General features: G+C 35.9%; 1 protein-coding gene, 1 non-coding gene and 1 pseudogene across 2 annotated transcripts; 2 read left to right on the forward strand and 1 right to left on the reverse strand.

Annotated features, from left to right (window-relative positions):
• The first annotated feature begins 31833 nt into the window (after positions 1 to 31833).
• On the forward strand, positions 31834 to 71841 carry LOC108450889 (uncharacterized; annotated as a pseudogene).
• Positions 71842 to 82493: 10652 nt separating this feature from the next.
• LOC128293542 (small nucleolar RNA R71) lies at positions 82494 to 82600 on the reverse strand. Its single transcript, XR_008283723.1, has one exon. It is a non-coding gene; the product is annotated as a small nucleolar RNA R71 (small nucleolar RNA).
• A 12706-nt stretch (positions 82601 to 95306) lies between these two features.
• LOC108450888 (uncharacterized) lies at positions 95307 to 95885 on the forward strand. The gene is made up of 2 exons (XM_017748656.1): positions 95307 to 95384; positions 95466 to 95885. The coding sequence occupies exons 1-2, from the start codon at positions 95307 to 95309 to the stop codon at positions 95883 to 95885; spliced, it is 498 nt and encodes a 165-aa protein (XP_017604145.1).
• The last annotated feature ends 48294 nt before the right edge of the window (positions 95886 to 144179 follow it).

Here is a 144179-nt window from a genome sequence, read left to right on the forward strand (position 1 = left end):
TTTCTTTTTTTTTTTTGTTCATTTTTTTATGCTAATTTTTATTATATTACTTCATACATAACTCACTAGCCAAACATGTTGGAAACATGTTTTCCCTTGCCCATCATACCCACCTTGTCCGGCCACTATAGTCAAATTTGGGAAATTTGACATGCAAGGACAACATTTCCTAGTATGCATCAATAGGCCACTTCAACATTTGCCTACCTCATTTCTAAGTTTTCTCACACAAGTCCTTTCTAGTGAAATTCACCTTTATAACACTAAATCGAAACATCAAAATGTCATACACAAATTAACACATATCATAGGCATCAAAATAAATTTTTAAATTATTTTTATGCCTCGATTTTGTGGTCCCGAAACCACATCCCGACTAGGGTCAATTTTGGGCTGTCACATGCCAAATCTGTTTCTTTGATTTGTTCTCTGACAATACAGAGATGCCAAATCTGCTATCTTCGATCTGCTCTCTGATTATACAGAGACGCCAAATCGTCTTAGATTTGGTTCAACTTAAATACATGAAAGCCAAATCAGCTATGTCTTTGATCTGCTCCCTGTAGGATACAGAGATGCCAAATCTGTTTCTTCAATTTGTTCTCTGACAATATAGAGACGCCAAATCTGCTATCTTCGATCTGCTCTCTGACAATACAGAGACGCCAAATCATCTTAGATTTGCTTCAACATAAACACGTGAAAGCCAAATTAGCTATGTCTTCGATCTGCTCCCTGTCGAATACAGAGATGCCAAATCTGTTTCTTCGATTTGTTCTCTGACAATACTGAGACACCAAATCTGCTATCTTCGATCTTCTCTCTGACAATATAGATATGCCAAATCATCTTAGATTTGCTTCAACGTAAACACGTGAAAGCCAAATCAGCTATGTCTTCGATCTGCTCCCTGTCGAATACAGAGATGCCAAATCTGTTTCTTCGATTTGTTCTCTGAAAATACAGAGACGCCAAATCTGCTATCTTCGATCTGCTTCAGTGTAAATACTTGAAGGTCAGATCTGCTATGCTTTAGCCTATTACCCTACTGCTTAAGGGGTTAAGGCGCACCAATCTTCATTGTCCCTTGAAGGACATGACCTGTATAAATGTGTATGAGTTTATGCCTAATGATTAGGATGCTATGATCGAAATGAGCCAAATGCTCCTAATTAAATCTATTATAATGCAAGATGTTTATGAATATGACCCCTATTCCAGACGTCACTACTCATTCCTTCGTCAAATCTCGTCCTTATTTCTCTCGCAATATCATTCTTAGTCAGCCCGTGGGTTTGTACCATTCTTCAAATGCTCTGACCCACCAAAAATGTCTGTAAGATGATCCTCTCCTAGGATCGAATCGTTTGATTTGTCCAATCATCATTTTAGACTAAAAAAAGAATTTTCTCGAGTTCTTTCAAACCTCACTTACGTGAATTTTTTGAACAATTATTCTGTTTTAGTTTTTTGTATTATCTTGAAATTTCCAAAGTAATGAGCAAAACTTCATTTGTGAAAATTATTTAGTTCATCTATCATTATTTTAATACAACATACTTTAAGAATAATGGAAGATGAATTTAATCTTGAGAATAATTAGATTTGAATAAATTTGTCAAAAATACAAAGGAAATTAATCTGAAAGCCTATCTTTGAGAAGAATAAGAATCTAAAGATGGCAAACAGGACAAAGTTAGATGCCCTAGATATCGCCGGTTGAGCGTTTATATGCTAGCTCCATGAAGACTTTCTTGAGTTCAACATGTGTTTAAAAAACCCAAAGTACTTTCTCGATGCCCTGATATGCAACGCGTTTCACTCTTCGTTGAATCAGATATAGCAAGGTTACCGTGTGCTCTTCAAAATTTGAGCTGCCCTTTCGGGTTTTCAACTCAAAACCCCTTTGGTCACAAGGTGCCCTTTGCGGGTTTTCACCTTAGCCTCTCCATTTTTTTTTGAAAACTCAAGACGCCCTTTGCGGGTTTTCACCTTGGATTCTCCTCTCCTTTAGACAAAGTACTTTTTGACTGAGTCTGAATTCACTGGATTGGGTAAACTCTTCCCATCCATTTCTGTTAAAATTAATGCACCTCTATAGAAAGCCTTCTTCACGACATACGGCCCTTTCCAATTTGGCATCCATTTTCCTCTAAAGTCCTTCTGAATGGGAAGAATCTTTTTTAGCACAAGGTCCCCCTCATGGAACTCTCTTGGACGAACCTTCTTGTCGTAAGCTTGCATCATTCGCTTCTGATACATCTGACCATGGCGAGTAGCTTTTAGCCTCTTTTCTTTGATCAAGTTCAACTGGTCATACCGCGATTGAATTCACTCTCTCTCATCCAGCTTTATCTCTGACAAAATTTGAAGAGAAGGTATTTCAACTTCAATGGGTAATACTGCTTCCATCCCATATACTAGCAAGAAAGGAGTTGCCCCAGTAGAGGTTCTGACAGACGTTCGATAGGCTAAGAGTGCAAACGGTAACTTCTCATGCCAATCTCTATAAGTTTCAGTCATTTTCCCTATTATCTTCTTGATATTTTTATTAGCAGCTTCCACTGCCCCATTCATCTTTGGGCGATATGAAGATGAATTATGATGCTTAATCTTGAATCAACTACAAACTTCTACTATCGTTTTGTTGTTCAAGTTCAATGCATTGTCTGATACGATCCTCTCAGGCATCCCATACCGAAAAATGATCTCTTTCTTCAAGAAACGACTTATAGCCGACTTAGTAACATTCGCATAAGAAGCAGCCTCTACCCACTTCGTGAAGTAATCAATGACCACAAAAATAAAGTGATGCCCATTTGAATCTTTTGGTGATATTGACCCAATGACATCCATGCCCTACATAGAAAAAGGCCATGGAGAAGTCATAACGTGTAGAGGTAAAGGTGGTACATGTATCTTGTCTCCATAAATCTGACATTTATGGCATTTTTTGGCTTAGTTGATACAATCCCCTTCCGAAGTAGACCAATAATATCCAAACCTCATGATTTGTCTAGCCATCGTGAAACCATTAGCGTGCGCCCCACAAACACCCTCATGAACTTCTTCCAAGATTAACTTAGCTTCCACGGCGACAGCACATCTCAACAGTACTTGGTCCTTTCTTCTTTTGTACAAGATGTTCCCATCCAAAACGTAGTCGTAGGCTAATCTCCTTAAAGTTTGCTTATCATCTTCAGTTGCCTGTTCTGGGTATTTACGATCTCTCACATATCGCAATATATCCTGATACCAAGGGTTATCATCCTTTTCTTCTTCCTCAATGTTACAACAGTGAGCTGGAGCCTCAAAGATACTTATCTGAATGGGTCTCATCTTCTCCTCTTTATTCACTTTAATCATTGAAGCCAAGGTAACTAGAGCATCTGCTATATGGTTTTCATCTCGTGGGCTATAATTGAAAGTGATCTCATTGAACTCCTCAAGTAACCCTAAAACTACCTTTTGATAATTGATCAATTTAGGATCCCTTGTCTCCCATTCACCTTTAAGCTGGTAAATTACCAACGCGGAGTCTCTATAAACTTCCAAGGTTCTTATTCTTTGCTCTATAGCCGCTCGGAGTCCCATGATGCACGTTTCATACTCGGCCATATTGTTTGTGCAATCAAAATCCAACTTGCACGTGAATGGATAATAATCACCATTTGGGGATACCAAGACTGCCCCAATTCCATTTCCCATTGCATTGGATGCCCCATCAAAGCTCAACTTCCAAGGACAATCCTCTGTAGTTGCTACACACATCAACTCCTCAATTGGGAAATTGAAATTCAACGGCTCATAGTCCTCTAGAGCTCTACTAGCCAAAAATTCCACTATCGCGCTTCCTTTTATAGCCTTTTGGCTCACATAGACTATGTCAGACTCTGAAAACAGAATTTGCCATCTCGCCATTCTCCCATTCAATGCCGTTAACTCCATCATATACTTTAAAGGATCAAGTTTCGAAATAAGCCAAGTAGTATGATATAGCATGTATTGTCTTAACCTTCGAGTCGTCCAGATTAAAGCACAACGCAATTTCTCAACTGGTGAATATCTTATCTCACACTCTGTAAATTTCTTACTGAGGTAGTATATCGCCTTCTCCTTTCTTCCCGACTCGTCATGTTGACCAAGCACACACCCCATGAAATTACTAAACACAGACAAGTACAAAATTAATGGCTTATCTGGACAAGGTGGAGATAGTACTGAAGCGTTTAACAAGTATTGCTTGACTTTATCAAAGGAATTCTAGCATTCCTCATTCCAAGTACCTTGGTTGTGTTTTCTAAGGAGGCGAAATATAGGGTCACATTTCTCAGTTAATTGTGAAATAAACCGAGCAATATAATTCAACCTTCCAAGAAAACCTCAAACTTCTTTCTGAGTACGTGGTGGAGGCAAATCTCGTATGGCTTTAACTTTGTCTGAGTCAACTTCTATTCCTTTTTCACTGACCACAAAGCCTAGTAATTTCCCCGACCTAGCTCCAAAGGTGCATTTTACCGGATTAAGTTTTAACTGAAACTTCCTTAATCTCAAGAACAGTTTCCTTAAAACTTCAATATGTTCCTCTTTCGTTCGAGACTTGGCAATCATGTCATCGACATACACCTCAATTTCTTTGTGCATCATATTGTGAAATAAGGTCACCATAGCCCTTTGGTATGTTGCCCTTATGTTCTTCAACCCAAAAGGCATTACCTTGTAACAGATGTTACCCCACAATGTTATGAAAGTGGTTTTATCCATGTCTTCCGGATGCATCTTTATCTGGTTGTACCCCGAGAAACCATCCATAAAGGAGAACAACGAATACCCCGTTGTATTATCTACCAAAGTGTCTATGTGTGGCAAAGAGAAATTATCTTTCGGGCTAGCTTTGTTCAGATCTCTGTAATCAACACACATTCATACCTTCCCATCTTTTTTAGGAACTGGTACAATGTTAGCTACCCATTCAGAGTACTTCACCTCCTGTAAGAATCCTGCATCAAACTGCTTCTTGACTTTGTCCTTTATTTTCAACACAATATTTGGCCTCATTCTTTGCAACTTCTGTTGGACTGGCTTACAATCCTGTCTTATTAGGAGATGATGCACCACAATATCGGTATTTAATCCTGGCATATCCTAATAGGACCATGCAAAAATATCCTTGAACTCACGTAGCAACTCAATCAGCCCTTGCCTCGTGCCAATTTTCACTTCCTTCCCCTCCTCTAGGGCTACATTCTCTATTGCCTCTTTCTCATGGGGCATGATTTGTTTCTCCTCCTATTTCACCATCCTCAAAAGATCTAGAGACACATCACAATCCTGGACATCTTCAAAATCTTGAGATTCCTCTAAACACATGTCTTGCTCGCGAGAGAGATCAGGATTTGTAACATCAATGCTCATGTCATTGATATCTAGAGACCTGTGAAGTATAAAGAATATAAAAAGAATGAATGAATTTAAGAATGATTATTTATGTGCTATGAATGAAAGAATAAGAATTTCAAAAATTTAACGGAATATTGGTTGATAAAAAAAACAATACTTGTTGAATTGATAATAATTATGTTTTATTAAAAGATAATAGATGATCATAAGCCTATTTCATAAAGGTAATCCTATTACTCCTAGGCCCTAGAGTAACAAGAATGTTTCGAAAATTACTTTGAAAAATTTCTAAAGACTACAGGAAGTTCCTCCGCAGTCTAATTGTTCAGAGAGCTTCCCGATTCATAAGGACGAATGCCCTCAAGGTTTCCTTGCTTTGATCCTTCGTCTTGTATAGCATTAATTTGATGACTTCCATCTATGAGTAACCCTCTCGATATGAAGGTTTGGGATATTGGAGGGAATGTCATCGGCTCCCACTCCACTTCTCTTCTATTAAGGCGTGCCCTTCTCCCCTCTTGGCGCTTCTCAATTTCCTTCCTCCTTTGCTTATAATCTGGTTTGAAGCCTAAACCAAAGTGATCTCTCTTCTCTTTAAGTTCTGGGATTTGAGTCCCTCCTTGTAGGTATTTTTCTAACCCTTTTCTTGGTAAGGCTCCCTTTCCCGCCATCATTTGTAGAGCCATCCTCGTAGCTCTTGCTATCTTGGGCACCAGTAGCTCACTCCGTTCTGAAATGAAGGTTGCATTTACGAATTCTAAAGAGCGAAAGGAACACTCAATAGATTCTTTGTTTGTCTCGACATAAGGGGCCTTGCTAGTAACTGCGGCTATAATATTCTCCTCCGTATTGATAGTTACTAACCGTCTATCCGTCACTAACTTTAGTTTCTGGTGCAACGATGAGGGTACCGCTCCTGCTGAATGTATTCATGGCCTGCCCAATAAGCAATTGTAGGAAGGTTTGATGTCCATCACCAAGAAATCTACTTCGTATATATTTGGCCCAATTTCTAAAGGGATGTCAATCCTTCCCATCACCTTCCTTTCTGTACCGTCGAAGGCTCTTACCACATTTTGACATGTCTTCGTGTGAGAATCGTCAATAGGTAATCTATTCAATGTAGACAACGGTAGAACATTCAAAGCCGGTCCATTATCAACGAGCACGCTTGGGAGTGTGCACCCCTTGCATCGAGTGGTAATGTGCAAGGCCTTAGTTGACCCTCTGCCCCTTGGTGGGATTTCATCATCATTAAAGTAGATGAATTATCCGTGCTAATGTTCACCAATCAGTCTAGTTTATTAGCGGATATGTCATGGGTGACATATGTTTCATTAAGCACCTTCATCAATGCCTCCCTGTGTGCCTCAGAACTCAAAAGGAGAGCCAATACTGATATGCGAGCCGGCTGCTTACGCAACTACTCGACCACGCTATACTCGCTATGGTTAAGGAACTTTAGAAATTCCTTAGCCTCCTCTTCCTTTACTGGCTCCTTGACAGGTATTTCAGCCCCTTTCTCCTTCTCCGTACTAACACCCTTTGCTTTTGTGGGCTCCTCTCTGACGCCCACCGTATCATACCGCTTCCCACTCAGTGTATGGGAACCCTCAACTTGTACATCTTTAGACGTACTGGCTATATCCTCCTTCTCCAGCATTGACACCTGACAGTTATAACTCTATGGTACCCTCTTGTTATCCTTATAAGGAAAGGTCACAGGTTTATGGATTATGACCTTAGGCACCGTTTGTGCCCTTACTTCATTATTTCCCTGCAAGGAAATAATAATCCTTGGCTGACTGATTCTTTGCTGTTCATCCTCCAGCGCACCTATTTCCTTTTTATAAGAGCTACCTTCAAAAATTTGTAGCTCTTTGTTATCTATAAAGCCTTGCACCAAAGCTCTAAATTCTTCACAATTTTGGGTCTCATGACCCTCCTCTCCATGGAACTCACAATAGTTCCTCGTTCTTTCTCTTTCACCCTTAGAGGCTATCATCCCTTTCTTCATCATCTCCTCCCAAATCGCCTTTATAGGTATCCTCATCTCAGCAACATTTTCTTTCATTCTTCTCTCACTAGCTTTGCTAATGGCATTCACTCCTTGACCGCCATGATTTGGTAAAGGGTTTTCAGTATTTGGGGTACTATCAAATTTCACAACCCCTATCTTGATCAACCTCTCCACGGCCTTCTTGAATCCGATACAATTTTCAATCGAGTGCCCCGATATTCCAGCATGGTACTTGCATCTGGTATTTGCATCATACCATTTAGGATATGGAGGCTGTAGTGGTTTTAAGTGGAAAGGACCAATAGCATGTGCATAATATAAGCTTTGATAAAGCTCACGATACGTTACGGGGATAGGTGTGAATTGCATCCTTTCAAAATTCTGCCTTGCATTTGACTCCTTCTGAGAACTCTATTGCTCGACCGTAGCTATTTTTGGTTGACCAACTGTGATTGTCCTTGTATTGAAAGTGTTTGTGTTATTCACTTCATTATCCTTTTTCCTTGGGGCCGATCTTTTGGTCATTTCACCTTTAATTTTGCCACCTCTTATGGCGTTCTCAATCATCTCTCCTGCCATGACTATGTCTGCAAAACTTTTGGTAGTGCTTCCAATCATATGAGTAATTAATGGAGCATTCAGAGTGTTGATGAATAACATGGTAGTCTCCTTCTCCAGTAGTAGTGGTTGAACTTGTATTGCCACCTCTCTCCACTTCTGCGCATATTGCCTAAAATTCTCATTAGGCTTCTTCTCCATGTTTTGTAGAGTGATCCTATCAGGAGTCATGTTAGTCACATGATTGTACTGCTGCATGAAGGCTTGCGTAAGATCCCTCCATGAATTTATTCTAGCCCGGCTCAACTGATTGTACCACCTGGCTGCACTCCAACTAAACTATCTTGGAAACAATGGATCAACAGCTGATCATTGTTTACATACCCGGTCATCCTTCTACAGAACATCGTGATGTGGGCCTTTGGGCAAGTAGTACCATTGTACTTCTTGAACTCTAGCATCTTGAATTTGTGAGGAAGCACCAAGTTTGGGACCAAGCTTAGATCTTTGGCATCAAGCTTAGATCTTTGGCATCAACTCCATGATGCCCATCAGCACTCTCTAAAGCTTTAAATTTCTCCTCCAACCATCGGCAACGTTCCTCCAACTGTTTTGCAACTTCGGCTCTCAAATCTTCTTTTTCAGCTATATCCAAGTCAGGAATGAAAGGATTGGTAGGATTATCACCCAAATTGAATCCCGAGTCAGTTGGGTAATTCATATGGATCCCAGTATCAACCGGTCCATGTTGAGGCTTGACAGATGGTCTTTTAGGATGTGCCTTGGTTTGTGTAGGCTCGTAGGGTGGAGTAAAGCCTGGAGGATGATCCTCTTCCTCCTTACCAGTGATTTCCATATGGGCTTTTTCTTTATCAGTGGCCCTCAACAACTGAGCCATCTCAGTCATCATATTCCTCTGAGCCTCTAGCATTTGCTCCCACATGTCATTTTGCATCTTGGCCATGCAATTGGTCCTGCATGTCCTTTTATAGCTGTTTGAATCTTTGGTCCATATTCTTCGACTTAGCGTGTGTACCGTAAGGATGTGTTGCTTCCAGATTTTCTTTCTCCTACTTTCCTTCTCCCTAATAATTTTATCTAATTAGGGTCTTTCTATAAACTTGAATGCATATGATGTAATGAAATGCAAATGCATGAATGCAAAAAGATGTTGATTCTGATTCAATTTCATTTTAGAAAACGTTATTTAAGGAACAAAGATCTTTTCATAAAACGGATTACAAATACACTTTTGCCCGTAGGCCTAGAGTCTTAACCCTATCCAGTAATAATTCTAACTCTCGTCCTTTGTCTGATGATGACTCATACATTATACTCAGCGTTCTAGCTTGTATTGCCAAATCTTGCAAGTGTTCAGCAACCTCTCGAATCTGAACTAGAGCCTATTCCATGACATGATCTCTATCTCTCACTTGATCCCGAAGATGGTGAAGTTCTCCCTTCCACTGTTCCTCTCTCACCTCGAGCTACTCAATTCGTAGCTCACAGCCCTGTAGTGCTGCCTCTAATCCTCCAATATTGTGCTTCATTTCCTCGATCTTGTTTAGACTTGCTTTAACTCGGCTGTGGAATTATGACTTCGATGATGATGAAGAGATCGTCCAAGCTCTGTCACTTTAACCTTTAACCCTTGATTTTCTTTTTCTAGGGTCTGATTATGCGACTGCATCTCTTAGAACCTTTTCTCCCAATACTCAGCCTTGGCTCTTTTTGTAACACCCCGTACCCGAGACCGTTTCCGGAGTCGAACACGAGGTGTTAACGGACTTAATTCATTAATTAAACAGCTTATACAATTCATTTTAAAATTTCTAGACAAGCTGGCTAACTGCATCACAGTCGCTTTAAAAATCATATCTCGAGTTACGAAACTCAAAATCCAATTCCGTAAATTTTTCCTGAAACTAGACTCATATATATATCTACTAATTTTTTTCTAGAATTTTTTGTTGGGCCAATTAGTACAGTTTATTAGTTAAAATCTCCCCTGTTTCAGGGTTCAACTACTCTGACCTCTGTGTATTACGAATCAGATATCTCCCTGTACAGAGCTTCAATGACTATGTCGTTTGTCTCTAATAAAACTAGACTCAATAAGGAATCTGTACATATAAAGTGTGACTTCTAATTATCTTTGTAAAATTTATGGTGAATTTCCAAAGTCAGAACAGGGGATCCAGAAATCGCTCTGGCCCTGTTTCACAAAAATTTAAACATCTCATAAAATATAGCTCATATACCTGTTTTGCTTATTCCATATGAAAATAGACTCATCAAGCTTCGATTCCATAACTTATTCATTATTTAATTCCATTTCTACTATTTTTAGTGATTTTTAAACTCACGTCACTGCTGCTGTCTGAATCTATTTTATGGTAAATTTTACCTATTTCATGGTTTCCATGGATTAGCTAGCAATTTGACATACATAATACCAAATATGATCATGATTAGCCATTCCAATGGCTAATCATTACCAAGCATTTCTATTTCCATACCACTCAATAACCATATCATAAGACCATACATATAAAATGATTATAATGCTATACATGCCATACTCAAAATATACAAGCCATTATGCCAAGATGGTATACGGATAGTGTGAGCGTGCCTCGACCGCTTCCGATTTCGAGCTGGCTTGTCAACACTACAAGGAATGAAAAGGAGGAGTAAGCATAAATGCTTAGTAAGCTCACATGCAAATAGCAAGTAACATAACCATATAAGCAAACATAAAACATCATTTGCATAATCATCACCAAGACATTCATATCACCTTTTCATTTATCATCTTACCATATTGTTATTATATCGAGTTTTCAACCCGAGGGTTAAGTACATACCGGTTCAAATTATCCATTTCGCAACACTTACCAATACGTCCCTTTCATCTTGAGTATTCCTCCATTTGAGTAGAACTTTACCCGTTGAACACATCGGAATATAATTCGGATACATGGAAAGTTTGCACATAAGTGCCACATATGTAGCCAAGCTACCATGTAACCCGCCCATAAGTGAACTCGGACTCAACTCAACGAGCTCAGGCGTTCGCATCCATAAGTGAACTCGGACTCAACTCAACGAGTTCGGGACGCCGCATCCATAAGTGAACTCGGACTCAACTCAACGAGTTCGGATGCCCAAATATCCCAGTGACATGTCACTTGTATCCTAATCCATTCCTGAGGTTCAACGGGACCTTTTTCCCAATCATGTGTCTCAACCATCTTCTACGGAATGCCGATACCGATACTCGGTAGTATTTCACATTTTCCAAGTATATCACATAATTTGACATATTATCAAACAATTATCACAAGTATAATATTTCATAATAATTATCATATCATTTAAAAAACATTAAAACATTTAAAATAATAACTATGTTACCAACATTTACATATGAACTTACCTCGTATGCGAAAATGGCTATTTTTACCATTTCGTCCACCACTTGGTATTTTCCCCATTTTAGCCCGAATTTCAGTTTTCCTTGCTCTATCATTTAAAATATAGTCTAATTAGGACTCACATTATTCAAATTGACCCAAAATCATATTTTGGAAAAATTACAATTTTGCCCCTAAACTTTTGCATATTTACACTTTTGCCCCAAAGCTCGTAAATTAAAATTCAGCCTATTTTATTATGTTTTATGACATGCTGATCATTTTTCCCTTCTATGGCAACATCAAATTCTCACTCTAACATGTACTTATGACTATTAGGTATTTTTACCGATTAAGCCCTTTTGCTCGCTTTTCACTTAAAACCGAGTAGCACAAGTTGTCTAACATAATTTAAAACTTCATATTCTATCATAAAACACCAAAATACACAAATTTCACCTATGGGTATTTTTCCAAATATAAACCCTAGGTTAAATTATTGCTAGCATAAGCTAAATCGAGCTACCGGACTCCAAAACGTAAAAATCATTAAAAACGAGGCTAGAACGAACTTACAATCGAGCTTGGAAGCTTGAAAACCCTAGCCATGGTTTCTCCTTGCTATATTCGGCCATGGGGTTGAAGATGAGCAAAATTGGCTTTTAATTTTGTATTTTAATTCATTTTACCCCTAAATGACCAAAATGCCCTTACTACTAAACTTTCCAAAAATTCCATCCATGTCCAATTTTTGTCCATAGACTTAGAAATTGGTAAAATTACTCTTTAAGGACCTCTAATTAATAATCTAATTCAATTTTATGCAAAATACTTCTAGAACACAAGTTTTGCAATTTATTCAATTTAGTCCCAAATTTCAAATTAGGCACTTTATGCATAAAATTTCTTCACGAAATTTTCACACAATCATGCAATCATATCATAGACCTTAAAATAATCATAAAATAATTATTTCTATCTCAGATTTTGTGGTCACGAAACCACTATTCCGACTAGGCCCAAAATCGATATATTACAACTCTCCCCCCTTCGTGATTTTCGTCCCAAAATCTTACCGTAAAAGTGGCCTTCACTTTTAATCTCATATTCGGTGTCAAGAACTTGCACTTAGACTGCACCTCCAATACATCTCTTCAATTTCTCATATGATCTAAAATCTTACAGCCTCAACTCTCAACTGTTCTTAAACTTTCAACCCTTCTCGCTTCCCATGATATCATGACATAAAACCCGGATCTCAACTTGATTTAATGGAGACCAAAATTTCAAGAAATCCAACAATCAAAGAGACTCAAGTTCCATGAATCGATGAGTAGGAATTCATTCAATACAGATATGATTTATAGATCTCGCCAAACATTTAATAATAGGATACATCACATTTTCCTCTTTCCGCCATAGAAATGATTTTGATATGGCCTCAAGAATAATCCTTCTCATTTCTATCCCAATATCAACACTGACAAGGATAATTTTGATAGATCCCAATGCTCAACTTTAACCCCTTTAACAACTCCGATTTTATGTAACATCAGATGCTCTAAACTATCACATTACCTCACTGTCTTGAAACACATCACAATTCATACAACAATACATTCTTGAAAGTCGAAGTCTTTGCTCAATGTAGAATAGTCTAGTTCGACGCTTTGGTTACCAATATTCTCATCTATCCGAACTCATCAACATGTAATAAACTTTTCAGCTTTCACAAGATGGAAACCTTATCATTCAGAGTGACATAAACTAATATCCAACTCTTTTCTAATAAATATACACTTCTCGTTAAAACTATTTACTCTTTTATCCGTACAAAATGAAATTCTATTATCAGACTTGGGAAAAATAATCCTGACATAATTGTCACATGAAATCTTTCAAATAAATAATTTACCATACCGACTAAAACTCGCGCTTTTATCACCTATGCCTTTACTGATGTCAAATCCTTACATAGAAATTAGAAAAAATCCCAATACTAAAATCACCACATTACTAATATCAAATTAGAAGTATAGTCATATTTTACATGATTATCACGAGTTGAAGAACCCACTTCGAACATGAGTCGTAATTGACAAATTATGGAACAAAGATAACAAGAAAACCGAATAAAGAAATCCAAGATAGAGACACCCGGAATAAAGAAATCCAGAATAAAGAGATCCAGGATAAAGAAACCCAAGATACGATACTATGCTGGAGAATCGAAAACCAAATTCATAGAGAAAATACAGAATACCCGATAATTCTTCAAAGAAAGAAAGTCCGAAGAAAACATCATTTAATCCCACTAAAATCAAATATAACAAGATCAATATATCTTCCCATACATATATATCGGATGAAGCATCAAGTAGAAGAAACAGAATCATAATATCATATGAATTCTCTCATCAATTCTTATCGATTTAAATGAAATAGAATACCCGATGAAATAGAGCAATATAAATTATAAACCAATCAGACTACCAATGCTTTCATCCAACACCAAATTAGAAGACATTCCCATATAACAAGAATTTCTTCAAGATCAATAGCCATAGAAATATTTACGAGAACGGGTGAACACATAGAACATCTCAAAAGAGATCGCTAAAATCTGTCCGGTCATAACTCACACACTCAGATAATTCACATTTGAAATATCATTTCCCCAACTAGTTCTCGCCGTCACAAATTTCATATTAAATCATTCACTAAAGAATGTCAGTTCGAATAAATTTCGATTTACCAAAGAGAATTCCTTCTCTAACTGGGACAATGCATAATTCCAATAATCTTTATATCAATCGATACTTTCGCTCGACTTTACTTATCAGCTCATTTTCAATCTCGGATCATACTTATAATTATTCTATCATTTGAACTCTTTGGGTTTTCAACAGAAACTTATTCAATACAAATCTCATGAAATTCCATTATAAGTACCACTTTGGTAAGGGGGAGGGGTTGTAGGACCTCTGACTCGACTTTCTTATACATACACATATGACACAACTTCCATCATCATAGTAACATCATCAAAATCATGTCATTCATTCATGTTGGCTTACACCAATTTTCCTATTGTCCCATTTAGACAATATACTTATGCATACATTCTATGTTTTCTAGATAGCTTTACTTATCCATTCATTTAATTAAATTAATTCATGCTCATGACATTATATAAGGCCAAACAAACATAAATATTTGCATAACAATCACAACTTTCATTTCGTGCATCATCATGTACATATCATTACAATCATACAATTCAGTCCAACAATTTAACATAGATAAGTTCATTTCATTATAATCCTTTATCTCATAAAATTATATACCATTAACATTCATCAACATTCGACATCCAATCAAGACAAGGACATTTTCATTCAGATCATAATATTATGACCTTTATTCATACCTCTACTACTTTCTATTTATTCCGTTCATCTTATCAAGTGAGCCATATACACTACATCATATGAGCATTAAGCAAATATGAATATTTATCACAACATGAACTTTCATCTCACATATTATCACATATGTATCATAAACCTTTATTCATACTTTTCTGAACCGAGACTTATCATAATCATAATTTTACTCAAATACCTTTACTTAACATTGAACATGGTTGGCGCAGCTCGGTTGGAGAGTACCCTGTCTAAATAAGACGGTACTTATACGCGTCGGAAGACATCACACTATCACGCATCGCTGGCATGTATAGCTAAACTTTTACACATGCTAGGTTAGTCCGAGAACCGACTAAACCTGCTCTGATACCACTAAATGTAACACCCGCACCGAGACCGTTTCCGGAGTCGAACACGAGGTGTTAACGAACTTAATTCATTAATTAAACAGCTCATACAATTCATTTTAAAATTTCCAGACAAGCTGGCTAACTGCATCACAGTCGCTTTAAAAATCATATCTCGAGTTACGAAACTCGAAATCCAATTCCGTAAATTTTTCCTGAAACTAGACTCATATATATATCTACTAATTTTTTTCTAGAATTTTTGGTTGGGCCAATTAGTACAGTTTATTAGTTAAAATCTCCCCTGTTTCAGGGTTCAACTACTCTGACCTCTGTGTATTACGAATCAGATATCTCCCTGTACAGAGCTTCAATGACTATGCCGTTTGTCTCTAATAAAACTAGACTCAATAAGGAATCTGTACATATAAAGTGTGACTTCTAATTATCTTTGTAAAATTTATGGTAAATTTCCAAAGTCAGAACAGGGGATCCAGAAATCGCTCTGGCCCTATTTCACAAAAATTCAAACATTTCATAAAATATAGCTCATATACCTGTTTTGCTTATTCCATATGAAAATAGACTCATCAAGCTTCGATTCCATAACTTATTCATTATTTAATTCCATTTCTACTATTTTTAGTGATTTTTTAAACTCACGTCACTGCTGCTGTCTGAATCTATTTTATGGTAAATTTTACCTATTTCATGGTTTCCATGAATTAGCTAGCAATTTGACATACATAATACCAAATATGATCATGATTAGCCATTCCAATGGCTAATCATTACCAAGCATTTCTATTTCCATACCACTCAATAACCATATCATAAGACCATACATATAAAATGATTATAATGCTATACATGCCATACTCAAAATATACAAGCCATTATGCCAAGATGGTATACGGATAGTGTGAGCGTGCCTCCGACCGTTTCCGATTTCCGAGCTGGCTTGTCAACACTACAAGGAATGAAAAGGAGGGAGTAAGCATAAATGCTTAGTAAGCTCACATGCAAATAGCAAGTAACATAACCATATAAGCAAACATAAAACATCATTTGCATAATCATCACCAAGACATTCATATCACCTTTTCATTTATCATCTTACCATATTGTTGTTATATCGAGTTTTCAACCCGAGGGTTAAGTACATACCGGTTCAAATTATCCATTTCGCAACACTTACCAATACGTCCCTTTCATCTTGAGTATTCCTCCATTTGAGTAGAACTTTACCCGTTGAACACATCGAATATAATTGGATACATGGAAAGTTTGCACATAAGTGCCACATATGTAGCCAAGCTACCATGTAACCCGCCCATAAGTGAACTCAGACTCAACTCAACGAGCTCGGGCGTTCGCATCCATAAGTGAACTCGGACTCAACTCAACGAGTTCGGATGCCTAGTAACATCTCACGAACTCGGACTCAACTCAACGAGTTCGGACGCTCGCATCCATAAGTGAACTCGGACTCAACTCAACGAGTTCGGATGCCCAAATATCCCAGTGACATGTCACTTGTATCCTAATCCATTCCCGAGGTTCAACGGACCTTTTTCCCAATCATGTGTCTCAACCATCTTCTACGGAATGCCGATACTGATACTCGGTAGTATTTCACATTTTCCAAGTATATCACATAATTTGACATATTATCAAACAATTATCACAAGTATAATATTTCATAATAATTATCATATCATTTAAAAACATTAAAACATTTAAAATAATAACTATGTTACCAACATTTACATATGAACTTACCTCGTATGCTAAAATGGCTATTTTTACCATTTCGTCCACCACTTGGTATTTTCCCCATTTTAGCCCGAATTTCAGTTTTCCTTGCTCTATCATTTAAAATATAGTCTAATTAGGACTCACATTATTCAAATTGACCCAAAATCATATTTTGGAAAAATTACAATTTTGCCCCTAAACTTTTGCATATTTACACTTTTGCCCCAAAGCTCGTAAATTAAAATTCAGCCTATTTTCTTATGTTTTATGACATGCTGATCATTTTTCCTTCTATGGCAACATCAAATTCTCACTCTAACATGTACTTATGACTATTAGGTATTTTTACCGATTAAGCCCTTTTGCTCGTTTTCACTTAAAACCGAGTAGCACAAGTTGTCTAACATAATTTAAAACTTCATATTCTATCATAAAACACCAAAATACACAAATTTCACCTATGGGTATTTTTCCAAATATAAACCCTAGGTTAAATTATTGCTAGCATAAGCTAAATCGAGCTAAGGGACTCCAAAAACGTAAAAATCATTAAAAACGAGGCTAGAACGAACTTACAATCGAGCTTGGAAGCTTGAAAACCCTAGCCATGGTTTCTCCTTGCTATATTCGGCCATGGGGTTGAAGATGAGCAAAATTGGCTTTAATTTTGTATTTTAATTCATTTTACCCTAAATGACCAAAATGCCCTTACTACTAAACTTTCCAAAATTCCATCCATGTCCAATTTTTGTCCATAGACTTAGAAATTGGTAAAATTACTCTTTAAGGACCTCTAATTAATAATCTAATTCAATTTTATGCAAAATACTTCTAGAACACAAGTTTTGCAATTTATTCAATTTAGTCCCAAATTTCAAATTAGGCACTTTATGCATAAAATTTCTTCACGAAATTTTCACACAATCATGCAATCATATCATAGACCTTAAAATAATCATAAAATAATTATTTCTATCTCAGATTTTGTGGTCACGAAACCACTATTCCGACTAGGCCCAAAATCAGGATATTACACTTTTCTCTTGGATCTCATGTTGCCATTGCTCTGAAGATCTCCCTAATCCAGCCCTTTTCAACGTTACTTGGATTTTTTTGTAATATGTCTTCAAGTCATCTCGGTCTTTCTCTTTTCCTTTTTTACCTTCTTGACTTCCGTCTTTTGAACATCTACATCAAGACTTAACCACATTTTTTCCTCTTCGAGCTTTTCCATCCTTTTTTCAAGCTCTGAGTTCTTTCTTTCAAACTCTTGTTTCATAACTTCCAACTCTGATGGAATCACTCGTAAGCTCTCCTCTAATGATCGAGCCACTCCCAAGGTTGGCCTAGGGACATTATCATTGATTCTCCTACTAAACCACCCTTTATACTCAAAGGTTGACGTCGAGCCCTCAGCTAAGGTCTTCATACAGAATGGCTTCTTCCAAGCCTAAAAAATTTCTCGCATCCTCTTCTTATAGTGATCTCCTTTATAAGAGAAATCGCTCTCAGCTAAACCCTGTGTAGCTGGTATAAACTGCCTCGCTCGATATTGCCTTAGAACAAGCAATGGTGTATATCTGACAACTTCCCAAATTCCTGGCAAAGGGACCCAATCAAAACTGCCACATCGGTAAAGGACTTCACTAGGAACCAACCAAGGAGCCTTCCACATAACATCTTCCTCTCGAAGATTCTGAAGAATATCTATCCACCTCTCTTCTGAAATATCATCTCTTCTAGGCATGTCAACAGCTTCCTTTAAGGGAGAATAACCCTCAAAGAATACACGGCAAGGAACCTTATCAAGCTTCCAGAAGTGGCTATAAAACCAGACCAACAGTAACTGTGCACATCCAATGAACCTTCCTTCACTGGTTCTTCGGCATGCGCTCAAGGATTTTATCGTCTCAGCTAGGATTGTGGGCACAAGTGTGTTCTGTTTACCAAGTTGATCGAATAAATCCGCAACCGCCTCATCTATATGCCTCAACTCCTTTGGGAAAATCACCATACCATAAATACTCAAAGCCAGGACGTCGACCTTTTTCTTCATGTCTGGATGCGTCGATATCAAATCCCTCAAAACGGACCATAGAATGCACTAACTATTACCCTTTTACTGCACAAGAGCTACAGCCCACTACTCACTCATCCCAGTAATCATTACCAACTTTTTTTGTAAAAGCTGGAAGGCTAGCAGGCCTTACATAAGCCTTGTGACCCTGAATCCTAGGGCAACGCAGTAAATCCGTATACTCCTCCAAAGTAGGTACAAGATCAACATCACCAAATGTAAAGCAACTATAAGCAGGGTTCCAGAACTGTACCATAGCTCGAAACAAATGCCTATCTACTTTGATGTTTAGCAAATAGGGAAGGTCTCCATAATTCTGATAGAAAAGCTGCTTAGCCTCGTCATCCCATTGGGTCCAAATGTTTCTCAGCTCCTACAACTCATTCAGCATCGAATTAACATGGGTGAAGTCCCACAACTCTGACGTATACCCTTCAGTAACACTATCTCCTTTATCTAACTGGGTTTTCTCTGACCAGGTACAGACAGAAGCATTGTCCTACACTTTATTAAGGTATTCGTTCCTCATTACAAAACTTTCTAATCTAGAAATCGAGTCGTGAATCAACACCTTAAATGCTAAATGACATGCAATGACAGAAAAATAAAAATAGGTCAGTATCATATATATATATATATATATATAAATGATAAGCAAGTATTTATAAGGGTAGCCTTACTAAAGGCTATCACTATCTTTCCCAGGATAAGCTCTTAAAGTTCACTATATGAGTTTTAGTTCAAAAGCAAGGGTACCTGAACCAGCAGATTCCTTGGTCTTCACCTATTATAGGCTCATATAGACCAAGTTCAGTTCAGGGGGACACATTTCCCTATGGCCATACGGAGATGAAATTCTCACGAAGACATAGGTACAATATCCCGGAAGTAATCCGCTAGCTCATGCGAAGGTGAAAACCTCACGAAAGCCTAGCTTCTCATTCCCACTTAAAGGTGCGACCACAACGATCATGCAAATGCAATGTACAGAAATAAGATAACAAACATATGCATCAAACACATGTAAAACAGGATCAAATTTTTAAATTTTCCAAACTTCCAACACTAAGACATAAAATATTCAATTTCTTGGCTCGACTCTCTAATATCCCCAATGGAGTCGCCAAGCTGTCGAAACCTCTTTAAAAACGAGTTTTTTAAAATGAAAACGGGAGTCGCCACCAATCTTTTAAAGTGTGATTAGATCACTTTATAAAATGTTTTGGTCTACGAAATTACGAGAAAACAGCTTCGGGAGTCGGTTACGTTCGAGGAAGGATTAGCACCCTCGTAACGCCCAAAATTGGTACCAAATTGAATAATTTTGTCTTAATTTCAGAAATTTGAAAGAATTTAGAAATGAGATTTCCTTAAAACCGTAATGTTTTAAATTAAAAGTATCAAGATTCATTCACTTCAAAAGAGTACAACATCACATCCAGCATGATTGGATACGATATCTTTAAACTTTCGTAACTGAAATCATCTTGTGATTCGTAAAAAAAAATAGTTTAGAAGGATATTTTAGATATTTAGACAAACGAGAAACCGCAACCCAGCATGTTAGGGCACTACTTCTCGAATTCCTAAATATCGAAACATTGCCTTACTTTTTAAAAAAAAATCCTTTTGAAATGGGATGTTTTTTTATTTTGAAAATGATGATGTATTTTACAAAAAATTAACATTAAATAAGCCTAGCTACACAATGCATGCTTTATCATTTTATGCAAATATAGTATAGAGAATAATAAATAATAATATAAATTACACAATATACGTTATCACCTTATGCTTGGTCATATATGACATATATATACATGCATTATCGTTACATGCAACATACACAAAAATGGCAAAATAAATCAATACAAATTAAATATACATAATAATATTTCATGCAAATGTACTATTAAAACATCAATATAAAATATTCAATTAAAGATAAAAACAAATGATATGTAAAATTTAACCTATTAAGCAACGAAAGAAAACCAAAAACTAAGCGAATTAAAATGTATAAAATATAAGTTGAATAAAAATAAGCTATTTAGAAATATACTAAATAATATAAGGATAATAAAAAGAACCTTTTTTTTTAAAATGATATATATATATGGATTATACTATAAAATATAATAACTTAATATGTAAGAAAAATAATGTACTAAATATTGCTATTATACTTATAAAAATAATTTAAGAATGTACATAATTAATAAATAATAAAATAGTGTATATTTTATAATAAAATAAAGATAATGTAAAGAAATATGATAAAATATATAGTATAATATAATTTACAAACAATAAAACAAAAATATATGATAAAATGTATATAATATAATATATAAAAATATCATATGGAGTAAAATATAATATGAAAATAAATAATATATAAATATAGTGAAATATATAAAATGTATATAAGATTTATAAGAAACATATATAATATACATAAATAAAAAAATTATTATTTTTATACATAATTAATATTTAAAAATATATATAATACATATGTTTTAAAAATATTTTAATTAATACAATATAAATAATACATATGCCATATAAAACAATATAATAATATATAATATATAATATAATGGATTTTCCATATTTAATAATAATATAACATACAATTTTAATATAAAATAATAATATATATTAAATAAATAATAAAATTCAAAATAAATAAATTTATAAGTGAAAGGGACTAAAATTAAAAGCAATTAAAAATTTTGGGCAAAATTAAAAAAAAAAAAAAATTTAGGCCTATTTAAAACAAAGATTAAAAGCGAGGGACTCATTGGGCAATTAGCCCTAATCCCAAAACGACGTCGTTCTCCAGAGTACTATTTTAAAATCACTGTTTAGACTAAATTGAAACAAAGGTAAACTGTTAGGGCCAAATTAGAATATAAATAAAATTATAAACATTTAAAAAACGAAAGGACCAATTGCATAATTAACCCATTTTTAAAAAAACACGCGGATCCTCCCCGGGTAATCGGGTAAACACGCGGATCATAGGGCTCTGGAACGACGTCGTTTTTGAGCTTATTAGACTAAGCCAAAACGATGTCGTATCAATTAGGCTATAAAAGGCTGATTCAAGCCACGAAAATCATTTTGCTTCCAGTTTTTTTCTTAAAAAAAGAATCCTCTCGAGAGGAAGAGAGCAAAGGTGGGAGGATCCTCGGAGCTCTGGCCGAGCTTATGTCATCAGACACCCACGCGCCTACGCGCCGTCACCAGCCCCTCCGTATACGGTGGCTGGAGGTAAATGCCTCCGCTTTTCGATGCAGATTTCGTTATATCTTCTCTCTTTCTTTATTTTTATCTGTAAACTAAGCAAACTACATGTAAAAACCATAAATAATAAAGCGAAACTGAAGAGGAAAATCACCTTTTTCAGAAAGAAAACTACTTTTTGTATATATCTGTGGTAAACTTTTACAACTGTTCGTGGAATCTTTGTGTACAAGTTTGAAGTTTCTCTCTATTCTTCGTGTGTTTTGCTCTCTGTGTTCGTGTGTAAAATCGTAAGTGTTTTTGTGGGTATCTTCTGTGTGTAAAAAAAATCTCTCTGTCCCTCCCCTTTTTACAGATTTGAAGAAAGGCTTTATAGCCCTAGGCTGTAATGGTTTAGGAAAGAAATCAAAGATTTCTTTCCGTGTTTGCTTTGGTTTTCTGTCGTTGTTTCCTCTTTTATTCGCAGGTAAACGGCGAGGATCTCGCTCGATCACTAATGTCTGCGCGTTGATGGAGCCAACGCCGGATCGTAGCGTGAGGAGATCTGATAATTCTGGCGTGATTTACGCGTCGATGGTGGCGCGATGTATGATGGCAGAGTTGAGAAATCACAGCGCGCTTGGTGGCGACGATTGGGCCATTGAATCTGCGCGAGATGAAAGGTCGCGTCGCTTAGAGTGCCCGAAGCTTCCAGAACTTCATTACGGCGCTGAGTTCTCAGGAAACCCTAGGGTTTCCTTGCCTGTTTTTACAGCTTTGGGCCTTTTGGGCCCCGTGTAAACCTGGGTCAAGGTGTTGGGTTATTTTTGGGGTGTAAATGAGTCCAATAGGTTTAGGCTGTTTGGATTTGGGCTTTAGCACTGTAAACGGACTGTGTATAAAATAAATGAACTTTATTTTTTATTTATTCTTTTATTTTAGTTTAAGGCCCGGGCGAATTTGGGCTCTTACAGAAGAATAATGAATACAAAACATAAAGAAAACCCAAAACCCCTGAATGGAAATTGAAGGGAGATATTCAGTCTTGACAACGAATCCGGCTTCTGAGATGGAACAATCGGCTTCCCTTGAGTAATTCCTTGCCTCCTACTCCACGTGGCTGTTATAAGTTCCTCCTCTGGTGTTTAAATATGCTTTAGAATGCCTAAGAGCCCTCAAAAGTGGCATTTTCCAAATAAGACTATACTTGGGCTTGACAGGGACACGCCCATGTGACATGCCCGTGTGACACGCCCGTGTGCGATTGCTCCAGCCCGTGGTCAAGGCTGTTAAATAGGCACGGGCGTGTAGTCTACCCATGTAAGTCATGCTTCGATCCTGCCAAATGGACACGACCGTGGGGCTTACCCGTGTGAGGAAGTCCAGGCCGTGTTGATTTCCCATGTAGGTCTATTTTCTCTATTTTCGGCCCGTTTCTCGCTTTTTTTACTCTCCTATGCTCACTTAAGTATAAAACATGAAATTAAAGGATTAAGAGCATCGAATTCACCAAATCTAAGGAGAAACCATCCATAAATGTGCTAAGCATGGGATAAAAATATGTATAAATTACGATTTATCACACAACAAATCTGTCTAAACACAGTCTGAAGATTCTATTCATCAAGTCCATAAATACTGCAGGTGTTAAAGCAAATGGCATCACAAGAAATTCATAGTGTCCATACCTGGTTCTGAATGCAATTTTTAGCACATCAGAATTTTTCACTCGAAGCTGATCATAGCCAGAATGAAGATCAATCTTCAAGAATACTGTGGCACCTTTCAACTGATTGAATAAATCATCAAGTCGAGGCAGTGGATACTTGTTCTTGATTGTAACCTTGTTGAGTTGATAGTAAACAATCTCATCAATCCGTCCTTTTGCTTAACAAACAGAACCAATGCACCCCAAGGTGAAAAACTAGGTCGAGCAAAACCTCTATTTGTCAATTCTTGCAGCTATACTTTCAACTCTTTTAACTCAGTAGGAGTAATTCTATAAGGTGCTATCGATACTTGTGATGTTCCCGATACAAGTTCAATAGCAAACTCAACCTCTCTGATCGGCGGTACTCTAGGTAACTCCTTTAGAAACACATCAAGACATTTGCAAACCACTAGCATTGATTCAAGCTTCGATTTAGACACTTTAGTATCTAACACATATGCAAGGTAAGCATAAAAACCTTTCCTTACATATTTTTGTGCTGACATAGTTGAAATAACCATAGGCAACCCACTCACACTATCTGATTCAATACGAAGCGTCTCACCATTATGACATTTCAATACAATAAGCTTTCATCTACAATTTACCACAGCGTCATGTAGAGTTAACCAATCCATGCCCAAAATCACATCAAACTTATTAAACGACAACAACATCAAATTAGCCAGAAAACTATAACCCCGAGCCAACAATGGACAGTTCTTGCAAACTTTATCAACTAATACATGCTGACCTAGGGGGTTCGACACTTTAACCATGAATTCAGTGGACTCAATAGGTAAATTCTTACTAGACACTAAATTCTTGCACATATATCAATCAAAGTAATAACATCAATGTCAAAGATAGAAAAAGTACCCAAAATAACATCTGGCGCAGAAGCTTCCTCTCATGCGTGAATAACGTAAGCCCTAACTGGTGCTCGTACCTCGGATCCCACAACATAGTCTTTTGTTACACCATGACTACCACTTACATTTCTAGGGTTAGGACGTGGTCTACCCCCCGTGGCAATGTTGCTAGGTCAAATATTTTGAACTTTTTCCTTCTCAGATATTTCAAGGCAATCATAAATAAAATGCTTAAGCGAACCACACTTGAAACAGGCCCCGTCTTTCGTTCTGCACTCACCAAAACGTCAACGTCCACACCGTTGAAAATTAGGTTTTATTTTTAACACTACCTATGCTATCCACAGACGTAGCTTGCATCTTAGAACCTGCATAATGTTTTCCTTGATCTCTATCAGTGTAACCTACTGAAACAATCAAGCGATTATGATATTTTTTTGATTTATTCGACTGTGACTGATACGAATTTTCGGTCGACTTTTCCTTGAATCATTAGCTTCAAAATCAGCTTTTATTTTTTCTTTCCTAAGTTCCTCGACTTTATGTACTCTGTCAACTAAAACAATGAATTCTTTCAAGTCAAGGATCCTGACTAAAAGCTTTATATCCTCGTTTAATCCATCTTCAAGCCACTTACACATTGCAGTCTCAGCCGAAATGCACTCTCGGGAATATTTACTCAATAAAAAAAACTCCCATTCATACTCAGCTACTGTCATATGGCCTTCCTTGAGCTCCAGAAATTCTTTACGTTTTTTATTTAGAAATATTTGACTAATGTATTTCTTTCATAACTCGGTTTGAAAGAATTCCTAAGTGATCTACTCTCTCGACACTATAGAAGTCAATGTGTTCCACCATTGATAAGTCGAATCTTTTAGTAGAGATATTGTACACTTTACACATTCAACATATTTACAAGAAAACTTGTCAAAAACACGGATAGTATTCTCTAACCAAACCTCAGCTCTCTCAGGAGCATTATCGACTGTAGCTCAAAATTCTTTAGCCTCATATTTGCGAATTTTGTCAACTAGCGATCCATGCCTTTAGGAACAACGGGAACCGATTGATGAACAGGTGGGGGTGGAGGTTGTTCAGCTACCGGGTTCATTTGTACGAACTTGGTCCAGTCCTCAGATACAACCTTCAAACCGCTTAATGTTGCTCCATGAACAGGGGCTTGCGCGTTACTTTCAACTTCATCGAAGTCGGATCGGTTGGATGTCATGTTAAATGAAAACATATTTTAAAACGGTCAAGAGATATCACGCTATCACAGGTTATATAATGGCATGTATAACTAGACTCATACACGCTAGTTTAATCCAAGAATAGACTAAACCATAGCCCTGATACTAATAACTGTAACACCCCTAACTCATATCCATCGCCAAAATAGGCTTACAGAGCATTGCCAGAGTTTTCAAATCAAACAAACATAAATTTCAAAATTTTCGAATCATATCAATAAACACATTAAAATCAATTCAAAACATACCTATTGCCCCTTAAATGAGACCTCAAGGCCCTAATTACATATTAGAAATAAGTCGGGACCAAATTAGAAACCCAGAGAATTTTTCAAAAAATAATGAAAATTTTTAACACTGTAGGGGTCACACGGCCTTGTTGGCATTCGAAGTAGGGATACATGGCCGTGTCCCAGCTCGTGGCCATGCCCATGTAACTCACTGAGTTAGGTCACACGGCCAAGCCACACACTCGTGTCCCAGGTCGTGTACCCATTGAAATAACCCCATGCACTAGTGTGCTAGGCTGTATGCTAGTTCGAAAGCTACAGGGGACTCACCGTTGTGTCACCTTGCCATGTGTCATACATGGTTGAGACACATGCCCGTGTTTCTGCCTATGTGGTTAACAAGGTACCAAAATCAAGCATAAACAAGTCATATACATATGGTTAACATCATACAACCAATATGCTCTTAGGGACCTCAAATGACAATATATAAACATGTTTAACCATGTACTCAATTTGGTTAAAATGACTAACTTTCAACTAAACTTGCATCAATTCAAACCATGGAATTAACTTACCATAGCGTACCAAATGGTACAAAATATGCCATTCATTCACTAACATCAATAGACATATATATCTTTCTTAACAAGATAACAAACCACAACAAGTTATAAGGCTTATACAATATGCATATTCATCTATCATAATTCAAATATATTAAGCCAACATCGTCCATAACAAGGTTAATATTTTCATGCCATAAACTAAACTCATAACAACATCAAAATGCTAAAACACAACCCAACTCAAATGGCTATACCAGCAACCAATACACATGGCCAACATTAGCCAAAATACCTATACATGCCATTATAACCAAAATTAAACATCCGTAAATACGAAAAGAGCTGGTAGATAGTGTGATAGATCTTCAGTGACTTTCCAACCCGAACGAGCTTTCAATAAACTACAAAACACGGAAAAAGAAACACAGAGTAAGCATTTCATGCTTAGTAAGCTCGTAACGAATATGATTTAAGCTTGTCAATACAATATAAAATCACAAAGTATCTAAAATCAATCCAACAAGATAATAACTAATTCATAAATTTATATATATACATTCATGCTTTTCATTACCACAAAGGTACACATTTCCTACCTTCCATCATAATAATGTAAATTACTTTGAAAGCTCTTATTGACGCTCATACAAGGTAATAATATGAGACCCATCTCTTTCCTTTATTCGATAGCCGAGGCTATCCCTTTTCATAATTCGACGGTCGTCACCATCCTTTTCCATAATTGATGGTCGTCACCATTCCTTTCCATAATCGATAGCTGAAGCTATCCCATTTCACTTGTAAATGAATGCTGTTGGACTTTCAATCAAGAACAAATTAATATTATGTAATAATAGCATTTAAATCTTAATAAAAAATATTATTTAAAAGTATGAACTTACCTTGACGATAAACGTAGAAAATGAAGTTGACTAATCCAAAGCTTTTTCTTTGCCTCGATCTAGGGCCGTACGTGGTTTATCTTGATCTAAATGGATAAATTCAGCTTAATTCAATAATCATTCTATTCAATTTAACCCAAATTCATATTTTAGCAAAATTATAATTTTGCCCCTATACTGTTGATTTCTTTTCAATTTAGTCCTTAAGCTCGTAAAATGAAATTCATGCAATTTCACCCCTAACGAAGCCTATCTGAATATCCTACAAGCTTATAGCAGCCCATACATTTCATTAATTCACAAATTACACCATGAATTTCACATTTTTCAATTTAATCCCTATTTGACAATTTTATCAAAAATCACTTAACTAAAGTTGTTTATCTAACAAGAACTAATCATTTTCTTTGAAAAATCATCAAAACTCATACACATTCATTAATGGTAAAACTCTAACACTTTAATAGTTTCACAAATTGGTCCCCAGGCTAGCTAAATTAAGATACAAGGATCCCGAAAACATAAAAATCATTAAAAACTAACCTCAAAATTAATCTCATGCAAAGACTTCCATCCGAAACTTCAAGGTGTTAAAAATGGAGTTTCTTCTCTAATTTCAGTCAAGTATAGACTGGGAAGATGATAATTTTAATTAATTTATTTTTTTTTGCTTAATTTATTTACTATTACTTAAGTAACCTTTTTATAAAACCATTAAATCACATATTAAAGTGTCAATAATTGTTCACATATTAAATGGTATATTTACCACATAAACCCCTTTATAATTAATTTCATAGCTATTTAATCCTTTTGACACTATAAAACTCAAGTTTTGCACCTATTGAACTCAAGTTTTGCACCTATTGCAATTTAGTCCTTTTTATCGAATTAAGCATGCAAACAGTAAAATTTCTTAATGAAATTTTTATACAGTACTAGTATCATGCTGTAGAGAATAAAATAATAAATAATTATTTTGACATCGAATTTGTGGTCACAAAACCACTGTTCCAATTTCATTGAAAATGAGCTGTTACACTTAATCACCTAACCAATATGCCATCTAAAGGCACCACAAATATACCAAAGTATTACATACCAAAATAAGTCAACATTACCTTATTTCAACCATAAGAACCTAGTTCAAATACTTACCAACACATATCAAAATTCACCATTCTCAAGCCAGCACAAGCATACCAACGTACCATGCATTTCAATTACTTAAAAGCGGTCAAGGTGACATAACTTAACAAACATTACAAATCCATCAACCATACATAACTTCAAAGCACAAACATACCAAAATATCAATTACACATTCTCTAAATACCATTCCAAATGACCTATACATGACATCATTAACCTTGGCCAAAATACTCAAAAACTACCGAATTGACTGTTGGATAGTGTGATAGATCTCTAACGAGTTTTCAACCAATCGAGCTTCCGATAATCTATAAAACATAGGAAAAAAAATACGTAATCAATGAGTGCTTAGTAAGCCCATATAAACTTGAACATAACTTACCATGACATCTATACAATTCAAAGATTAACCTAATACATCACCAATGCCATAAGCTTAGTAAAAGCCTAAACAACATCACCATCTCACAAGTTAGTATACTTGTCCATGAATTAAATGAAATCATCCATAAGATATGTAAATTTCCATATGTATTAACATCATTTAGTTCATAAAATTTTTCATAAATTCAGGATTCAATCCATTTGCATACTTAGCATTTTATTCCCTTTTCTTACCTATTGAAATATCTAAAATTATATCGAACACTCGGGAAAGCTCACACATAGTGTGCCTATACATATAACTGTAACCTTTCCTTTACATAAATGCTCACACGAGTTGTGAAATGGGCCTGATCACACGAGCTGTGGGTTAGAATGTAAGCTAGACGATGCTGGTAACACAAGCTGTGGAGAATCCGAAACAAATGCAAGACCTCTATAACACCCATAACCCGTATCTTTCGCCAAATTAGGGTTATTGAGCATTACTATACAAACGAAACATTACATCATACTTTTTATACATTAATATAAAAATCACATAATTCATTTAATTCAGATAAAAATCATTCCTGAATCCAGTCCTCGAGGCCTTAAAAATATACTAGAAACAATTCGGGACTAAATTAGAAACATTTGGAAAGTTTACAAAAAAGATAGAAAATTTGGACTGCAGGGTCACAAGACTGTTTGGCCAGGTCGTGGGCCTCACACGGCTGAGACACACACCCGTGTCTCAGGCTGTGTAACAATTGAAATAGGGACACACGACCGTGTCCCAGCCCGTGTCCTCACCCGTGTAACTCTCTAACTAGGGTCACACAGCCAAGTCACACGTCTGTGTGCCAGGCTGTGTAACTCTCGAAATAGCCTCACATGCATGTATACTAGGCCGTGTGCTAGGTCATGTAATAGCGTGACTTGCATGCATTAAAACCTACAGAGGACACATGGCCGTGTCGCCAGGCCGTGTAGACATGAACTTGACCAAATTCAAGCCATTTCCATCACCAATTCAAGCAATCATCTAAAGACCTTTAAGAACACCTAATCAAAACATAAAAACATAACCAAAACTAACATTAAATGACCAATTCAATAGTTCAAAACCATTCAACCAATATGTCATACAAGGCACCTCAAATGCAATGATACAAACTTATCAAAAACATGGACATATTTGAATCACATTTCTACTATCAAACATAAGTCAACTTTTACCAAATCACACTTCAAACATGACCATTAACATTTCAACATAACTTGCCATTTGAGCCATACCTTTTATGCTTAATAAGTACTAAAATGATAGAAACCAATCAACATCTCATGATGCCAAAAACAACTTACACATGCCAAAATCATCAACCAACATTCAACTAACATTAAACACAAGTCCATCTATACATGCCATTATAACCTTGATCAAAACATCAAAAACTACCAAAATTTATGCTGGATAGTGTGATAGATCTCACAGAGCTTCCAAACCAAAATCGAACCTTCCGATGGTCTACAAGAAAAGAAAACAACTAACATAAGCAATAATGCTTAGTAAGTTCGTAAAAAGACAACTTAACTGCTAACATAATAGAATAAACAACTAAGCATAATTTTTATTATATTTTAAGCTAACTTTCATTTTCTATTCACTGCACCTCTCATGTATAATTGGTGTAGCCTTGCATATATATATGTATATATTTTTCCTTATAAGCATTTCATATAACCATTTTACTTAAACGTTTCTTCTTACCATAACACACTTACACCTTTAACATATAATCATTCAGTAATTCATCAGTCGTTTCAAACTTTTCTATAAGTATATCACCCCAAAATCATTTGCTTTCATAAACAAGATGAAAGCTAAATAAATAAATTAATCATACCTGCTATTCATTTACGAAGCACTTATAGGATTAGTGCTAAAAGTGGTTCATCGTATGCTTCCTATACTATAATAATTCAATCCAAACTCACATATATGTGTATAGAAATTCTAACACTACTATTGGGATTGGATATTAGGAATATGATTTTTATATGTGTATATATTTAAAGATATTTTAAAGAAGTATATGTGTAATGTATGTATAGAAAATAATTTTCATTGCAAAAATTTTATGGAAAATGTAAAGCTAAGTGTAACCATATTCAAATCCATCCAATTTAGGCATCAGCCAGTAAAATGATTTGTTGGCAAGTATAATCTAAAGCCCCTTCGTTCTTCATCAACAAATAGCTGCCATATGATATTTAAGAAAAATAAACTATAAGTGAACTAAACCTGCAGGAACCTCCCACATAGATGCTACTGAATGATAAATATATTACAAAATTTGGGTAAATGATAAAATACAATTTTATCAGCTTAATGGTAAGTCTTCAGTCCATCATAAATTTTCATAATGAAAGACCAATATTTTAAATTATTCATTGCTAAGATCTCGATATATTGCTTTTCCCACTTGAAGTTTTCTGCACTCAAACATCAAAACAGAAGTGACTTAAAGAAGATAAAAATGATAAAGCAAGTAATTTGTTCGACTGTCTTTCCTCTCCTTTGCATTCTTCTTCTTTTTCTCAGTGTTGAAGCACAGACGTGTAGCCCTAGTGGCAAGATCAAAGGGAAAACCCCTCCACCAGGGCAATGCAACTAGGAAAATGATTTTGATTGTTGCAAGGATGGCAAGTGGTACATGACATACAAATATTCACCCCCTGTATCAAGCCAAATGAAAGTAACATTGACACTTAACAGCTTTGAGCGAGATGGAGATGGTGGTGCACCATCTGAATGTGACAACCAGTAGCACTCCGATGATAACCTTGTGGTGGCACTTTCTACAGGGTGGTATAACAACAGGAAGAGGTGTTTGAATTATATCAACATCCATGGAAGTGGAAAATCTATGAGGGCTAAAGTTGGGGATGAATGTGATTCTACTATGGGATGCTATTCGGACCATAATTATCAGCCCCCTTGCCCTAACAACATTGTTGATGCCTCAAAAGTAGTTTGGAAGGCTCTTGGAGTGCCTGAGAGTGACTGGTGTAACACCCCAAACCCGTGACCGTCACCGGATTTGACCACGAGGTGTTACCGGGCTTACTTTACTTATTCCTCTCTTGGAAAATTTTTTTTTGTTTTCCTTTTTCTGTTCCAGGCAAGCTAGTTAACTGCGTCACTGCCACCTTAAAAATCATATCTCGAGTTCCAGAACTCGAAAACCAAATCCGTAAATTTTCCCCGAATTTATACTCATATATCCATCCATGGATTTATTTCTAGAATTTTTGGTCAGGCCAATTGGTACAGTTTATTAGTTAAAGTCACCCCTGTTTCAGGGTTCGACTACACTGATCTTTGCACATTACGACCTGGATATCATCTCGTACAGAGCTCTAATGCTCATACCGTTTGTTTCTAATGAAACTAGACTCACAGGGGAATCTATGCATATAAGGCATGACTTCTAATTGTTTCTGGATAATTTATGGTAAATTTTCAAAGTCGAAACAGAGGATCCAGAAACTGTTCTGGCCCTGTCTCACGAAATCTTGAATATCTCTCAAAATACAGCTCATATGGTCGTTTCATTTCGTCCATATGAAAATAGACCCATCAAGCTTCGAGTACATAATTTTCTTAGCAATTAATTCCACTTCTACTATTTTTGGTGATTTTTCGATCTCATATCACTGCTGCTGTCCGCAACAGTTACTGCAGTAGACTATGCCAATTTCATGAATCTTTCCTTGGCCTTACTAATCATTCATCATACATGGCACAACTATGGCCACCTTATCAAAATTAAGGTTTCTAAGACCCGTGGCTATATGTTCTAGCATCCCACTCAAACGACCACATAGGCCATTTTCACATGGCTTAAAGTTTACAACCCAAAATTCAACAAAACAAAATAGCCCATACATGCCAAATGTTCTCCTAGGTTGACTAAGAAGACAATACCAAAATTGCTCACGGTGTGATGACTTCGTTGACGGCTCCGAGCACACAAAATAGATGAGTCCAAGAGACCTAAAATGGGTGACAAGAAAAACACCGAGTGAGTTTATAACTCAGTAAGTCATAAGCATTCGACAACCATCCATTAATAAAATTATCACAACATGAAACAATAAACAAGGTTAGGTACTCCATCCATGTCGAAACTATACCATAATTCCTCGGACCTTTCGGTTCAATCTCATACCAAGTCATACATCCACATTTCATATTCTATTCAATAAGATATTTGAGGCATTTTTACACACCAACTCATTTTCACCACAATCATACAATTGCAATCATCACATAGATTTAAAGCTTACCATCCCCGAACATGAACATAGTGCCTATTCGCCATGAGCTCAAGGTACTTACCCAATCCGCTGTCCGTGATCAACTCGATAATATCGCACACTCAGTGCCAATAGTGATGCAAAAGCATATAGTGAGTCCGCACACTTAGTGCTATATAATCAGCTCGCACACATAGTGCTATATAATCAAATTCGCACACTTAGTGCTGTACAAATTTTAAACCCGCACACTTAGTGCCGATCTTGTCACCGTGTCCATTTATACCTGCACACTTAGTGCCAATCTTGTCACCGTGTCCATTTATACCCGCACACTTAGTGCCAATCTTGTCACCGTGTCCATTTATACCCGCACACTTAGTGCCGAGACCAATACTTTATGCATTTTACTACCTTTATACATTCAACGATGGCATCATTCCATACACATACATTTCCATTTACACATCAATTCATTAAACACAATTGCATATATATTATGATCATTTAAATCAATACCAAATATATGCTTAATGACTTACCTTGTGTTGGGCAAGGAATTTCCAAGTCGGCTACTCGATGACCTTCGTCTTTCCCTTGCTTGATTCTCCTTCTTTAACTCCTTGAGCTTGATTTAACAAATAAATTGATTCAATCATTTGAGTATCGAAAAGAGGAACTCAAGGCACTTAGCCCACATATGTTCACTAGACATTAAAGTCACATAAGTACGGAATTCATGAATCAACTCAACACACAAAGCCTTCAACATGCTTACTCATGGCCGAACAACACAACCCCTTAGGTACTCATTCATGGGCCGATTATGCATGTTGATGCTGAGGCCAATTACATGTTTAATACCACACATGAATGGCACACATTTTACTAGCTAATGCTTTACATATTGTAGCTCAATACACATCTATCATTTACTTCATAACCAAAACATAATCACAAGAAAATACATACTTTGAGATAGTATATATGTCATACCAATACATCATGTGCAAACATATGTACACATATAGGTGCAAGGCCGAATCTCAAGGTGCTCATAACCATCCAAAACACAAATTTTTACCAATCATATAACAAGCATAAATCATGCTCATGAATGCACCATGGCTGAATACATCACAACCATACCCCTTTCAACTTCGGTCATGGCTAAACAAAGAATTCACTGTCTTACTCAAGAATGCTAAAAGAAATTTCAAGAGTAGTCAATCCATCATTGCATGCATCATCAACAAGTTTCACATTTAGCATGCAATGGCTTTAACACAATATCAACCTTGGCCAAATACCATTTCCATGGCATAACAAGGATTTGAACCATGGGCTAACATGAACATCAAGTTAGCAACTAAAACATGCAACCTCATACATACCTTAATCTTGGTACAAGTATGGCCAAATCTCCTTCTAGTTCTCTTCTAAACCAAAAATGGAGCAAAAATCCCTTTCTTCCTCCTTATGATTTTCGGCCAAAAAGATGAGAAAGGATGAACACAACAATTTTTTTTTTCTTCCTTCTTTCTCAACTCACGGCAAGGGGGGGAGAATACCACACTCACACACATTTTTTTTTCATTCTTTTATCACCCATACACCTTTGTTTATTATTTCACCCTAATGCACCAACAAAACATGTTTCATGACATGTTTAGCCCATACTCCCTTGTCATGGTCGGCCACTTCATGTAAGGGGGGGAATTTGACATGCAAATCCCTTATTTTTGCATGCATTATCAACTAGTCATCACACATTTCCCCATCATACTTTCAAAGTTTACTACTAGGTCCTTTCTAGTGAAATTCACATTTATAACTCTAAATCGAAACATCAAAAATGTCACACATGAATTAACACATATTATAGGCATCAAAATAAATTATAAATTATTTTTATGCCTCGGTTTTGTGGTCCCGAAACCACATCCCGACTAGGGTCAATTTTGGGCTGTCACAATAGGGGCGGGATGGATATCTATTTTTCTGATACTGATTAATCACTTTATCCATATATATATTTATAATGTATGTACTAGACTAAAGATTTCTTGTACGCCTTAGTTAACGTTTATGTTACTATTAATGTAAAATTTATATATACTATGTATTTTGAGCCGTAAATTATATTTTAAATCTTCATTATTTGCTCTATCCTTACTTCTTACGTGGAGAAATTCTTAGTTAATTCTCGAAATCAAATGAGTGTTAGATTTGGTACGAGTTCGATAGGGGTATAAACAGGGCACTTGTGCTTGCAAGTTATTTGAAAGAAATTCGAAATTGATTCAAGCGTGAGCAGCTTGAGTTATCAAGTGAGCCATGTTTGAGTACCTTACTACTTGATTTGAGTAGCTTGCGAGGTTGATCAAGCTTTTTATTCATAATACATTTTCAATATTTTTAATATTAGATTACTATGTTGTATACGATACAGGTTCAAACTCAAGCTCAAATATGTAAATGCTTTATCTAACCAAGCTTAAATGGTTTGATTTTACCACGAGCCGAGTTGGAGCTTCTAGAAAGTATTTGACCAAATTGGAGCCATATTTCAAGCAATGAATTTTGAGTAGAGCTCGAGCTTGATGAATCTCAACAATCAGGGAGCATATATCCATAAATCAAATGGCATATGGGTATAAATTTCATTGTCTTTTTAACTTTTCTCTTCCATGTTTTCATAGGTCATGACTTGCGGGTAATATTCATCAATCTTCTCATCTTAATTTATCAAAAAATTTACCTTACTCGGATTTAGTCACTAGGGCTGGACATAGATATGCTTTTCTTCTTCAAGACTTTCATATATTTGAAAAGTTTTTGGAAGATTATATCTTAGTATTTCGGTTCACACATGTATGTTGTACGTAAGATCTTAAAGAAAAACAATAAGTGGAGTTTTTGTTTCACCAAGTACAGGGTTTTGGGTGAAGGGATTATAGTCCCAGTTGTTGATGGATCAGCCTACTTTCAGAAAACAGTATGTGTGTCGACAAGCAGTCTCGATGATAATTCAATAAAGCAACCGAATCAAATTTTGAAAGCTACTATGACCATCAACAAAGAAATTTTTTTCTTCCTATTTCATAAAGACAGGGAAGAATCAACTAAGGAGAGAATTTACAAATGTGGAGGTTGAACTCTAAATAAACTAAAATCACCAATCAATCTATGTATCTAGTTGTTACCAGTCAAAGCTCTTCGTTGAACAACTAAAACTACTCTAAATATTGTCCTCCCTTTGCTTCTTTTGTGCCTTTGCGGCCAAATTTGGAATGTTACAAACAATGGAGACAAATTTAACACTTACAGCAACTAAGTCATTATAGTATAGTGGTAAGTATTCCCTCCTGTCACGCGGATGACCCGGGTTCGATCCCCTGTAACTGCGATCATGTCTCTTTGCTTTTCGATCTTTCTAGCTTTTGTTAGTGATGTGATCAGATAATCTACTTCCCTAAATGCTTATTTGGAGCCTTTTGGGACAGTAAAAAGCAAGATTGTTAAAGCTGCGACACTCACGCTTAATTCAGAGTTTTATTTTTAAAATTTGATTTCATGTTTGAACTCTTTCAATTAAGTTTGTTTATGTTAAACTTCAATCACTGGTGTCTAATAAGCAAGAAACCCTATTCTTCAACAACACTTTGCATCAACAGCCTATGCTTCCAACCCTAGATAAAAAACCAAGTCTCCTAGATCCTTTAATAAGAATTTTTCATCAAGTGATTTCACCAATACATCAATTTTCCATTGATCATCCCCTCTATTGACTATGGCTTCCATATACACTAGTAGATACACTTTCTTACCATTAGTGTTTTTAATATATCCTCCAACAGTACAATGCTCAGAATCAGGAACTTGTAACTAACATGTATACCTCTTCTATGAACTCCTTATTCAGAAATGCATTGGGAATATCTATTTGTCTCAACTTTCATTTGTTGGTTAATGCAAAGTGTAAGAATGATCCTCACTATATTGTCTTTAATTTTTGGATTATCAGTTTCCTTGAAGTTATGTCCAACAATCTAGGAGTACCCTTTTGCGACCAGTCTAGCTTTATAACTTGCTGAACTTCCACCTACATGTCTTTTGACTTTGAACATGCATTTACATCCCACTGACTTGAGACCCCTTGGAAATTTAAACAAGCTTCATGTATCTTGTTTTATTATTGCAGACAATTCAACTTCTACTAAATTCTTCCTTTAAGGTTGACTAGCAGCTTCAGGAAAGTCTCAGGGCTCATCTAGTGAAAGGTTTACAAACCACGCTTAGCGCTTATGAATACCAGCCTTTGCACAAATAAGAATAGGATGAATATTCATTATTGTAGGAAGAGGTCTAGGAGATAGAATTTGTGCAATGTCAATTGGCTGAGCTCAAGCAATTAGGAAGGCTCTTAGAATAAGCAATTGAGGTGGGATGGATGTTTATTGGAGTCATACTAATTAATCACTTTATCCATATAAAAATTTATAATGTTTGTATTACACTAAAGATTTCTTGTGCATCTTAGTTGAAGTTTATGTTACTATTAATGTAAAAGTTATATACATATATATCTTATATTATGTATTTTGAGTCATAAATTATGTTATAAATCTTCATTGTTAGCTCTATTCTTACTTCTTATTTGGAGAAATTCTTAGTACTCGAACTTGGATGAGTGTTGGATTAATTGGTTTGTTTGATAGAGGTGTAAATGATGTGTGTGTGCTCGAAAGTTGCTTGATTTAAACTCGAAAAGAAAATTCAACTTTGATTAAGGCATTGTCGAACTAAGCTCAAACTTGAGCAGCTTGAATTATCAAATGAACTAGGTTTCTTTAGGGTTAAGGTACCTAAGAGGTCTCTGTATTATAGTTTTTGGATCAACTTAGCCCCTCTATTATTAACTGAGTTAGTTCAGTCCCTATAGAATTAAAAAGAATCAAATAATATCAAATTGCACCAAAATTAACAATCGAGGTATAAGAAATGTCTTGAATTTTTTTTCCTTTTCTAAAAAAAAAAGATTTCTTTTACAAAACCATAAAAACTTTAAAAATAACAACTTTGTTAAATAGTGAACGATATCTTTCAAACAATAAATGTTAACTCTTTTTCAATTTGGCCTTGTATTATTCTTTTTAACAGAACATAGACTAAATTAATCCATTTAATAATATAGGAATAGATTTCATCCGAACTACCTCTCAGGTACATTTAAAAAATGTATATATTGTTAAACCAAACTCAAGATTGAGTAGCTTGAGTTATCAAGCGAGCTAAGTTTGAGTACCTTAACACTCGTTTGGAACAACTCGAGAGCTTAATTAAATTTTTAATTGATAATAGTTTTTTTAATTTTAGATTAATACTTTACCTTTAATACACTTGAAACTCAAATTTCAAATTTTTTTTTAGTGAAATTTAAAAATTTTGTATATGTAATGAGTTTGAATTGAAGCTAAAATATGTAAATCAGGTGAACAAGCTTACTTTAATAGAGCTTAAATAGAGCTAAAGCTTCTAAAATAGTATTTGATTGAGCAAGAGTGGAGTTTCAAACAACAAATGTCAAGTAGAGGTTCCGCTTTTTATTGTATGAGTATAGACCTAGTGTTTTACTCTTATATATTCAATATTTCTTTTTGTTTTTTTTCATGAATTTTGAGGATCCTTATAGGATCATCATATGTATCAACATAGTCCATAATTATTGTTTGTAATCAAATGGTCAAGTTTCAACTCACTAAATTATAGTTAAATAGGAAAAGTTACTTGAGTTAATTTGAAAAAAAAATGACTTCAATTAAGGCATTGTCGAGCCAAGCTCGAGCAGCTTGAGTTCTTAAGTGACCTAGATTTGAGTACCTTAATACTTGGTTTGAGCCACTCATTAGCTTAATCAAATTTTTTATTAATAATGCATTTCTAATATTTATAATCTTAAGAGAAAAAATTCACCTAGAATCCACACTTGAAATTTAATAGGAAACTCAATCCCAACCCGATCCAACCCAATCTAGCCTAAATTTAATTTAATTATTTTATTTTTTATTTTAAAGAAATTAAGATTTCTTTTTTAGTTTAGACTTAAAAATTTATTTATTTATTTATTTGTTTGTTTAAAAAAACTATATATATATATATATCAAAGGCATTTTTTAAAATATCTTGAGATAGGTGGATTTACCTCAAACATGACATTGATTTGATTCGACTATTTTTTTTCCTCCAACCTGACTCACCCTTGTTAGAATTAAGTGACCCGAATCATTATTTAAATAAAATATAGTGGTAAAATAAACTAAAAGAAGAATCCATATAGAATTACACTTCTTCTATTTCATTTTAGAATAACGTTTTTTAAACCTTATTAAATTCTATCTATTTGATATTGATTAGAATAAGGTGTTTCAGTCTTACTAGAATATGGCTTCACAAGCCTATAAATAGACTAGTCTATTCCTCTTGTAATAATTCAAATTCGACATAGTGAATTTTCTTCTCCTCTGCCCATGGTTTTTTCCCGAAAGGGTTTCCACGTAAAAATTTGTGTATTTTTTATTTTATTTTATTTTACTTTCATAAATGGGTATTAGAGCATCTGGGTTGTTCATCTCAATCACAGTAATGGTGTCTTTGAAGTATGAAATTCCGCTATTGGATCGCAACACCAGATTTGCGTTCTGGCAGATTAAGATGAAAGTAGTTCTTGCGTAGATGGATCTAGAGGATGCCCCTGCTAGGGATAGATAAGATGCCTTCAACATTAACAAATGAAGAGAAGAAGCGTAAGGATCGAAAGGTGTTAACACAATTACATCTGCATTTGTCCAATGAAATTTTGCAAGATATGATGAAAAAGAAGACCCCCGCTGCATTTTGGAAGAGGCTAGAACAAATATGTATGTCAAAAACTCTAACAAGCAAGCTGCTTATGAAGCAGCGTCTTTATACTCATCATTTGAAAGAAGGTGCATCTGCACACAAACACTTAACAGTGTTTAAAGAAATTCTCTTAAACTTGGAGGCCATGGAGGTTCAGTATGATAAGGAAGATCTATGGTTGATTCTACTTTGTTCGTTGCCCCCGTCTTATTCAAACTTTAGAGACACGATTTTATATAGCTGCGAGTCTCTCACAGTTGATGAGGTTTATGATTCTTTGACCTCGTATGATAAGATGAAGCATCTTGTGGTTAAACCCGACTCTCAGGGAGAGGGTCTCATTGTTCGTGGGAGACAAGATCGAAATGCTGATGATGATCGTGGAAGGACACAGGAACGGAATCCTCACGGTAAATCTAAGGGTAGATCAAAGTCTTCAAACAGAGGTAAAACTTGTAACTTCTGCAAGAAGAAAGGGCACATTAAATCTGAGTACTATAAGCTACAGAACAAGATTAAAAGGGAGGCTACGAATCAAAAGGGAAAACAAACAGAAAATTCTGGTGAAGCTGATGTTGTAGAAGACTACAGTAATGGTGAACTTCTAATCGCTTCAGTCAATATTTCTAAAGTGAGCTAGGAGTGAATACTTGATTCAGGCTGCACCTTCCATATGAGTCCCAATTGGGATTGGTTTACAACTTACGAAACAGTATCTGAAGGAGTTGTTTTGATGGGAAATAATGTTTTGTGTAAAATCACAGGTGTTGGAACAATTAAAGTTAAGATGTTTGATGGAGTTGTCAGAACACTCAATGACGTACGACATGTTCTAGAATTGAAAAGAGATTTAATTTCGTTGAGTACCCTTGATTCAAAAGGGTACAGATACACAACTGAAAGTGGGGTTTTAAAGATTTCCAAAGGTTCCCTTGTTATGATGAAAGGGCAAAGAAAGACTGCGAAGTTATATGTTTTGCAGGGTTCTACTGTTACTAGTGATGCAACTGTCGCTTTCTCTAGTTTGTTGGATGATGATATTCCTGAACTTTAGCATATGCGCCTAGGGCATATGATTGAGAATGGCATGGCAGAATTGAGCAAAAGAGAACTTCTTGATGTGCAAGGAATTTGCAAACTGAATTTCTGTGAGCATTGTGTTTTGGGGAAGCAAAAGAGAGTTCGATTCACCAGAGGAATCCATAACACGAAAGGAACATTGGAGTATATTCATTATGATCTGTGGGGGCCATCTAGAGTGCCTTCGAGAGGTGGAGCTAATTATATGCTAACCTTTATTGATGATTTTTCCAAAAAAGTTTGGGCATTCTTCTTGAAGCAAAAAAATGATGTGTTTTCTGCATTTAAGTCTTGGAAAATTATGATTGAAAAGCAGATGGGAAAATAAATAAAATACCTTCACACAGACAATGGCTTAAAGTTCTGTTTTGATGAGTTTAATAGATTGTGCAAGTCAGAAGGGATTGTGAGACACTTGACAGTTCGCCATACTCCACAGAAAAACGACATTGCAGAACAAATGAACAGAACGATCATGGAGAAGGTTTGATGTATGTTCTCAAATGCCAACTTACTAAAGTCATTTTGGGCCGAAGCAGCCTCTACTGCATGTTTTTTGATCAGCCGATCCCCATCCATTGCCATTGAGAAAAAGACTCCACAAGAGTTATGGTGTGGTAGTCCTGCTAATTATTCTGATTTAAAGATCTTTGGGTGTCCTGCATATGCTCATGCTGATAATGGAAAATTGGAACTGAGATCAATTAAATGTGTTTTTCTTAGTTATAAAACTGGTGTAAAAGGGTATAAGTTATGGTGTCCTGAAAATAGAAAAGTTGTGATTAGCAGAAATGTTTTTGATGAAACTGCTATGCTACCTAACTTATCTCTTAAAGAATCTTCCAATAAAGAAAATCAAAAGCAGGTGGAGCATCAGATTAATACAGAGTCGACTCTTCAAGCCAGTACAAAAATTGAAGATAGAGTTACTTCTTCACCACAATGCTCTATCATCAAAAACAGAACTAGAAGAGAAATTAAACCTCCAAAGAAGTATGCTGAGGCTGATCTAGTTGTTTATGCTTTAAATGTGGTTGAAGATATAGATCCGAATCAAGAGCTATCTAATTATTCTGAGGCGGTTAGCTGTGAAGACTCAAAAAAGTGGATGTTTGCTATGCAAGAGGAGATGGAATCACTCCACAAAAATAGAACATGGGATATTGTGAAACTTCCTAACGGTAAAAAGGTTGTTCGTTGTAAATGGGTGTTTAAAAAGAAAGAAGGGACTCTAGGAGTTGAAGAACCCAGATATAAAACAAGGCTTGTTGCAAAGGTTTACAGTCAAATTCCAGGAGTGGACTTCACAGATGTGTTCTCCCTAGTTGTTAAGCATAGTTCAATTCGAGCTTTGCTTGGTATTATGGCCATGCATGATTTGGAGCTTGAGCAGTTAGATGTAAAAACTGCATTTTTGCATGGAGAACTTAAGGAGGATATTTACATGCAATAACTAGAGGGTTTTACGGTCTTAGAAAAAGAGGACTATGTTTGCTTGCTGAAAAAGTCCCTTTATGGTTTGAAACAGTCACCAAGACAGTGGTACAAGAGGTTTGTTTCCTTTATGACTTCTCATGATTTCAAAAGAAGTAGTTTTGACAGTTGTGATTACTTTAAGAAAAACAGTGATGGGTCTTTTGTGTATCGACTTCTTTATGTTGATGACATGTTGATAGTAGCAAAAGATAAAGGAGAGATAAGAAAGGTCAAAGCCCAACTAAGTGAAGAATTTGAGATGAAAGATTTAGGACCACCAAAGAAGATACTTGGTATGGAGATTCTCAGAGATAGAAAAGCAAGTAAATTATACCTAAGTCAGACAGAGTGCTAAGCCTGTTAGTACTCCTTTAGCAGCCCATTTTAGACTTTCATCAGCTTTGTCTCCACAAGCAAATGATGAGATTGAGTACATGTCACATGTTCCATACTTTAGTGCAGTGGGATCTCTCATGTATGCTATGGCTTGTTCACGTCCAGATTTATCATATGCAGTCAATGTAGTTAGCAGATACATGGCGAATCCCGATAAAGAACCCTGGAAAATAGTTCAATGGATTTTAAGATTCTTACGAGATACTATTGATGTTTGCTTATAGTTTGGAAGAACTAGAGATGGAGTCATTGGATATGTTGATGTTGATTTTGCTGGAGACCTTGATAGAAAAAAATCTCTCACAGATTATGTCTTTACAATCGAAGGTTGTGCAATCAGTTGGAAAGTCACTTTGCAAACTACAATGGCTTTTTCTACCACTGAATCTGAGTACATGGCGATTACTGAGGCTTGTAAAGAAGCTATTTGGTTGAAGGGACTCTTTAGTGAACTCAATAAAGACTTTCAAATTAGCACAGTATTTTGTGACAGTCAGAGTGCCATCGTTCTTACAAAACATCAAATGCTTTATGAGAGAACAAAACACATTGATGTTAGGTATCATTTTGTTCGTGATATTATTGCTCGTGGTGATATTGTTGTGAGCAAAATTAGTACTCATGAAAATCCTGTAGATATGATGACTAAGTCACTTCCTATAACCAAGTTTAGACTTGCTTGGTGTTCGTTGTTGACGTTAAACCCTTAAGGGGTTTTATGGAAGAGGTGGAGAACTTGTTCGTTGAGAGTTCGCGATAAAGAACTTGTTCATTGAGAATTTGTGTCAAGGTGGAGACTGTTAGAATTAAGTGACCCGAATCCTTATTTAAATAAAATACAGTGGTAAAATAAAATAAAAGAAGAATCCATATAGAATTACACTTCTTTTATTTTATTTTAGAATAAGGTTTTTTAAACCTTATTAAATTCTATCTATTTGATATTGATTAGAATAAGGTGTTTCAGTCTTACTAGAATATGGCTTCACAAACCTATAAATAGACATAGTCTACTCCTCTTGTAATAATTTGAAATTGACATAGTGGATTTTGTTCTCCTCTACCCGTGGTTTTTTCCCGAAAGGGTTTCCACGTAAAAATCTGTGTATTTTTATTTTATTTTATTTTATTTTCACAACCCTGAACCTAATTTTCCAAAAGAATATCATTCGTAACGAATAAAGTCGAGTTGAAACCTATCGAATTCAAGCTTTTTTACTTAATCTAATTTACTTAATTTAATGTACATAGTTTACCCTATTTTGTGTTCACTATTCATCTCGAGATTGTGTCGTTTTAACATTGAAATTTTGGAGGGCATTACACTGCAGATTGTATACTAAGGGCTCTATTATATTATTTTATATACATCCAAATCAAGCATATGAATTAACAAGAGCATAACACAAAAGAGTTACATGAATAAATAATTAGTTATGTGAAACAAACTTTATTACATCAAATGCCTAAGGGCATACTATCAAATACATATCCACATATACAACCAAATAGATAAGTCAAGTATACATACGTTAGTCAAATTTACATATGATGAACATTAAAAAGAATTTCATGTAACACATATCAAGATGAATGCATATACCATCTATTTTTAAACCATTTCAAGTTTCCATTTCCATTGAATTAAATTTCACCTGATAGAGCTATAGTAAAACAGACTTAGTTACATGAGAATAATTTGCTCACACAAGCTGACGTTATAACATAATTTCTCACACAAGCTAACATTATGTTGAGGTCACTCCTTTAGACCTACGAAACATATAATCTGAGAGTCTGTAGCAAATGTGGAATGCCTTAAACTTGACCAATTTCATCAGATCCGGATCTTGGGTGCTACTTCGCATACTACTTAACAAAATTTCAAAACTGATGACAAATACCCCTTACTTAAAACATATTTCTTTCTATTTTATTTAAAGACTCAATTTTAGGAAAACAAAGGAAAGTATTTAGGAAAAAAATATTACATCATACATTTCACTAAATCCTTTACAATACAAATGTTTACTAAAGACTACCTCTTTGAAAATGTCCTACAATACGCCACCTTTCCACTATATGCATAATAACTCAGTCTGCTGCTTCCTTGGCATATTCCTCGTATCGTCCCTCTTGGGTTAATCTCATCCCATCATTACCTGAAACATAAACATAACACTTGTAAGTTCAAAACAACTTAGTAAGAGTTAATAGATATTACCTTAGCGGATAATTTTATAATATTTGAAGAATATCACTGTGCCAGCTACCTTTCTCAACCACTACTTCTGTTTCGGTGAATTCTTTCACAATTACAGGCTTTCTCTTACAGGCTAACTACCATACTATTAGCATACCAGTTCTCTCTTAACTACTTGACTAATTTAAGATCCTTCTAGACATTTCATAAATCTCTTCTTTCTCTTGAAATCACAAAAGCACTTTTCGAAAAAATGTACCGTCGGAGCCCACTTCATCCAAACCACCACTTCACTCATACACTTCTTCCAAAACGGTTGTTCACAGATACTGTTTACTAGTGGATTATTACACCTTGTCGACTTCCCATGATGAGTTGGATGCCATCAATTTACCAAATTAAATCATTTTCTAATTCAAACTTAACACATGCCTATATTGATAATGAATTATCCAAATCATTTAGAATAATTACCCATGTCTTGGTTACAAAACACAAAGCTACCCAAGGTGCCAAACAACTCAAATTCCATAAGATTCCTGAGTAAGACATAATACTATTCTCATATGGAGGATACCAAATAATCAAATTTTAACACTATATATAACGTAAAAGAACTTAAATAGATAGTTTTTTATGTCTTTCATGACTACTAATATGCCTGTATTCACAACTAAGAAATTACCATGGCAGATACCCATTTAAGAACATAAAAATACAAATTTCTTGTAACACCCCTAACCTGTATCTGCCATCAGATTAGGGTTACGGAGCATTACTGTAGAAATAGAACATTTAAATATTCATTTCATACATCATTACAAACATATTATAAAACAAACATTGACATACATGTCATCCCTAAATCGAGCCCTCGGGACCTTAGAAACACCTTAGAAACAATTCGGGACCAAATTGAAAACATTTAGAAAGTATAGGAAAAAGTTGAAATTTTTTTACTATAGGGGTCACACGACCGTGTGGCCAAGTTGTGTCCCTCACACGGCTAAGACACATGCCCATGTTTCAGGCTATGTAACAATCGAAATAGGGTCACACGGCCGTGTTACACGCTCGTGTTTTAGGCCGTGTCACACGCCCGTGTTCCAGGCCATGTAACTCTTGAATTAGCTCCACAGCCCGTGTGCTAGGCCGTGTAACTGCTTGGCTTGGATGCAATAAAACCTATAGGGGACACATGGCCATGTTGCCAGGTCGTGTGTCACACACGGATGAGTCACACTCCCATTTCTCAGGCCGTGTGGACATGAAATTGCCCAAAAATCAAACCATTTCCAACTCTAAACCGTAAATACACCTAAAGGCATTTTATGCACATAATCAAGACATCAAACCTTACCAAAACTTGCATATAATGATCAATTCGATGGTCCTAAACCAATCAACCAATATGTCATTTAAGGCACCTCAATTGTAAATATTCAAACTTACATAAACATGTATACTTTACCATATTTCAACCATACACATCTAGTTCAATACCATCTAAAAACATACCATATCTTGACCATATTGAAACCAATTCATCACATATCATTTTAGTCATTCAAACATGCATCTCAACTTAATCACATTAACACATACTATTAAGGCATCAAAAGTACCAAACCAATTAAGTGACTTGTACAAACCAAATCATTAAACAATCTGTCAACTAAACATCATTATAAGTCCACCTATACATGCCATTATAACCCTCAGCCAAAATGCTCAAAAACCATCGAATTAACTACTAAATAGTGTGATAGGTCTCCAATAAGCTTCCAACCAAAATTGAACCTTCCGATGATCTACAGGAAAAGAAATCAACCAAAGTAAGCAATAATGCTTAGTAAGTTCGTATAAGGACAACTTAACTGCTGACATAATAGAATAAACAACTAAGCATAATTTTTATTATATTTTAAGCTAACTTTCGTTTTCTATTCACTACACCTCTCATGGATAATTGGTGTAGCCTTGCATATACATGTATATATTTTTCCTTATAAACATTTCATATAACCATTTTACTTAAACGTTTCTTCTTACCATAACACTTACACCTTTAATATATAATCATTCTGTAATTCATCTTTTGTTTCAGACTTTCTTATAAGCATATTATCCCAAAATCACTTACTTTCACTAAACAAGGTGAAAGCTAAATAAATAAATTAATCATACATGTTATTCATTTACAAAGCACTTATAGGATTAGTACTAAAAATGGTTCATTGTATACTTCCTGTACTATAATAATTCAATCCAAACTTATACATATATGTGTATAAACATCTATCTTTAGCCGAATAATCATCAATATAATGATACTCACATATGATCAAGTAATTCATTGAACATTTAACATTTACTAATGTTTTGACTATACATTATCATTTAAACAATTTTGTAATTCCCATTCACATTTAGCCCGATGAACTAGTAACTTGACTCGAATACTCAGGTAACTACACACCAGAGGAATCATAGATGTATAACAAGAGCACCGAAGTGCAGACAGGGGCACAAATGTGCAAACAGGGGCACCGTAGTGTGAATAAGGACACCAAAGTGTATACAGGGGCACCGAAGTGCAAACAAAGGCACCAAAGTGCAAATCCTGTACAAGCATGCATTCTAACCATATTGGCATGCTAATCGTATCCTTATCGTTTACCATGTCTAAATGGGAATTTAAACAAAATTATAACTTTCATGAATCAGAGGCATTTCCAATATCTCCATAAACATCCTGTGACAATTCATAATCATTCCAAAATCACATATATCATATTTCATAATTATTCAATAGTTTTCAAATAAATCCTTTCTCACCTTATATTCAAATATAATATATTGATTTCCAACTCATATATTAAACATAAAATATATATACACATTCATAAAGCAGCAATAACATTATGTATATATATGAAGCAGCAATAACATTATGTATATATATGAATAATTCTATACCTACGAACTTACCTCAAAAATTACAGTTGTAAAACGAGGCCGACGACTAATCCGACACATTAACTTTTCCTATACTTAGATCCATTTGATTCATTTCTGGATCTAAATAATAATTTTTTCATTTAATTAATACAATTCTAGCACTTAAATAGCATGTCTAATACAATTAAGTCCTTCCACAATCATTCTACAAATTTATCTCAATATTTTACCCTTTATGCAATTTAGTCCTTAAACCCAAAACTTGCAATTTAACCAATTTAACCAATTTAACTAAAATCAAACTTCACCGAATAGTATAACACTTCACTACAACCCATATTTTCTGTTATTTTAACATCAAGTCCTTGTACTTTTTTGCTATTTTTACATTTTAGTCCTTAAACATTAAAATTACCAAGAACTACTTTACAAAATAGTCCTATCTAGCAACCAAGCTTAAGATTCTACCATAAACTTTCAAGAACATCTCAATTTCATCCATGGTAAAATTCTGAACTTTTAACAATTTTACAAATTGACCCCCGAGCTAGCTGTATTAAGCTAATACGACCTCAAAAACATAAAAATCATTAAAAATGGATGCAAAATACTTACCATGCATCAAGATTAGTTTGGTTGAATGCTTCCTCCCTAGAAGAATGGTTTTCAGTCATGCCTTCACCAAATGAAAAAGATAATATCCTTTTCCTTTACTTAATTTTAGTTTAATTGACTAATTATCATTTTACCCTTGAAAACTAAACCAAATTTCACCAAATGCAAAGCCATGTTCATCCACTAACCTTTAAATTGGTTGAATTACTACTTAAGGCCCTTAATTCATTCTTTTATATCCATTACATACAAATAACACTATAGCTATTAAATTTTACATCTTTACAATTTAGTCCTTTCTAATTAATTAATCACTTAAACATCAAAATTTCTTAATGAAACTTTAATACAACCTTAATAACACTCCATGAATATTTAATAAAATATTTACGGATTGGTTATAGAAACGAGATCCTGATACCTAATTTTCTAAAACAACTTGACTTTAAAGTCTTACCACTTAAACTTAATTATTCATTCAAATAATATAATATGCCAATTCAAATTTTATTTTAATATTATAATTAACTCGTAAATGTTAAATACTAATATTTACGGGCTCACTTGTCAGATTTGTGGCTCGAAACCACTATTTTTGACACCATTGGAAAACAGGTTGTTACCCTTCCTTTCAAGAACTTCCCTAAAAGCTTACTCAATTATATTATTAATCTAAATCAACCAAATTAGCTTTGGATGTATCATAACCTTTCATAGCGGTATCTATCACAAAACCAACAAAATTTATCCAAAACTTACCATATGAGCGGATAATTACATTGTACCTTATAAACTTAGCAAGGTACGCCACAATGGCCAAACAGAATATGCCACAAGGGCAACATAAAGAATTCACATGTTTACTATCTTGATGGCTTACACAGATGGTGCATGGGTTTCTCCCTCATGGACTTATACATAAGTTTCATGTATCGTGATCTACCAAATTGATTTACACTTTATCAAATGCTACACCATGAACTAGTGGGATTTCTAGAGACTTGGAATGTTAAAAAATGGCTTAAATGAAGGATCATCTCAAATGGTTCAAGGGATAGTGGAAACCATGACCTAAAGCACTTGAATGTATCTTCATTAAGGCCATGTATCTTTCTCCATTAAGGTAAGCTTGAGAACATGTACCGGCATTAATGGTTTGCTTCTTAAATATTCTAGATCACTCATTGTGCTTGAATTTGGCAATGAATGGTCAATCTTGGCCCATACAAATAGACACCTACATAAATTTTAAATAGGCAACAATTGAGCACAATTTCACCACACGAAATTCGCATAAGACTAAAGACGCCATGTTAGACACTTACTATTGACTTTCACACACAAATAACATAAACACAAGACACCACTTATTTCTCATCACACACGTATTAGTCAAACACATATATATGACTATTACAAGAATTGACCCTAACATGTTGTCATGCACATATATAAACATGCAACATACAATAATAACAACAACAGAAAGAAACAACAAACAACACACATATAATATGGACTTAGGATTCAAAATCATGCATAAATATAAATAAATCATGTAACACATTAAATATAATGCAAGATAAAATCTGTGGATTTGATTAAAATGCAACTTACTAAAATAAGGTAAAGCCCTTTAAATAGTTGGCCTAATAATCAATCAAACCCGAGAGATGTTTCATTTTGTACTTGGGTCCCTTGTGTTTAGGCCAATCTCAACATCTTCGAATGGCTTCGTAACATGATGTGACCGAAATCACATCATGAACATTCATACTATCATATCTTGCCATGGGTCACAACCACATAGACTTACACACTTTCATGTATTATGATTTGTCATTCTAGTCTTCATCTTACTAGAGGCTACGCAACGAGTGTTTTTATATCATAAGATGCTATGGGTCTTAACCTCATCGTCTTACACTTGTTTTCATATCGTAATTTTCCAGTCTGGTTAGCAATATAATTACCTTCCTAGAGGTATTACAGAGGGACATTTACTCAACATTCTCTTACTCGAATTTTTTCACACATCTGAGTGATTCGTACCTTTTCTATATCAAACTATACCTGCATACTTACCCATCCATATTCTGTTCCAATAGAACTTCATACATTTTCCCATAACATGTATATCATTCTTACTATGCTTCTTACACTTACTGATTAATAGAGATACCATTGACATTTAGATATACTTCTATTTGAATAGTACCCATGCAAGAGTCAAGTTAGAGACTCACCTGATACTCACCCACTATAAATCGAAACTCTAGACTCGGACATCCATCTCAAACTAACAGTAACAATTGCTTAAAGAACATAGAATTACAAAATAAAACTCATTTACACACAAATTATTATAATCTCAATAAGAACAACCCTTATGTAGAGCCTTGTGCTTACAACTTACTATTCATTTACCTCTTATAGACTTGCTCTTTCAGAATTAACATGTAGAGTTGTAATACTTACCCGGAGATGGAATGACTTTTGATTAAACTAAGAGCCTTAGCTTCCAACTTAAAGAGGAAGGGATACAATTAGACTTAAGAAAAAGAGTTAGAGAGTAACATTGAAGAAAGAAGAAAAACTCCCTTATAAACCCTTCTAACACACACACATATATGACCCATTTCTTCTTAATGGAACTGAACAAGAGTCACAAATTTCACAATTTTTCCTCCTTAATGGTTTACAGTTTCTGAGAGAAACATAATCGAGAACCCTGCATAATAGATATCAGACCAGTCTATCCAGTTGGTTTCTAACCAGGTCACTTTACAACCCAACCAACACAGGACTAAGACAAACAGGACGTACTATACATTTGGTGATAACTCATACCATAATTATCTTTTCGTGTAACAAAACCTTTTTCTTTAAATAGCAGAATAGTTTGAAAAAGTATCTTTACTTACTTGCATGGCGCTTACTATACGCCCACACATATGCGCTAAAAGAAATAGTTGGGCGAATTACACTTCACCAAAGATATTATTTCACTACTACACGCATTAACCTTGGATCCGCTAGACTTAGGATATGACAACTCTCCTTCCCTTAACAAAATTTCACCTCGAAAGTTTTCTAACTTGGAAGAAATCCACTATACAATTGAAAACTAACCGTTCGTGCTAGACGTATACGATTAATTGGCAAACTATCCTCCTTACTCATAGCATCTTCTTATCAAAGACATACACTTTAGGTATTCTTTGCTAAGCAGAGTGTCATAATTCTACTTAATTGGCGAATTCAGAATTTTGGTGGTTACTCCCATAAATTCAAACATTACATAACTTACCTATTTGATATATGTCCAATTTGTATTAGAGAACCTAAACAGTTACCAAAAAGTAAACTTCTTATACACATTTGTTTCTCTATAAAACAAGTACTCAAATATCCTTCAAACACCTTCGCTAAAACAATGGGAACCTAACATCTTTTCTAATTAATCTTTCTACTTCCTTCGATCTCAATATTCTTTTCCTTTTCTTTTACACGAAAATGGTAAGAACAACCACTAGAGGGAGGGGTTGAGGCCACGTTAACTGAACTTCAACCCCAGAAATCATTTCTCCTTCAGACCTTAAAGTCTCAATTTTATTAGAGGTTGATTTTTCATCTACTGCTTCACCCATTCTTTTATGCGATATTAAATGAGTATAGTATTGCCCTGGACAACAATCAGCCTTGTCCTGGTGGACTTTGGTAGCCTACTTCATAGATTCATCTGCAGGCTTGAAAATGGATTTGGCTTTCCCATACGCTGGTCCCTTCCTCAAGTGTCTGTTTGTGCTCACGGTCAGCTAGTCGATACTTAAGTTACCTTGAAGCAATATACATCGCTGGAAATAGGATGTACACTTGAGCTGGTGGAAAAGGTTACAATTAGAAATGTATTCCAATATTGTTTATAGAATCTAAGCCCCAATTATTGTCAGGTAATTAACCCTATCAGTTGGTTAGATGATTGTAATGTGCCCTCAACTTCAGTGCCTGACCTCACAATGCCACTAGATATTAGGCACAAATTTTAACTGGGTGTATTGAGGGACCTCATTTCTTTTTCTATGAAGTTTGTAATGGCCCACTTTTGCCCGGGCCCAAACCAAATCAAATAAAAATAAAACAATTAACAGTCTAAATTTTACAAGCCCAAAAATAAGAGAAACCCAAAATTATAAGGCCTGATAGGCCCAAAACAACTTAAAAATTTTCAGAAAGCTAGAAACCTAAGGGTTTTTGGCACCGCTGCCCTCGTGCCACTTCAAGGCACCTCGTCCCGAAGCTTGACACCTTTGCTACCGCAGTTCCACCAAAGAAGGAAGAGACCACCTGTTCCCCTCCATTGACAGAGCGCCGGACTTGCAAAAATGAAAAACAAAAACACATAAATAGTAGCAAGACAGAGACAGAAAAAGAAAAGTAATATGTATAAACGGCTATAAAATCCAGATCCAGATTGAAATTTTAAACACAGAGAACTACAAAAAAAAGTATCAAGTTTCAAAAAAGGTAGCATTTTTTATTTTATTTTCAAAATAAATAAATAATAAGTAAAAAATAAACAAAGTATATACCTGCCGATTGGTCTTCCACCATAGTCGTTATCCCTTCCGGTCCAAAAGGCCATCGGATCCTTAAGAATTCGGCTAAGGCCACGATGGAAAGGGAGTTGGAAACTAAAAAGTTTTTTTTCCTTTATGGGGTTTAGACTTTAGTTTAGTTTTTTTTTTACTCCAAATCGAATTTTTACACCAAAAAAGAAAAAAGGAGGGACTTTTCGGTGTTTTTTGTCCACCGTAGACGGCGGTGCCGTCATCGGTGACCGATGGCTAGTCTATCGGGGTTCTCCAGAGTTGCGCCGGCCTAAAGGGAGGCTTTGAGAGAAAAGAAAGAGGGTTTTCAGTTTTTTTTTTGAAGGAAGGAATGACTTTTTTTTGGTTTAAATAGGGGTGCTAAACAACACCGTTTTGAGCTAGTTCAGAAGGCCCCAAAGTGACGACGTTTTAGGGCCAAACCCGAAATCTGACCCGCCCTTTTATAAAATCCACGTGTGTTTTTAAAGGGTCTATTTTCACCTTTAGTCCTTCCACCTTTTATACTTGTTTTAATACAGTCTTACTTCATTTTTTGTCTTTTTTAAATTTACCCCGTTTAATTTTAATTTTTTTTTATCTTTGTCCCTTCAAACAGTGCACATAAGGAAGTTTGGGAGACTTTCCCTTTCACCCCTATACTTTTTTAGTGCGTTACACCTTAGTCTTTTGTTCAGGAATATTTTTCTATATAGTCCCTATTATTTTACACGCGTTTCATTTTAATCATTTTTTTATTTCATACCCTTAATTTCATTTAAATTCTGATTTAATCCTTTATCTTTTTTAATCTTTATTAAATTGTTTTCTTTTACACTTATCTACTTACTTGTTTATTTATTATTTCTCTATTCTTTCTCATATATATGAAATTGTTGTTTATATTCCTCACATTTTGTGTATATTGCCATCATTATCTTTTATTTTTCTAGTATATTTTTCGTATGCTTAAATATAATATTACTTATTTTATTTATTCATTTATCGTTTTATATTTTAAAATACTTAAATTTAATATTATTTATTTTTCCTATTTACTTATTTATTTATTATTTTATATATTTAAATTGATGTTACTTATATTTCTCTTTCATTTTTATTTTTTATTTTCAAATTACTTTATTTATTTTGTTATGAATTAATATTCCTATTATTTCCATATCTACATCATTTATTTATTATCACCATGGTATGATTATTAATGTCAACAATATTGTTATAATTATGTTATTCCTATTACAATATTTATTCATTGACTTATTATTTATCATTCTATCTATGTAGTCATTTTAAATTATCTCATATTCGCTATATCATACATTAAGATTCAAAGCTGTAATACTTACCAGGAGATGGAATGACTACTGATTAAATTAAAAGCCTTAGCTTCCAGCTTAGGAAGGAAGAAATAGAATTAGACTTAAGAAAAATTGTCAGAGAGTGACACTGAAGGAATTAATTTTTTGATAACCCTAAAATTTTACATTTTATTCAATTTAGTCCTTAAACTTAGGATAGTTATAACTTTCAATTCCTAGCCTCAAATTAAAATTCAATTTCAAATATTCTCACCAGGTACCTTAAAATTTCTATTTCTAAAATAGTTTCATAACAAGTTTTATATTTATTGAATTTGGTCCTTAATGTAACAAAGTTAACAATAAGGTAAATTAACTTTACAATCTAGTCTTTTCATATTCTAAGCTTAAAATCTATCAATTTCAAGCCTAATTTTTTAAGAAATCAACAATGGAAACTTTTAAAAACTTTAACAATTTTATAAATTGGTACATGCCTAGCTAAATCAAGCTCCAATGACCTCAATTTCATAAATAAATACAAGAAAATAACTTAAATTTAACTTAGAATTTAAGGTCGAATGCCATAGAAGTTCTCCTAGGTTTTTCTTCTTTTTGGATGGTGAAAAAGGAGGTTGAAGATGAAGAATGTTATTCTTTTTCTCATTAGTTTAGCTTACATAAGAAGATTCGGACTTAATTAACTAAGTTTAGTAACTTAATCATGGTTTAATTGAACTAATCAATTCATTAAGCAAACTTAGTGGAAGATATCATCACCATTCACTAACAACCATAGGAAAATGGTTTATTTACCATTTTAAGCCTTTGATTAATTGCTATATAAGTCTCTAAGCCATTGGCCAATTAAAACTCTATAGTGATTACACTTTTACAAATTAGTTATTAGCCTTAATTAGCTATAATCACACAAAATTACTGAAATATTTCCTAATATATTTTTATATTCTCATCATAAATCTCGATTTATGAAAATAGGATTCTGAAACTACATTTTCCAGTACCACTGAAAATTGGGTTGTTACACCATGGAAATCATTGGATTTTTTTACTAAGAGAGTTTTTTGTTTTATATCTGATGTGTATTGAAATAGTCAGGATATGGGGAGTAAATTAATTACAACCATTTGCTGCTCATTGTGACCTTGAGCAACGACATCGCCACCTGTATTTTTCCTTATTTCTCATCGTGACATTAAATGTTTGTTGTCATGACGTGATTCACTATTTCCGAAAGGACCATTTTGAAACAAGTTCAAGAGACCTATATTAACTTGTATAATCTCAATCACGACCAAACAATACATTTACAATATCATATGAGATAAAATATACCAAACTGATACTTCGGAATAAATTAAACAAATAAGTTCTAAGGTTGACCATTTTCGATACAAATTCGATTTAAACCTTAGGTACATGCCATTTACAACCAAAAGGGAACTTTACAAACTTTTTTGAGTCAGAAATGGTCCTCTAGATGCTGTCTTTAATTCCTGAGACTTTGAGAAATTCCTAAACCTACGTACGAGAAAAACAAATCGTACGTGAGCTATAGGCTCAGTGGTACATTTATTATTCAAGGCATATAACATAAGCATTAGCAAAACATTTCAATACTATACATGCATATCTATATGCAAATAACATACTAATAATTTACATTTTTGGTTACCATACTTAACATCATTAGTATTTGTACTTGAATATGCATATAACCAAATGTTATTTCATCACAACTCGATTTCAACATTAAGCATTCAAAAATAAATATTTTTCACATATAACATATTATTTGTGATACATAATTCACTAGTTTCTAGAGTCTATTGATTCATTTGAATCCATTTTGGCCCCTACGGCTCGATTTCATTTGATTTGTATAATCAGTTATGTGATTTCAACATTTCTTTCGCATTTAATTACAAATCATTCAAATAGTTTCATTTTATACATATTCGCATCATTCACCAAGTTACGTTCATACATGTGTAAACTGTTTAACTAGTGCTCTCCATTTGTAGAGAAAGGTACAAGAGTTCCGGTTGAATATGTCTTGACTAAATAATATTATTTTCATAGAAAATAAAAACCTACTCTAACTAGAGTAGGGGGCCGGTGGCAAACCCTTGGTTTTTTACTAGTGTTGCCGCCCCACACATGTTATGGGAGGGCTAGATTAGGCCTGTCATATATTGGGTCCAATTATATGTGTTTTCTAAACTTTTGATGCAATACTTATAATTCTATCCAACCCAATATTTAATCAAAATAAATTTTATATAATCAATTAATTAAATTAACTAAATTAATTTCATAATTAAATATTTTTATAAACCTAATTTTAATTTCGTTAAAGTCATGCGACTTTACCGTAATAGAATCTATGAGGAAATATATTTAATTTCCTTAAACAACAATTTTATAATGACTAATTAATTTAATTCAATCTTCAAACTTCAATTATTTAATTATAATTAATTAAATAATAATTCAAGAACCTTAAATTAATTGTCAAGTCAATTTCTGTGTTTAGCGAGAAAACACATTCATTGTAGATAGTGATACGTGCAATTTGTTTCTCTTACTTCATCGTTTTCATTTATTTTACTTTTATTGGTTATACATGCAATTCATTTCTAATTATGTAACGCCCCAAATTTTCGGGAATTCTGTAAAAGTTTGGAAAATTAAAAATTCTGTGTTCTGCTTGTTAAGTGTAGGTTTAATTGTGATAGTGGGCCTCTAGAAGGCCCAAGCTTAGGATAAAACCCGATAGTTTTAATTAATTTTAATTCCATAAGAGAAAAGGGGTTCTAGTTAATTGGGCTTTTAGGTATTAATTGTGTAAAATAAATCACAAGGAAGCATGTGGTAAAGTGGCTAAGTGACGCCACTGGGAATGCTATAAGTGGCATGTGGATGCTTGGAAGGACCCAGGTTCAAGTCACAATGACAGCAAATAAGGGATTAATTTTTACGAATGGAAAAGGTAAGTAAAGGATTTAGGAGCTGATAAGGGATAGGATTTAGGAGCAAATAAGGGAGGAAATCTAGGAGCTGATCAAGGAACAAGAGGTGGCCGGCCAAGGGTTTCTTTAGGGGGTAAATTTCGGCTAGGTCAAAAGCTAGGTATAAATTCGGCATTTGGGAGTGTTGTGCTGTTTTTTTCCTTTTCTGACCATTCTTCCTTCTCTTCCTTTCTTTTCTTTTCTTTTTCTCTCCATCTATCTTCCTTCTTCTTTCCCTAAAGCCGAATCCTTCCATTATTCTATTCATCTCCATCCTTCCCTTCAGACGTTTCAAAACCTTCATAGCCTATGGCCATAAAAAGCCGAAATCCCGAAAGCTTGATTCTTTTTGTGCCGATTTCTTATAACCAAAACCACATCTCTTCTCTTCATCATTTGTGGCCGATTCACCAGCCCTCTAAAACCTCAAGTTTTGACGACAAGACCATAGGAAAACCCTCTCATTTTACCTTTCTAAAAACAAGTTGCAAAAAGCCGAAAACCCCACATTAAAAGGGACTTGGCCGAATATTAAAGTCACTGAAAACTCAACTTTTGTTATCATCTGAGGGCTTAGATCTACATCAGGATCGAGTGGGAAACTCATTGGAATCATTCACTAAGGAATCGGTGGTAAGTCTTCTCCAAAACTTAGTCTTCTTACATATTTTAGGAAAGCGAAATCCCAAAAGTTAGGGAGGTTGTCGATTTGGACTTGTAACCACGAGGGTCGTAATAACTATTTTGTTTTGGTAATAGCGTGATTTAGAGGTGGTTGATCAAGGGCTTGGACAGTGGAACGATCGAATCTTTGGAGTTAACCATCTTTCGGCAAGAAGGTAAGAGCAATAAGGGTGTTAGGCATGTTTGGCGAATGTGGTAGGGGACTATATACTCAATCTTATTTCGATATTTGGAGTAATATTAAGTGATTCAATTGTAGGCGTTCGTGTGTAGATCTCGTCGAGGAAATCCCAAAAGCAGTGTGTAATCGACACCTTTCATAGGCTAGATCAAAAAAGCCGAAAAGTCGAAATGCTGAAAAGCCGGTATTTTGGGCACTTGCGAGTGTGCGAATGCTCGTAAGACGTATGGGTAATTATTACTGGTAATCAAAAGTGATAAAACTGCAGTACGTGCGATTTCGTGCGTTTTGATATTTTGGGCTTAATGGGCCAAAACTGGGTTAATGGGCCAACGGGCCCAATTCGGTAAGAACACTCGGTAAGTGTTTCTGGCTAAACATAATGGCTACGATATGCATAAAAACCTTAGAAATAGTTAGATGTACTAGAATACCCCTATGTATGCAAAATTACCATTATACCCCTATGTATGCAAAATGACCTCTATACCCTTAGGGTTAATTTTGTCTGAAAAGCATGATGAATTAAATCTGTATGATGTATGCCATGAATGTATATCTGTTGCATGGGGACATGGGTTATATTATGGAGGAAGCGTCCTGGTGGCTATGCCACAAATTATCTGCTCGTGGCCCCGCCATAAATTATTCGATTCGGTGGTACCGCCACAAAATATCTCAGATCTGTGATCTGTCACATTTTACAGATGTCGGCACCATGCTGCATATTTCTATGGCGTAGCGGTTGGGTGGGTCGAGTAGTCTCCCACATGGTGAAAGGATGGTACGGGGGTGTATGTGGTTGGATATGGTTGGGTTTCTGCGTAAGCATGATATATCTGTTTTGGTCTGTTCTGGGCCTATGGGCTTTATTCGAAATGCTTGCGGGCTAAGGCCAACTTATTCTATCTCTGTGGTTTGAACCGATTTAGGCTATGGTTGGGTTGAATTACACATGAGTTTCCCAAAACTCACCCTTATTTTCATCCTCGCAGTAATCCTCAACCATAGTGGGCTTGGAGTCGTGAGGATTTGGACGCCACATGTTTCTACAAACTGGTTTCTTTCGGTGAACTGGACGTCCCTTTAATTTCATCTATGGTTTTGGGTTTTAAGTGTAATAAGGCCTTTTAATTATTTTTATGTTTTGTTTTACTTTTATTATTTTATTTTACAATGATGAAAAAAACTATGATGACTAAGGAAAAATGGGTTAGCTTTAGGACGCGTTTTCAAAAACATTAAGGGACTTCAAAATAACACGATTACAAGTAAGACTTCCGCCAAGCAAACGTTTTCAAACTTAATCATTTTCTTAAGATAGACATAACCAGACGGTTTTCTCAAAATTATACGAGTCGTTAAGGTGTGGCAATGGTGGTGCGCATGTCTAGGATTGGATCCGCAGAGGGAGCTTGGTACTTAAGCAGTCCGACGGACTCACCTCCTCTTCTTCCTGGTTTCCTACCTGGTGCATAGCTTCTATTCACCTTAACCTGCTTTAAAAAGTATCTTTTACAACCCCAACTAAGTTTTCCAAACTAAGTAAAACGGAACGTTTTGAACGCATCGATGTGGCGCACCGGATCCGGTCATAACGTCTAGGCTGGGTTTGGGGTGTTACATTTAGTGGTATCAAAGCCAAGTTGCAACAACTCGGCTATGGAATGGGTTTACAAAAATGAAGATTTTCAAAAAAAAAAATCAGTTTTTAAATCTAGACTTCTGAAGGTGGCATTTCGAATCTCCAATTAAGCCCGTAAGTATTCGAATTTTTCGAATATATTCAATTATCTGTCAGATTTGAAACTTTACTAGAATACTCTAGATAGGATGCTACTGAAACCCTAGAAAAGCTTGCTAAAAAGATCAAAGCGTAGCTAGACGTCGATTCTATGAAAACCATCTCTGAATTACTGTTTGAATCATAAAACATCTGTAATAATCACTGGAATGCTAAAATTAATGCATAAAATTCGTAATCAAATAATACGATATGAGTACGCGAGCAGCTCGAGGCAGAGGCCGTGGACGAGGCCGAGGAAGAGCTCGAGCGGGATCTTTATCTTCAGGACATATGCCAGCGACAAAAGCACCGGTACCTTTGGCAATGGAAGTGGAATCTCATGATCATGGTGCCGGGGATGACGCCCTGTCGCAGGCAATGCTTCGAGTTCTAGAAAGGGTTGCCGGGGCAAGTTTGGGCAACAGAATTCGATGGTCGATTTCTGAACGACTCTGGGCTAATGGAGCAGAGACTTTAGGGCCGTATCTAGTGTAGCCCCGAATGTGGCGGAATATTGGTTGGAGGCCACGGAACGAATTATGGATGACTTGGACTGCTCGTGGAGCGGTGAAAGGGGCCGATCGTTCTTTGCGAGATGAGGCTTATCAGTGGTGGCTCACCGTGAGGGATGGAACCCCAGCTGATAGGGTTACTTGGGAGCTGTTTAAGACAGCCTTTAAAAGAAAGTACGTCGGGGCAAGTTATGTGGACGCCCGTAGGAAAGAATTCCTAAATCTGGTCCAAGAAGGCAAAACTGTCGCTGAGTACGAGGCTGAATTTCTGAGGCTGAGTAGGTATGCTGTGGGAATAGTTGCAACAGAGTATGAGCGTAGCGTTCGCTTTGAGGATGGACTCAGAGATGACCTTAAGGTGCTGATTGCTCAGCGAGAGGGAGCGCATATCCAGCGGTTACGGTGGAAAAAGCTAAGATCACGAGGAGGTAAAGCGTCTTGAAAAGGCGAAACTGTGAGAAAGATTGAAACCGTTTAGGAGGATTTTGGACCTTCAGGTGGAGCAAACAAGAATGCCAAAAGGGTGAGAGTGGAGGAGCCAGTTCGAGCCGTTCCGATGAATGTGGTTAGACCGCCAATCTGTGAGGACTGTGGTAAGGTACACTTGGGTGAGTGTAGGAAACGTTCGGTGCTTGTTTCGATCTTGGTCTATGGAGCATGAGTTAAGGATCGTCCACGAGAGTGATCGAGCTCAGTTCTTTGTCTGAGAGGTTGTTCAACCCATGAGAGGTGGACCACAACCACCGAGAGGACGTGGACAAGGTAGGGCGAAATGGGAATGGAAATGGTTGAGGTCGAGGGCACTGGCAAGGGAGCCGAAATCTCGAGGCTCGATAGCCGACATTGGTGTATGCTGACTCGTCGTCGAGAGGAGGGCGACGCTTTGATGTCATAACTGCACGTTCTTAGTTTCTAATATGCCGATAACGCCTTGGTGGATATTGGATCTACTCATTCTTATGTTGCGTGTGCCATATCTGGGTCTTTGGGAGTGCATTCGAGAAGATAGTGAGTGGGGTATCGTGCTAAGTCCCATGGGTCACTCGGTTAGGGTAGACAAGCTGTATAAGGATGTACCCTTAGAAACTCAAGGTAGGATCTTTCCTGGCAATCTAATGAAGTTTCCGTTTGGAGAGTTTGATCTCATTCTGGGAATGGACTGTCTTGTTAAGCATAAGGCGACTCTGGACTGTGCTGCTAAGCGAATGGTGCTAAGGACCACGGAAGGGGATGAGGTTATGGTGATAGGTGAACGAAGGGACTATTTGTCTAATGTGATATCGGCATTGAGGGCTGAAAAGTGGATTCGGAAAGGTTATGAGGCCTATTTGGCATTTGTAAGTCAAACAGATGTAGAGGGGCTAACAGTGGATAAGGTTAGAACTGTAAAAGAGTTCCAAGATGTCTTTTCGGAGGAGCTTCTGGGATTGCCTCCCAACTGAGAAGTCAAATTTGGAATTGACCTGTTGCCTGGGATAGCACCAGTGTCCATTGCACCATATAGGATGGCACCGAAGGAGTTAGTGGAGTTAAAGGCGCAAATTCAAGAATTGTTGGATAGGGGCTTTATTAGGCCAAGTGTGTCTCCATGGGGAGCACCGGTGCTATTCGTGAAGAAGAAGGATGGGACGATGCGCATGTGCATTGATTATAGCCAGTTGAATAAACTGACGATTAAGAATAAGTACCCTCTGCCAAGGATTGACGATCTGTTCGACCAGCTTAAAGGAGCTTCTGTATTTTCCAAGATCGATCTTCGATCTGGATATCATCAGTTAAGGGTCAAGGAGGCAGATATTCATAAGATAGCATTCAGGACTCGTTATGGTCATTATGAGTTTCTGGTTATGCCATTTGGACTAACAAACGCTCCTGCAGTGTTTATGGATCTGATGAATCGTGTGTTCCAACCTTTTCTGGATCGGTTCGTGGTCGTCTTTATTGATGATATTCTGGTATATTCGAGACCAAGTAAAACATGATGAGCATCTCCGCCTGTGTTGCAAGTGTTAAGGAGAAGGAACTTTATGCGAAGTTCACAAAGTGTGAGTTCGGTTGAGGAGGTAACCTTTTGGGGCATGTGGTCTCTGCAGAGGGATTAGAGTGGATCCTCGAAAGATTGAAGCAATTTTGGAATGGAAGCCACCTAGGTCGGTTTGAAATTCAAAGTTTCCTAGGATTGGCGAGTTACTACTGAAGGTTTGTGGAAGGTTTTTATGTGATGGCAGCATCTCTCACAAAACTTATAAGGAAAGGAGTACCGTTTGTTTGGACGGAGAAGCGATAAGAAGCTTTTGAGAGGTTGAAGAAAGTTCATCAAGCACTGTGTTAATTCAACCGAGTCTGAAAAGATTTTATCAGGTGCGGTGATGCATCACACGTAGGTTTGGGTTGTGTGTTGATGCAAGAGGGTAAGGTAGTTGCTTATGCGTCTCGACAACTTAAGCCTCACGAAGGAACTATCCTACTCATGATTTGGAGTTAGCGGCGATGATCTTTGCGCTTAAAATCTGGAGACACTACTTGTATGGGGAAAGGTGTATTATATACACAAATCATAAGAGTCTCAAGTATTTGCTGACTCAGAAGGAACTGAACCTTAGGCAAAGAAGATGGATCGAGTTGCTTAAGGATTATGATTGTTCAATCGAATATCACCCAGGCAAGGCTAATGTGGTAGTCGATGCTCTAAGTCGTAGAGCTGTATCTGATCTGAGAGCAATTTTGCTCTTCTAAGTCTGTATGATGATGGAAGTCTGTTGGCTGAATTGCAAGTAAGGCCAACCTGGGTGGATCAGATTAAGGAAAAGCAGTTGAAAGATGAGTCTTTGGTCCCTCGTTTTCAACAAGTTAAGGAAGGGGAAACTTCTGAATTTGGGTTAAATGATGATGGGGTTCTGTGTTTTCGAGGTAGAATTTGTGTTTCGAAGGACTCTGACTTGAGACAATCAATTTTGAAGGAAGATCATGGGGGACTTTGTGCCATGCATCCTGGAGGGAATAAGTTGTACCATGACTTGCGAGAACTGTATTGGTGGCCTGGACTTAAGCGAGAGGTAACTGAATTTGTGGGGAAATGTCTGACATGCCAGCAGGTGAAAGCTGAGCATCAGTTACCTTCTGGATTATTGCAGCCAGTAAAAATACCACTTTGGAAGTGGGAGAGGGTAACCATGGACTTTGTGAGTGGGCTACCCTTGTCACCATCGAAGAAAGACTCGATATGGGTGATTATGGATAGGTTGACCAAGTCGGCTCATTTTATACCTGTTCGAACAGACTTTTCTCTTCAGAAGTTAGCCAAGTTGTATGTGGCGGAGATTGTGCGACTGCATGGAGTTCCGGTTTCGATTATCTCTGATCGGGATCCTAGATTCACATCTCGATTTTGGTAAAAGCTACATGAGGCGTTGGGAACGCGATTGAACTTTAATACGGCTTTCCATCCCCAAACTGATGGTCAGTCGGAAAGAGTTATTCAGATTCTGGAAGACATGTTGAGGGGATGTGTTATTAATTTCCGAGGTAGTTGGGAGGATTACTTGCCTTTGGCAGAGTTTGCATACAACAATAGTTATCAGCCGAGTATTCGAATGGCACCTTATGAAGCACTGTATGGGCGAAGGTGTCGAACACCTAGTTGTTGGACTGAACTGGGGGAGCGACAAGTTCTTGGACCTGAGTTGGTGGCGAATCGAGGATAAGGTCAAGTTAATTAGAGATCGGTTAAAGGAAGCGTCGATAGGCAAAAGTCGTATGCGATCCGAAGCGTAAGGAGATTGAATACTCGATGGGCGATATGGTCTTCTTGAAGGTTTCACCTTGGAAGAAGATACTAAGGTTTGGTAAGAAGGGCAAGTTGAGTCCGCGGTTCATTGGGCCTTATCGGGTTTTGAAGCGAGTTGGCCCAGTGGCTTATCAGTTGGAATTGCCTTCAGAGTTAAACAGGATTCACTATGTTTTTCACGTCTCCATGTTAAGGTGCTATCGTTCTAACCCTACTCATGTCGTGCCGATTGCAGAAATTGAGGTACGAACTGATTTGACCTTTGAGGAGGAGCCTGTACAAATATTGGATCGAGACGTTAAGGTTCTGAGGAGGAAATCTGTACCATTAGTGAAAGTGCTTTGGCATAACCATGGCAGAAAAGAAGCAACTTGGGGGCCAGAGGAGGCAATGCAACAACAATACCCTCATCTGTTCGGATCAGGTACATTTCGAGGACGAAATTTCTTTAAAGAGGGTAGAGTTGTAACGCCCCAAATTTTCGGGAATTCTGTAAAAGTTTGTAAAATTAAAAATTATGTGTTCTGCTTGTTAAGTGTAGGTTTAATTGTGATAGTGGGCCTCTAGAAGGCCCAAGCTTAGGATAAAACCCGATAGTTTTAATTAATTTTAATTCCATAAGAGAAAAGGGGTTCTGGTTAATTGGGCTTTTAGGTATTAATTGTGTAAAATAAATCACAAGGAAGCATGTGGTAAAGTGGCTAAGTGACGCCACTGGGAATGCTATAAGTGGCGTGTGGATGATTGGGAGGACCCAGGTTCAAGACACAATGACAGCAAAAAAGGGATTAATTTTTATGAATGGAAAAGGTAAGTAATGGAACTGAAGTGAAAGTCTGTCAGGAGAGGATTTAGGAGTTGATAAGGGATAAGATTTAGGAGCAGATAAAAGAGGAAATCTAGGAGCTAATCAAGGAACAAGAGGTGGCTGGCCAAGGGTTTCTTTAGGGGGTAAATTTCGGCTAGGTCAAAAGCTAGGTATAAATTCGGCATTTGGGAGTGTTGTGCTGTTTTTTTTTCTTTTCTAACCATTCTTCCTTCTCTTCCTTTCTTTTCTTTTCTTTTTCTCTCCATCTATCTTCCTTCTTCTTTCCCCAAAGCTGAATCCTTCCATTATTCTATTCATCTCCATCCTTCTCTTCAGACGTTTCAAAACCTTCATAGCCTGTGCCCATAAAAAGCCGAAATCCCGAAAGCTTGATTCTTTTTGTGCCGATTTCTTATAACCAAAACCACATCTCTTCTCTTCATCATTTGTGGTCGATTCACCAGCCCTCTAAAACCTCAATTTTTAACGACAAGACCATAGCAAAACCCTCTCGTTTTACCTTTCTAAAAACAAGTTGCAAAAAGTCGAAAACCCCACATTAAAAGGGACTTGGTCGAATATTAAAGTCACTGAAAACTCGACTTTTGTTATCATCTGAGGGCTTAGATCTACATCAGGATCGAGTGGGAAACTCATTGGAATCATTCACTAAGGAATCGGTGGTAAGTCTTCTCCAAAACTTAGTCTTCTTACATATTTTAGGAAAAGCCGAAATCCCTAAAAGTTAGGGAGGTTGTCGATTTGGACTTGTAACCCTGAGGGGTCATAATAACTATTTTATTTTGGTAATAGCTTGATTTAGAGGCAGTTGATCAAGGGCTTGGACAGGTGGAACGATCGGATCTTTGGAGTTAACCATCTTTCGGCAGTAAGGTAAGAGCAATAAGGGTGTTAGGCATGTTTGGCCGAATGTGGTAGGGGACTATATACTCAATCTTATTTCGATATTTGGAGTAATATTAAGTGATTCAATTGTAGGCAGTTCGTGTGTAGATCTCGTCGAGGAAATCCCAAAAACAGGTGTGTAACTGACACCCTTTCATAGGCTAGATCGGCAAAAGTCGAAAAGCCGAAATGCCGAAAAGCCGGTATTTTGGGCACTTGCGAGTGTGCGAATGCTCGTAAGACGTATGGGTAATTATTACTAGTAATCGAAAGTGATAAAACTGCAGTACGCGCGATTTCGTGCGTTTTGATATTTTGGGCTTAATGGGCCAAAACTGGGTTAATGGGCCAACGGGCCCAATTCGGTAAGAACACTCGGTAAGTGTTTCTGGCTAAACGTAATGGCTACGATATGCATAAAAACCTTAGAAATAGTTAGATGTACTAGAATACCCCTATGTATGCAAAATTACCATTATACCCCTATGTATGCAAAATGACCTCTATACCCCTAGGGTTAATTTTGTCTGAAAGGCATGATGAATTAAATCTGTATGATGTATGCCATGAATGTATATCTATTGCATGGGGACATGGGTTATATTATGGAGGAAGCGTCCTGGTGGCTATGCCACAAATTATCTGTTCTGGTGGCCCTGCCACAAATTATCTGTTCTGGTGGCGCTGCTACAAAATATCTGTATCTGGTGACTCTGTCACATTTTCAGATCTGCGACCATGCTGCATATTTCTGTGGCGTGTAGCGGTTGGGTGGGTCGAGTAGTCTCCCCACATGGTGAAAGGATGGTACGGGGGTGTATGTGGTTGGATATGGTTGGGTTTCTGCATAAGCATGATATATCTGTTCTGGTCTGTTTTGGGCCTATGGGCTTTATTCTGAAATCTGTTCTGGGCTAAGGCCAACTTATTCTGTCTCTGTTGTTTGAACTGATTTAGGGTATGGTTGGGTTGAATTACACACTGAGTTTCCCAAAACTCACCCCTTATTTTCATCCTCGCAGGTAATCCTCAACCATAGTGGGCTTGGAGCTGTGAGGGATTTGGATTGGCCACATGTTTCTACAAACCTGGTTTCTTTCTGGTGAACTGGACGTCCCTTTAATTTCATCTATGGTTTTGGGTTTTAAGTGTAATAAGGCCTTTTAATTATTTTTATGTTTTGTTTTACTTTTATTATTTTATTTTATTATGATGAAAAAAACTATGATGACTAAGGAAAAATGGGTTAGCTTTAGGACGCGTTTTCAAAAACATTAAGGGACTTCAAAATAACACGATTACAAGTAAGACTTCCGCCAAGCAAACGTTTTCAAACTTAATCATTTTCTTAAGATAGACATAACCAGACGGTTTTCTCAAAATTATACGAGTCGTTAAGGTGTGGCAATGGTGGTGTGCATGTCTAGGATTGGATCCGCAGAGGGAGCTTGGTACTTAAGCAATCCGACGGACTCACCTCCTCTTCTTCTTGGTTTCCTACCTGGTGCACAGCTTCTATTCACCTTAACCTTCTTTAAAAAGTATCTTTTACAACCCCAACTAAGTTTTCCAAACTAAGTAAAACGGAACGTTTTGAACGCATCGATGTGGCGCACCGGATCCGGTCATAACGTCTAGGCCGGGTTTGGGGTGTTACAAATTATCTTGAGTTAGAAGAGGGACCGATCAGACATATATAAAAAAGGCTCAAATAATTTATAATCAAGCTCCCATTTTTTGTTATTAATTTTAACATTATTTAGTCACAAAATCATTCCACTAAAGTGTCGTGATTGATCTCTCCCTTATTATATACCATTACAAAATCTACTTAACTAGTGCTCATCCAATGACTTTGTTATAAATGTGTTACCCTAATAGAATATCCTTAATCTCTCTGGGATAAATCTGTTATCTTAATATGATCCTATTTTATCTCATAGTAACTATTACATCTTCTTTCAAGAAAATTCAATTACTATAAAATAATAATTATTTAATTTATCACAAAGAAAAATGACTCATGACCACGTTTACTTTCATCTATCATGTAATGTTGATGAGAGAATATCATTTACCCTTTAATTTGACAATGAATTTCACTATTATGAATGATGCTACATATTGCAGAAGTTGTATACCCAACGTACAAACTTTTGGTTCTTTATCTATTCGAACTCACAATTTCATTTATATTAAAGTATACAAGTCACACATACATAGTTCATCATTCACTTAGGATCAAGGTAAGTCACACTATGAACGTCACAAGTTAATAAATCCATAAACGGATCTAGGATATGTTCTACTTGGGTCTTATCTGATGTACTAATAGTCAAGCTAGTTACATCTATGGCTTTATCTTCTAGGAGTCATCCGCTACAATACCTAAAACAAGACATCTATACTATATGGCCAAAATAATATAAATCATATTTTAACGTGACCATGTGCGTAGTTTACCTTATTTCTAAGTTCTTTATTCATCTCAAGATTGTGCCGTTTTAATATCGAAATTTTGTAGGCCATTACACTGCCGTTTGTATACAAAAGACTCTATAATATTGTTTTAGATATATCCAAATCAAACATATGGATTAACATAAGCATAATACAAAAGAGTTCCATGAATAAGTAATCAATCATATGGAACAAATTGCTTTACATCAAATGCTCTAAGGAATACTACTATCACATTATCAAGTTTGAGCTTGAGCAACTTTAGTTATCAAAAGAGCAAAATTCGAGTGCCTTGATAGCTCTTTTACAAAATAAATTATTTTAAATTAACGTTTTAATTTTTTTAATTTAAAAGCAACATGTTTTAATGTTTATAGTATAGTATTTTATAATACTATAAATTTAATTCTTCCGTGAAATAAATTATATAATATAATATAAATTTGACATTATGTCTTAAATAAATTTGTAAAGTAAAATATGTTGAACTTTTAGATATTATAAATATATATAAGTATAGGAGAACAATTCATTTTAAATTAATGTCTTTAATGGTGATTTTATATAAAATTTCACCGCCATTGCTCTGTTGTATTCAAATATATATTGTATCATTGATTTTAATCTCATTGTTATGGAAATAATCACACCACCACTACCACTATTTTTAATTTCAGCTTAATTCATTTTTTGGACTTTGTTTATTTATCATCACCTTTTAAATTTCAGAAAAAAATTCATATTTAGATAGATAGCTTAACTTAAAAATTTTAAATTTTTCAGGTTTATATTTTAAGTTTGTATTTGGTACTTTAAGCGAATAAATTTTTTTATTCCACAAGCAACCTTAAAAATTGTTATTTGTTTCTTTTTTAAAATATTTTATTATATTCTTGTAGGGCATTTGCCAACTCCTAACCTTACCCACAGACTCTAAAAACTTTAGGCACATTGTATCAAATATTTTACCTTATATCTTTTCCACAACCAAATTTAGGACAAAATTCCATATTTAGTAAATAAACATCTAATAAATACATTCCATAAAACATATATACATTTTAATGTCAATCTAAAAGGTAATAGAAAAATATAAATATAATTAATATTCAAAGTCCACTTTTATTCCTTCCATTTTATGCATGTATGCTAGCCTATATTAATGTTGAAACAACAAAATAATTATAAATCAAATAATTGGAAGTTTAAGGTTTTTAACCTATTTTAAATTTTTCCTTAATTTTACTTTATACATAGAAAATAAATTCTCATTATTTTTGACAGACTGATAATATTGAAAACTTTTATAAATTATTGTGTTTAGAGCTCTATCGGTGTTATCTATTTATAGGAGAAATGGAAAATCTTAATTGAATTAGTAGAAAACAAATAATATTTATTAATAGAAAACTAATATTCTAATTTAGATATATTTATTTAATAAATTTCAAACACTGAATATATTTTTTAGAGATTTCAAAGAAGTACGTGTTGAAATATGTATAGAATATAATTTTGTATGCCAAAAATATATGAAAAGTGAAAAAGCACAATGTAACCATCTTCAAATCCCTCCAATTTAGGCATCAGCCAATAAAATGTTTTATTGACAAGTATAATTAATATAAAGCCTCTTGTCTCCAAACCAACCCATTTCATCTTTATCAACAAATTGCCGCCATAATATATAAAAAATAAATAAGTGAACCCAACCTGCAGGAACCTCCCACAAAGATGCTTCTGAATGATAAATACATTACAAAACTTGAGTAAATGATAAAATACCATATTATCAGCTGTATCACAAGTCATCAATTTTAGCGGTCCACCATAATTTTTTGGCACTTCATAATTTTGTCATGGCTTTCGTAGTGAAAGACTGATGTTTTAAATTGCTCATTGCTAAGATCTCTATATATTGCTTTTCCCACTTGGATTTTCTGCACTAAAACATCAAATAGAAGTGACTTAAAAGAAGATAAAAATGAAGAAGCAAGTAATTTGTTCGACTGTCTTTTCTCTCCTTTGCATTCTTCTTCTTTTTCTTAGTGTTGAAGCTCAGACGTGCAGCCCTAGTGGCAAGATCAAAGGGAAAACCCCTCCACCAGGGCAATGCAACCAGGAAAATGATTCTGATTGTTGCAAGGATGGCAAGTGGTACACAACATACAAATGTTCACCCCCTGTATCAAGCCAAACGAAAGCAACACTGACGCTTAACAGCTTTGAGCGAGATGGAGACGGTGGTGCACCATCTGAATGTGACAACCAGTACCACTCCGATGATTACCCTGTGGTGGCACTTTCTACAGGGTGGTATAACAACAGAAAGAGGTGTTTGAATTATATCAACATCCATGGCAATGGAAAATCTTTGAGGGCTAAAGTTGTGGATGAATGTGATTCTACTATGGGATGTGATTGCCCTAACAACATTGTTGATGCCTTGAAAGCAGTTTGGAAGGCTCTTGGAGTGCCTGAGAACGACTGGGGCGGAATAGATATCTACTGGTCTGATACTGATTAATCACTTTATCCATATTTATATTTATAATGTATATGTTAGACTAAAGATTTGTTGTGCGTCTTAGTTAACATTTATGTTACTATTAATGTAAAATATATATATGCATATATATATATATTATGTATTTTGAGCCATAAATTATGTTTTATATCTTCATCATTTGCTCTATCCTTACTTCTTACTTGGAGAAATTCTTAATTAATTCTCGAAATTAGATGAGTGTTGGATTTGGTATGCGTTCGATAGGGGTGTAAATGAGGAACTTATGCTAACAGATTATTAAAAAAAAATTCGAGTTTGATTCAAGAAAATTCGAGCCAAGCCCAAGCTTGATTGAGCTTTTAGTATTATTATTATTATTATTATTATTATTATTATTAGATCACTTTTCTTCCTATTTTGTATAGATCATGAAGAACAAACAAAGGAGATAATATACAAATGTTAGAGGTTGAACTCTAAATAAACTAAAACAACCGATTAATCTACAGTCTCTTCTTTGCTTCTTTTGCGGCCAAATTTGGCATGTTCCAAAGGGTAAAATTAATTTTAAAACTTGATCATCAAAGTCGTTGTAGTATAGTGGTCAGTATTCCCTAAATGTCTATTTGGAGACAGTGAAAGCAGTTTGAGTTTAATTTAGAGTTTTACCTTTGAAACTTCGTTTCATGTTTTCAACTGTTTCAATTAACTTCAATGACTGGTGTCAATTAAGCAAGAAAATGAGAGAAATTTGATAGAAAACATGAACGAAATTACAAAAAAAAAAGCCTTAAACTAAACAATGGTCCTCAAACAATAACGGCTTTTCAATTTATGTACTTAAAACTTTTCTTTTTTTGTCAGAAGTGCTATTTGAACTTTCATTATGTTAACATTATCGTTCTTTCCGTGAATTGCCATTTAAAATAATTGTTTGAGCCAACTAGAGCCTGACACATAATCAAAAAATAAATGTTTAAAACTTGAGTTGTGAAATTTTAGATTCAAAATGTTCAAAAACATTTTTGAATTATTCGGGTTTTTTATTAAAATTGATATTTTAATTTTCATAAAGTGAAACCAAGACTCTAGCGCCGATTCAAGTAAGAAACTTTGAACTTTAGATACGCTTTAGATACTTTTACATTAGTTACTTTAGTAAAATTGTTTACCTCTAGAGACGGTAGCAAATTAAACACTCTCTAAACTCTGATAAAACTCTAGATTTAGGATTTTTCATTAAACCTAAGCTAACCCATAAAACTTTGAAATTGTAGATAAGATAATAAGTACGCAAGGTGCACGATGTCTTGGTACTCATGCGCGAGGAGCAAAAATAATTCCACTTTTGTACGAAACAAGATTCAAACTTGGAAACTAATGGCAACCTAAGACTCAATAAAATTGAATTTCATATTTTATTCAACCTCTAACTCAATTTCCACTATTTTTGATAATTTTTTAAAGTTAGACTACTACTAGTGTCTAAAACTATTTTAGTGCAAAATGTTGATTTCCAAGTTTATAACACCCTTATTTCCTTTCTGTACAAATTTTTTTGCATCATTTTCTCTTATTTCTCTTATTTCTCGATAGTAAGCAATTTCAGCTTTTCACTGCATCCCATTTTTTACGTTTCGGGTACACACCTGGTATTGTTTCTGACACTCCTAAGCCTCTAGAGCCTAAAAATAGACCAACATATCTCCAGATTAATCACTTAATTCGTTTTTAATCAACCAATTTTGGAAAGAACTCGACTAAAAACCTAACAAAACCCTTACCTTGCTTAAGTAACCACGACTTCGCACAATCACAGAGTCAATTCAAAACCACTAGCCACTTGATTAACTCTTAAACACCAAAAAAGAATCCCCCTTTTAGAGATTAACCAATAATGATTAACAATAGACAAAACCATTACTTACCGAACAGGCACAACCAACAATGAACAATCGAATTAGTTGAAAAAAAAAAAGAAATAGAAGGGGAAAAAATAATAGAAATTTCAGTAGCAACTAGGGGAAAGAATCAGCAGAGGAGAGAAAAGAAGAAGAAGAAAAAGAAGAAGAAGAAGAAGAATAAAACGTCAGAAAAAGTTATGCAAGAAATAAATCTAACCTAACAACCTCCACCCCTTACTGTACTACCTGTTGTACCTCCGATTGCACTTCCACCTCCAGTAGTGATTGAATCTAATAAACATATTTTGATTAAGAAACTTAGAAAGTGTGGTGTTGAAGCATATAGCTTGTAGTCGACAATAGTAGCTGTGGTTCCAATGGAGAAAATTTCCTGGGAATTTTTCCATACCGAGTTTAAAAAGAAATATTTTGGAAAAAGGTATTTGGACAAGAAAAAGAGAGAATTTCTTGAGTTACGTCAAGAAAATAGATCAGTACCTGAATATGAGAGAGAATTTGTATATCTCAGTAAATATGGTCAAGAAATTGTGCCTGCTGAAGAAGAAATGTGTATTCGGTTTGAAAATGGTCTGAATAATGAAATTTGAAGGATGATCGAAGGTAATGAAATACGAGAATTCGTTGTCCTGTCTGATCGTGCACAGAAAATGAAAGAAGTGTACAACTGTAAGATACAACGAGATAGGCAGAATTAAGAGCTCCTATGGAAAATCAATGAGACATGTTTACATTGTTGATAATTTATGTCTGGTAAGTATCTTTGACCTTATAGAAGTTTTGTTCAGTCAAGTAATACCTCATAACCTTATTCCAGCGACGGATACAGGTTAGGAGTGTTACATTTAGTGGTATCAGAGCTATGGTTTAGTCAATTCTCGGACTAACTTAGCGTATGTGAGTCTAGCTATACATGCCATATTACTATTTGTGATAGTGTGACATCTCCCGGCTCTAACGAAATTGTTTTGTAAGACAGATATGCTTTCCAACCGAGCTAATTCTGATAGTACAGAATGTTATACTCAAACGTTTGATTGAAAATGTGTTGGTGATGAGTTGAAACTCATAAAAGTATGAATCGAAATGCATGATATTCGCTATTGATAAATGTTATAATTATATGAGTATATGAGTTGTGATGTTGGGTATATAATTGTTGTGTGAATATTTTGATTTGGAATTTATGATTTGATTTAGCGTATGAGCTATGTGTTAAGTACCAAGTGATCATAAGTAAATGATTGCTAGATGTTTGAGAATGCGGAATTAGTAATGAATTGTTCGTTCATAATAGTATGTGTGATGTGCATGCTTACGTAAGAGTTAAAATTGTTGGCTTTACAACCCGCACCCCCTCATTGGTAAAGCATTGTAATGAGATCCGTACTATATGGCTTAAATAAGCTTACAAGTGTGGAATGATAGAGTCTTGTAATTGAAGGATTAGTACTGTGATCAGATAAGAGAATGAGTCCGCAAGTAAAGATAGTAAAAGAAAAGATATTGGATCGTGTTGAAGGCCATTTGTAATATGCAAAGTCACTGTTAAAAGAAAAGTTGAATTAGATGAAACCAAATATTCAGGTATGATATCTAAAGAATATATTAACTGGAAGTTCTTCCGAATTGGCCTCTGCTAGTGTTGGGATAATGAGAAATTAGTGATGTCAGAGATAGACAGTAGAATCATATTTGAATTATAAAGATATTTGAGCACAACGATTATAGTCGAATGGTTTATGAGAACTCTTCTGGGTACTCTATGTGTTCAATTATCCTCAGAGGTATGTGAAGCTGTATATTTTCAGATGAAATTCTTATCATATGAGAACGTTATCTATATATATTGGTATATGAAAGTATTGTTGGGCTGTTCGGGCTACAATCAGCATTATTATATCTTTCTCTGGTATTCTATTTCATTTTATTGAAAGAAAAGATTGATGATTAAATCTGTGTGATGCTGGTATTCTGCTCCTGCTGGTTGTTGATCTGCTTAGTATACATGAAGATTATATTGTTTCTGTTACTGTTGATTCCGGTGCATATGAGTGACGCTTTACTTCTGGATTTCCTCTGAGACATCATTGAGATATCTGTCATCTGATATGGGTGCTTTCTTAAAAAGATCAGTATAGTGATATTTGAGAATTACAGTATCTTTGCTTTCTTATGATTCTATATGGTTATCTGTGAAAAATATCTATTGAATGATTGTAATTATATTTCAATTTCTCTTAGGTTCAAAATCCATTATTGATAATTGGGACATTATATATCTATACGATTGAGATGTCAACCTTATTATGGCACTATGATTTTAATTTATCTGATGGTTGTGGCTTTAGTATGGTTCAAAGCTTCGTTGATTAATAATGGAAAAGTTATTACTTGACAGTCGAGATCGATTCAATTGTTTAGTTTGATTAGATTAGTTGCTTGAAGGATTAATGGAAATAAAGTTTGAATGTTCACGGATAAATAGATGAATATTCTGAATGCAGGATTCATATTCTAGAAGATATGATACAGAATTATATCCATCAGAATGATTTTATTGAGAAATGTTTTTATAGATCACGACTGGAAAGTCTGAATGATGTGATATTTATCAATAAAGTGGTAAACAGTTGAAAAAATTGTTAATTGAAGCGTCAGTTCTCAGGTAAAGAGTTATTCGACAGAGGAATTAAAGATGGTTTGAACTGTTGAAAGATTATGAGTCAGCAATTGATTATCAAACTGGGCAAATGATTATAGTCTTTGGGGTTCTGAGCGAGAATCTTTATGTATTTTACGGCCGATAATCATGTGATTAATCTTATCAAATGATGAGTAGTTATTGGCTGAGCTAGAAACTAAATTGATGTTTAATTAGCAAATTTGTGAGGCTAAGAGGTGTGTCAATGAATTACAAGTTAAAAAGGGTACAACGTAAATTGATTTCTGATTTAGAATTTTAGATTGGAACCGACAAATGTTCGTTGTGTCGAGATAGAGTTCATGTATTGAGAAATCCAGAGATTTTACAACAATTGTGACATCTAGCACAGTAGTAATTATTTGTCCGTACAGGGAGTACTAAAAGAGTGCCAATTTTCATTATTCAAATGGAGACACGAGGATTATATCGTGTTACTAAAATAAACTACTGTGAGCTTTGGGTATGGAATTACTTTGTAACACTGTGTTCTAGAACTTGAAAGCAACCAAGAAAGACATTTATTGTTGGTTAAGTTTGCGTATAATAATAATAGTTATGAGATGAATGTTAAGATAGCATTGTATGAGGGTGGTATGGTTCCAATCACTGAACTTCATTGTATTGAATTGAATTTTTATAAAAAGAATTTCGGGGTCGATGTGCTTGGAAAAACTGAGGGGAAATGAAAGTAATTCATGACCGTCAAAAAACAGTTTCAGATGTGCAGAAAATATATGTGGGCTTGATGCGTAAAAGCTTTGAATTTTCAATTAGAAAATTGAGTATTTGTAAAGGTATTATAGTGGGAATAGAAATTCTAGATTTAGCTATAAAGAGAAGTTGAGTTCACAATTCATCGGATTGAATGAGATTATTATCAAAACTTGAGAAGACCCGTAATGTGTTTCTTATATATATAATGTGATGATACAAATAAGATCCTTTATCTAGGGTATCTCTTACAGAAGTAGAAACTCAGCTTGTTATGATGTATAGCAAAGAGCAGATCATAATCTTAGCTCATGAGATTGAAAAGTTAAGAAATCTGAGGCTAGGTGAGAAATTGTTGAGGTTGGTGAAAGAAAATCACTAATTTATTCTCTGGTAAGATTTTCGGGGACGAAAATCCCCAAGGGGGGAGAGTTGTAACAACCCGTTTTTAGGGTTAATCGGAACAGTGGTTTTGGGGCCACCAAATCCGACGAGTAGGTTTGTAAATATTATATTTAATATTTACGAGCTAATTGTGATTTTAAAAAAATATTTTTGATATTGTGATTTTTGTTTTATAAGCGATTTATTAAGTTCAAGTGGTATGACCCTAAGGTCAAGTGGGTTTAGAAAATGAGGTATCGGGACCTTGTTTCTATAAACCGAGTCGTAAATATTTTTATAAATATTTACGTAGTGGCAATAAGATGGTATTAAAGTTTCGTTGAAAAATTTTATCGCTTCGATAGTTAATTAAGCAAAAGGACTAAATTGCTAAAGTGCGAAGTTACATTCTATAAGCTAAAGGTATTAAATAGATATAGAACTTAAAAGTGAAAGTCCTTGTTTGGTAATTAGCCCATTAAAGAGATAGTGGGATATGATGGCTTGGCATTTGGTGTAATAAATAAAGTGTATAAAGGTTAATATTGTAAATTGGTTAAAAATAATAATAAAATGAATAAAATAAAAGAATCAAGGTGTCATCTTTTTCATTCTCTTTTTACTAGCCGAATATGAAGCTTGAGAAGCCATGGAAGAAGCTTCCAACTTTCGGCTAATGCATGCTAGGCATTTCTAGTCCCATTTTTAATTATTTTTATATTTTCGAGATCGTTGTTGCTTAATCTATCTAATGAGGGGGCTATTTTGCAAAACCATTGAATAGTTTGATATTTTCCATTGATGAGTATAATAGGGTTTTGAAGTTTAATGGAAGAATATGAGTCCTTGTTGATAGTTAAACACTTTTTGTTAAGTGAATTTTTGTGAAATTGACAATTAAGGGCTAAATTGATAAATGAGAAAAATTTATGGTTAAAATGTCAAATAAATGAAATGTGTGGGCTGCTAGAGACACTAGTGATATTCTTCTATAGTAGAATTTTACTCAATTTCATGAATTTGCATTTTTATGATATAGGGACTAAATTGTAAAGAAGTTGAAATATTAGGGGCAAAACTATAATTTTGCCATTAAGTGAATTATGGACTGTTTTTATACCATGAACATTTGGCTAAGCTTAATTATGGTTAAAATGGTTAATTTGCATGTTTTGAGCTCAGGGACTAAAATGAATAAAAGTAAAACTTTAGGGGTAATTTTGTAAAATGACAAAAAGACCAAATTGTATGAAATGAGGTGTTTTACTTGTCTAAATTAATATATTGAATGAAATTGTTAATTTAGATCAAGATCGGGTGGAAAATCGAGGAAAATGAGAAAATTCCCAAAATACCCCTGAACTTTAGTATCTCTACAATTTAGCTGTAAGTTCGTATGCAATAAGCATTGTTAAATTTATGTTTCTAATGCTTTGATATCGTATAAATTGTATATACGTGAATATTTTAATGTCCGACGACATATCGACAAAATGTGGCACTTAGTGTGCGGGCAATCAAATATGGTACTCGATTAACGAAATATTGAGAATGGCACTTAATGTGCGAGATATTGAGAATGTCACTTAGTGTGCAAAATATTGAATGATTAAATAGAGCAAAGTGAACAGTATACATGCTATATTATATGAATTATTTATGAGACGACTTTATAATGGTGTTATATCCGGCTAAGTCCCGAAGGCATTCGTGTTGGTGTTATATCCGGCTAAGTCCTGAAGGCATTCATGCTGGTGTTATATCCGGCTAAGTTCCAAAGGCATTCGTGCTGGTGTTATATCCGGCTAAGCCCGAAGGTATTCGTCTTTGGTGTTATATCCGGCTAAAGTCCCGAGCTTTGTCTTGGTATTATATCCGCTTAAAGTCCCGTATGCTTTGTGGTGGTGATTGGATTTGGGTTTTAAACCTAGCAGACTTAATGCCGATGATTGGAGTAAGATTATGATTTCGAATGTTCGTAGTAAACTACCATTGAATATGTTCAATGCATTAAGTTGGTCAGGTATGTATTATATACTTTTATATGTTAGATTGATCGGAATTGAATCATGAATGCGAAATGAGAAGTATATGTGAAAATCTCATATGTGTATGTGTGTATTTGGTTATGGTGAAAGGTTACATGAGATTGATTTGGTGATATACATGTTAAATAATATGAATGCAAAGAATGTGTAATAAATCTGCTTGGGACAGCAGCAGTAACGTGATTTTGGAAAATTACCATAAATTGTGGGAGTTGAGTTAGAGGCTGAATAAATTATGTCATGAAATCTTAATGAGTCTAGTTTCTTATAAAAGAAACCGTGTAAGCAAAATAATTACCAATAATGAGATATTTGAAGTGGCATGGAACAGAGTCAAAATGACTTCGACGTCCCCTGTTCTATTTTCAGAAAATCATTATAAATGGTACAAAAATGGTTATAAGATAAAATTTATATTCTTAGACTCATTAATGAGTATAGTTTCAAATGAAATAAATGATAACATATTTTGAATTCTGTATAATGAGAAATTTGATTCGTAGTGAAGAGTGGTCAAAATAGTCAAACAGTGAAACAGTGGAAAACTTCAAGAAAAATCTGGTATTGATTGGTCAAACCAAAAATTCTGAAAATTTGATGGATGGAAGATATATGAGTCTATTTTTAGGGAAAATTAATGGAACTTGATTTTGAGTTTCTTAGATCCAGTTATAAATAATTTAGTGACTGTTGCTTAGGAAGACAGCTTGTAGTGAATTTGTGATTTTGTTGCAAACATGGTTAAAACTTGTTAATGAGATGCTTTTCGAGTTCTTATGATGTTATTTTTGATTTCAATATTTGGTTTTAATTCAGTTCAGCTTCAAGTGAGGTGAATTTGCTACATATGCATTATGTTCATGCATACTTGGCCAAAATGGAAATTATCTAGGAATGATTTCTTGAAAATTTGAATAATCGATCTATAAGTAAATTAATTGTTTGCACTACTTAAAACTTACTAAGCATTGAAGCTTACTCCGTGTTCTCTTTTCCATTTCTTATAGGTTTATACTTTAGCTCGAGCTGGAAGGGCCGGAGATATCATCACACTATCGAGTCATTATGTGAGTTGAGAAGATTGTATATCATCATGGTTTAAGGCATGTATAGGATAGACTATAGGTAGAATGATATTTCAACTTGTATACATTATAGCCATGCGAAGATGGCTTGCTCATTTTGTTTAGAGAAGCATTATAATTGAACTAATGTGGTGAAATGTTTTAGTTATAACTTGATAGTATTTAAATTGTTATTAGATATTCGGTTATGTTTTGATAGTGAGTCATTTTGGAAATTTATAAGAGCTCCTATGGAAAATCAATGAGACATGTTTACATTGTTGATAATTTATGTCTGGTAAGTATCTTTGACCTTATAGAAGTTTTGTTCAGTCAAGTAATACCTCATAACCTTATTTCAGCAATAGATACGGGTTAGGAGTGTTACACTATCATTATGAACTAAACTCCCTAAATACCTAGGGGAGATGAATCCTAAGACAGATCTTATTATTACTTGAATTATATGATAAATACTTTTCTTATTCTTAGTTATAAGTTTTAATCCTTGCTTTAATATTCCAGGATATTAATTCAGATGTACTTATTCAGTGGATTAAAAGTTCTTGTTTAAGAATAGATCTTCCATAATTAAGCGGAGCTGCATGCAATCCTAGAGATAGGACGACATAAATCTACCGGATTAGAGTCAAATCTAATAAGGGAGTCCATAGAACAAGTTAATGCGATAATAGGGGTTTTAATTAGAAAGAGATTTCGATTAATCAACTTAGGGTCAGTTGTTTTTAGTCTCGAAAGAGATATTAACATAAGTTAAGGATTTCTACGGATTAAATCAAGTGAATAAATCGTCTAATTCAAAAGTAATAATTGAAATTTAGGTGGATTCTTCCTTGGGTATTGTGTTCTCCATTGATTTTCCAAAAGTATTTTCCAACTTTAATCTTTATCGTGTTCTTAATTAATTAGATAGTTAATTTTAGGTTAAAACATCCCTTTAATTCTTAGGCTAGATGGTAAAAAGATAGTAATTACTAGTACTTTTAGTCCTTGTGGATACAATATATCTGGTCTCACATAACTATACTACTATTCGATAGGTGTGCTTTCCTTAGTCGAATTTTTAGTTAGTTTAGCGTCCATCAAGTTTTTAGCACCGTTGCCCGGGTCTAAGATATTAGGAACACTTAATTTTTATTACTTTAGCCATTTTTATTTTTATTGTAATTTAATTTTGTTTTTATTTTAGTTACTAAATTTTCTTCTATTTATTTCTGGCAAGTTTTTATAGTTTATGTCTAGAAGAAACCCACCAGGACCTCTACTTTTTTACAGCAAAATTGAAAGCACAGCTAGTAGAAACCGTAGAGAAATAAGGTGAAGTTTACGGCACATAGAGGAAGATCATGAGGACGACACCACTAATATCGAGGAGATGGCTGAAAATCAAAATAATCCGCTGCCTCCTGTGGTTGTCGCAAATCCAGTGAATCAGAATCCTGCTCTGCGTACTATGTATGACTATGCTAAGCCCAATTTAACAAGAATTGAATCAAGTATAGTTAGACTTGCTGTTGCTGCAAATAATTTTGAACTGAAACCTAACACAATTTAGATGATACAACAGTTTGGTCAGTTTGATGGTTTGCAAGACGAGGATCCAAACACTCATTTAGCAATTTTTTTGGAATTCTGCGACACCTTTAAGATCAATGGAATTTTTGATGATGCCATTCGCCTTCGGTCATTTCCATTTTCATTACAAAATAAGGCTAAACAGTGGTTGAACTCATAACCACAGGGGTCAATCACTACTTGGGAACAAATGACAGAAAAATTTTTGCTTAAATATTTTCTGCCAGCTAAAATGACAAAGTTAAGGAATGATATCTCTTCTTTTGTACAGATGGATTTAGAAACATTTTATGATGCATGGGAGAGATACAAAGATTTATTAAGAAGGTGCCCTCACCATGGGTTACCTCTTTGGCTACAGGTTCAAACTTTCCACAACGGTTTGAATCCCTCAACTAGACAAATGATCGACGCAGTTGCCGGTGAAACCATCATTAATAAGACACCTGAAGAGGCTTATGAGTTCATAGAAGAGATGTCACTGAACAATTATCAGTGGCAAGTCATCAGGACAAAGCCGGCAAAAGCAGCCAGCGTTTTTAACATCGACTCAGTTACTATGCTTTCAAATCAGGTAGAACTCTTGAATAAAATGATTGATGGTTTATTTGGTTCTATGTAGGTACATCCAGTAATGCAGTGCGATGCAAGTGGAGGTGGAATGAGCAATTCAGAATACCCACCCTACGGCCCCAACATGGAGAACGAGCAAATGAATTATATGGGTAATAATCCTCGACCTCAAAATAATCCTTATCGTAACACTTACAATGCAGGTTGGAGGAACACCCAAATTTCTCATAGGGAGGCCAAGGGAATCAGAGACTACCACCCCCTCTAGGTTATCAACAATAACCTTACCAGCAAGAGAAAAAGCCGAACCTTGAGAGGATGATGACAAAGTTTATTTCAGTTGCGAAAACCCATTTTCAGAACATTGAAACTGCACTTAAAAATTAACAATCATCAATTCAAGGGCTCGAGAATCAAATAGGACAGCTGGCTAAGATGATTTCAGAGAGATCACTAGGGAGTCTACCTAGTAACATCGAATCCAATCCAAAAGAGCATGTGAAAGCAGTTACACTAAGGAGTGGGAAATTATTAGATGAATCTGAAAAGAAGCTGCCACAAGAAGCTGACAGAAAAGAAGATGAGGAGGTAAAACCCAAAAATAATGAAAAATCGATGCTGAGGGAATATAAACCACCAATCTCGTATCCAGCAAGGTTGAAGAAAGACGGCATGGATACAAAATTTGGTAAATTTCTTGAACTTTTTAAACAGTTTCATATTAACTTACCTTTTGTTGAAGCTATCTCGCAGATGCCTACATATGCAAAATTTTTGAAAGAGCTTTTAACAAATAAAAGGAAGTTTGAAGAGTTGCCTACAGTAGAACTCAATGAGGAGTGCTTGGCCATACTCCAAAATAAACTGCCAACCAAACTGAAAGATGCAGGAAGTTTTACTATTCCCTGCTTAATTGGTAGTTTATATGTTGAGAAGGCACTAGTTGATTTAGGCGCTAGCATTAATTTGATGCCTTACAAAATGTTCAAGCAACTTGGCATTGGGGAACCAAAACCTACTATGATGAGTATTCAACTAGCTGATAGATCTGTTAAATATCCTAGGGGTATTATCAAGGAAGTACTCGTAAAAGTAGATAAATTCATATTTCCTGTTTATTTTGTTGTGCTTGACATGGATGAGGATGTTGAGGTGCCTTTAATTTTAGGTCGCCCATTTTTAGCCACTGCTAGGGCTGTTATTGATGTGGGTGACGGTAAACTTGTGCTTAGGGTAGGTGACGAAGATATTATTTTTAAAATTTATTATGCCATGAGATTTTCTAGAGAACAAGATGACTCCTGTTATTTTATTGATTCTATTAATCACGCTACACAAGATTCTTTATAGGAAATCGTACATAAGGACACATTGGAACTATGTCTTGCCCAAGGAGAGGAGGTAAATGATGATGATTCTACGATAGGTAAGACAAACGATTAACTAAATTCTAATGAGCCTTCATTGAGACAGAAGATTTATGAGGGTATTGAGGTAAACAATAAATTAAAATTAAAACCCTCTGTTGAAGAACCTCTTAAATTGGAATTAAAGCAATTACCAAATCACCTAGAATATGCGTTTCTTGGAAATAATTCCACATTACCAGTGATCATTGCTTCAGATTTACAACCAACTAAAAAGGACGAATTACTTCAAGTATTGAAGGAGCATAAAAGAGCTATAGCTTGGAAGATTTCTAACATAAGAGGGGTCAGTCCTTCTTTCTGCACACATAAAATTTTAATGAAAGATGAATATAAAACTTGCGTTCAAGCTCAAAGATGACTGAATCCTAACATGAAAGAATTCATAAAAGTTGAGGTAATTAAACTTCTAGATGCTAGAATTATTTATCCTATTTCTGACAATTCTTGGGTGAGTCCTATGCAGGTTGTCCCTAAGAAAGGAGGCATGACTGTTGTGGCTAATGAGAAGAATGAATTGATCCCAACATGAACAGTCACGGGATGGAGAGTTTGCATTGACTATAGGAAATTGAACGATGCCACAAGAAAAGATCACTTCCCCTTACCATTCATTGATCAAATGTTGGAAAAATTATTTGGGCATATGTATTATTGCTTCCTAGATGGACTCTCAGGTTACTTCCAAATCCCAATAGCTCCTGAGGACCAAGAGAAAATGACATTTACTTGTCCATATGGTACGTTTGCTTATCAAAAAATGCCTTTTGGATTATGTAATGCCCTTGCTACTTTTCAGCGATGCATGTTGGCCATTTTTGATGAACTCATAGAAGACATTATGGAGGTGTTTATGGATGACTTCTCAGTATTTGGTAACTCTTTCCATCTTTACATTAAAAATTTAAAATGAGTTCTAATGAGATGTGAGGAAACGAACCTTGTATTGAATTGGGAAAAATGTCACTTCATGGTTCGTGAAGGGATTGTGTTACGCCACAAAATTTCTAGCAAGGGGATCGAGGTTGACAAAGAAAAAGTTGAAACTATTGAGAAATTACCTCCCCTTAATTAAGTTAAGGCTATTCGAAGCTTTTTAGGTCATACTGGATTTTATAGAAGATTTATTAAAGATTTTTCTAAAATAGCTAAGCCTTTAACGAACTTAGTAGAAAAAGATGTGCCTTTCAATTTCAGTCAGGAATGTTTAGAAGCATTTAATACTCTTAAGGATAAATTAATTAATGAACCAATTTTAGTTGCACCTAATTGAAATTTACCCTTTGAACTAATATGTGATGCGAGTGATTTTGCAGTAGGTGCAGTTCTTGGACAGCGAAAAGACAAGCATTTTCAACCGTTTGTTATGCTAGCAAGACATTGATAGTCGCATAAGAAAATTATACTACGACTGAGAAAGAATTACTGGCTGTGGTTTTTGCATTCGATAAATTTAGACCATATTTAATATTATCTAAAGTTGTCATTTACACTGATCATTCAGCACTTCGTTACCTCCTTACTAAAACAGATGCAAAACCTTGACTAATAAGATGGATTTTATTGTTACAGGAATTCAATTTAGAAACTCAAGATAAAAAGGGATCAGAAAATCTTGCAGCAGATCATCTATCTAGATTAGAAAACCCACATATCCAGGAGCATGATGAACATGAGATAAATGACTCATTCCCTGAAGAACAACTCTTTGCTACATCTGACTCTGAGGAACCTTGGTTTGTAGACATTGCAAATTATTTAGCTGCTAATTACACCAAAAGGGTTGACACATTAGCAAAAGAAACGATTCTTCACTAATGTGAAAAACTATTTTTGAGAAGATCCTTTACTTTTCCATATATGTACAGATCAAGTAATTAGAAGATACGTCACGAAGTCAGAAGTAATTATGATCTTGGAACATTGCCACTCAGGACCGACTGGAGGATATTATAGCGGGACTAGAACCATACATAAAATGCTCGAATCAGGTTTTTATTGGCCCACACTATTCAAAGACGCCAACAGGTAGGTTACTTCTTGTGATAAATGCCTCAAACATACGTGCTTTCATGTGAAATGTTTGATGTATGGGGTATTGATTTCATGGGTCCATTCCCTAGCTCATTCAGGAATAAATACATCTTAGTAGCTATTGATTATATGTCCAAATGGGTGGAAGCCCAAGCTTTACCTACTAATGATGCTAAAGTGGTGGTGAGGTTCCTTAAGAAACTCTTCTCTCGATTCAGAACACCTAAAGCAATTATCAGTGATAGGGGCACTCATTTCTGTAATGTTCAATTTGATAAAACCTTTAAAAAATATGGAGTTTAACACAGAATAGCTACCCCTACCATCCTCAAACTAGTGGACAAATCGAAGTCGCAAACCGAGAGTTTAACGTAACTTAGAAAAGACTGTAGAGTCAAATACGAAAGATTGGGTAGTGAAGGTAGATGATGCTTTATGGGCCTATAGAACTGCTTATAAGACCTCCATAGGAACATCTCCTTACAAACTTGTTTATGGGAAAAGTTGTCATTTACCATTTGAACTAGAACATAAAGCATTTTGGGCTATAAAATTCCTAAACTTTGATCCTAAACTCGCAAGTGAGAAGAGATTGATGCAACTGAATGAGTTAGATGAATGGTAAGCTAATGCATATGAGAAATCACGATTATACAAAGAAGCCATAAAGCGCCGCCATGATGCTCGCTTAAGGCAACACAAGCAATTTGAAGTTGGAGATCTTGTCCTACTATACAAATCAAGGCTCAAATTGTTTCCTGGGAAGCTAAAATCATGATGGTCAGGTCCATTCGTAATCCAAACCATTTTTCCATATGGCATAGTAGAGGTAAGTCATCTAACCCAAGGCACTTTCAAGGTAAACAGGCATCGTCTTTAACTTTATAACTGTGAGGATTTTAAAAATAATAGAGAGGAGCTACAGCTCTGCGAACCTACTTGAATATGCCCACAACGTGATGTCAAGATTAGACTTTAAAGAAGTGCTCCTCGGGAGGCAACCCGAGCACTAACCCCACTAAATAACTTTATTTTTCTTTCATTTTTCATAATTTAACTGTAGGTATTTTTGGCACATACGGCTAGACACATGGGCGTGTCCTAGGCCGTGTGCTCACCACGAATTGGAGACACGAGCGTGTCTATGGTCATGTTAAAATAGGACAAACATTTTCCCCAAGACAGGATGACACACGGGCTACGATAAATAGCCACGATCGTGCGATACGACCGTGTGCATCACACAGCTAAGGGACATAGGCGTGTCCCAGGCCGTGTTGAAACTGCTCTTTTAATTCCCCAAAAATTAGCAGAGGCACAGCATGCGTTAAATCACCACGGCCGTGCGAGGTGGCAGTGTAAGTCACACGGTCGTGAACATGGGCGTGCCTGAGACCGTGTGGGAACTTGCACAAACACTGAAACTTTCAACAAGTCAAAATGGCACACGGGCTTATGCCACGGCCGTGCCCAAAAGCCGTGGGCAATCCTGATTACATAACATGGGCGTGTTGGAACACACACAGGCATGGGATAAGTGAACGAATCAGCTCATGGCCGTGCCACACGGCCCTAGACACACGGGCGTGTCCACAGGTCGTGTGCGACACTAACTTAAATCATCAAACCATAAGTACAAATCAAGACACGGGTGTGTAGGACCTAACATGGGCGTGGGAGAAGAGAAAAAATAAGCACACAGCCGTGTGACGCGGTCGTGCGGCATGGGACATGGGTGTGTCTAAAAGGCTGTGTGTGATACTGACTTAAAATTTCACGAAAAACACGGACTAGGAGCACACCACACGTGCATGGACCACGGCCTAGTGGTCCAAAACTGGGCCTACATGACCATGGCCCCCTTTTTTTCTTCTTAATTAAAAACCCTAACCCTAAATACTATTTAAACCTACTATTCACTCTTCAATATTCCCCCATCTTCTTCAATCAGCCCCCTTCTCCTTTTCTATTTTTCTGTCCCTTTTCTTTTCCCGTACTCTTTTTGTTTCCTCCTTCTCCCTCTCTGTTCCTTTCCTCCTTTCTTCTTCTACCTTCTCCTTCCCCTCAGACTACCAAGCACCACCACATGCCTCTGTGTCCTACCACCGACCACCACTATCGGTTTCTTCTCTTGCACCTCTCACTCTTTTACATTATTTTAATCATTTTATTATTACTATTATTTTTATTATTACTATTATTACTCCTATTTCTTTATTACTATTCTATCTTATTCCTATTCGATTGATATATTATTATTATTACTATTCCTTTACTGATATTGTGGTTCTTACTCAGTTACAGTTTTTCTTGATTTTATACTTAAGTTAATTTTGGACATTCGCAATATGCTACATATATTTTAGGGACATTTTTTTCTGATTTAATTTGTATTTTGCTTGCTCATTTATTTTTATATATATTTATTTAGTACTCAATTATTTAGTTTTCTACTAGGTATTACGATTCTACTTACTACGTCTGCCTAATTTAGCTGCACTTAGACGATTATTTCTTTTTCGGTCGGCTATTATGTTGATTCGAATTATGTGATTACTTTCGTAGAACATTATGACAAACACAAGAGGCAAGAAAACTGTCATTCCCTCTTCTAAAAAATAGAAAGGACCAATATCCTCAACCGCAACCACTGAGATACACCATCCTTTCCTCCAATTTCCATCAGGACCTCAGGAGGAGTTGTTTCAAATTCTACGTGCCTGACCCCTTGGTGTGGGTCGTTCCGTCAATTGGGCCATATTAGAGCAGGTTCTCTTAGCTGACTCAGTTTGGGCCCTCCTCGTTACCACTCATTGGGATCGCTTCTTCGACATTATTGAGCCGACGTACCTAGATTTCACTTTGGAACTTTGTTTGACATTTCAACTACAGACGGTTATGGCGGAGTACGACGACCCTGGCACAGTCCAATTCTATCTTAGCAGTCTAGTGCGGCAATTGAGTGTCCCAAAATTCGGAGTTGCCTTAGGACTTTATACAAAAGACTTTATGGAGGCCGACAATTTTCCTCATCTCCACCGTCATATCCATTATGCACTTTCCTCATGTTGGGCAGCCCTCATGCCAGCTACATGCATCTATGACCTCAGCTGTCTAAGGCATCGCCTCTATCTCTAGCATTACGATATCTCCACACCATTTTAGCCCACACCTTAACAGGGCGACGAAAGAGCACTGGCGTCATTAACACTCACGACGCATACTTCTTATGGACCATGAGGTAAGGGCATGTTTTTGATCTCTCATACTTCATCGCCCTCGTTTTTCGCCATCAAACTGATCCACACTGAAAAGGAGTTATCAGCATCGGCCCTTACATGACTCGTCTAGCTCGACACTTTGGGCTCTAAACACATCGGTGTAGTCCTCATCGCTCACATTCATCGTCTTGATGTCCCTAAAAGGCATCTCAAGTATGCTCCACATGAGGATGATAGAGCGTTGTCATGGGTTCAATCCTCCTCAGTAACAACTAGCATGAGCCACTGATGAGGACGACCCCGAGGATATTCCTGACAATATCCATTCATTCTATGAGGACCCACTTTCTCAGCCACCGCCGAGTCACAGACCAGTTCATGCAGCTACTTCATTGACAGAAATTTCTGACCACCTGAATCGCTTTGAGCAATATTGTACTCTGCGATTCGATAGCATAAAGGCGACTCTGTAGCAGATTTGCCAGCATTTGTACATTTCGCCTCTAGCACCACCACCTCACGATCCAGCTACTGATGATGACTTTTGAGTCCATTTATTTTCATTTGCTTTCCCTTTTGTTTTTATTTTTATTTTTACTTTTATTTTTATTTTTATTTTTATTTACACATTTCATGTTCTAAAAGGACTTTCATTAGTATATTTTGAACCCATTAATGTTCTGGCTGTTTCATTATGAGTAACCATAACAACCCCATCGATATAACTCCCTAAAACATTACTGGTGATATCGTAGTTTCAAAAAGGTCAGTTGATTGGTGCTACTCAAGAATATACAAACAATCCTATGTGGTTAGATAATCCACGAGTTCCATGTCCTGCTCGACCACGACCATAACCGCCATGACACCAACCACCACGATAACCTTTTCGCTTGGCGCTGTGATTGTGGAACCCAACCTCTACCAACACCTTCACCTCTACCTAGCTCCACATGCATTTCATTCACAATGTCTACAAATCCACTCCCACTATTCCAAGGAATACATCCAAATTCAGGGTAGTTTCGCTTCTTCCCCTCTCTTTTGATATTATGTTTATATTGTTATTATCTATCTTTGTACATTGAGGACACTGTACATCTTAAGTATGGGGCGGGTTATGATATTATGATTATCAGAAAATCCCTGAATTATATATTTTTCTCAAATAATTTTCTTATATTACTATTAAAATGAATTTTGATTAACTTATGATTTTTATTGATATGTTTTGGATCAAAACATAGGTAATTGTGCATTGATTGTCTAACTTTGAGACAGTAGAAAATTAAGCATGATAAGTTGACTTTTGAGAATTAAAATTGCTAGGTTGTCTCCCTGAATTGAGGTATTATCTTGAAGTTCTAAGTTTACAGGATAGACATCAAATGCCCATAATTTTTTTTAGATTTTGAGCCTTTTAGAGCATATATTTTCCTTTCTCACTTATTTTATTGGTTATGAGTGTGTCAACATTGATTTGCTATTCTAGAACTTGCTTCGATTGTGCATATCAAGACCACACCTTTGATGTGATATACTGAGATGATAAAGGCACTTAGGTTTTAACCCACTTATCCCACAAAAAGTCTACCCACATAATTGACCCTTAATGAACCCCTTTGAGCATTAACATTGTTTCTTGATTTTCCCGTGAATGATAACCTACAACTTAACCCTTTTTGATTCGTTAAGAATTTCTCCCTTTGTACTAACTCCCTTTTTATCGAGATTTGATTTGATTAGTTACCTAGCTTTGTTCGTCATTTCAGTTACTGAATTATTTCTTATTATGTACTTCCCATTTTTTTTCTTATTCATAAAAAAAATTGAATATTTATTCATATAATTACATATTGTTATAGAAAGTTTGGATAAGTCAAAGTTCTTATATTGAGAAAAAAGTTCACCTCATTAGTTTTGGATAGTTTTAATTCTGGCAGTTGTTTATAATTTATGTCTCTAAGACTGTTAATCTATTAAATTAATCTCGATACGAACCCTCTTTTCAACCTTTATCTACACCTTTAACCCAAGCCCCATTACAACCCTGTTAAAGACCTTTTGATTGTGTATCATCTCATTTATAAGTGGTGGAGATTTGATTTTCATGCAAGCCTATGGTAATAACTTTTCATGTTTGACTATTGAGTGCTTAATTATTGAACCTTAAACACCTTGAATGATTTGAGTGAATCTTTAGTGAGGATGTAAACCCTTGTCGACTTAGAATTAAAGGTAATTACCTAGATAAAGGGGGATACCTGTGATCTTATGATTAAAATGCTCAACTTGGATTGTTTGAAACTTTAATGTTCTTTTAGTTGAATTCTCAATGTGTGATTACTTGTGGGTTACTTTGAAACATTCTTGATGAGAATTATAAATCGAGAAGAATTTATTTAACTGTGCCTTGAGGATTTTGCTTGAGGACAAGCAAATGCTTAAGTGTGGGGATATTTGATAAACCATAATATATACATATTTTTATCCCATGCTTGGCATAATTATGAATAATTTATCTTTGGTTTTATTGAATTCGATGCTCCTAATTCATTAATTTCATGTTTTTTACTCAGGAAAGCATAGGATAGTGAAAAGTGCAAGAAACGGGCCAAAAAACAGACAAAATAGGCTAAAATCAGTGGTTCACACGGCCTAGGAACTTCCACACAGGTAATCCACATGCCCATGTGTTACACACGGGCTAGCCACATGCCAGTTTGTCATGGCCGTGTCGACATTAAACCACGTCAGAATTGCACACGGCCTGAGCACCTTCACACGGGCGTGGCACACGGCCGTGTCCCTGTCGAGCCCAAGTCTAATTCTATTTGGAAAAGGCTAATTTTGGGCTATTGGGCATTCCAAAGTCTATAAAAACACCCTAGAAGAGGATCAAAGGGGATACGGAGAGCAGAAAGTAAAAAATACTCAAAGACAGCCATTGGAATCAGCTCGGAAGCAGGAATTACTTCAAGCCTGAATATCTCTATTCAATTTCTACCGAAGTTTTTGGATTTCTTATATTTTGTTATTTTCCTAATTTTAAGATCTTTTCCCCTGTCGTTATGAACTAAACTCCCTAAATACCTACGGGAGATGAAACCTAAGACAAATTTTATTATTACTTGAAATATATGATAAATACTTTTTTTATTCTTAGTTATGAGTTTTAATCCTTGATTTAATATTCCAGGATATTAACTCAGGTTTTGATGTGCTTATTTAGTGGAGCAAAAGTCCCTGTTTAAGAATAGATCTTTCATAATTAAGCGGAGTTGCATGCAATCCTAGAGATAGGATGACAAAAATCTACAAGATTTGAGTCAAATCTAATAAGAGAGTCCATAGAATGAGTTAATACGACAATAGGGGTTTTAATTAGAAAGAAATTTCGATTAATCAACCTAAGGTCAGCTATTTTTAGTATCAAAAGGTAATGAAGCATTTCTAGCATATATGTTTGATACTAGAGATTCAGAATCAAAACTAGATCAGTTACCAATTGTTAGTGAGTTCGTTGATGTATTTCCTGAAAAGTTGCTGGGTTTACCTTCTGATCGTGAAGTTGAGTTTGTGATTGGTTTGATTCCTAAAACTGCACCTATATCAATATTACTGTACCATATGGCACCAACTGAACTAAAAGAATTGAAAGAACAATTGCAAGAGTTATTAGATTGAGGGTTTATTAGACCGAGAATGTCTCCCTAAGGTGCACCTGTTTTTTTGTGAAAAAGAAAGATAGTTCTTTGAGATTCTGCATAGACTATAGACAGTTGAACAGAGTCACAATTAAAAATAAATACCTTTTTCCACGTATCGATGATTTGTTTGATCAATTAAAATGTGCCACATTATTCTCGAAGATAGACCTCTGATCTGGGTATTACCAATTGAAGGTTAAAGATTGTGATGTGCTAAAGACTGCTTTCAGAACTCGTTACGATCATTATGAGTTTTTGGTAATGGTATTTGGTTTGACTAATGCCCCTACTATTTTTATAGATTTAATGAATCAGATTTTTCAACCTCATTTGGATAGATTCGTTGTTGTGTTTATTGACAATATACTAATCTATTCAAAGACAGAATTCGAATATACTAATCTATTCAAAGACAGAATTCGAGCATGCACAAAATTTGAGGATCATACTATAGACTTTGAGAGAAAAGCAGTTGTATGCAAAATTTAGTAAATGTAAATTTTGGCTTTGAGAGGTTGGATTTTTGGGTCATATAGTATCAGCTGATAGGATTAGATTCAATTCGAGTAAAGTTTCTACTATGGTAAATTGGAAAACTCTGAAAAATATTTCAAAAGTGTGAAGTTTTCTGGGTTTAGCAGGTTACTGTCGACGTTTTGTTAGAAAATTTTCAATTATTGTTACACCGATGACCAGATTATTACAGAACAATGTTGAGTTTTTTTGGTCCAATAAGTGCCAACAAAGTTTTGATCAGCTGAAGAGAATGTTGATGGAAGCCCTAGTTTTGACTTAGCCTGAATCTGGAGTAGCGTATGCTGTTTATAGTGATGCATCTTTCAATGGTTTGGGTTGTGTACTGATGCAGTTAGGAAAAGTAGTAGCGTATGCTTTTCGGCAATTAAAGTCGCATAAGAAGAATTATCCTACACATGATCTCGAGTTGGCCACGATTGTATTTGCTTTGATGATTTGGAGACACTATTTATACGACAAGAAATGTCACGTATTTACAGATCACAAAAGTTTAAAACATATTTATAAATCACAAAAGTTTAAAGTATTTGATGACTCAGAAAGAATTGAATTTGAGACAAAGGTAGTTGTTAGAATTATTGAAAGATTATGATCTGGTTATTGAATACCATCTTGGAAAGGCTGATGTAGTTACGGATACACTTAGTTGAAAGTCATCATTGTTTGCACTTCAAGCATTGAACACTCATTTAAATCTTAATGAAGATGGTTCTGTATTAGTAGAGTTAAGAATAAAACCTCTGTTTCTATAATGAATTCGGGAATTGCAAGATGATGATCCAAAGTTGATGTTGAAACGGTAGATGGTTCAGAATAATTTGGATTCAGAGTATAGTGTTGATGATAGTGGTACATTGTGTTATCGTGATAGAATCTGTGTTTTGAATAATTTAGATTTGAAAAATGATATTCTTTCTAAAGCTCACAGTAGCGCGTACACTATCATTCGGGCAACATGAAGATGTATTGTGATTTGAAACCGATGTATTAGTGGTCGGGTCTCAAACGAGAAATTTTTGAGTTTGTAGCTAAATGTTTGATTTGTCAACACGTGAAAGCAGAACATCAAGTACCAACAGGTTTACTATAACATATTATGATTTCTGAATAGAAATGGGAGCGAGTCATAGTGGATTTTGTATCTGTCTTACCTGTAACTTCAAGAAAAAAAGATTTGATTTGGGTGATTGTTGACAGATTGACTAAATTGACACATTTTATTCCAGTCAGAACAGACTTTACTTTGGAGAGATTAGCGAAATTATATATATATGAGATTGTGAGATTACACGAAGTTCTAATATCCATTATTTTGGATTGAGATTCGAGGTTTACATCAAGATTTTGGAGTAAACTTCATGAGGCTCTTGGCACTAAGCTTAATTCCAGCACAACATTTTATCCTCAAACTGATGGGTAATCAGAACGAGTGATTCAGATTTTAAAAGATATGTTGAGATGTTGTATACTTGAATTTGAAGGTAGCTGGGAAAAGTATATACCGTTAGCTAAATTTGCATAAAATAACAATTATCAATCCAGTATAAAAATGGCACCATTTGAAGCTCTGTATAGGAGAAAATGTAAAACACTATTATATTTGTCTGAGCTGAGTGAATCCAAAATGGTAGGAGTTGATTTGATCCGAGAAACTAAGGATAAAGTTCGGATTATTTGAGACAGTTTGAAAACTACATCTGATCTTTAGAAATCAAATGCAGATCTGAAAAGAAAAGATATAGAATTTGTTGTTGGTGATTGGGTATTCTTAAAAGTCTCTCCGTGGAAGAAAGTGTTACTGTTTGGCAAGAAAGGAAAGTTGAGTCCGAGATTTATTGGACCGTGTGAAACTGTTGAAAGTATTGGCCCTATAACTTATAGATTAGCTTTGCTTCCTGAACTTGAGAAAATCCATAATGTGTTCCACGTATCGATGCTGAGACGGTACAGAACTGATCCTTCACATGTGATTCCTCATAGTGCAATTGTGTTACAACCAAATTTGACGTATTCGGAGGAACCAGTGAAAGTTTTAGCTCGGGAAGTCAAAGAATTGAGGAATAAACGAGTACCATTAGTAAAGTCTTGTGGCATTGGCATGGTTCAAAAAAAGATACCTGGGAAATAGAAGAATTAATGAGATCCCAATATCCAAATCTATTTTCAGCTAACAATTTCGAGGACGAAATTTCCTAAGGGGGAAGAGTTGTAACTGCTCAATTTTCAGTGGTGTCGAAATTAGTGGTTCCTAGCCACCAAATCCAGGAATTAAGTTCGTAAATATTATTATTTAATATTTAATAGTTAAATATGGTTTTAAAAAAAAGTTTTCGAAATGGTAATTTGTGTTTTATAAAGATTAATTAGGTCAAGTGGTTTTAGAAAGTGAGGTATCGGGACCTTGTTTCTATAAACTGAGTCGTAAAGATTTTAATAAATATTTACGGAGTGTCATTAAGGTAGTATTAAAGTTTCGTTGAAAATTTTTAACGTTTCGATAGTTAATTAATTGAAAAGGATTAAATTGAAAAAGGTGCAAAACTTGCTAATTATAAAAATTAAGTGACTAAATGGCTTAATTAATAAATGAGGGAGGAATTAAGAAATAATTATGCCTAAATTAAAAGATGAGACGGCATAAGGAGAAAAAAATAATAAAATAAAGCTAGTTAATGGAAAATTTGTAATATTATTGAAATTAAAACAAATAAATTGAAATTGAAGATATGCAATTCTTCTTCAATTTTGGATCAAAAAGACATAGGGAGAGCTCTTTAAGCTGGTTTTACCTATTTTTGCTTTATGTGAGTTCAATTCTTACCCAATTCTTATAATTTTTATGTTTTTGAGATTGTTACAATTAGGTCCAACTAAACCATAACTTTGTTTTTGATTTTATTAAAATATTTTGAAGTTCTCATTGATAAATATTAGATTTGATGAATAACATAGAGTTCTGACTTTGATTTTGTTGTATGATAATTTTATAAAGTGATTTTGGTTAAATATTGATTTTAGATTAAATTGTGAAAAGGTTAAAATATTAGGGTTTGATAGTAAATTATTGGTTTATTAGGGTTGTATAATGGCCTATAATATTTCAATAAATTATTGATTGAGGAAAATGAGTTAATTTGATAGATTAACTAATTAAAGGATTAAATTGCAAAAATTGTAAAAGTTTGGGGTAATTGTGTAAATTTAAAAAATAAAAGGGTATTAATTGTGAAATGAATTATAAGTGAAATATATGCTAATGAATGAGTAATTTTATATTTGAGATCAAGATCTCGTAGAAACTCGTGAAAAAGGAAAAATAACATAATAGTCCCTGAACTTCTACAATTGCTACAATTCAGCCCAGGTAAGTTTGTACGGTAAAAATTTTATATTTGTACAAATTTGATGAATGATATTGTGCATTTATTCTATTGTTTGTAAATGAGTCATTGTTGGAATTATAATATTAAATTGGATATTTGGTTTGAATGGAACGCAAGATTTGAGTACATTCTTGATTTGGCGTATGACAATATTGGAGGAAGATATCGGAAAATTACCCAAGTAAACCAAGGTTCAGCATTTGTTTCAAGCTCTTGTGTGTTCAGCTCTTACGAGCTTTTGTTCAACTCTTCTAAGTTTCTGTTTAGCTCTTACGAACTTCTGTTCAACTCTTATGAGTTTTTGTTTAGCTCTTACGAGTTTCTGTTCAACTCTTACCAGCTTCTGTTCAACTCTTATGAGTTTTTGTTTAGCTCTTACCAGCTTCTATTCAAGTTTGAAGCTTCTGGTGGTGTATGTAAGAGTATGCCCAAAGATCAATCACGAGATGGCTGTAATAACATACTTGATTTATCATGTTTATTGATATAAGGCGTTGCCATTATTATTTCAGTTTCTTTTCTGTGTACATAAATAAACTATTTTATAATAATGTCCTGAGAATAATATGATTATTCTTAAAAGATCCTTAGTCAAGTATTATTGTTGGCTAGGACAACAATAATGCATTAAGACTAACATGTAGTTGATTAGTGATAAAGAGTTGTCATTGATATGGAGTGTCAAAATCAATGCATGAATATGTGTGTTAGAGAACAACATATTGGACTGACCTGTTATGAGTATGTTTCTTGGATTATTATGTAATTGTCACAACATTACTCATAGTGATTAATATGTATATGATCCTCATACTTGAGATCATCATTATCCCAACATTGTGAGTTGTATATTTTGATATAGTCAAATGAACATCGTAACTGGTTGTTCTATAAAAACAAATGTTGGATATACCACAATCTATGTAGAGGGATATGGTTGATCAATATAGGATAAGTCCCTCCTACATAATGGGATAATATCTTAGGCCACTTGATTGAGTGAGACTAGAAATGCATGGCCATGCTCAAATAAGTTGGTATGAGATGTCATACTTATTTGTGTATCATAGTTCACTTAAGGTATCAAGAAACATGGGATGGACTATGCAAGTGTGACTATTCCATGACTTGTGTCCATTCCAAAGATATAGGACTTAAGGATTAATGCATGAAAGGTTAATCACAAAAGGTTATGTCGAATCATGACTTCTCGTAACTTAGGTAGCAATGATGCATTGCTAGATGCCACTCATTGCTTGTAACATTAGAATCGTTCTAATATTACTGCTAACGTTACAAGAACCTATAGGGTCACACCCTATAGTTGAAATGAACAGAGTAAAACATAGTTGGTATTGTATTCTGATTGTCAGATGAATTAAATTAATTATAGAATTAATTTAATTGGGCAATCAAATTGTTGAACATACTAAACATACAAGGATGTTGTACACATAATCAAAACATAATTTCATTAGTATATGAATTTGGTTCAGTATATAAGTTTAAATAAATGTAGTTTATTGAAATTTTTGTTATAATTAATGTAATTATAATTTTCGGTTAAACATTATTATATTTATTTTAATGATGACTATTATATTCAGATTAATTTTAATGAATTAATATTCATTAAAAAGATATACCAAATAAAAGGGTGTTATATATGGCAAGGGTAAAAAACCCTAAAGAGATAATATATAAATAAGCCCGAAACTATGCTAAAGGGTCTAGCAGCCGTCAAGCATAAAAATCACTGAAATAGTTTTTGAGATTTTTCTACCGTTCATTGTCAACTGGGTGGACTATGTAGAGGCCGACATTGGAAAAGTTGCGGTTTGGTTCGATAGTGGTTCAGGATTCTAGTTGCCTAGGCGTCGCTGTCTACTCAGATTGAAGTTTTGGTAATTTTGAAACCTTTTATCACCACGATTCGTTCCTTCCACATGGATCCATGGTTTGGATCGTCAAAATTTTTTAATTATTTTATTTTTCTACTGCGCCTTGGAGGCAGCGGCGTTCCAACAGTGGTATCAGAGCCACTTGTGTGATATGGACTCGGGTTTAAATACTTGGGTGATGCAATTGTATGTATGCATGTTTTAATTTTATTATGTTTTTCTGTTTAAATCGTTTAAGCAAAATCTAATAATTGTTCCCTTCGATAAGTGATTAGATGTTAATCATGGTGTTATGGCTTATTCGGTTTTATGTTATTGCTGTAAACCTTAATAAATCTATTATGATGTAGCGATGATTTTACAATTTCCAGTAAGAGTTTACTGGCCAGTGGAACAAAGGGTTGTTCCGATATGAAACCTCAAGGATTAAAATCCTCAAAACACGATTCTGTTAGTAAAAGTTATCAAATCGTGAGGTTTCATTCGACTAGGGTATGCGGTTCTACAGCGGGGGCTCTGCCCCGGCACCCCTGGTCCATACCACGGGGGCTCCGCCCCCGTACCCCCTTCGGCTCGCTCTCTTCGAACGCCTCAGATCCCCATCATCTTCCAGTATGTTTTGTAATAAATAAAACTTAATGAGCCATAAAAAAGGTTGAAAGGATATTTTAATATTTCACTTGACAAAAACGTTGAATGATATATGCTATTTTTGAAATACACGATGTTTGAAATGCATAGTTATAGCCCGATGACCCATTTGATAAAAGGTTGTAATTTTATAAATACGGCCTGCGTGTCGTGCCTTACTACTATTCTTTTGTATTTCTCTTCTCATCTTACTTCCTCGTATGTAAAATGAGTTTCTGAATTTTGTAATTTGTAAAAGTTGCTGTGGACTAGACGAGAATGAAGATGGGCTGACTAGTGTGGATCGACAACTTGTGAAATGGCTTACACTTTTAGGTTCCCTTTTGGTTCTCCCATTGGCTTGGGTTGAACCACCATAGTTTATGGGCTATAATTATTGCATTTATTTATTGATTTACTTACTCATGTATGAGATGCTATGGATGTCTAAAGCATGCAAATTTGGTAATAATAAACCCCATTAATTGATGAGATCAATTAAAAGATTAAATGGACTAAAGTAGACCATAATTGGTGAGATGTAACACTCTAATAAAATCCCTCTATTAAAATATTAAGTCAACATGGCCTTCCAATGTATGCCCTCGTTAAGGCCTCGATCAATACTATGTAGGTTTTGCCAAAGCGAAGTACTAGTATTTATCTTGGTTAAACACGAAGAATAAACAAGTGATATTCGCTGGTTAAAAATTGGTTAATGACCTAACTAGGTTACTCTAATAGGATTAGAAACCTAGAGGCAAGTAATTTGGATAAATCATAAGATGATTAGAACAAGAGTTGTTCACCAAATTGTAAGAGTTACAAATGATGTAATTAGCAAGTGTTGCTTACCTAAATAACCATAATCTTGAGAGTAAAGCCAAAGCTGACTTAAGAGGAGGTGAAATATGGATCCTTGACCCACTAGAAATACTTTCAAGAAAGTCTTTCCGAAATTAATATATGAGGGTTATTAATTTTGAAATAGAATAGTGGGAAACATCATATAATAAAGTCCTTTTAATGATTGATATAAACATAGTAAATTTATTCACACGCATATTTTATTATTGTAGATATATTATGGCTGCAAACACTAATACACTCTCATTGTGATCGGTCCTTGAGAAGGACAAATTGAATGGTTTGAACTTTCTTGACTGGTTCCGTGACTTGAGGATTGTCCTTAAACAAGAACGGAAATTATATGTCATTGAAAAATCACTTCCTGATGAACCACCTGCTAATGCCTCGAGGGCTGATAAAGATGGTTACAAGAAGCATCTCGATGATATGGTAGACGTTGGATGTCTTATGCTTGCCACTATGAATCCTGAGCTTCAAAAGCAACATGAAGATATGGTTGCTTATGATATGATCGAGCACTTGAAAGAATTATATGCAAGGCAAGAGAGGTTCGATATCTCTAAGGCCCTATTCCAATGTAAGCTGGCTGAAGGAAGCCCAGTAGGACCTCATGTCCTTAAGATGATTGGTTATATTGAAAGCCTGTCTAAGCTTGGGTTTCCATTGGGCCAGGAGTTGGCCACTGATGTTATTCTGCAATCGTTGTTGGGATAGCTACTGACCATTGTCCTCAATTTCAATATGAATGAAATTGACAAGACTCTGCCACAATTGCTTAGCATGTTACAAACTGCTGAAGGAAACATGAAAAAGGTTGGACCCAAGCCTATAATGATGGTCCATAACAATAAGGGCAAGGGAAAGACCGAAGTCCCGACAAAGCCTAAGGGAAAAGGTAAGCCCAATCTTGGAAAAAGAAAGGCTGCACTGAAACCTAAATGTGGGGTATCTAAGGAAGGAAATTGTTTTCATTGTGGTGTGACTGGACATTGGAAGTGGAACTGCCCTATCTATCTTGAGGAAATTAAGAAGGCCAAAGCAAGTGGAATGTCTGCTTCAGGTATTTATGTTATTGATATTAATTTATCAACTACTACTTCTTGGGTATTAGATACTGGTTGTGGTTCTCATATTTGTACTTCATGCATGGGACTACAAAAGAGTACGACTTTGGCTAGAGGAGATGTGGACCTGCGAGTTGGAAATGGAGCAAGAGTTGCTTGCATTAGTGTGGGAACATATACTTTATCTTTGCCTAGTGGACTTGGTTTAATTTTAGAGGATTGTTATTTTGTGCCCGTTTGACTAAAACATTATTTCAATTTCTTGTTTAGACAAGATTGGTTTTGAGATAATAATTAAGAATAATTGTTGTTCCTTTTATATCAATAATGTTTTCTATGGTTCGGCACAATTGATTAATGGCCTCTATATTTTAGATCAAATGAATCCCATTTACAACATAAATACTAAAAGATCTAAAATAAATGACTCAAATCAAACTTATCTTTGGCATTGTCGTTTGGGCCACATAAGTGAGAAACGCATATCCAAACTCCATAAAGATGGTCTTTTGGATTCATTTGTTTTTGAACAATTTGAAGTATGTGAATCTTGCTTATTAGGAAAAATGACTAAATCTCCTTTTACTGGTAAAAGTGAACAAGCTAGTGATTTATTGAGCTTAATACATTCAGATGTATGTGGACCAATAAATACACAAGCCAGAGGTGGATTTCACTACTCCATTATTTTCACTGATGATTTCAATAGATATGGGTATGTTTATCTCATGCGCCATAAGTCTGAGGCCCTTGAAAAGTTCAAGGAATTCAAAAATGAAGTACAAAATCAACTAGGCAAAACTATTAAGACACTTCAATCTGATCGAGGTGGAGAGTATTTGAGCCTAGAGTTTGATGATCTTTTGAAGGAATGTGGGATTGTCTCACAACTTACTCCTCTTGGTACTCATCAATGGAATGGAGTTTCTGAGAGAAGAAATCGAACTCTATTAGACATGGTTCGATCCATGATGAGTCATGCTGATCTACCGACTTCTTTTTGGGGACATGCACTTAAAACAGCTATTTTCACACTAAATCGTGTTCCATCTAAATCAGTTCAAAAGACGCCATATGAGATATGGACTGGGAAACGTCCCAGTATGTCTTTTATGAAAATTTGGGGTTGCGAAGCTTATGTTCAACGTCAGACGTCTACTAGGCTTGAACCCAAATCTGAAAGGTGTATCTTTGTGGGGTATCCGAAAGAAACCAAAGGATATTATTTCTTTAATCCCACTGAGAATAAAGTGTTTGTTGCTCGGACTGGTGTCTTCCTAGAGAGAGAATTTGTTTCTAGAAAAGGAAGGGGGAGAAAGATTGAACTTGAAGAAATTTGAGAATCACAAGATACCACTGAACCAGAGATGAACAACAGCAAATTCCACAAGAAATTGAGGAATAAGTAACTGCTATAGAAACACAACCACCGTGTAAATCTTTAAGAGAACGCTATGCACCTGAGAGATATGGATTTCTCATTACAATGCATGGTGACATTCATCTTATAGATCAAGATGAGCCTAGGACTTATCAAGAAGCGGTGGTGAGCCCAGACTCTGAGAAATGGCTCGAGGCCATGAGATCTGAGATGGATTCCATGTATGGAATTTGGTTGACCCACCCGAAGGGGTTAAACCTATAGGGTGCAAGTGGGTTTTCAAAAAGAAAACGGACATGGATGGTAATGTACAAACATACAAGGGGCGATTAGTCGCTAAAGGTTTTCGTCAATTTCATGGTGTTGACTATGATGAAACTTTTTCTCCTGTAGCTATGTTTAAATCCATCAGGATCTTGCTCGCCATAGCTGCATTTCATGATTATGAAATCTGGCAGATGGATGTCAAAACAGCTTTCCTTAACGGGAAACTTGAAGAGGATGTGTACATGACACAACCTGAAGGTTTTGTCAATCCAAAGGATGCTGGAAAGATATGTAGGTTACAAAGATCCATTTATGGATTAAAGCAAGCTTCTCGAAGTTGGAATATTTGTTTTAACGATGCAATCAAAGAGTTTGGTTTTATCAAAAATGAAGATGAGCCATGTGTTTACAAGAAAGTTAGTGGGAGCACGATCACATTCTTGGTACTGTATGTGGATGACATACTTATCATGGGCAATGACATACCTACCTTACAGTCTATTAAGACTTGGTTAGGAAGTTGTTTTTCTATGAAGGACTTGGACGAAGCCACTTACATCTTAGGAGTTAAGATCTATAGAGATAGATCAAGACAACTACTAGGTCTAGGTCAAGGTACATATATAGATAAAGTATTGAAAAGGTTAAATATGAAAGAATTTAAGAGAGGATTCCTACCTATGAGACATGGTATTTCACTCTCGAAGGAGATGTGTCCTTCAACTCCACAAGAGAGAGAACGCATGAGTAAAATTCCATATGCTTCTGCTATTGGATCTATCATGTATGCCATGTTATGTACCAGTCCAGATGTCTCATATGCCTTAAGTATGACGAGCAAGTACCAAGTAGATCCCGGTGAAGGTCACTGGACCACAGTCAAGACTATCCTTAAGCACTTGAGAAGAACTAAGGATACGTTCCTAATATATGGAGGTGAGGAAGAGTTAAGTGTAAAAGGTTACACTGATGCCAGCTTCCAGACCGACAAGGATGATTCTCGATCGCAATCAGGTTTTGTGTTTTGCCTTAATGGTGGTGCTGTGAGCTGGAAGAGTTCAAAGCAAAGTACAGTAGCCGATTCTACAACAGAGGCCGAGTATATTGCAGCTAGTGAGGCGCGAAAGAAGCTGTTTGGATCAAGAAGTTCATTACTGAACTAGGAGTTGTGCCTAGCATATCAGATGCTATAGAACATCGATGTGATAACAATGAAGCTATTGCACAAGCTAAAGAACCCAGATCTCACCATTGATCTAAACATATATTTAGGCGCTACCATCTTATTCGAGAGATTATCGATCGAGGGGATGTAGAGATATGCAGAGTACCTACAAATGATAACATTGCTGATCCCTTGACCAAGCCTCTGACACAGTAGAAGCATGATCGTCACACTAAGTCACTTGGTATTAGATATATGAGTGATTGGTCTTAGTGCCAGTGGGAGATTGTAAGAGTATGCCCAAAGATCAATCACGAGATGGTTGTAATAACATACTTGATTTATCATGTTTATTGATATAAGGCGTTGCCATTATTATTTTAGTTTCTTTTCTGTGTACATAAATAAACTATTTCATAATAATGTCCTGAGAATAATATGATTATTCTTAAAAGATCCTTAGTCAAGTATTATTGTTGGATAGGAAAACAATAATGCATTAAGGCTAACATGTAGTTGATTGATGATAAAGAGTTGCCATTCATATGGAGTGTCAAAATCAATGCATGAATATGTGTGTTAGAGAACAACATATTGGACTGACCTGTTATGAGTATGTTTCTTGGATTATTATGTAATTGTCACAACATTACTCATAGTGATTAATATGTATATGATCCTCATACTTGAGATCATCATTATCCCAACATTGTGAGTTGTATATTTTGATATAGTCAAACGAACATCGTAACTGGTTGTTCTATAAAGACTAATGTTGGAAATACCACAATCTATGTAGAGGGATATGGTTAATCAATATAGGATAAGCCCCTCCTACATAATGGGAGTAATATCTTAGGCCACTTGATTGAGTGAGACTAGAAATATATGGCCATGCTCAAATAAGTTAATATGAGATGTCATACTTATTTGTGTATCATAGTTCACTTAAGGTATCAAGAAACATGGGATGGCTATGCAAGTGTGACTATTCCATGACTTGTGTCCATTCCAAAGATATAGGACTTAAGGATTAATGCATGAAAGGTTAATCACAAAAGGTTATGTCGAATCATGACTTCTCGTAACTTAGGTAGCAATGATGCATTGCTAGATGCCACTCATTGTTTGTAACATTAGAATCGTTCTAATATTACTGCTAACGTTATAAGAACCTATAGGGTAACACCCTATGGTTGAAATGAACGGAGTAAAACATAGTTGGTATTGTATTCTGATTGTCAGATGAATTAAATTAATTATAGAATTAATTTAATTGGGCAATCAAATTGTTGAACATACTATACGGACAAGGATGTTGTACACACAATCGAACATAATTTCATTAGTATATGAATTTGGTTCAGATATAAGTTTAAATAAATATAGTTTATCAAATCTTTATTATAATTAATGTAATTATAATTTTCAGTTAAACATTATTTTATTTATTTTAATGATGACTATTATGTTCGATTAATTTTAAGGAATTAATATTCATTAAAAAAGATATACCAAATAAAAGGGTGTTATATATGGCAAGGGTAAAAAACCCTAAAGAGATAATATATAAATAAGCCCAAAACTATGCTAAAAGGTCTAGCAGCCGTCAAGCATAAAAATCACAGAAATAGTTTCTAAGATTTTTCTACCGTTCATTGTCAACTGGGTGGACTACGTAGAGGTCGACATCGGAAAGGTTGCGGCTTGGTTCGATAGTGGTTCAGGATTCCCGTTGCCTAGGCATCGCTGTCTACTCAGATTGAAGTTTCAGTAATTTTGAAACCTTTTATCACCCCAATTCATTCCTCACACATGGATCCATGGTTTGGATCGCTGGAATGTTTTTAATTATTTTATTTTTCTGCTGCGCCTTAGAGGCACCGGCGTTCCAACATTGTATTTGGAAGACGCAACTCTTATGAGTTTCTGTTACCGATGTACTCTTATCTGTAAGTCGTTCTTCGAATGGGAAAGATTTGGTAAGGTGATTTATTTATTGAAATTGAAAAGCATGTTATTTTTTTTTTTGGTAACAACTTGAAAACGGATTTATTCATCAATTAAAGTTGTGATTGATAGGGAGTTATCGTGAATGATTTTTATTATTTGATTTATTATAGTTAGTTCAGTAAGATTTTTACTTATCCCGCCGAACTTACTTATGAAAATGTATCGATTAGTCAAGGCTTGGCTTGTGAAAATATTATGATAGATATTTTGTCTAAATAACCAACTTACATATTGGTATGACAATGAGGTATATTGTGATATGAGTAGGAGTGTTATATGTATGTATGTAATTGAATTATAATGAACTTTTGTAACTTAGTTAGGTAAATTAAATACGTAAGTGTGGATATTGGTGGACTTATTTTTAAGTTGCCATTAGACGTACTTATGAGTATATTTATTGTATATAGTAGTATTACACGTATAATGCTTTATTTTAGCTTGTGTTGAATGCCTTTTTATGGCTTATTGATGTGTAAATTGTTGAGGCTACGTTAGTATCAATTTGGGTGAGAAATGTGGCTTAGAAAATCACCTATTTTCATCCACATGGGTAGAGACACAGGCGTGTATCTCAACTGTGTGTCCCCGGTATCATTTAAATTGCACAACTCAGTATGCACACACAACCTAGCACACGGCCGTGTGGCTTGGCCGTGTGACCCAAGTGAGAGAGTTACACAGGTAGGACACGGGCTGGACACAGCCATGTGTCCCTATTTCGAATGCCCATACAGCCTGGCCACACAGTTATGTGTCCCGACTAATTTTTAACACGTATTTTGGGCCTCGAGGGCTCATATAAGGGGCAATATGTTTGATTTTGATTAATTTCTGACATGAATGTTATAGTATATGAAATGTCTATTTATTTGACCTGTAATCTTTGGTAATGCTCCATAACCTTGTTTCGGCGATGGATACAGGTTAGGGGTGTTACAATAACCCCCTCTCCCTCTCTTCATCTTTATTTTTTTTCGTTTCCTTTTTTCCTCCATTGTTGCTGTTGCCTACACCTCCCCTTTTACCATCTTCTTCTTTTTTTTTTCTTTTTTTTTTGCATCAAGATTGTGCACCATCTCCTTTATTATATTGCTTCAATTTTCCCCCAAATAAATCAGCCAAAAATCTGAAATATTGGACTCCAAAATCGATCCCAAACATTGCCAAGAAGGTGTCATTGTCGTTTCTCTCAACTAGCTTGGGTAAGATTTTTCTTCTCCTTATTTTCTTGGTTAATCTTGTCAATTTAAAAACCAAAATTTCCAGATATAAAATTTGGGAGATTTTAAATGTTTTTAAAGGTATTTTTCCAGAGTTTAATGAGGTCTCAAACTATTTTAAAATTCAGCCCAAATTTCATGGTAAGGAATCGAACTAATTTGAATTCATAAAATAGTTATTAATTTGACAATTGGTTTGAACCCATAAGTGGGTAATTTAGAGTTGGTTAAATGGTAAATTGATTGAATTTATACTGAATTTTGGTTTAGGATCATATAAAGGTTTATTAAGGAAAATTGGAAGATTTACTAAGGTGAAAATTGGAAGATTCACTAAGGTGTTGCGAGAAAGCAAAAAATAAGGTGTGGGTCCTAAACTTGTAAAATTTGTTTGATAATGATAAATCTCATGTTATATTTTATAAATTATCTTGCTGATTGGTTTGACTTAATAGCCAAAATTTTTCTTCTATGAGTGGCCGAACCAGGTGCATTTCGAGCCTTAAAAGATTGTTGTGTTGACAGAATTACTAGTTTGACTGTATGAATGTGTAATTGAGATTTTTATGCATAATTATATTATGTGATATGAGAATGTTTGATTGAATGGTATGAAATGTTGAGATATTAGGTTTATGCATGATTTAAATGCATGAAATATTACTATCATATATATATGTGAGGTTGCTATTGTTGCACAATGAAATTCGTAAAGTATGTGAATTGAACGATATTGATAGATACCATCTTAATGGTAATTTAAAAATTGGAACACTGCTTCAATTTCCCCAGAGATAAATCGAGCCTAAACTGAAATATTGAACTCCAAAATCAATCCCAAACATTGCCAAGTTCTGTCACGCGATACCCAGTTGCAGATATCGCAACCGTGCATTTTGGAGGCTTAAAGCCTCCAAATACTCCAAAACTCTCAAACCTTCTCTTATTTCCCCAAAACATTCATTCTAAACTCTTAAAAACTCTTCCCCCTATCATTTTCTCTCAAGATCCCCTTCAAATTTCCTTCTTGTAACATCCCAAATTTAGTTCCATTAAAATGAAGAAATATATCAAAAAATAAGGAGTTGACTCAATGGTTAGTTATTTAATGTAAAAGCATTAAATTTAGTTGGAGATCCCAAGTTCAAGTTTCAACTCTTAAAAAATAAATTAACTTTTGCAAATTCTCTTTTTTTTTTTTTTATGTGTTGCCATCCAAGCCTAGTAAACCTAGGTATAAATACAATATTTTTATCAAAATAATCAATCTTTGAATTCCTTTTCTTCTACCTTAGCCGTCCCTAACTCCTTCTCCCTCTCTTAATGTTTATTTTTTTCTTTTCCCTTTTTTCCTCCATTGTTGTTGTTGACTACATGTCCTATTTTACCATCTTCTTCTTCTTCTTATTTTTGCATCAAGATTGTGCACCATATCCTTTACTATATTGTTGAAATTTCCCCCCAAATAAATTATCCCTAAATCTAAAATATTGAACTCCAAAATCGATCCCAAACATTGCCAAGGTGTCATTGTCGTTTCTTTCAACTAGCTTGGGTAAGATCTCTTTTCTCTTCAATTTCTAGGTTAATCTAGTCAATTAAAAACCAAAATTTCCAGATCTAAAATTTTGGAGACTTTAAATATTTTAAAGGTATTTTTTCAGATTTTAATGAGGTCTCAAATCATTCTATAATTCAACCCCAATTTCAGCCACCATGGGTGGTGGTGTGTGCACATATGTGTAGAATAGGGGGTTGTTTTGTTTCTTGAATCTTTCCCACTTAATTAAAACCATAATTTGAGTTCTTAAACCCTCCTAATCAGCTATTAAACCCATGTCAATTAGGGAAAAACATTTTTGATCGTTTGGGCATTCAAAACTCGCAAATCAAAAAGTGTAAGTGCAATTAAACGTAAAATTAATTGTTGTTTCGACATAGTTGTAGGGTAAAGGTTATGGATAGATTAAATGAAGAAATTTAATCATTAATAGCTAATGATGTTCCGGTATATTATTGACTTAGGTGCTGACCCAAACATCTTGAATCAACCGTAAAGCCAAATAACAATCATACGTACAATTTGCATTGATACGTGGTAAGGAATCGAACTAGTTTGATTTCGTAAACTAGTTATTAATTCGACAATTTTTTTGAACCCATAAGTGGGTGATTGTGAGTTGGTTAAATGGTAAATTGATTGAATTTATACTAAATTTTGGTTTAGGATCATATAAAGGTTTATTAAGGAAAACTGGAAGATTCACTAGGGTGTTGCGAGAAAGCAAAAAATAAGGTGTGGGTGTAACACCCCTAACCCGTATCCGTCACCGGACTAAGGTCACAAGGCATTACTGAATATAAGCACAGTTCCGAACATTCTAATATTATCACAAGTCATATTCTTATATACATGTAAAGCATATAACTAATTAAATATAAACATTTTACATATACAAATCACATGTTAATCACTTTAATGATAAGCGAATACTAAAATAAAATAAAATTTTTTATTTCTTAATTCTATACGTCATGTTTAACCAATTAAGTCATATTACAAGGCATTAAGTCTCTTAGCATATATGTCATTATCAATTTCACAAATAATCAGTAATATTTCATTAAATATTTAAGTAATATCAATTCCATCATTCAACTTAAGTTAGAAGTTGACCAAATGCACATCCGCATATAATATATATATTTGTTACTTATTAACTAACCATTTTACTATCAATACACACTTAACACTTACTCAATATTTGTCTTCATAAATTGTACTTATTTTACAATCATATAAGCATGATATATGCATATGCATTTCAAAAACAAACTGAAACATAATGACAAGTATTATTCGATTTTCACATATAACAATCATAGTATAAGTGCATTTATACAAATACATATATAAGTTCAACTAACAAAACATATCTGATTAAATTAGCACATATCTTTTACCATAATAAACAAATCATGAATTATACATATCATCATTTCGAACCATAAGGGAATACCGAATATACCCTATGCATGTATCTTGATTGTCACCTAACTAGTATGTGATATACTTAGCTCATTTAACAACCATTATAAATCATGTAACTGAGACACATAACAACTTCATAAACATCATATACCTTAGATATACTCTCCACATAAGTTTAATCCAAGACCAAATATTAACACAACCCTTATCATTATAAACTACCGCAATTCACATGAAAAAATATATATGTCAAACTAATAATTAATTATATTCAATATCTCTTATTATTATTTAACCAAAAATACTTGTCAACCAAATGAGGTTATTACTATCATTACAAGTCATAACCGAAGCATTTTAACCAAGAGTAACATAACCAAATATAATTCATACTTACCAATATATCATGGCCGAATCATTCAAACCACATCCAGCTCACTAATCAACTTCAATGCACAAAAACGCATATCACAAATATCATTCAACCATAGCACCTAATATTATAACCAAAATGAACACAAACCATAATTAAACATAACCGACTTCAAGCAAGGTAGTTAGCCATTTTCTCATGGCTTTAATACATACTCATTCAAAATAATTAACCTTAGGACTAGCCTATACATGCCACATAATCAAGTCTCAAATATTATTTACTAAAATGATAACCAGATAGTGTGGTGTTGTCTCCATCGACTTCCAACCCGAGGAGATCTTTAAAAATCTATAAACATAGGAAAAAAACACATAATAAGCTTTGGGAGCTTAGTACGCTATAAGCAAATAAATAATTCAATGTCAATATCGATCTAATTACCAAACCAATTATACTATCATAATCACATTTAACTTCAAACTTATAATTTCATGTAATACATATACTTTCACTTTTGCCAAATATCCATACAACTAATATTAATATATCATTCAAATTTCAAAGCCACAATATCAATAATTAATCGAATATACATAAACTCATATACATATATTCATGAATCACTTTATAATTATTCTTTCTTTATATCATTTAGGCCGTACATAATCATTTATATAAGTTTGCACATAGGCCACTGTCGAAACCATTTTCTAAAGGGAGGTTTAAAAACTAGGGATCGACTTTTGAAAAACGAAAACGGGAGTCGCCACCAACCTTTTTAGGTGTGATTGGATCACCTTATAAAATGTTTTGGTCTACAAAAATTAAGAAAACAGGTTCAGAGTTTGTTACGTTTAGGAAGGATTAGCACCCTCGCAACGCCCAAAATTGGTACCAAATTGAATAGTTTTCTGTCTTAATGTCAAAAATTTGAAAGGATTTAAAAATATGATCCCTTTTTTAAAATCGAAATTATTTAAGTTGAAAAATCGAGATTCCTTAGCTCCGAAAGAATACAAAATCACATCCAGCATGATAGGACACAATATTCTTAAACTCTCGTAACTAAAATCATCTCGTGATTTACAAAATCTATTTAGAAGGATACTTTAGGCATTTAGACAAACGGAAATCGCAACTCAAAGACATGTTAGGGCACTATTTCCAATTCCTAAATCTGAAAAACATTGCCTCATTTTAGAAAAACTTTTGGATAAAATATGACAATTAAATGAAATATATTTTTTAAAATAATGATTTGAGTAAAATTTAAAAATAATTTACTAAGAGTAATACTAAAAAAATTATTAAAAATGAAAGAGTTTGATATGATACTAAAATTATTAAAAATTAAAATATATAAAAAATCAGGAAACATGGATTAAATCAAAATAAAAAGGTTGAAAAACGAAGATGAACAAAGAATAAAATAAGAACAAACCGTAGAAAATAAGAATGTAAGAGGGAAAGAAATTTGAGTGAAAGCTCTCAAAAATTTTTATTGTTTCCCAAAACTCCAGTGTGTTTACAGTGAAGGGAGAGGCCTCTATTTATAGTTGAACCTCTTCAAATCCAACGGTACAGATCAATTACATCAACGGGTAAGATTAAAAGGTATCTACAAATTAAATCTCTAAGATTACAAAATCATATCTTTTAAGATTGCATATCATATCTAAGATTGTATCATATCTAAGATTGCATATCATATCTAAGATTGCATATCATTGAAGATTATATTTCATATGAGTCAAGCTTGTAGATGGACCTTAAATCTTTTCAAGTAATGGGTCTTTCCGATCGGGCCAAATTATATTTGTAATTCTGGACTGAACTTGGACTTTTTTATTATTTTCTTTTGGACTTATTTCTGGGCCCGGGCAACAATGAGTGTCTACAGCTGCCCCTCTTTGCTCATTGTTGTGTAATAGGAATAGAACAAAGACTATAAAAGGACCAATTTTGCCCAGGCTCGTCGAGTCTTGAGTTCTTGATCCTTGATCTTCTTTAAATGGCCCCTTGATGACTTTAATCTACTTCACTGCAACTCAGGAAGGCGATATCTGCTATCTTTGATCAGCTCCCCATCTAATACAAAGACGCAAAATCTGTTATCTTCGATCTTCTCCCCGTCTAATACAAAGACGCCAAATCTGCTTCTTTAATCTACTCCCTGTCTAATACAGAGATGCCAAATCTGTCATCTTGGATCTGCTTCAATGTAAACACATGAAGGTCAGATCTGCTATGTCTTCGATCTGCTCCCCGTCTAATACAGAGATGCCAAATCATCTTGGATCTGCTTCAATAAAGGTCAGATCTACTGTGTCTTCAATCTGCTCCCCGTCTAATACAGAGATGCCAAATCATCTTGGATCTGCTTCAATGAAGGTTAGATCTGCTATGTCTTCGATCTACTCTCCGTCGAATATGGAGATGTCAAATCTGTTTCTTCGATTTATTCTCTGATAGTACAGAGATGCCAAATCATCTTAGATCTGCTTCAGCGTAAACACGTGAAAGACAAATCTGCTATGTCTTCGATCTGCTCCTTGTCAATGCAAGGATGCCAAATCATCTTGGATCTACTTTGATGTGAAAACATCCGAAGGTTAGATCTGCTATGTCTTCGATCTACTCTCCATCGAATATGGAGATGCCAAATCTGTCTCTTCGATTTGTTCTCTAACAATACAGAGATGTTAAATCATCTTGGATCCACTTCAGCATAAACACCTGAAGGTCAAATCTGCTATGCTTTAGCCTGTTACCCTACTGCATAGGGGATTAAGGCACATCAATCTTCATTGTCCCTTGAAGGACATAATCTGTATAATGTGTATGAGTTCATGCCTAATGATTAGGATGCTATGATCGAAGTGAGTCAAATGCTCCTAATTAAACCTGTTATAATGCAAAATGTTTATGAATATGACCCCTATTCCAGATGCCACCACTCATTTTTTCTTCGAAGTTTATCCTTATTTCTCTCGAAGTATCATTCCTACTCAGCCTGTGGGTTTGTACCATTCTTCAAATGCTATGACCCACCAAAAATGTCTGCAAGATGATCCTCTCTTAGGACCGAATCGTTTGATTTGTCCAATCATCATTTTGGACTAAAGAAAGAATTTCCTCGAGTTCTTTCAAACCTCACTTACGTGAATTCTTCAAACAATTATTCTGTTTTAGTCTCTTGTATTATCTAGAAATTTCCAGAGTAATGAGCAAAACTTCATTTGTGAAAATTATTTAGTTCATATATCATTATTTTAATGCAACATACTTTAAAAATAATGGAAGATGAATTTAATCTTGAGAATAATTAGATTTGAATAAATTTGTCAAAAATACAAAGGAAATTAATTTGAAAGCCTATCTTTGAGAAGAAAAAGAATCTAAAGATAGCAAACAGGACAAAAGTTAGATGCCCTAGATATCGTCGCTTGAGCATTTATATGCCAGCTCCATGAAGACTTTCTTGAATTCAACATGTGTTTAAAAGATCCAAAGTACTTTGTTGATGCCCCGATATGCAACGCGCTTCACTCTTCGTTGAATCAGATATAGCAAGATTACCGTGTGCTCTTCAAAATTTGAGCTGCCCTTTCGGGTTTTCAACTCAAAACCCCTTTGGTCACAAGGCGCCCTTCGCGGGTTTTCACCTTAGCCTCTCCATTTTTTTTTTTTGAGAAAACTCAAGGTGCCCTTTGTGGGTTTTCACCCTGAATTCTTCTCTCCTTTAGACAAAGTACTTTTTGGCTGAATCTGAATTCATTGGATTGGGCAAACTCTTCCCATCCATTTCCGTTAAGATCAATCCACCCCTAGAGAAGGCCTTCTTCACGACATACGGCCCTTCCCAATTTGGCATCCATTTTCCTCTAAAGTCCTTCTGAATAGGGAGGATCTTTTTCAGCACAAGATCCCCCTCGTGGAATTCTCTTGGTCGCACTTTCTTGTCGTAAGCTCGCATCATTCACTTCTAATACATCTGACTATGACGAATAGCCTTTAGCCTCTTTTCCTCAATCAAGTTCAATTGATCATATCGCGATTGTATCCATTCAGCTTCATTCAACTTTATCTCTGACAAGACTTAAAGAGACGGTATTTCTACTTGAATGGGTAATACTGCTTCCATCCCATAAACCAACGAGAAAGGAGTTGCCCCAGTAGAAGTTCTGATAGACGTTCGGTAAGCTAAGAGTGCAAGTGGTAACTTCTCATACCAGTCTCTGTAGGTTTCATTCATTTTCCCCACTATCTTCTTGATGTTTTTGTTAGTAGCTTCCATTGCCCCATTCATCTTTGGGCGATACGGCGAAGAGTTATGATGCTTAATCATGAACTGACTACAAACTTCTACTATCATTTTGTTGTTCAAGTTCAGTGCATTGTCTGATATGATCCTTTCAAGTATCCCATACCGACAAATAATCTCTTTCTTCAAGAATCGACTTATAGCCGACTTAGTAACATTCGCATAAGAAGCAGCCTCTACCCACTTCGTGAAGTAATCAATGACCACAAAAATAAAGCAATGCCCATTTGAAGCTTTTGGTGATATTGGCCCAATGACATCTATGCCCACATAGAAAAAGGCCATGGAGAAGTCATAACGTGTAGAGGTGAAGGTGGTACATAAATATTGTCTCCATAAATCTGACATTTATGGCATTTTTTGGCGTAGTTGATACAATCCCCTTCCAAAGTAGACCAATAATATCCAAACCTCATGATTTGTCTAGCCATCGTGAAACCATTAGCGTACGTCGTACAAACACCCTCATGAACTTCTTCCAAGATTAACTTAGCTTCCACGGCGTTAACACATCTTAACAGTACTTGGTCCTTTCTTCTTTTGTACAAGATGTCCCCATCCAAAACTTAGTCACAGGCTAATCTCCTTAAAGTTCGCTTATCATTTTCAGTTGCCTGTTCTGGGTATTTACGATCTCTCACATATCGCAATATATCCTGATACCAAGGGTTATCATCCTTTTCTTCTTCCTCAATGTTACAACAGTGAGCTGGAGCCTCGAAGATACTCATCTGAATGGGTATCATCTCCTCCTCTTTATTTACTTTAATCATTGAAGCCAAGGTTGCTAGAACATCTGCCATCTGGTTTTTGTCTCGTAGGATATAATTGAAAGTGATGTCATCGAACTCCTCAAGTAACCCTAAAACTACCTTTCGATAATAGATCAATTTAGGATCCCTTGTCTCCCATTCACCTTTAAGCTAGTAAATTACCAATGTGGAGTCTCCATAAACTTCCAAGGTTCTTATTCTTCGCTCTATAGCCCCTCGAAGTCTCATGATGCACGCTTCATACTCGGCCATATTGTTTGTGCAATTAAAATCCAACTTGCACGTGAATGGATAATAATCACCATTTGGGGATACCAAGACTGCCCCAATTCCATTTCCTACTGCAATGGATGCCCCATCAAAGCTCAACTTCCAAGGATAATCTTCACACATTAACTCCTCATTTGGGAAATCAAAATTCAAAGGCTCATAGTCTTCTAGAGCTCTACTAGCTAGAAATTCCGCTATCGCACTTCCTTTTATAGCCTTCTGGCTTACATAAACTATGTCAAACTCTGAAAGCAGAATTTTCCACCTCGCCGTTCTTCCACTCAAAGCTGTTGACTCCATCATCTACTTCAGAGGATCAAGTTTTGAAATAAGCCAAGTAGTATGATACAACATATATTGCCTCAACTTTCGAGTCGTCCAGATTAAAGCACAGCACAATTTCTCAATTGGTGAATATCTCATCTCACACTCTGTGAATTTCTTGCTGAGGTAGTATATCGCCTTCTCCTTTCTTCCCGACTCGTCATGTTGGCCAAGCACACATCCCATAAAATTGCTAAACACTGATAAATACAGAATTAATGGTCTACCTGGATTAGGTGGAAATAACACAGGAGCATTTAACAAGTATTGCTTAACCTTATCGAAAGCACTCTGGCATTCCTCATCCCAGGTACCTTGGTTGTGTTTTCTAAGGAGGTGAAATATAGGGTCAGATTTCTCAGTTAATTGTGAAATAAACCAAGCAATATAATTCAACTTTCCAAGAAAACCCCAAACTTCTTTCTGAGTACACGGTGAAGGCAAATCTTGTATGGCTCTAACTTTTTCTGAATCAACTTCTATTCCTTTTTCACTGACCACAAAACCTAGTACCTTCCCCGACCTGGCTTCAAAAGTGCATTTTGCCGGATTAAGTTTTAACTGAAACTTCCTTAATCTCAAGAATAGTTTCTTTAAAACCTTAATATGTTCCTCCTCTATTCGAGATTTGGAAATCATATCATCAACATACACCTCAATTTCCTTGTGCATCATATCGTGAAATAAGGTCACCATAGCCCTTTGGTATGTTGCCCCTGCATTCTTTAGCCCAAAGGAAATTACCTTGTAACAGAAAGTCCCCCACAAGGTTATGAAGGTGGTTTTTTCCATGTCTTCAGGATGCATCTTTATCTGATTGTACACTGAAAAACCATCCATGAAAGAGAACAACGAATATCTCGCTGTGTTGTCTACCAAAGTGTCTATGTGAGGCAGAGGGAAATTATCTTTTGGGCTAGCTTTGTTCAGATCCCTGTAATCAACACACATTCGTACCTTCCTATAACACCCCATACCCGAGACCGTTGCCGGAGTCGGACACGAGGGGTTAACAGACTTAATTCACTTATTTGCACAGTCCATTTTAAATTTCCAGACGAGCTGGCTAACTACATTACTGTCACCTTAAAAATCATATCTCGAGTTCAAAAACTCAAAAACGAGTTCCGTAAATTTTTCATGAAACTAGACTCATATGTCCATCTACAAATATTTTTCTATAATTTTTTCTCAAGAAAATTAGTACATTTTATTAGTTAAAGTCTCCCCTGTTTCGGGGTTCGACTACTCTGACCTTCATGCATTACGACTTAGATATCTCCCTGTACAGGGATTCAATACTGATTCCGTTTGTTTCTATAGAAACTAGACACGAATAGGAATCTATAAATATATGGCATGACTTCTAATTATATCTGGTTAATTTATAATGAATTTCCAAAGTCGGAATAGGGAATCCAGAAACCGTTCTGGCCCTATTTTTCGAAAACCTAAATATTTCTTAACATACAACTCATATGATCGTTTCGTTTCTTCCATATGAAAGTAGATTCATCAAGGTTCGATCACATAATTTATTCACTATTTAATTCCATTTCTAATATTTTTAGTGATTTTCAAATTTACATCACTGCTGCTATCAGCATCTACCTTTAAGGTAGACTTTACCTATTTCATAGTTTCCATGATTCAACTAGCCCTTTAGCATATATAGCACAAAATATGATCATGATTAACCATTCCAATGGCTATTCGTTTCCAAACATTTCCATACCTCTTAATGAAAAACATACAAAACGATTATAACACTATGCTCAAAGTGTATATAAGCCATTTTCGCATGGCTATCCAAATTTATACAAAACCAAAGGGTACATGACCAACAACAAAAAGGGTAGTCCTATACATGCCATTTTCAGAGTTCAACCAAAAGTGTACCAAAAGGGCTTTGATAGTGTGGATGACTTCGACTTCGACACTCCCGAGTCCCGTAGCTGACGAACCAAAATCTATAAAACAGAGGATCAAAGAAAACGGAGTAAGCATTTAATGCTTAGCAAGTTTTGAATAATGAAATTAGTTACAATTGAAGTATAGCATTCATATAACTAAACAGATAATTTCATATACACATATTCTCAAAAATCAGACCTACTTCACATTTCCAACCCTTATATTCATACATAAGGGATCGACTTAACCCAAGGCCGGAAGCTCATTAATCGACTGAGCGAATAATATTTAAACGAAATCACTCCTCTAATGCATATACGAAACGTACCTCATCGTTGGGATTTTACGAGCGTATTAATTGAAATAATTACAGCAAGATCGCTCATTCCCAAACCAAGTACCTTCGGGGTTTAGCCGGATATAGCTACTCGCTTAACTGCCTTCGGGACTTAGCCCGGTTATAGTAACTCGCACAATTGCCTTCGGGACTTAGCCCGGTTATGGTAACTCGCACAAATGCCTTCGGGACTTAGCCCGGACATAGTTACTCGCACAAATGCCTTCGGGACTTAGCCCGAACATACTAACTCGCACAAATGCCTTCGGGACTTAGCCCGGTTATCATCCGAATATCCATGCATATATCGATGAATCATGCCACATCTATATTTCAATTTCATAACTAGAATTCAAACACAAGTCACTTATCAAGCATTATCATTATCGGCTCAATAGCTACATACAAGAGCATGATTTTGATTTACTTAAAACATGATCTAATCGAATCGTAATCTAAGCTCCATTACTCAAAGACTTACCTCGGATGTGGTCGAACGATTTCGGCGGCTATTCGTTCACTTTTTCCTTTCCCTTATCCAACTGTGGTCCTCTAAGCTCTTGAGCTAATTCAAACAAATTTAACTTATTAAAGTCTCATTATGCTAGCTTATGGCCGAATATGACAAGGAGTTTGATAGGTCATATGGCCACCTTTAGCTCAAATACAAAATGGTCATACGCATTTTTAATCACATTGAGCAATTTAAGACAATTAATCTAACATTTCCTCATGTGCACTTTTATGACCTAATATCAATTAACTAAGCACTTAACAAATTCTCCTTGAGCCGATTATCTAAGTCAAGATAAAGGCATCAATATGCTTGCCCCTAACCGAATACATGCAACTCCAATCTATCTCATGTGGCTGAATATGCATGTCTATGTTGAGGCCAATATATGCTTAATACTTCCTACAATTATGGTTACTTGTATTGACTACATACCATTTTGTTTCAAATTCAAAACTCGGCTAATACACATATATGCATTAGTAATCAAATACTAACATTTGCACTTCACCTTACTACCATTTCTCATCCAAATAACATGAGCAACAACCATTTTTCTCTTCTACTTCCTACCATGGCCGAATGCATCAAGACACCATACCATTTCAATTTTGGTCATGGTTTAAACAAAGAACTTAATGTCTAACTCAAAAAAAAAAATGCTAAAAGGAAAATCCAAGAGTCATCAATCCACCATCACATGTATCATTACAAAGCTTCACATTTAGCATGCAAATGACATCAACACAAATCCACCTTAGCTGAAACTTAGCTCATCATCATCACATAGCAAAGATTTAAACCATGGGCTAGGTAGAACTCAAGCTAACAACTAAAAACATGCATGAATCTCATGGAACAACATCAAACATACCTCCTCCTAAACACCAACCAATCGAACATGAAGCAAGAAAACTCCTTTCTTCTTCCTTTGATTTTTCGGTCAAGAAGAACAAAGAGGATGAAGCCTTTTTTTTTATTTTTTTTTCTTCTAGGTACGACACAATGGAGGAACAACCACACACATTTTTTTTTTGTTTCTTCTCCTACTAACACTAATATTTTATTTCCCATGTTCTTTATTTTATTATTCCTAACATAAAGCATTAACCCAACATGTTTATGACATGTTTTTTAGCCATAACATTTTGTCCACCCTCATGCTCATGGCCGGCCACTACTAATTAGGGGGGAAATTGACATGCAAGTCCACCCTTTTGATTACATGCACTAATAGATCCTTATAGATTAACCTATCACATTTCAAAAGTGTCACACATAAGTCCTATTGACTAAATTCACATGCAATTTACTAAATCGAAGCTTAAAACTTTCACACATTCATATTCACATATTTTAGACAATAAATATCATATTCAAATAATTTGGTGACTCAGTTTAGCGGTCCCAAAATCGTTTTCCGACTAGGGTCACTTTAAGGCTGTCACAGCTCTCCCCCACTTAAGAAATTTTCGTCCCCGAAAAATCTTACCGGTAAATAGGTTTGGGTATCGTTCTTTCATAGAGTTCTCGGTTTCCCAAGTAGCTTCTTCGATTCCGTGTTTGAGCCATAACACTTTTACTAACGGAACCCTTTTGTTTCGCAACTCTTTCACTTCACGAGCTAGGATACGAATCGGTTCTTCTTCATAACTCATATCGGCTTGAATTTCAACCTCGAAGGGGTTTATTACGTGCGAAGGATCAGATCTGTAATGTCGAAGCATCGAAACATGAAAAACGTTGTGGATCCTTTCAAGTTCAGGGGGTAAAAGCAACCTATATGCAACTGGACCAACTCGTTCGGAGATTTCATACGGCCCAATGAATCTCGGACTCAGTTTGCCCTTACGGCCAAATCTGAGTATCTTTTTCCAAGGTTAAACCTTAAGAAGCACTTTGTCTCCCACCTGATACTCAATATCTCTTCGTTTTAAATCCGCATACGACTTCTGACGATCTGATGCTGCCTTCAGACTTTCACGAATTATTTTTACTTTCTGTTCAGCATCTTTAATCAAATCCACTCCGAAAATTTTACTTTCACCGAGCTCGGTCCAAAACAATGGTGTACGGCATTTACGACCGTACAAAGCCTCATAAGGTACCATCTTAATACTTGATTGAAAACTATTGTTGTAAGCGAATTCAATCAAAGGTAAATACCGTTCCCGTGAACCACTAAACTCGAGGATGCAGCATCTCAACATATCCTCAAGTATCTGAATTATCCGCTCGGATTGACCATCTGTTTGTGGATGAAAAGCGATGCTAAAATGCAGCTTGGTACCCAAAGCTTCTTGCAATTTCTTCCAAAATCGCAAGGTGAATCTCGGATCTCTATCCGACACAATAGAAATCGGTACCCCGTGTAATCTCACAATCTGAGAAACATACAATTCAGCTAGTTTATCCAATGAAAAATCCGTACGTACAGGGATAAAGTGAGCCGACTTAGTCAGTCTATCAACAACAATCCAAATCGCATCCTTCTTACTTGTCGACACTGGCAACCCAGATACAAAATCCATCGTGACTCGATCCCATTTCCATTCAGGTATCATGATCGGCTGAAGTAAACCCGTAGGCACTTGATGTTCCGCCTTCACTTGCTGGCATATTAAACACTTCGAAACAAAATCAGAAATGTCTCGTTTCATACCATGCCACCAAAACCGACGCCTCGGATCGTTGTACATTTTCGTACTCCCGGGTGAATTGACATTCGGCTACAATGAGCTTCGTTCGTAATCATCGAAATGAGTTCGAATTTCTTGGAACACACAACCGACTTCTGAACCTCAAACAATCGTCATCATCAATTTGAAACTCTGATTCCATATTCGGAACACATTCAGCCCGTTTTGCAACCAATTCATCATCGACTTTTTGAGCTTTACGAATTTGATGAATCAACAATGGTTTGGCCTTTAATTACGCCACTAACACATTGTCGGATAGAGCGCATAAGTGTACATTCATCGTCAGAAAGCAAACGGTGATTTACGACTTAAGGCATCCGCAACCACATTAGCCTTTCCCGGGTGATAGTCAATGACAAGCTCATAATCTTTTAACAACTCGAGCCAACGTCTTTGTCGCAGATTTAATTCTCTTTGAGTCATCAAATATTTGAGACTTTTGTGATCCGAAAATACATGGCACTTCTCACCAAATAAGTAATGTCGCCATATTTTCAAAGTGAATACGATGGCAACTAATTCGAGATCATGGGTCGGATAATTTTTCTCATGTGGCTTTAATTGTCTCGACGCATAGGCCACAACTCAACCTTCTTGCATCAATACGCAACCCAACCCAAGTAGGGAGGCATCACTATAAATGACAAACTCTTTGCCCGATTCGGTCGCACTAGAATTGAGCTTCACCAAATAAGTTTTCGATTGATCAAAACTTTTCTAACATTTTTTCGTCCATTCAACTTAACATCTTTTGAAGTAGCTTCGTCATTGGTGTGGCTATCATCGAGAAACCTTTACAAACCGTCGGTAGTAACCGCAAGTCCCCAAAAGCTCGAACCTCGGTAATATTTCTGAGGCGCCCGATTAAGTATGGCTGAAATTTTGCTCGGATCAACTCGAATACCCGATGCGGATACCACATGACCCAAGAAGCTCACCTCTCTTAACCAGAACTAACACTTACTAAACTTAGCATATAACTGCTTATCTCGTAAAATCTGCAACACTAATCTCAGGTGCTTAGCATACTCGGTTTCATCTCTTGAGTAGACCAAGATGTCATCAATAAACACAACTACAAACCGGTCCAAATACGGTCTGAAGATTCGATTCATCAAATCCATAAATACCGCAGGGGCATTAGTGAGCCCAAACGGCATCACTAAGAACTCGTGAGGGCCGTATCTCGCTTACGAAAGTAGTTTTGGGTATATCCGAATCTCGAATTCATGGCCGGTAATAACCGATCTCAAATCTATCTTTGAAAACACCGAGGCTCCTTTAGTTGATCAAACAAATCATCAATACGCTGTAACGGATATTTATTCTTTATTGTCACTTTATTCACCGACGATAGTCGATGCACAACCTCATGGTTCCGTCCTTCTTTTCACAAACAATCTTGGTGCACTCCAAGGTGAGAAACTTGGTCGAGCGAAACCTCTATCCGTCAATTCTTGTAACTGAGCTTTCAACTCTTTTAACTCGGTTGGTGCCATACAATACGGAGCTATCGAAATCGGTGTAGTCCCAGGTACAAGCTCAATACCAAACTCTACCTCCCGAATGTGGTAAACCCGGTAATTCTTCTGAAAAACATCCGGTATTCACAAACCACCGGCACAGATTCAAGTTTCCTCTCTGGCTCTTTATCATCAAGTACGTATGCAAGATACGCTTCACACCCCTTTCTCACATATTTTTGAGCTAACATCGAGGATATTATTGTTGGCAATCCACTCAAGACAGTAGACTCAACTCGGATTATCTCATTATTTGCGCACCTCAAATCAATAGTCTTGCTTTTGCAATTCACAACTGCATCATGCACGGTCAACCAATCCAAACCAAGAATAACATCAAATTCATCAAACGGCAAAAGCATCAAGTCCGCCGAAAACAGAACCTCGAATTACTAGGGACATTTCTTACACACTTTGTCGACAAGCACGAACGACCCAAGGGATTTGACACCGAGTTACTGAACTCAAGAGACTCAATAGGTAAAGTCTTCATCGGATTCTAAGGTTTCACATATATAAGAATGAGTAGAACCAGGTCAATCAAAGCAATTACATTAGTATCAAAGAGAGTAAAAGTACCGGTAATAACATCTGGCGAGGAAGCATCCTCACGTCGCGATAGCATAAGCTCTAGCAGAGCACGAGCCTCGAGATCTGGTTGTAGCATCTCTAGATCCTCTCGACCACCACTAGGATTTCCGTGTTTCTAGATGGTCTACCTCGGCGGTGGTAGCACCCGCTTTCCCACTCGATTTACATTCTGCTCGCACAACCTCGGGCAATCTTTAATAAAGTGGTCAACGATCCGCACTTGTAACAGAGCGATCATGGAATCTACAACTCCCGAATGCCATTTACCACAATCTCGACACTCCGCTCGTCTCGACGATCATTTCCAACACTGGCGACCGAAGTGACTCGTGCACTCACAGGGGGTCGATCGCGATCTCGTCTAGAAAAGCCCGAAGTGTCTCTAGATCGGCCTAAATCATCTCTAAATTTCTTCGATGACTGTTGAAAGGGCTTTCCCGAAGATCTCTTACGAAACTCTCTTGCTCCCACATCAGCTTTCCTTTTCTCCTTACTGAGCTCCTCGGCTTTGCAAGCTCGCTCGACAAGTACCACAAATTCTCGGATTTCTAAATTGCCAACATACAGCTTTATATCATCGTTCAGTCCATCCTCGAAATGTTTACACATCACGGCTTCTGAAGAAATGCATTCTCGAGCGTACCGGCTAAGCCTTACAAACTTTCGTTCATAAACGGTAACCGACATGGAACCTTGTTTAAGTTCAAGAAATTCCTTCCGTTTTTGATCCATGAATCTCTGACTGATATACTTTTTCCGAAACTCGGTTTGGAAAAACTCCCAAGTTACTTGCTCTCTGGGCATAACAGAAGTCAACGTATTCCACCAATAGTAGACAAAATCACGTAGCAAGGAGATAGTACACTTTAGGCACTCATCGGGTGTGCAAGATAGCTCATCGAGTACCCGAATAGTGTTGTCCAACCAAAATTCCGCTTGCTCGGCATCATCGCTATCCGTCGCTTTAAATTCAGTAGCCTCGTGTTTTCGGATTCTGTCAACTGGGGGCTTATTTGGTCAGTTACCGGAGGTATTGTAGGTGCGGGGGTCGTATTTGTCGGGAATGGAGGTTGTGGAACAGCCGTATTAGTTCGAATGTATTGGTTGAACCAATCATTCATCACGCTATAAAAAGCTTGTCTAGCTTCATCATTCGGATTACTAGCAATAGGTTGAGAGTCCGCCTGCGCTGTCCCTTGTGCGGAGTAGGCGCTACACTCTCAAGATCATCAGCTACTGCTCGGTTGGGATCGGGATCCATTACTATAAATAAACACATTTGCAAATGTCAGAAATCACCACACTATCAAATAATCACAAAAATGGCATGTATAGCTAGACCCAAACGTATTACGGTACTCCTAGAATCGACTAAACCGTAGCTCTGATACCAATTTAAATGTAACACCCCTACCCGAGACCGTTGCCGGAGTCAGACACGAGGGGTTAACAGACTTAATTCACTTAATTGCACAGTCCATTTTAAATTTCCAGACGAGCTGGCTAACTGCATCACCGTCACCTTAAAAATCATATCTTGAGTTCCAAAACTCGAAAACCAGTTCCGTAAATTTTTCCTGAAACTAGACTCATATGTCCATCTACAAATATTTTTCTAGAATTTTTGGTTGAGCCAATTAGTACAGTTTATTAGTTAAAGTCTCCCCTGTTTTGGGGTTCGACTACTCTGACCTTCATGCATTACGACTTGGATATCTCCCTGTACAGGGCTTCAATACTGATACCGTTTGTTTCTATAGAAACTATACTCAAAAAGGAATCTATACATATATGGCATGACTTCTAATTATCTCTGTTTAATTTATAATGAATTTCCAAAATCGGAACAGGGAATCCAGAAACCGTTCTGGCCCTATTTTCCGAAAACCTAAATATCTCTTAACATACAACTCATATGATTGTTTCGTTTCGTCCATATGAAAGTTGATTCATCAAGGTTCGATTAAATAATTTATTCACTATTTAATTCCATTCCTACTATTTTTAGTGATTTTTCAAATTTACATCACTGCTGCTGTCAGCATCTGCCTTTAAGGTAGACTTTACCTATTTCATAGTTTCCATGATTCAACTAGCCCTTTAGCATATATAGCACAAAATATGATCATGATTAACCATTCCAATGGCTATTCGTTTCCAAACATTTCCATACCTCTTAATGAACAACGTACAAAACGATTATAACACTATGCTCAAAGTGTATATAAGCCATTTTCGCATGGCTATCCAAATTTATACAAAACCAAAGGGTACATGACCAACAACAAAAAGGGTAGTCCTATACATGCCATTTTCAGAGTTCAACCAAAAGTGTACCAAAAGGGCTTTGATAGTGTGGATGTAACACCCCGAACCCGAGACCGTCACCGGAGTCGAACACGAGGTGTTAACAGACTTCAACCCACTTATTGAGAGTTTCCAGACAAGCTGCCAATCTGTGTACTAGTCACTCCAAAATTCATAACTTGAGTTTTACAACTCGAAAATCAGTTTCGCAATTTTTCCATGAAACTAGACTCATATTTCCATCTACATATTTTTTTATAGAATTTTTGGTCAAGCCAATTAGTACATTTTATTAGTTAAATTCTCCCCTGTTGCAGGGATCGACTACACTGACCTTTGTGCATTACGAATTGGATATCTCCCTGTACAGGGCTTCAATACTGATGCCGTTTGTTTCTATAGAAACTAGACTCAGAGAGTAATCTACACATATATGGCATGACTCCTAATTATCTCTGGTTAATTTACAATGATTTTCCAAAGTCGGGACAGGGGATCCAGAAACCGTTCTGGCCCTGTTTCACAAGAACTTTAATATCTGTTAACTTATAACTCATATGACCATTTCGTTTCTTCTATATAAAAGTAGATTCATCAAGTTACATTTACATAATTTATTTACTATTTAATACCATTCCTACTATTTTTAGTGATTTTTCAATCTCACGTTACTGCTGCTGCCAGCACCTGTCACTAAAGCAACTATGCCTATTTCATGATTTCCTTTGATCTAACTAGTGATTCATCATACATGTCACAAATCATGATCATGACTAGCCAAACCAGAGGCTAATCATTATCCAACATCTCCCTACTACACTATTGCCATAACATGCATTTTAACACCAAAATAATCAACCATGGCATAAGGCATGGAAATCGAATTACCAAGACTTGTGACTTAACATTGGAGAACTAAATCCAACCGAGCATTTATGCCATTTTCGCATGGCTAAAAGTTTACATACCAAAGTTCAACAAAGCATATTAGCCTATACATGCCAAAATGTTCTCCTAAACCGACTACACACAAAAAAAATACCAAAAGTTGATAGCTGGTGTGATGACTCCAATGACGATCACGAGCACGCAAAAAGGACGAGTCCGAAACCTAAAATGGCGACAAGCAAACACCGGGTGAGTATATAACTCAAGTAAGCCATAAGCATTATATTGCCGTTCAGTAATAATATACCATAAAAGAAAATAATTAATGCGGATTAAAATCCTCCATCCACACCCCAAACGGTACTATAATTCTTTAGGCATTTCGGTTTGGTCACATACCAAGCCCTACTTGATATTTCATACATTACGCCATATGACATTGCATGCATTTATTTTCGAGCATAATCACCACATAGATCAAGACTTACCAAACCAAAATTCCAAATATAAATAAAATGTCCATTCCTCATGAGCTCAAGGTGTTTACTCGTCATCACTGTCCATGATTGACTTCGGTAAGGCCGCACATAGAACATGTACGTTTATTAGAGGATGTGCAATAAGCCCGCACACTTAGTGCTTAATAGTCGAACTTCGCACACTTAGTGCTATATAATCAAACTTGCACACTTAGTGCTGTATAATTTGAACCCGCACACTTAGTGCCAATTTGTGATTATAAATGTTTACACCGCACACTTAGTGCCAAACCGATCATTCAATACATCTCACCTCTTTTCTTTCAATTCAATATTTTTATCACCACATACATACATGTTTATATATATATTCTACCATTCCATTCAGCATCATTACTTGGACATTACGACCCTTTAAGTTAGTACAAATAAGTGCTTAATGACTTACCTTATATCGGATGAAATGATTCCTAATCTACTACTCGATTATCTTTGCTTTGCCTTTGCTTGGTTCTCCTCTTTGATGTCTTGATCTAAAATGAATACATTTAGTAGTTTAATCTTCTTGCTGGATTTTTATGTGTATAACTTAATGGTTTTCACCCCATTTCACAACTATCTTTGTTCAAAATATCAAAATCTCAACCAACATTTGTTTAATGCTTCAAGGTCGAATGCATGGTCACCATTAAGCTAATCTAGTCTCAAGTATTTTAATCCTAACATACAACATCATGAATCAACTCAACCTTATAAGCCAATATTACTCCTACAACCGATTGTAAGGAGTTAACAAAGAAAATATATTTTTACAAACATATACACCCATATGGCCGATTTTACCAAATCAAATTTAACCTTACTTATCTCAAATTTTCATTTCATACTATCATCCCCATGACATAGCAAGGTTTTGAATCATGGACTAATTAGAACTAAAACTAGCAACTAAGAACATGCATGAATCTCATGGCACCATATTAAACATACCTTAATCTAGCTACAAGGATGGCCAACCTATTCCAAACCAACCATGAGCAAGGACCCTTTCTTCTCCTTTGAGATTTTCTACCAAAAGGATGGAAAAAAGATGAACAAAGCTTTTTTTTTTTTTTTTTCTTTCTCACTTGCACGGCAATGGGAGGGGAGGGAAAGCCTTCACACACACTTTTTTTTATTACTCATGCACCTTATTTTATTTATTTCAACATAAAACACTCACCCAACATGTTTCATGACATGTCTTGCCCATGCTTCCTTGTCATGGCCGGCCACTAGCACTTGGGGGATTTTGACATGCAAGTCCTCCTTTTGACTACATGTACTATTAGGTCCTTATAGATTAGCCTATCATTTTCAAAAGTGACATACAAGTCCTACTAACTGAATTCACATGCAATCGACTAAACCAAGCTTGAAATTTTTACACATTCGTAAATACATATTCTAGACAATAAATATTATGTTCAAACATTTCGGTGACTCGGTTTAGTGGTCCCGAAACCACTTTCCGACTAGGGTCAATTTTGGGCTGTCACAACTCTCCCCACTTAAGGAATTTTCGTCCCAAAATCTTACCAGAAATGTGTTTGGGTAACGCTCTTTCATAGAATTCTCGGGTTCCCAAGTAGCTTCTTCCATCCGTGTTTGAGCCATAACACTTTTACTAACGGAACCCTTTTGTTTCGCAACTCCTTCACTTCACGAGCTAGGATACGAATCGGTTCTTCTTCATAACTCATATCGGCTTGAATTTCAATCTCGGAGGGGTTTATTACATGCGAAGGATCGAATCGGTAACGTCAAGCATCGAAACATGGAAAACGTTGTGGATCCTTTCGAGTTCGGGGGTAAAAGCAACCTATACGCTCTTCGGGCCGACTCGTTCGGAGATCTCATATGGCCCAATGAATCTCGGACTCAATTTGCCCTTACGGCCAAATCTGAGTATCTTTTTCCAGGGTGATACCTTAAGAAACACTTTGTCTCCCACCTGATACTTAATATCTCTTCGTTTTAAATCCGCGTCGACTTACGGCGATTGAAGCGACCTTCAAACTTTCACGAATTACTCGAACTTTTGCTCAAAGATCTCTAATCAAATCCACCGAAAATTTTGCTTTCACCGAGCTCAGTCCAAAACAATGGTGTACGGCATTTACGACCATACAAAGCCTCGTAAGGCGCCATCTTAATGCTTGACTGAAAACTATTGTTGTAAGCAAATTCAATCAAGGGTAAATACCGTTCCCATGAACCATTAAACTCGAGGATGCAACATCTCAACATATCCTCAAGTATCTGAATTATCCGCTCGGATTGACCATCGGTTTGGGGATGAAAAGCGGTACTAAAATGCGACTTGGTACCCAAAGCTTCTTGCAATTTCTTCCAAAATCGTGAGGTGAATCTCGGATCTCTGTCCGACACAATAGAAATCGGTACCCCGTGTAATCTCACAATCTGAGAAACATACAATTCAGCTAGCTTATCCAATGAAAAATCCGTACGTACGGGGATAAAGTGAGCCGACTTAGTCAATCTATCAACGACGACCCAAATTGCATCTTTCTTGCTTGCCGACACTGGCAAGCCAGATACAAAATCCATCGTGACTCGTTCCCATTTCCATTCAGGTATCATGATTGGCTGAAGCAAACCCGTGGGCACTTGATGTTCGCCTTTACTTGCGACATACTAAGCACTTCAAACAAAGTTGGAAATGTCTCGTTTCATACCATGCCACCAAAATCGGTGTCTCGGTCGTTGTACATTTTCGTACTCCCGGGTGGATTGACATTCGACTCGTGAGCCTCGTTCAAAATCATCGAAACAAGTTCTCAATTCCTTGGAATACATAATCGACCCTTGAACATCAAGCAATCATGGTCGTCAATCTGAAATTCCGATTCCTTGTTCGGAACACACCCATCCCGTTTTGCAACCAACTCATCGTCGACTTTCGAGCTTCACGAATTTGACGTATCAATAATGGTTTGGCTTTCAATTCAGCTACTAACACATTGTCGGGTAGAAACGCACAAGTGTACATTCATCGCTTCATAGCAAAATAGTGATTTACGACTTAAGGCATTCGCAACCACATTAGCCTTTCCGGGTGATAGTCAATGACCAACTCATAATCCTTTAACAGCTCGAGCCAACATCTTTGTCGCAGATTTAAGTCTCTTTGAGTCATCAAATATTTGAGACTTTTGTGATCCGAATACACATGGCACTTCTCACCAAATAAGTAATGTCGCCATATCTTTAAAGCGAATACGATGGCGCCAATTCGAGATCATGGGTCGGATAATTTTTCTCATGTGGCTTTAATTGTCTCGGCGCATAGGCCACAACTCGCCCTTCTTGCATCAATACGCAACCCAACCCAAGTAGGGATGCGTCACTATAAATGACAAACTCTTTGCCCGATTCGGTTGCACTAGAATTGGGGCTTCATCAAATAAGCTTTCAGTTGATCGAAACTTTTCGACATTTCTCCGTCCATTCGAACTTAACATCCTTTTGGAGTAGCCGTCATTGGCGTGGCTATCGTCGAAAAACCTTTACAAATCGTCGGTAATAACCGCAAGCCCCAAAAAGCTCCTAACTTCGGTAACATTCCTTGGTGGTTTCCAATCGACTATGGCGAAATTTTGTTCGGGTCCACCACGACACCGATCACGACACCACGTGCCCCAAAAAGCTAACCTCTTTCAACCAAAATTCACATTTATTGAACTTTATGTATAATCGCTTATCTCGTAAGATTTGCAACACTAGCCTCGGTGTTCAAGATGTTCGGTTTCATCTCTCGAATAGCCAAAATGTCATCGATAAATACAACTACGAACCGATCCAAGTATGGCCTGAAAATTCTATTCATTAAATCCATAAACACCGCAGGGGCATTAGTGAGCCCAAACGGCATCACCAAGAATTCGTAGTGACCGTACCTCGTTCTAAAAGTGGTTTTGGGTATGTCCGATTCTCGGACCCTCAACTGATAGTACCCCGACCTCAAATCTATCTTTGAAAACACCGAGGCTCCCTTTAATTGATCAAACAAATCGTCAATTCGTGGCAACGGATATTTATTCTTTATCGTCACTTTATTGAGTTGACGATAGTCGATGCACAACCTCATGCTTCCGTCCTTCTTTTCACAAACAATACCGGTGCGCCCATGGAGAAAAACTCGGTCGAGCGAAACCTCTATCCGTCAATTCTTGCAATTGGACCTTCAATTCCTTTAACTCCGTTAATGCCATACGATACGGAGCTATTGAGATCGAAGTAGTACCCGGTACAACTTCGATGCCGAATTCCACTTCTCGAACCGGTGGCAATCCCGGTAACTCCTCCGGAAAAACATCTGAATACTCACAAACCACTGGTACCGATTCGAGTTTCTTTTCCGTCTCTTTACTTTCAAACACATACGCAAGGTATGTTTCACACCCCTTTTTCACATATCTCCGGCGGTCATAGAAGATATTATCGCCGGCACTCCTTTTAAATCAAGAGACTCGACTCGGACTACCTCATTATTTGCACTCCTCAAATCAATGGTTTTCCTTTTGCGATCCACCATTGCATCATGTACGGTCACCAATCCATACCAAGAATAACATCGAATTCATCAAATGGTAGAAGCATCGGATCGGCGAAAAGCAGATTCTCGAATTATTAGGGGCATCTCTTGCACACTTTATCAACGAGTGCGTATTGACCCAAAGGGTTTGACACTGAATTACGAACTCAAGAGACTCAACGGTAGAGTCTTCTTGGATGCTAAAGTTTCACATACATATGAATGAGTAGAGCGGGGTCAATCAATGCAATCACACTAGTATCAAAGAGAGTAAAAGTACCGGTGATAACGTCGGGGAGGATGCCTCCTCTCGCGCGGATGGCATATGCTCTAGCAGAGCACGGGTCTCGGATCGAACAGTAGTGTCGGTGGCTCCTCTCGATTACCACCCCTACCTCCTCGAAATCCTCGGGGTCTACCTCTAGTCGTCGCCCCACTCGATCTTGCACCTTGCATCTTATTCTTCTCATCTAGCTCGTGCAATCTCTAATGAAGTGGTCCTTGAACCACATCCGTAATAGGCCCTAAGCTAATGGACTTACCCCAACATTCACCTAGGTGTCGTCTTCCACATTGGGGGCATTCAGTCTCTCTTGACGATTATTGCCCACACTAGCCACCAAGTAGCTCGAGTCCGTCGATGGTCGTGCTCTAATGGAAATTCCAGATTGTCCTCGATTTATTAGTGTCCTCCCGAACTTCTTTACGATCGAGAACGTAGCTTTACCCATCGATCTCTTACGATAGTCTTTAGCTTCAAATTCAGCCTTCTTCTTCTCCTTTCCAAGTTCTTCCGCCTTGCGAGCTCGTTCGACCAGCGTCACGAACTCCTTTATCGCAAAATACCCACTAGTAGTTTTAAATCTTCATTCAATCCTTCTTCAAATCTTTTGCACATAGCAACCTCATCGGCCACACACTCCAGAGCATACCGACTAAGTCTTATGAACTCATGTTCAGATTCAGTCTTGTCATACGGCCTTGCTTGAGTTCCAAGAATTCCTTACGCTTTTGATCGATGAACCGTTGACTAATATACTTCTTTCAAATTCATTTGAAAGAAATCCCAAGTAACTCGCTTCGTTTGGGACTATGGAGATCAAAGTCCTCCACCAATAGTAAGTGAGTCTCGCAACAAGGATATAGCACACTTTAGACATTCATCGGGTGTGCATGATAGTTCATCAAACACCGAATGGTGTTATCAAGCGAAACTTCGGCTCTTTCGGCATCATCAAGAACTATGGCCTTAAACTCCTCAGCCCGCTTTCTAATCAAGTCTACAGTGGCTTACTCGGCCTCATAGGATCATGAATCGATGGCATTACAGCCCTTGGGGTGGATTATTTAAATTCGGGAATTGTTGGACAGTAGGATTGGTTCAAGCGTATTATGCTACCCACTCATTCATCATGGTAAAGAAGGCTTGTTTTGCCTCCTCACCTTGATTATTCGCAGATGACTGAGGTTCAACAGCGGCGTCCCTTGTGCAGGAGCAGCCGCTACACTTTCAACGTCATTCGCCAAGGTTCTCTCTACACCGGATCCATTTACTAATCAAAACAAAAATTTTAACCGTCAAGTCATCACACATTTAAACATTAACATTAAGGCATGTATAGCTAGACTCATACGCTATGGTAGTCCTAGAATCGACTAAACCATAGCTCTGATACCAATAAAATGTAACACCCGAACCCGAGACCGTCACGAGTCGAACACGAGGTGTTAACAGACTTCAACCCACTTATTGAGAGTTTCCAGACAAGCTACCAATCTGTGTACTAGTCGCTCCAAAATTCATAACTTGAGTTTTACAACTCTAAAATCAGTTTCGCAATTTTTCCATGAAACTAGACTCATATTTCCATCTACATATTTTTTTCTAGAATTTTTGGTCGAGCCAATTAGTACATTTTATTAGTTAAAGTCTCCCCTATTGCAGGGATCGACTACACTGACCTTTGTGCATTACGAATTGGATATCTCCCTGTACAGGGATTCAATACTGATGCCGTTTGTTTCTATAGAAACTAGACTCAGAGAGGAATCTACACATATATGGCATGACTCCTAATTATCTCTGGTTAATTTACAATGATTTTCCAAAGTCGGGACAGGGGATCCAGAAACCGTTCTGGCCCTGTTTCACAAGAGCTTTAATATCTATTAACTTATAACTCATATGACCATTTCGTTTCTTCTATATAAAAGTAGATTCATCAAGGTACATTTACATAATTTATTTACTATTTAATACCATTCCTACTATTTTTAGTGATTTTCAATCTCACATTACTGCTGCTGCCAGCACCTGTCACTAAAGCAACTATGCCTATTTCATGATTTCCTTTGATCTAACTAGTGATTCATCATACATGTCACAAATCATGATCATGACTAGCCAAACCAGAGGCTAATCATTATCCAACATCTCCCTACTACACTATTGCCATAACATGCATTTTAACACCAAAATAATCAACCATGGCATAAGGCATGGAAATCGAATTACCAAGACTTGTGACTTAACATTGGAGAACTAAATCCAACCGAGCATTTATGCCATTTTCGCATGGCTAAAAGTTTACATACCAAAGTTCAACAAAGCATATTAGCCTATACATGCCAAAATGTTCTCCTAAACCGACTACACACAAAAAAAATACCAAAAGTTGATAGCCGGTGTGATGACTCCAATGACGATCACGAGCACGCAAAAAGGACGAGTCCGAGAAACCTAAAATGGCGACAAGCAAACACCGGGTGAGTATATAACTCAGTAAGCCATAAGCATTATATTGCCGTTCAGTAATAATATACCATAAAAGAAAATAATTAATGCGGATTAAAATCCTCCATCCACACCCCAAACGGTACTATAATTCTTTAGGCATTTCGGTTTGGTCACATACCAAGCCCTACTTGATATTTCATACATTACGCCATATGACATTGCATGCATTTATTTTCGAGCATAATCACCACATAGATCAAGACTTACCAAACCAAAATTCCAAATATAAATAAAATGTCCATTCCTCATGAGCTCAAGGTGTTTACTCATCATTGTCCATGATTGACTTCGGTAAGGCCGCACACATAGAACATGTACGTTTATTAGAGGATGTGCAATAAGCCCGCACACTTAGTGCTTAATAGTCGAACTCGCACACTTAGTGCTATATAATCAAACTTGCACACTTAGTGCTGTATAATTTGAACCCGCACACTTAGTGCCAATTTGTGATTATAAATGTTTACACCGCACACTTAGTGCCGAAACCGATCATTCAATACATCTCACCTCTTTTCTTTCAATTCAATATTTTTATCACCACATACATACATGTTTATATATATACTCTACCATTCCATTCAGCATCATTACTTGGACATTACGACCCTTTAAATTAGTACAAATAAGTGCTTAATGACTTACCTTATATCGGATGAAATGATTCCCAATCTACTACTCGATTATCTTTGCTTTGCCTTTGCTTGGTTCTCCTCTTTGATGTCTTGATCTAAAATGAATACATTTAGTAGTTTAATCTTCTTGCTGGATTTTTATGTGTATAACTTAATGGTTTTCACCCCATTTCACAACTATCTTTGTTCAAAATATCAAAATCTCAACCAACATTTGTTTAATGCTTCAAGGTAGAATGCATGGTCACCATTAAGCTAATCTAGTCTCAAGTATTTTAATCCTAACATACAACATCATGAATCAACTCAACCTTATAAGCCAATATTACTCCTACAACTGATTGTAAGGAGTTAACAAAGAAAATATATTTTACAAACATATACACCCATATGGCCGATTTTACCAAATCAAATTTACCCTTACTTATCTCAAATTTTCATTTCATACTATCATCCCCATGACATAGCAAGGTTTTGAATCATGGACTAATTAGAACTAAAACTAGCAACTAAGAACATGCATGAATCTCATGGCACCATATTAAACATACCTTAATCTAGCTACAAGGATGGCCAACCTATTCCAAACCAACCATGAGCAAGGACCCTTTCTTCTCCTTGAGATTTTCGGCCAAAAGGATGGAAAAAAAGATGAACAAAGCTTTTTTTTTTTTTTTTTCTTTCTCACTTGCACGGCAATGGGGAGGGAGGGAAAGCCTTCACACACACTTTTTTTTTATTACTCATGCACCTTATTTTATTTATTTCAACATAAAACACTCACCCAACATGTTTCATGACATGTCTTGCCCATGCTTCCTTGTCATGGCCGGCCACTAGCACTTGGGGGATTTTGACATGCAAGTCCTCCTTTTGACTACATGTACTATTAGGTCCTTATAGATTAGCCTATCATTTTTCAAAAGTGACATACAAGTCCTACTAACTGAATTCACATGCAATAGACTAAACCAAGCTTGAAATTTTTACACATTCGTAAATACATATTCTAGACAATAAATATTACGTTCAAACATTTGGTGACTCGGTTTAGTGGTCCCAAACCACTTCCGACTAGGGTCAATTTTGGTCATCACGGTGGATGACTTGACTTGACACTCCGAGTCCGTGGTGATTTAACCAAAATATATAAAACAGAGGATCAAAGAAAACGGAGTAAGCATTTAATGCTTAGCAAGTTTTGAATAATGAAATTATTACAGCAAGATCGCTCATTCCCAAACCAAGTACCTTCGGGGTTTAGCCGGATATAGCTACTCGCTTAACTGCCTTCGGGACTTAGCCCGATTATAGTAACTCGCACAATTGCCTTCGGGACTTAGCCCGGTTATGGTAACTTGCACAAATGCCTTCGGGACTTAGCCCGGACATAGTTACTCGCACAAATGCCTTAGGGACTTAGCCCGGACATAGTAACTCGCACAAATGCCTTCGGGACTTAGCCCGGTTATCATCCGAATATCCATGCATATATCGATGAATCATGCCACATCTATATTTCAATTTCATAACTAGAATTCAAACACAAGTCACTTACCAAGCATTATCATTATCGGCTCAATAGCTACATACAAGAGCATGATTTTGATTTACTTAAAACATGATCTAATCGAATCATAATCTAAGCTCCATTACTCAAAGACTTACCTCGGATGTGGTCGAACGATTTCGGCGGCTATTCGTTCACTTTTTCCTTTCCCTTATCCAACTGTGGTCCTCTAAGCTCTTGAGCTAATTCAAACAAATTTAACTTATTAAAGTCTCATTATGCTAGCTTATGGCGAATATGACAAGGAGTTTGATAGGTCATATGGCCACCTTTAGCTCAAATACAAAATGGTCATACGCATTTTTAATCACATTGAGCAATTTAAGACAATTAATCTAACATTTCCTCATGTGCACTTTTATGACCTAATATCAATTAACTAAGCACTTAACAAATTCTCCTTGAGCCGATTATCTAAGTCAAGATAAAGGCATCAATATGCTTGCCCCTAACCGAATACATGCAACTCCAATCTATCTCATGTGGCCGAATATGCATGTCTATGTTGAGGCCAATATATGCTTAATACTTCCTACAATTATGGTTACTTGTATTGACTACATACCATTTTGTTTCAAATTCAAAACTCGGCTAATACACATATATGCATTAGTAATCAAATACTAACATTTGCACTTCACCTTACTACCATTTCTCATCCAAATAACATGAGCAACAACCATTTTTCTCTTCTACTTCCTACCATGGCCGAATGCATCAAGACACCATACCATTTCAATTTTGGTCATGGTTTAAACAAAGAATTTAATGTCTAACTCAAAAAAAAATGCTAAAAAGAAAATCCAAGAGTCATCAATCCACCATCACATGTATCATTACAAAGCTTCACATTTAGCATGCAAATGACATCAACACAAATCCACCTTAGCCGAAACTTAGCTTATCATCATCACATAGCAAAGATTTAAACCATGGGCTAGGTAGAACTCAAGCTAACAACTAAAAACATGCATGAATCTCATGGAACAACATCAAACATACCTCCTCCTAAACACCAACCAATCGAACATGAAGCAAGAAAACTCCTTTCTTCTTCCTTTGATTTTTCGGTCAAGAAGAACAAAGAGGATGAAGCCTTTTTTTTTTTTTTTTTTCTTCTAGGTACGGCACAATGGAGGAACAACCACACACATTTTTTTTTTGTTTCTTCTCCTACTAACACTAATATTTTATTGCCCATGTTCTTTATTTTATTATTCCTAACATAAAGCATTAACCCAACATGTTTATGGCATGTTTTTTAGCCATAACATTTTGTCCACCCTCATGCTCATGGCCGGCCACTACTAATTAGGGGGAAATTGACATGCAAGTCCACCCTTTTAATTACATGCACTAATAGATCCTTATAGATTCACCTATCACATTTCAAAAGTGTCACACATAAGTCCTATTGACTAAATTCATATGCAATTTACTAAATCGAAGCTTAAAACTTTCACACATTCATATTCACATATTTTAGACAATAAATATCATATTCAAATAATTTGGTGACTCGGTTTAGTGGTCCCGAAACCGCTTTCCGACTAGGGTCACTTTAGGGCTGTCACACTTCCCATCCTTCTTAGGAACTGGTACAATGTTAGCTACCCATTCAGAATACTTCACCTCTTGTAAGAATCCTGCATCGAACTGTTTCTTGACTTCATCCTTTATTTTTAATATGATATCTGGTCTCATTCTTTGCAACTTCTGTTGAACTAGTTTACAATCCTGTTTTATTGGAAGACGATGCACCAAAATATTAGTATTTAACCTGGCATATCTTGATAGGACCATGCAAAGGTATCCTTGAACTCACGTAACAACTCAATCAGTCCTTGCCCTATATCATCAGTAATATACGTGCCAATTTTCACCTCTTTCCCTTCCTCTAGGGCTACATTCTCTACTGCCTCTTTCTCATGTGGCATGATTTGTTTCTCCTCCTATTTCACCATCCTCAAAAGATCTAGAGACACATCACAATCCTGGACATCTTCAAAATCCTATGATTCCTCTAAACACACGTCTTGCTCACGAGAGAAATTAGGATTTGTAATATCAATACTCATGTCATTGATATCTAGGGATCTGTGAAGTATAAAGAATATACAAAGAATGAATGAATTTAAGAATGATTATTTATGTGCTATGAATGAAAGAATAAGAATTGCCAAAATTTAATGGAATATTGGTTGATAAACATGAAACAATACTCGTTCAAATTGATAAAAGTTATGCTTTATTAAAAAATAATAGATGATTGTAAGCCCATTTCACAAATGAATTCCTATTACTCCTAGGCTCTAGAGTAACAAGAATGTTTCGAGAATTACTCTGAAAAATTCCTAAAGACTACAGTAAGTTCCTCCACAGTCCAATTGTTCAGAGAGCTTCCCGGTTCGTAAGGGCGAATGCCCTCAAGGTTTTCTTGCTCCGATCCTTTGTCGTGTATTGCTCTCTTTCTCCCTATTAATTTTAACTAATTAGGGTCTTTCTATAAACTTGAATGCATATGATACAATGAGATGCTATGAAATGCAAATGCATGAATGCAAAAAGATGTCGATTCTGATTCAATTTCATTTTAGAAAACGTTGTTTAAGGAACAAAAATCTTTTCATAAAACGGATTACAAATACGCTTTCGTCCTTAGGCCTAGAGTCTTAACCCTATCTAATAACAATGTTAACTCTCGTCTTCTGTCTAACGATGACTCATACATTATACTCAGCGTTCTAGCTTGTACTACCAAATCCTGCAAGTGTTCAGTAACCTCTCGAATCTGAACTAAGGCTTCCCCTATGAGATAATCCCTATTTCCAACTTGATCCTGAAGATGGTGAAGTTCTCCCTTCCACTGTTCTTCTCTTGCCTCGAGCTACTCAATCTGTAGCTCACAGCCCTGTAGTACTACTTCTAGCCTTCCAATATCGTGCTTCGTTTCCTCGATCTTATTCAAGCTTGCCTTTAACTCGATTGCAAGGTTATGACTTCGGTGATGATGAAGAGATCGTCCAAGTTCAGCCACCTTAGTTTTTAATCATTGATTTTCTTTCTCTAGGGCCTGATTACTCGACTGCATCTCTTGGAACTTCTTCTCCCAATACTCGGCTTTGGCTCTTTCTTACTAAATCTCTTGCTACCACTGCTCTATAGATCTCCCTAATCTGACCCTTTTCAACGTTACCTGGGCCTTTTTGTAGTGCGTCTTTAAATCATCTCGATCTTTCTCTTTTCATTTTTCATCTTCTCGACTTCCATCTTTTGAACATCGACGTCGAGACTTAAGCACATTTTTTCCTCTTCGAGCTTCTCAATCCTCTTTTCAATCTCCAAATTCTTTGTTTCGAACTCTTGCTTTATAACCTCCAACTCTGATGGAATCACTCGTAAGCTCTCCTCTAATTATCGAGCCACTCCCAAAATTGGCCTAGGGACATTATCATTGACTCTCCTACTAAACCACCCTTTATAATCAAGGATTGACGTCAAGCCTTCGATCAAGATCTTCATACAGAAAGACTTCTTCCAAGCCTTAAAAATCTCTCGCATCTTCTACTTATAGTGATCTCTTTTATAAGAGAAATCACTTTGAGCTAGACCCTGTGTAACTGGTATGAACTGCCTCGCTCTATATTGCCTTAGAACAAGCAATGGTGCATATCCAACAACTCCCCAAATTCCTAGCAAAGGGACCCAATCAAAATTACCACAGCGGTAACGGACTTCACTAGGAACCAACCAAGGAGGCTTCCACATAACATCTTCCTCTCGAAGATTCTGAAGAATGTCTATCTTCCTCTCCTCTGAAATGTCATCTCTCCTCGGCATGTCTAGTGCTTCTTTTAAGGGAGAATAACCCTCAAAGAATACTCGACAAGGAACCTTATCAAGCTTCCAAAAATGACTGTGGAACCAAACCAACAGTAACTGTGCACGTCCAATGAATCTACCTTCGCCGGCTCTCCGACATGCACTCAAAGATCTAAATGTCTCAACTAGGATTGCTGGTACTGGTGTATTCTGCTTACCAACGCGATCGAACAAATCTGCAGCTGCCTTATCTATGTGCCCCAATGCCTTTGGGAAAATCACCATACTCAAAGCCAGGACGTTGACCCTTTTCTTTACGTCTGGATATGTCGATATCAAATCCCTCAAAATGGCTCATGGAACGCACTTACTATCACCCTTTTGCTGTATACGAGCTACAGCCCACTGCTCACTCATCCCAGTAATCATCACCAACTTCTTTGCAAAAGTTGGAAGACTAGCAGGCCTAAATTAAGCCTTGTGACCCTGAATCCTCGGGCAACATAGTAAAGCCGTATACTCCTCCAAAGTAGGTGTAAGATCAACATCACCAAATGTAAAGCAACTATAAGCAGGGATCCAGAACTGTACCATAGCTCGAAACAAGTGCCTATCTACTTTGACGTCTAGCGAATAGGGAAGGTCTCCACAACTCTGATAGAAAAGCTACTTAGCCTCGTCATCCCATTGGGCCCAAATGTTTCTCAGCTCCTGAAGCTCATTCTACGTCGAATTAATACGGGTGAAGTCCCATAACTCTGACGTATATCCCTCGGTGACACTATCTCATTTCTCTAACTGGGTTTTCTCTGACCAAGTATAGACAGAAGCATTGTCCTCCACTCTATCAAGGTATTCATTCCTCATTATAAAACTTTCTAATCTAGAAATCGAGCCGTGAATCGACACCTTTAAATGCCAAATGACATGCAATGACAGCAAATAAAAATAGGCCAGTATCATAAAAAAAATGATAAACAAGGGCTTACAAGGGTAGCTTACTAAAGGCTATCACTATCTTTCCTAAACTCTTTAAAGTTCACTATATGAGTTTTAGCTCTAAAGCCGTGGTACTGAACAGTGATTCCTTGGTCTTCACCCATTATAGGCTCATATAGACCAAGTTCAGTTTAGGGGGACACATTTCCCTACGGCCATACAGAGATGAAAATCTCACGAAGACATAGGTAAAGTATCCTAGAAGTAATCCACTAGCTCATACGAAGGTGAAAACCTTACGAAAGCGTAGCTTCTCACTCCCACTTAAGGGTGTGACCACAACGGTCATGCAAATGCAATGTACAGCAATAAGGTAACAAACATATGTAGCAAACACATGTAAAAAGGATCCAATTTTAAATTTTCCAAACTTCCGACATTAAGACAGAAAATACTCAATTTCTTGGCTTGACTCTCTTAAGTCTCCAGTGGAGTCGCCAAGCTGTTGAAACCATTTTTTAAAGGGAGGTTTGAAAAATGGGGATTGACTTTTGAAAAACGAAAATGGGAGTCGCCACCAACCTTTTTAGGTGTGATTAGATCACCTTATAAAACGTTTTGGTCTACGAAAATTAAGAAAACAAGTTCGGGAGTCGGTTACGTACTAGGAAGGATTAGCACCCTCGCAACACCCAAAATTGGTACCAAATTGAATAGTTTTCTGTCTTAATGTTAAAAATTTGAAAGGATGTAAAAATAAGATCCCTTTTTTAAAACCGGAATTATTTAAGTTGAAAAATCGAGATTTTTTAGCTCCGAAAGAATACAAACATCACATCCAGCATGATAGGACACAATATTCTTAAACTCTCGTAATTGAAATCATCTCGTGATTTACAAAATCTATTTAGAAGGATACTTTAGGCATTTAGACAAGCGGAAATCGCAACCCAAAGATGTTAGGGCACTATTTCCTAATTCCTAAATCTGAAAAACATTGCCTCATTTTAGAAAAACTTTTGGATAAAATATGACAATTAAATGAAATATATTTTTAAAATAATAATTTGAGTAAAATTTAAAAATAATTTACTAAGAATAATACTAAAAAATTATTAAAAATAAAAGAGTTTGATATGATACTAAAATTATTAAAAATTAAAATATATAAAAAATCAGAAACATGGATTAAATCAAAATAAAAAGGTTGAAAAACGAAGATGAACAAAGAATAAAATAAGAACAAACCGTAGAAAATAAGAACATAAGAATGAGAGAAATTTGAGTGAAAGCTCTCAAAAATTTTTATTGTTTCCCAAAACTCCAGTGTGTTTACAATGAAGGGAGAGGCCTCTATGTATAGTTGAACCTCCTCAAATCCAACAGTACAGATCAATTACATCAACGGTTAAGATTAAAAGGTATCTACAAATTAAATCTCTAAGATTACAAAATCATATCTTCTAAGATTGCATATCATATCTAAGATTGCATATCATTGAAGATTATATTTCTATATGAGTCAAGCTTGTAGATGGACCTTAAATCTTTTCAAGTAATGGGCCATTCCGATCGGGCCAAATTATATTTGTAATTCTGGACTAAACTTGGACTTCATTTTTTTTTTGGACTTATTTTTGGGCCCGGGCAAAATTGAGTGTCTACAGCCACAATATGATATCACTATACATAACTTTTGGACGAATGTACTCCATCTATTAGCAAGGTAACATTCGTTTTCTAAACCATAGTACCATTATATAATCGAATATACACACCCACAAACATACATTCTTGAATCAAACTTTAATATCTCATACTTATATTTATCGTGTGGCCGAATATACATGT

The sequence above is a fragment of the Gossypium arboreum genome, chromosome 5, assembly GCF_025698485.1.
Source record: "Gossypium arboreum isolate Shixiya-1 chromosome 5, ASM2569848v2, whole genome shotgun sequence".
In the NCBI taxonomy this organism is placed as follows: Eukaryota; Viridiplantae; Streptophyta; class Magnoliopsida; order Malvales; family Malvaceae; genus Gossypium; species Gossypium arboreum.

Coding starts and splice junctions, on each gene's coding strand:
- LOC108450888 (XM_017748656.1), top strand. CDS start 95,307: ATGGCACCATTTGAAGCTCTGTATAGGAGAAAATGTAAAACACTATTA. Junction 95,385..95,465: donor AGCTGAGTGAATCCAAAATG/GTAGGAGTTGAT, acceptor TCTGATCTTTAG/AAATCAAATGCAGATCTGAA.